The 144,179-nt window shown below is 46.5% G+C and overlaps 1 protein-coding gene and 2 pseudogenes across 3 annotated transcripts; all 3 read right to left on the reverse strand.

Annotated features, from left to right (window-relative positions):
• Window positions 1–226: 226 nt before the first annotated feature.
• Window positions 227–31,219, reverse strand: LOC309644360 (isopentenyl-diphosphate Delta-isomerase 1 pseudogene; annotated as a pseudogene). The gene is made up of 2 exons (XR_014268373.1): window positions 18,966–31,219; window positions 227–18,655 (listed from the first exon to the last, which is right to left on the reverse strand). The product of XR_014268373.1 is annotated as an isopentenyl-diphosphate Delta-isomerase 1 pseudogene (transcript).
• A 1,657-nt stretch (window positions 31,220–32,876) lies between these two features.
• On the reverse strand, window positions 32,877–74,890 carry PARP1 (poly(ADP-ribose) polymerase 1). The gene is made up of 23 exons (XM_082426301.1): window positions 74,582–74,890; window positions 69,979–70,144; window positions 62,208–62,323; window positions 60,682–60,896; window positions 58,976–59,075; window positions 57,005–57,121; window positions 56,198–56,374; window positions 53,668–53,812; window positions 51,860–52,000; window positions 50,930–51,172; window positions 50,558–50,626; window positions 50,237–50,369; window positions 48,161–48,356; window positions 43,979–44,107; window positions 40,901–40,984; window positions 39,303–39,425; window positions 38,616–38,744; window positions 37,025–37,123; window positions 36,374–36,526; window positions 35,276–35,403; window positions 34,430–34,491; window positions 33,741–33,855; window positions 32,877–33,442 (listed from the first exon to the last, which is right to left on the reverse strand). The coding sequence occupies exons 1-23, from the start codon at window positions 74,699–74,701 to the stop codon at window positions 33,361–33,363; spliced, it is 3,042 nt and encodes a 1,013-aa protein (XP_082282427.1). The 5' UTR covers window positions 74,702–74,890; the 3' UTR covers window positions 32,877–33,360.
• Window positions 74,891–135,040: 60,150 nt separating this feature from the next.
• On the reverse strand, window positions 135,041–135,701 carry LOC309644521 (cytochrome c oxidase subunit NDUFA4 pseudogene; annotated as a pseudogene). Its single transcript has one exon. The product of its transcript is annotated as a cytochrome c oxidase subunit NDUFA4 pseudogene (transcript).
• Between the last annotated feature and the right edge of the window lie 8,478 nt (window positions 135,702–144,179).

Consider the following 144,179-nt stretch of genomic DNA (forward strand, 5'->3'; position numbering starts at 1 on the left):
ACGTTTTAAACGGATGAATTTTATGGTATGTGAATTATATCTCAATAAAGCTGTTATGTGAAAAATCTTACTTTTAGACTTTTTGGGTTTTGTCTCAATCTAAAATCTTTGGTAGTCACTTTTGGTAGAATCCTTTTCTTAGTCACTTAATGAAGATGCAAAATCAACTGCACTCTGCTGGGCAATTTTATTTTTATTTATTTATTTATTTATTTAATTTTTAAAAAAATGAATTTATCTTTTTTTTTAAAACATCTTTATTGGAGTATAATTGCTTTACAATGGTGTGTTAGTTTCTGCTTTATAACAAAGTGAATCAGCTATACATATACATATATCCCCATATCTCTTCCCTCTTGCGTCTCCCTCCGACCCTCCCTATCCCACCCCTCTAGGTGGTCACAAAGCACCGAGCTGATCTCCCCGTGCTATGCAGCTGCTTCCCACTAGCTATCTATTTTGCATTTGGTAGTGTATATATGTCCATGACACTCTCTCACTTTGTCCCAGCTTACCCTTCCCCCTGCCCGTGTCCTCAAGTCCATTCTCTAGTAGGTCTGCGTCTTTATTCCCGTCTTGTGCTGGGCAATTTTAAATGATAGCTGCAAACAAAAGACCGATATCAAACTGCTTTCCTTTCCACTTTGTCTTTTCTGCCAAACATTCTACTTACTATTCTGCAAACTATGCTGGAAAGAAACTGCTTTTCCTGTTGGACCCAAGTGGCTACAGGAAGGTGCAGATTGAATTCATGACAGATCCTGTTTTTTAGAATGAAACTTAGGAGGGTCATCAAACACCAGTTTCTCCTCAGACCCAGGTGAAAGTATCATTTGGTTAAACAACAACAACAACAACAACAGAGGAAGGGATTATTAAGCCTGTTTCCAGGGCTGTAGTGCGAATTAAATGAGATCACTTATGTAAAACACCTGGCCCACATCCCAGCACATAAACACCAGCTCCCTGCCACTCTTTCCTACATCTTGTTTCCCTAAATTGTACCAAGAAGGAACTAAGTGTTGTTAGTTGTATTTCTGAGAAACTACTTCTAAAGACATTATGCTCAGCAAAGTTTAGTGGTGTATCCCAGGTTATTGAGGGAGGTCTCTGTTTTTCAGTCAGCAAAATGGAGCCAAGCCTAAGGAAAACCATCACTTCCTTGAAGGAATAAGAGCAACATCTTTCACCAGGTATCTTTAGTAACAAACTATGAAAAAGTTGTAATAGATCATCCCATGGGAGGGAAAGTAGAAAGACATATTCCCCACACAAATGAACACACTCAGTCATTGTCCAGAATTTTCTAAATGAATTGGGGGACATCAGCTAAGGAGCATATGAGACCAGACTACTCAAGAAGGAGTGCCTTGTCATCAGAGCTCCCCAACCAGAAAGATGGCTTCATGCAGTGGATTTATGGATTCCAACCCGGAAAGACTGCCCCTTCAGGACATGTATGTGCCCATGGGATGTAAGAAAACATTGAACTGGATAATCACTGATTTTGCTTTCTCCTCTTAACCCCCAGATTCTAAGCAATTCAACAGGGTGAAATTATCCAGCAGTTGATCAGCAAATATTTATTAAGCACCTACTGTGTGGCATGCATTAGGCAAAATTCAATGTGACATAGTGCCTACCCTTACAGATTGTATGGTCTAATGGAAGACACAGATTCTTTAGGAGATTACGGTAGCATGATGAGTGCTACCTTGAGGTTGAGGACAGGATGCTATAAGAGCATAGAGTAGGGAGGGGCGGGGAGCAGGAAAGTTTTCTCAGGGAAATGGTCTCTGAACTGAGACCTGAAGAATGAGTAGAAGTTAGGGAAAGGAAGTGGAAGAAGAAAGTAGTAGTATTATTCGCAGAGGGTCATGTACAAAGGCCCAGAGGTGAGAATGTAAATGACTTTTATTCCAGGAACTTTAAGTAGTTCAGGATGTCTGGAGAGTAAGATATGGCAAGAGGAAAAACCTGGGAAATAAACGGGGGTCACGCAAGAGTCAGGGGGAGCTTTGAGAAACTTTTCCTGAAGTGGGTTTTGCTAGCTATGGAGGTAGATGCCTCACAGATGTCCAGGCCGTTGGTTGATGGCCCCAGCCGCTGCCCCCTAAGATGTGCTCAGCATTTGTGCTGATGCCATGCTCTCCCCAGGCTGCTGCTCCTAGCCAAAAACTGAGCATGGCAGAGCTGCCAGAGCCAGGCCATTTGTCTTCAACATGGGCCTCCCATAATGGACAATCTTGGCTCTGGGGCTCCTGCATGGCATGGTCTGCATTGGCTGCATGCTTACGAACAGAGCTGCCTGCCGCACGTGACCCTCGGCAACACTGTTGAACACAATAAAGGATGTTCTGTGGCCATTGGTCTGTGTTTGGGGTGCAGGATATACCAGCTTGTCAGCATTAATTAATAGTTGTTTCTTTGGTGGAGCCTCAGGGATATCAATGATTAGGTCTGGTAGTGGAGCTAGAATATGCCCACACTATCAGCTCACTCCAATAGGTTCCCACAAGGAGTCAATGTTGGACTCCTTGGTACACAAGCCAGTGGTGGTTTGAGACCTGGAGACAAAGCATATCCTGTGCGATCCAGCAGTGGGAGGACAAAGAATCCTGTGCCTGAGATCTCCAGCCCCCTTCCTTACATAACTTCTCCTGCTGTTACTGTACTGTATCCTTTGCCTGTAAAACAAACAAACAAACAGAAACACTGTTCTGTGCTAAGAGTGAAGCCTAATATAAACTGTGGACTTCGGGTGATAACGATGTATCCATGTGGGTTCATCAGCTGTAACAAATGTACCACTCTGGTGGGGGATGTTGATAAAAGGGGAAGCCGTGCTGTGGGATGAGGGTATATACGAAACCTCCTTCCTTCCCATTCAATTTTGCTACTAAAATTGTTCTAAAAAAATAAAGTCTAAAAACACACAAACAAAAAACTATGAGTATAAACCGTTGGAGTCCTGTGAGTCCTTTCAGCAATCAAACATGTAAGGCGTTTAAAGCATAATTAGCCCAGCCTCCCCACTGGCCTGGCCAAGATATCCTCAGAGCTGCACTGCAGTTGGAAGCTCCTCCCATGAGATGCTCCTTCCCTTCCCTTCCCTTCCCTTGCCTTCCCTTGCCTTCCCTTCCCTTGCCTTCCCTTCCCTTGTCCCTTCTCTTTTATAAGTGTCAGAACTGCAATCTGGTCTGAGGCTCTCCCCACATCCTCATGATCCCTCTCTGCTATATCTTTCAAAAGTGTTTCCCCAAATAAATCTTCTGCATATCTGATTCTATCCTGGCATCTGCTTCGCAGAGAGCCTGAACTGGAACAGTAGGTATTAGGAAATGGTCTGGAAAAGCAGGTGGTACAATGGATTTTGAACTGGATAACTCATCACCCGGCTGGCAGGGACTATCCCAAGCCAAGCGGAAGGTGGAGCATAGTGCCTGCCACGTGGTGACTGAAGATTCCACCTGTGGTGTCCTGGCAAATATCCCAGGGCAGGGGAACACACCTTTGCTGGGGCCATGATTCAGGCATTGAAAGAAAAGGGGAAAATAGTGCTTATGAGGACAGTGGAGTTGGCTGGTTATTACTAAACTGCACTGATGTCCTGTATAGGAATAATGAAAAAAAAAAAGAGTCATCAAACACCTAAACACTAAGTGGAGAGCCAGAGGGCCTCTTTGGTAGCTTATAAGGAGGCCTTTATCACCTCCTTGAAGCGTGAACACAGCTAAGGGGCAAGAGCAGGACTTAATAGCTTGAGCTCCAGAGACATTTAATCTCTCAGCCAAGGCAGGTTTGTTACGCCAAGGTTAGAGTCCTAGCTGAGAAAACCTGAGGTCCTTTGACAGTGACACATGGAAAGGAGACTTTTAGGCGGATGCCCCTTAGGCTCCGGCTCTGCAGACTCTCCGGAGCCCTCAGAGTTGCAGAGGTGCCCAGCCCTCCTTTAAGAGCTAGCACTCCTCCCATGCAGGAAGACACTGCAGAATCTTCTCTCTGACAAAGCAGTAAGTTTCCCACTCAGGAGTGATGGGAATGATGCATGGCCTATTGAAAATAACAGAGGCCAGATGGCAGTGCTTAATCATGGGAGAGCAGGGGGCTGCATTTACCATAAAAACTGGCAAGGTTGAAGGGACAGCCAAGGGGAGCTGACCCACAGGGACATGTGGAAATGGAAATAATTAATAGGACATGGTGTCTCTAGGGGCAAAATAGATGGGTAGCCAACAAAGCAGGTAATTAATATCTACAATCAAGACAAGATTGGAGGAGTAGGAGTGGGAGGGCAGTCACCCTAATGAAAAGCCTTGATGCCTTGCTCATTTCCCAGACCTGAGCCAAATTTCAGATCTGGAACTCATTGATTGAAGAGCTGGCCAGGTCCCTAGGAGGGAGCGCCCTGGAGCAGTGTGGCAAGTGTACACTGTAATGATTCCTAGTCGTTCCTCAAAGGGACCTATATATTCAGGTGACTGTACACTGAGGAAAGGGGGATACCCAGATGTTTCAAGGACTATCGAACACATATCTGAGTTTGATAGTCATAGACCTGAAGTCATCATCAACCTCCTTTAAAGTTGGGGTATATGGGGTAGAGGCAGGAAGTCATAAACGGAGTCCTGGCTTCCAGTAAGTCCAGTGGGTCTGTGGACTCACTTGGTGATCATTTCCTCAGTCCCTGAGGGTAGAACTTGGCAGTTAGAGGATCCCCTCATTGGGTCCTCGGCCTGTGGGATAAGAAGAGCTACTGTAGTGGGGAAGGTAAAAAGGGTAAGTGGAGCCTCTGAAACTACCCTCTGTTTCCCCCCACAGGATATGAAATCAAAACCAAAATCAAATCCTGGGGGAGAGGATGGTGAAGATTGTGCCACCATCAAAGATCTGAAAGATCTTAAGGATGTCAAGTCTCAGATTTGATTCTTTTTAATCTAAGTTTAATAGAGACCAGTTTTTCAGTACTTGTAAAATCATTCAGCCACACTTTCATGTCCATGTCAGTTCAACAAACTGATTCAAAAAAATTACCTCAACATGTAAGGAGAAAAGTCTGTGTGATCATTTTAAACCATGAAGTTATCTTGATTACACCATTGGCTCCTTTTCTCAAGAGTCCGCTAGTTCTTCCTTGGACACATAACAATAGCTCTTAATCCCACAGGGATAGGAATCCAAAGCTACATTCTTCCTCACAAACAAAATGTACCCAATTTCACCCCAAATATCATCAGATTGAGCCTTGTAGTGAATTTGCGTTAAAAAATTAACGTCTTCTGGGGAAACCTGTGCCATGGGAATTGCTAATTCAGCTTTTAAAGACCTCTGTGCTGCCCTTCTTAGTCCAATTGCATCATTTTCTTCAAGTTCTCCTTTATGACTTAATGGATAACTACAAGTGTTGGTAAAACAACCTGGAAAGGAAATTTTAGCATCTGACCTCTGCTGTAGCAGTAGCTTATTTTCTGTGTTGAAGACAATGACACTTAAGGCTCAATGCAATAGTCTTTTCTCAATGTTTTCATTCAAGTCACAATTCATTTTGGTTCTAGGTCCAATTTTGTTGTAATTTTCATGGATAAGAATATACATCGCTGCCAGAAATGAAAACTGTTGCTCATCAAAATTGTCAATATTTATTTCAGGCATTGTTAGCACATGTCTGTTCTGTCCTGAATATCCTTGCTCCCCCAGGACCTGCAGGTCACTGTTGATTGGCTCAAAGGTAACTCCTACCCAAGATTTTCTTTCTCACACTTCGCCGCAGGTGATTGGTTCAAGGATGGAAAACTGAATCAGTGATTCTCTCCTGTAGGGATTGCTGAATGGGATCCATAAGAGTGGACTTAGTCACTTTCCAAATGGTTACACAGTAGAGCACAAATTTGTCCTTTTCTCTGTCTATGTTTTCTGTCTTGTGGCTAGAAAGAGCCCGTCCACAGAGAAACGAAAGTGGTGGACTCACAGGAGGCTCAGAGAGAAGAGAGGGATTGAACGCCAGCAGTGTTCCCAGGCCTCTTTCCACTGCTTTGCTTCTGAGGCCTGGCTGCACTCCCGCCCTGGGGTTCTTCGCAACCCAATGCCTCACTATCCTGTATTTCTATGCTGTAGTTAAACTAAACTGCATATGAGCGAAGGATGAGAGGCAAAGAAGGAAAATGAGAACAGCTTAACTTATTTGATGGGTGAATGTTGGCCTTTATTTTTATGTCTGTGAATAATTTGCACCACAACAAATATTTAGATTTTTTTAAAAAAATTGAAGCATGACATACATTTACTAAAATGCACATCTTAAATATATAACATCTTGACAATTTTTTTCTTTTTAACTCAACTTTATTGAAGTAAAGTTTATATATAATAATATGTACCCATTTTAAGTGTATAGTTTGAGTTTTGACACCTGTGTATACATCATCAAAGTTAAGATGCACAACATTTTCTTTTTGTTTTCAGCTGTGCTGCTCACATGCAGGATCTTAGTTCCCCGACCAGGGATTGAACCCATGCCCCCTGCAGTAGAAGCGCGGAGCCCTAACCACTGCACCGCCAGGGAATTCCCAAGATACACAACATTTTCATCATTAAAAAGTTCCCTCATACTCCTTTGCAGTCAATCCCACACCCTTCCAATGCTAGGCAACCACTGATCTGCTTTCTGTCACTATATAGTTGTTTTACCTGTTCTAGAATTTTATATAAAAAGATATGTATATATATAATAGATATATAAATATAAATATATGAATACTTTTGGGAGCCCAGATTATTTAGCTCAGCAATAATGTTTCTGAAATTCATCCATGTTGTTGCATGTATTGGAATTTGCTCCTTTTTATTGCTGAGTAGTATTCCATTGTATGGATATACCACAGTTTGCTTATCTATTTGCATATAGATACACATTTGGATTGTTTCCAGTTTTGGAGTATTATGAATAAAGCTGCCATAAATATGTCTGTTCAAGTCTTTTTTGTGGTCATGTGTTTTCATTTCTCTTGGGTAAATACCTAGGAGTAGAGTGTCTGATAGGTGTGCATTTAACTTTATAAGAACCTGCCAAATAATTTTCCAAAGTGATTATGCCATTTGATGTTCCTACCAGCAATGTATGAGGATTCCAGTTGCTCTGTATCCTTGTCAGCACTTGGTATTGTCATTTTTTTCTAGCTAATTTTGTTTTTTTTTTTTTTTTACAGAGGTATAGTTGATTTACAGTACTGTGTTAGTTTTAGGAGTACAGCACAGTGACTCAGTATTTTTGCAGATTATATTCCATTATAGTTTACCATATTTTATTTTATTTTTAAAAATTATTTATTTTTATTTATTTTATTTTTGGCTGCGTGCGGGCTTTCTTTAGTTGTGGCGAGCAGGGGATACTCTTCGTTGCAGTGCACGGGTTTCTCATTGCAGTGGCTTCTCCTGTTGCGGAGCATGGGCTCTAGGCATGTGAGCTTCAGTAGTTGTGGCTCGTGGGCTAAGTAGTTGTGGCTCATGGGCTCTAGCACACAGCCTCAGTAGTTGCAGTGCATGGGCTTAGTTGCTCTGTGACCAGAGCAACTTCCTGGACCAGGGCTCGAACCCGTGTCCCCTGCATTGGTAGGCGGATTCTTAACCATTGCACCACCAGGGAAGCTCTACGGTATTTTCTTAATTTCATTTTAGAGTCAGTGCTTTATCAAAAATAAAAGGATTAGATGAGGTTGACTATGGAATAAGGATTCCATATGTGTTTCTGTACATAAAATATCAACATTATATTTATTGCATGGTACATATTCATACTTATATACAAACATTCACACCAAACACAGTGCAGGCAAAAGAGATAGAATGGTTAGTTCTACCTGGTGATCTAAACTACGGAAATGCTTCAAACTAGTGAGGTTGCCTGAACTGAGTTGAGATAGAAAAGGCCACATGAGCATCTAATTGGATGAGATTTACCCTGGAAGGTGAGGGTATTGTCATTTTTTTGATTTGCTGTTGTTGCCGTTCTGCTTCTTTTGGGGTCAAAGAACATACTCTATATTGTTTCATGTGAGACTTGTTTTATGCCCAGGATATGGACTATCTTGGTGAATGTTACATTTGCACTTGAGCAGAATGTATATTTTGCAATTGTTAGGTGGAGTGTTCTATAAATAACAGTTAGGTCAAGTTGACTGATAATGTTCAAATCTGTGCCTGTTGATTTTCTCTCTACTTAATCTATCAGTTGCTGAGAGAGAATTGTTGAAATGTGCAACTCTAATTGTGGATTTGTTTATTTCTCATTTCAGTTGTGTAATTTTTGGTTTCCTGCATTTTGAACCTCATTTACTAAGTATACACATACTTAGGATTCTTATCTTCTTGATGAATCGTCCTTTTTGTCATTATGAAAATTAAAGAAAAATCTCTGGTAGTACTCCTTATTCTGGAGTTTACTTTATCTGACATTAATTTAGATTGCTTATGATTAGTGTTTGTATTTTTTCATTCATTTATTCTTAATCTGTGTCAAAGTACATTTCTTTAGACAGTGTACAGTTTGCTCTTGCTTTTTCATTTTATTATTTTTTTAATTAATTAATTAATTAATTAATTAATTTTAAAATGTATTTTTGGCTGCTTTGGGTCTTCGCTGCTGCATGCGGGCTTTCCCTGGTTGCATCAAGTGGGGGCTACTCCTTGTTGCAGTGGGCGGGCTTCTCACTGTGGTGGCTTCTCTTGTTGTGGAGCACGGGCTCTAGGCATGCAGGCTTCAGTAGATGTGGCTCGTGGGCTCTAGAGTGTGGGCTCAGTATTTGTGGCGCATGGGCTTATTTGCTCCGTGGAATGTGGAATATTCCCAGACCAGGGATCGAACCCATGTCCCCTGCATTGGCAGGTGGATTCTTAACCACTGTGCCACCAGGGAAGTCCTTGGTCTTGCTCTTTTAATCAGTCTGCCTTTAGTTGAAATGTTTAGATTATTTGTATTAATGTAATTATCAGTACGGTTGAATTTTAGTCTGCCACTTGCTAGTTGTTTTTCATCACTTATTCTTTGTTTTTGTTTTCTTTTTCTGTTGCCTTCTTTTGATTATTTTTAGGGTTCCATTTTTTTCTTCTCTATTGACTTATTAGCTATACCTCTTTTTTATTTCTTTTTTAAAAAACTTCACGCTAGGATTTATAATATGAAACTTTAATTTACCTCATATCTTTAAATATTGATAGCCTACTTTACATATAGTAACTTTTAATAGTATACCTCCACTTTCCCCTTCAACCTTTATCCTACTGCTGTAATACATTTTATTTCTGTATATCTTTTAAAGACCAAAATATATGTTGATTTTTCTTTAAATAATCAATTGTCTTTTAAAGAGTTTAAAAAGTATTTTGTATTTATCCATGTATTTACCATTTCGGCCACTCTTTTTAAAAAAATTTATTTATTTTATATTTTGGCTGTGTTGGGTCTTCATTGACACGCAGGCTTTTCTCTGGTTGCAGTGAGCGGGGAGCTACTCTTTCTTGTGATGCACGGGCTTCTCACTGTGGTGGCTTCTCTTGTTGCGGAGCATGGGCTCTAGTCACATGGGCTTCAGTAGTTGTGGCACACAGGCTCAGTAGTTGTGGCGCATGGGCTTAGTTGCTTCACTGCATGTGAGATCTTCCTGGACCAGGGATTGAACCTGTGACCCCTGAATTGGCAGACGGATTCTTAACCACTGCACCACCAGGGAAGCCCAGCAGCTCTTAATTTCTTTGTGCAGCTCTGATTTTTCTATTTGGTATCATTTTCCTTCACCCTGAGGCACTCTTTTAAAAACATTTCTTAATAATGCAGTTCTGCTGGAAATGACCCTCTCAGCTTTTGCTTATCTGAAAATATCTTTATTTCATTAGACTGGGAAGTATTTTTCATTCAGCACTTTCAAGACGGCATTCTTTTTTTTTTTTAACATCTTTATTGAAGTATAATTGCTTTACAATGGTGTGTTAGTTTCTGCTTTATAAAAAAGTGAATCAGTTATACAAGATGGCATTCTTTTTTTCTAGCTTGCTTTGTTGCTGATAAAAACTGTTTGTTCCCCTATATGTAACATGTCTTTTTTCTTCTTGTCTGCTTTTAAGATCTTTATCACTAGTTTTCAGCAATTTGATTATAATGTCCTTTGGCATGTTGTTTGTTTGTGTTTTTCCTGCTTCAGGTTCATTGAGCCTTTTGGATCTCTGGGTTTATGGTTTATCAAATTTGGAAAAGTTTTGGCTACTATTTTTAAAAATATTTTATGTTTCCTGCCCTCCACCTCAGACTCCAATTATACATATATTAGACTGTGTGATACTGGGACAGAGGCCGCTAAGTTTCTGTTCATGTTTTCAGTTATTTCTCTCTCTGTGTTTTAATTTGGATAGTTTTATTGGATAGTGTCTTCAAGTGAACTGATATTTTCTTCAGCAGACATTGCATTTTTGAGCTCTAGAAATTCAGTTTGGTTGCTTTTTATGTTTCCCATTTTTCTCTGCATTATGTCTCTGTTTTTCTTTAAATCTTTACACATATTTGTAATAGCTTTTTAAATGTCCTTGTTTAATTCATTTGCCTCTGTCATTTGTGGGTCTATTTCTACTGACTGATTTTTCTCCAGGGATTATGAGTCACATATTCTTGTCTCTTTGCATGTCCAGTAATTTTTATTGGATGTTGGTCATTGTAAATATTATATTGTTGAATGTATGGGTTTTTGTTTTCCTTTAAAAAATGCTGAATTTTGTTTCAATAAGCAGTTATATAACTTGTGGGTTCGTCTGATCCTTTCAAGTCTTATTTTTAAGCTCCATTAGGGTGGCTCTAGAGAAATCTTTCCTTTAGGGCAGGATTTTTCAACCTTGGTAATTTTGACATTTTGGATTAAATAATTCTTTGTTATGGGACTGCCCTGCGTACTGTAGGATGTTTAGCAGCATCCCTGGCCTCCACCTTCCAGATACCAGTAGAAACTTCCTAGTCATGACAACAAAAATTTTCTCCAGATATTGTGACACGTCCACTGGGGAGCAAAATTACTCCTGGGTGAGAACCCCTGCTCTAGGGCTATTTTAGCTCTACTCTTTCTTTTTTTTTAAATTTTATTTATTTATTTTTGGCTGCATTGGGTCTTCATTGCTGCGTGTGGGCTTTCTCTAGTAGCGGTGAGCGGGGACTACTCTTTGTCGCAGTGCATGGGCGTCTCATTGTGGTGGCTTCTCTTGTTGTGGAGCACGGGCTCTAGGCCTGTGGGCTTCAGGAGTTGCAGCACGCAGGCCCTAGTGTGCGCAGGCTTCAGTAGCTGTGGCGCATGGGCTCAGTAGTTGCAGCCTGCAGGCTCTAGTGTGCGTGGGCTTCAGTAGTTATGGTGTTTGGGCTCAGTCGTTGTGGCTCGCAGGCTCTAGAGCTCAGGCTCAGTAATTGTGGCGCATGGGCTTAGTTGTTCCGCAGCATGTGGGATCCTCCTAGACCAGGGATCGAACCCATGTCCCCTGCATTGGCAGGCAGATTCTTAACCACTGCACCACCAGGGAAGTCCTAGCTCTACTCTTAAGGTGTGACCTTTTGGGGATCTCTATTAAATATCTCAGGTGTTTAATCAATACTTTTCACTCTGATTGGTTGGAAGTTGACATAAACTGAATGTTTGCTTCTCCCCCAAATTCAAATGTTGAAACTGAATCCCCAATGAGATAGTATTTGGAGGTGGGGCCTTTGGGGGGTGATATGCTCATGAGGGTGGAGCTCTCATGAATGGGATTGGTGCCCTTGTAAAAGAGACCCTAGAGAGCTCTCCTGCCCCTTCTACCATGTGAGGATATAGAGAGAATTCAGCCATCTGTGAACCAGGAAGAAGGCTCTCACCAGATACTGAATCTGCTGGCACATTGACCTTGGACTTCCCATCTTCTAGCACTGTGAAAAACAAATTTCTGTTGTTTATAAGCCACCAAATCCATGACATTTTGTTATAGCAGCATGAACAGACTAAGACAGAACTCAAGCATCTCTCAGCTCAGTGTGAGCTCTGGTAATTGTCCAACTTACATTTCCTCATGGTTATTTTTTGCCTGACTTTGTAGAATTTCATGTTAGATATACACAGCTTAGTCTCCCACACGAGATTCAAAGGGATCCTGTGCAGATTTATTGGGCTCTTTCTCTGGGCTCCTTTCTCTCTGTTACTCTGCCTTGCAAATTCCAGCCATCACAGCCTCCTGAAACCAATCCGTCCTTCAGCTCAATGAAACTCTCTTCTTCCACGACAGCAGTCTGGGAAATATCCCCAGGCAGAAAGCCTACATGATCCTTGTACTCATTTCATGCCTTTCCCTTCTCAAGGATCACAGTTTTGTGTTGCGCAATGTCTAAGAACATTTGTTTAGTTTGTTTTTCCCAGTTTCCTTACAGCAGGAGAGCATGTATGGTATCTGTTACTCTGTCATGGCTGGAAACAGAAATCTTCCTCAATAATTACAATTTTAAACATTTCATCTACTTAACATGCCTTGCAGATGTTAACCTTCCTTCCTTTGGCTCTTTAGTACTTATGTTTTCTAAACACTCAGTTAGTGAATCATACAAAGTGGACAACTCAAGGAAACATACTTTGTTTCCTTTGAGATCACCTTTTACAAAATGTGTTAGATCTCTATTTTGCTTTTGGGTAATCACAGTCATCCTTGAATAAATACTGACCATATCCATTATTCACTGTGCGCAAGGTAGATACACCTGCTTTCAAATCAGCAGGTAAGCTGGACAGTCTCAGTTTATTAATATAGTGAAATGATGATCTTCCATCTGGGTTCCTTTGTAATTCAGAACTGAAGCTTTTAAGTGGACATTCGTAGTAGAATTAAGTAAATTATGTATTATTTTGTAATACATTTGATTATCAAATTATGAGAACCCTTCTCTCATTCTCCATGCAGGCTTAGGGCCTCTCCTCCTTCAGGTAGCCTTCTCAGTCAGCCTCTCCAGCAGACTAGCCAGGTTTCTTACACGGTGCCTCAGGGCTTCCAAGAACACAGAAGCAGAAACTACCGGTCTCTTCAGGCTCAGGTCCAGAACTGGTCCAGCATCACTTTTGCAGTATTCTATTTGTTAAAGCAAGCCATGGGTCAAGTCAGATGCAAGGTAAAGGGCGTACATACTGGGAGGCATGTTTCACTGGGAGCCATCAATACAACAGCCTACTACTACCACCTTGGACAAGTGACTTTACCTCCATGCACCTCATTTCCTCATGCTAAATGATGGTTACAGTTTAACCCACCTTATTGGATTGTAATGAAAGCGGAAAAGTAAGAAACTTAAGGCATCTCACACAGCACTGGGCTTAAACCTGCTATAAATGGTGGCTGATTGTGTTATTCAGTGTACAGGACTCCTCTATGGTCTCATATGTTTTAGATAATCACCTGACACTCTTGCCCCCTGAATAAATACTACTGAGGGAAAGATAGTAATTTTGGATCCAGATGATGCTGGTACATTGTCACAGAAGCTCTTGATTTTTCTATTTTACATTAAGCCAATTTACATTTTACATTAAATACACTTACATCCATCATCTTACTATTATCACCACTTTATAGATAAAAGTGAAAGGTTTAGTAACTTGCCCCAAATCACATCCATTTTCACTCACGGAGCATTTACTGAGCATCTGCTAATTACAAGGCACTGAGAATAGCTCAGTCCCTGCCTGCTAGAGGTTTTCAATCTAGTGAGGGAGTTAGGCAGAACGTGATAAACGTAGGAGACAATGGGTGTAGGGCAGGGTTGGGGGTGTATTTGGGGTCAGGAAAGGCTCCCAGAGAGGATGATGTTTGGGCTGAGTTTTATAGGATAATTTATGCAGTCAATGCAGGTGGGAAGTTCACTCCAGCCTAAGGAAAGAGGTGTGAAACGGCACAGCTCATAAGTGCTGGCCCAGGATGTCAGGTCAGGCCTTCTGATCCCTAGCGTGTATCCGTGTGCCGCACCAAATGTCAATTTTTGGGAAAAGAACCAAGGTCATGTAAAAATGAGTGTCATAATCTAGAAATGATTCTGTTTTGCCACATGTGCATAGCATCTGGAGAGTGAGAAAGCGAGAGAGAGAGAGAGGGAGCAAGAGAGAAAGAGGGAGAGAGAATATCCAATTCAGAATAAAGCTGGCTGAACTTAAAATGGTCTCCTTAGTCTTAAATAAGCTTCAAGCAACCTATATCCTTGTTAACTCATTTACTCATTCATTCATTCAGCCAGAGTGTCCTCAGTCCTGCCTTGATGTCGGGCACTTATTTGCTTAGAGCTGAGAGTGCAGAGTTGACTCAGACGGTGCCCACTACTCTCAAGAATCATAGAACAGGGTGAAGAGCATCATTGCCTGAGGCAGACTGACACTTCAGAGTCCCCAACAATGTGGGCATTTCTGCCAATCCAAAAGCGTTATAAAAAAAAAAGAGAGCTCAGAAGACTGTACGTGAACAGACTTCAAAATATATTGTAGGTTGATTTGAAGGTGGTGGATTTTAAGAAATTCCTCCCAGAAAAGTAGGATGCAAAATTGTATATACAGTAGGGTTACAACTCAAACATTGTCTATGGGGACTTCCCTGGTGGTCCCAGTGATTAAGACTCTGTGCTTCCTCTGCAGCGGGCACGGGTTCGATCCCTGGTTGGGGAAATAAGATCCCACATGCCGCTTGGAACGGCCAAAAATAAATAAATAAAATAAATAAATAAATAAATAAAGTAAAGCTAACTTGGTATGGATGATGTCTCAAATGTATTAAATAATATTATTAAAATTTTTTATATAGAAAAAAGACAGGAAAGAAATATATGAAAATGTCAATAGTAGGTAACTTTGGTTATTATTTGATAATTATCGGTTATTACTTTGTTCTTTTTTCTGGCTTACCTGATTTTAGGACTTAGACTATTTTGCATGCTTGTGATAATTGCTATTTTGCATTTATATAATAACTAGTAGTTACCATTTAAGAATACCCACTACATACCAGTTACTGGTTAACACTACCTGCATTTTTCTCAGTTAATTCTCACAATCTATTGAGAGAAGCACCATTATTATCATCATTTTGCTGATGTACCAAGAGTTTACAAAACTTTCCAGGATCACATTGCTAGCAAGTGGCAGTTAGGCAGCTTATTCTCCTCACCACTGAGTGACTATGACAGCTTCAATTTCTCAGCGACAGGAGCACCTAGCTTCAGAAAGGCTCTCTTTCAGCTAAGCTTCTGCGTGGTGCCTGTTACTAATTAAAAAATATAAAAACTGCTAACTTTGAAAAGAATGGCACAGAGATTGTATTAGTCACTCTCAAGCTTTTTCATACATTTTTTTTTCTGTTTGAATGAAATACTTCTTATTTTTCAAATGAAAAACAATTAGTCACCCATCAAATGCTACTGCGTCGATAACGTGCTTGTCTCTGGATCATAATAATAGGAATTATTTAGCCTGCAGCAACTGCCAGGCATCTATGACTGAGAATTTAATGACCCACCAAAATGTCATTAAGTCCCTCCGCATTTTCTATGCCCAAATAAATTCTCTGTAAATTTCAAGATCCAGCTCCTATATTTCCACGGTCCCTTCCAGAATCACTCCAGCCACTCTGCTCATTTTCCTTTCTCTGTGCTCCAAAGACACAATAGCCCTGACCCAACAATTTGCTTCTTGATCATATATAGTCCCTACTTTATTCAGCCAGTATTCATTGTGTGCATCTTATGCGCACCCAATAGAATGCTCTCAATTGTTTTTTTTGAGAGCAAACCTTGTACTTTGGTTGCAAGTGTTCTTGGATTTATTGTGTCACCTCCATGAGCAAACATGGAGTGGGTATTTTATAACTCTTTTTGCATTCACTGCCTCCAGCCCCGGTCCTAGAACTGGTTCTTTCTCCTACTACCTTAGCTCTTTAATACTAGTCCTTCCCCTGGGCCTCTGTGTTCAGCAAACCATATTACCTCTCCGTTAATCATCAGCATTTTTAAGTTCTCAAAGTTATTCAGCACCTCCTCTTAATTTCTTCCTGTATCATTCTAATTCCCCTTCCAAAGCATAATCTCCTACCGAACGATGTATATGGGTTTTGTCTACATTTAGCTCTTGGCTTTTATTCCCCTTTCTTCCTCTGCCTTCCTGTTCTGTTTCGTTGGTTCCTTAGATGTTGCTGTTCCTTTAGGGGAAACACACACACACACACACACACACACACACACACACACACACACACACTAAGCTTTCCCTCCAATGAGGAAAATCTTTTCAAAGTCCTTTATGTATTGAGTCCTTTATATATTGAGAATTCTTAACTGTATCAGTTATGATCTTTGTAACAGCCTCGCTCGAATGGCTTTAAACAATAAAGAAATGGTATTGTCTCAGGCGGTGAGACTCCTGGAGGAGGGGCAGCCTCAGGCTGGTGGGTGTGCAGTCTGGCGAGGTTAGCAGGGCCTGGGGCCCTTCTCTCTCCTTGCTCTGCCTTCCTCAGCGTATCACCTTGTACTCGAGAGGGCTCTTCTCGAGGGGACTGATGATTACATCACGTCTAGGCGTCCAGACATCAGAGTGCCCAGGGGGAGGAGCCCCCTCTTCTACTTCTTAACAGTGAGGACGTCTTTTCCAAAAGCTCTTGGCAGACTTCTTATGCCTCATTGCCCCGAATTGGGTCACGTGCTCCTTCCTTGATGTGCCAGCAAGGGGAACGGGACCCCCGTAGTTGGCTTAGACCAGTGGTGTCAGTTATCAGCCAGGTGCCACGTGTATGTGGAATACCCTGGGGAGCTTTAAAAATCACTGATCCCTGATGCCCAGCCCCTCACCGTCCACTTTAATTGTTCTGGGCTGTATCCTTGGCATAGGGATTTTTAAACATCTTCCGAGGTGGTACTAATGTGTAGCCAAGATTGAGGACCACTGGCTTAGACTCCTCAGGATTTACCCTGAGCTAAGTGGGGAGAGTTGGGGAGAAGTAGATATCAGAAAAAAAAAATGGGCCAGGAAGGAGGGGAATGATTGTTGGGCTGGCAAAGAAATAGTGTCTGCCTTGCCCATTCACCTCCTTTGAAAGCAAAGTATGTCCATTCATTCTTTCATTGATTTATTTCTTCTTTCAACAAACATTTATTGGGCTCCCACAATGATCAGGAGATGAGAAATCAAAGGGCACTGTTGAGGAATGAGAAAAAGTTATATATCAAATAAAATAGGAAAAGTATACCTCCTCTGGGTGGATACAACCCCACAAGGCATGGAGCTTGATTCAGGAAGAGCAGGCTGGATTTCAGCCCTGCATTACCCGCTTGGCTGGGCATCCTTGTGCAGTGTACAATCTCATTAACTGCACATGGAGGACTGAAGAAGCCAAAGATAAACCAGACTTAGGTCCTACCTGCCAGGACCTCAGACTAGAAGAGCAAAACACACAAGTAAATATACCAACTGCTTTTGATAGTTTATCAAGTTTATAAGGGGTGGCCAAACAAGGTAGAAGGCATCTAAAAGTTCTATCATTAGATTACATTTTTATGGCTTTTCAGGAGACGCATGCTTTTAATTTGGTCTATTTTCTTTAATTTTTAAATTTTTTATTTTATTTATTTTTGGCTGTGTTGGGTCTTCGTTGCTGCATGCGGGCTTTCTCTAGTTGCGGCGAGCGGGGCTACTCTTCGCTGCGGTACACGGGCTTCTCATTGCGGTGGCTTCTCTTGTTGCGGAGCACGGGCTCTAGGCGCGCAGGCTTCAGTAGTTGTGGCTCGCGGGCTCTAGAGCACAGGCTCAGTAGTTGTGGCGCACGGGCTTAGTTGCTCCGCGGCACGTGGGATCTTCCTGGACCAGGGCTTGAACCCGTGTCCCCTGCATTGGCAGGCGGATTCTTATCCACTGTGCCACCAGGGAAGCCCTGGTCTATTTTCTAAGTAGAAGAGTGGCTATAGGTGCACACCCTAATATAAGGCCATCTTGCATGGCAGTAATTCATTATGAGGTTATGTGTCTTTAGAAACATTTTTCATTAAAAAAAAATAAAGCCAGCACAATTCTTCACATAACTTTCCTCTGTTCTGAGAGTACCGTGCATGCATTTTTAGCCAATGAGAGCAGGCTGTGCTGTGCACCCTGAGCCTATGAGCACGAGCCTCCTATAGCACAAGCTCTCAGCAGTGAGTATCTCTGCATTCTCTTTGGTTGGGTGAGTTCTGCAAAGGGTGATGTCATTCCTCTGTGGCCTTTCTTTTTGCATCAATTTTGTTTCTGGCAAGTAATCCTGACCCACAATGGCTGGCTTTAGAAGTAATAGGGCTGGACCCGTTTCAAAGTAGCAAAGGAAAAGTGTCATATTGGATTTCAGTAAGGACTAAAGGGGCCTTCAAGGCAGCAGTCCAGGAAAGGAGGACCAACAGGTGAGAAAGGATTGGTGGGAGTCCTCTGACTTGATGAAGGAAACCATAAACATCGCTGCAGACCAAGGCGATTGGCCGACAGGAGGAAACTATGGCTGAAGAAAGTCCATGATGTCAGGGAATTTGGAGAGAAAGGACCAGCAATTCACAGTTGCTAATGCCCTAAACACAAGCGGGGACTTCCACCAGCAGGGACCACTCTTAGAACTGATTTGCCTGGCATTCTTTTTTTTAAATTTTATTTATTTATTTATTTATGGCTGTGTTGGGTCTTCGTTTCTGTGCGAGGGCTTTCTCCAGTTGCGGCAAGCAGGGACCACTCTTCATCGTGGTGCACGGGCCTCTCACTATCGCGGCCTCTCTTGTTGCGGAGCACAGGCTCCAGATGCGCAGGCTCAGTAATTGTGGCTCACGGGCCCAGTTGCTCCACGGCATGTGGGATCCTCCCAGACCAGGGCCCGAACCCGTGTCCCCTGCATTGGCAGGCAGATTCTCAACCACTGCGCCACCAGGGAAGCCCCCTTGCCTGGCATTCTTATTTCCAGAAGTGCTACACGTAATATACACTGGAGCTGATGCTTTCAGCGCAGCAAGAAATAGTTCACTAGTTAACAGGGGTCTTAAAAAAAAAAAAAAGAAAAGAGGCAGGGCATAGACAAGCTAAGTTTTGATAGGGACTGAGGAGCTGGGAAGGAAATCTGAAAAAACGCAGGCCACCAGCCACATAGGCGGAAGCTCAGGTAGCAGATTTTGGCTCAGTACAAGTCAATGTTTAAAAAAATGAACTGAGTGAGCTTATGAGGTAGGAATACTGGAAGTATTCAAGTAGTGTTGGTTTGACCAACACTCAGGGATGTTGTGGAAAGGATTTCTACATAGGTTAGGAGGCTGGGCTAGATCCGGGGTTCTTAAACCTTTTATGGTCAGGTGCCTCCGAGAACCTGAAGAAAGGTAAGGACCTTTGTTTTCCTCTGAAAATTCACATGTCCATTGAACTGATTATGTACAGCTGCATTATAAATCACTCCCAAGAACTTAGTGGCTTATTATCTCACAGTTTCTGTGGGTCAGGGATTCAGAAGCAGCTTAGCTGGGTGATTCTGGCTCATGAGGTTAAAGTCGAGAGGTCGACCAGAGCTGCAATCATCTAACACAGTGGCTCTCACCTGGGGGTGACTTTGCCCCCCGGGGACATTTGGCAATGTCTGGAGACATCTTTGATTATCACCAAGAGCGTGTTGTGTGTGCTATTGGCATCTAGTGAGTGGAGGTCAGAGATGTTGTTAAACCTCGCATAGCACACAAGAGAGCTCTCCACACAGAAATGATCCCCAAATGTCAATAGTGTTGAAGCTGAGAAGCCCTGGTCCACAGGCCTGACTGGGTTTGGAGGAGCCCCTTCTGAGGTTGTGTCACTCTTGTGTCTGGTGAGGGCTGCGCTGTCCGAACAACATGGCGGCTGGCTTCCCCCAGGCGAACAGAGAGATGTCAAGGAGGGCCTGTATGAAGCGCCTTTATGACTGTTTTTCTGGAAGTCTCTGAATACAGCCCACAAGGAAGGGGAGAGTAGTTAACTTTCACTGTTTGAGGGGAGAATTATCAAAGAATTTGTGGGCATATCTTAAAATCAACACACCCACATACAACAAAATTTTACATGTCAAAGTTGAGGTTTCACACATTCCGCAGCCCCTGCACGGGAATCCCTAAAGTTAAAAACCCCTCAGACTCCTTCCAACTCCAACACATACAATCTAACAACCCGTGATCAGGAAATCTGCAAGGACAGGTGAAACTGGCAAAACAACAAAACAAAACAAAACAAAAAACCCCTCAGTATTCTACACCCCCCAGCCATAGTTCAAGCTCCTGTTTTCACATTATGCCTTTCCTTACCTCCTTCTGGGTTTTCAGTCCAAGGTCCTTAAAATTTACTGTGTTACCGTCCATTTCATTCTAAATATACTGTCACTCGATTTCATTCTAAAGCAGAACAGAGGTGCTGGGCCACTGGCATTTACAGATAGGAGAGCTGAGACTCCATTTCAAGAGAAAGCTGGGCTGGGATTTCAAGACCTTCCTCCCATGAGACATAAAACAAGTAGGACTATTAACGTTGCAAGTAAAGGTAGCTCTCATTGTCTATCAGAGAAAGTGAAGGACAGCGGGTTAAGTGATGCACTCAGGTCCATTCACGGATTTCCTGACACCTTAATTCCAGTCCATTAATTTATTTGCTTTCCATTAAATATGAGCAACTTCGAAGAGCGTGGTTCCAAGAGAATAAGAAAGATTCCTTCGAATAAGAAAGAACAGAATATATATATTTTTTACTAGATTTTTAAAAGATTTTCTGCAAAATCATTTCTTGGTAACAATTTTCTGTTTTCAGAACGGAGAGGCTTACAGGCTTCTGGATATAAAATGGCATTCTCAACCCAGTGCTTTGATAGATCAAAGGGGGGAAAACTCTAATATACTTGGTTGCCTGCCCTTGAAATACCTCAGCTGAGCCCCTTGGGGCAAAATATCAGTGGAGCAAAGGGGTTTTAACAACAGGGTCCAGGTGTTGTTCCTGGCCTGGAAATGCTGCCGATTTTGCTTCTTGCTGCCCCTTTGATCACCTTTGGAACAGTCAGGCTCAGGCACTGCGGTTTCCTCAGAGATCTGAGTTTTAATGGGAGGTGCTGGCAAAAACAGGTCTGTGGGAGGGGGCCTCCCTTTGTTGCAGGAAGGGGACCCCTTCCAGGGCCCGAGGGTGGGCTCTTGTCTAACGCTCGGAAATGAATTGTCCGAGGAGACACACGTGCTGACAAAGCGAGAGACTTTATTGGGAAGGGGCGCCCGGGCGGAGAACAGCAGGGTGAGGGACCGCCGGAGAACTGCTCTGTCACGCGGCTTGCAGCCTTGGGTTTCATGGTGATGGGATTAGTTTCGGGTTGTCTCTGGCCAATCACTCTGACTCAGGGTCCTTTCCGGTGGGGCGCACAACCGCTCAGCCAAGATGGATTCCAGCGAGGAGGATTCTGGGAGGCTGGTAAGACATGTGGACAGGTGTCTCCTCTCTCCTTTTGACCTTTCCCGATTCTTCTGGTTGGTAGTGGCTTGTTAGTTCTGTGTTCCTAACCAGGATCTCCTGTCGTAAAATAACTCATGCAAATTGTTGCTGTCTTTGCCTGGCCCGGGTGGGCGGTTTCAGTCAGTGTTTCCCCTAACACCTTCACAGGCCCTCTTGGGATGGAAGTGGACAGCATTTGTGGCATGAAGCACCATGGAAAATGGACAAGGAGCCCACTCCTCGGGCACCAGATCCCACCTGTTGATCTCTTGTACACGGGAAGTTAAGCCTCTGTGTGTCCTCGCCACGGGGGCACCCGCTGCTCCCCAACTGAATTGCGGGCACAATTCATCACCAAGCGCTGCAGGGCCCGGCAGGTTAACCGGACACACAGCATGGTAAAGGGGGCGGTCCCCATTGTTTCATATACTTCCTGAAATCTGCAGGATGATTGATAGATAAGTTGGCAGTGTTTCATGCATGCCGTAAAGAAATGACAACTACAAAGAGACACTGTCAACCTAGTTGAAAGTACCTATGGTCTTGAGTTTTGTATAAAAGCCAATCAGAAAGAAATATTTAGTTTTTTCTCTTAAAAATTACAAAAAAAATATGGAGTGAGATTTTAAAAAATTAATTCTTTTCCTCTATTTTTAAATGAAATATAGATGTTTCAATGTGTTGATTTTTTCTTTGAAGCACTTAGAATAGAACCAGGCAGATAAAACATACTATATCGTGTTTGTTAAATAAATGAGTAAACAATGAAGGCAACATAGACAAAAGATGACGTACTAGGAAGAAGTATCTTTGACCTCTAAAAATTCAACAAGTTACTGTCTGGGTTTTAAACCAGCCTTCCTGAGCTTCGCTTAGGACGTGGGATTTATCATGTGAGGGGAGTTTTGCTGGGGACTCCACTCTGGACTTGCCGCTGCTCAGGCCCAGAGTCCTCTGGGTCAGGACCACCGGCCCCCCCACCCGGCAGTCTTCCCCCCTCTGCAGGAGGCCTTGACCGGCCGCCCCCTTCCACCCCTTAGAGGGCTGAGGAGGGCCATCCAGACCTCCCTGCTTCCCTCTTTCTTGCTGCTATCAAAGGCAAGCATGCAGACCGGTTTCCATTTCAAGGGTTTTCCTGCTAATCATTATGGGAGCAGCTAACTGCTAACAGTCAGGGCCGATGTGGGGAAGTTCCCGAGGTTCCAGAACCTTACCAAGGGCTTACCTCCCCTCCACAGTTCCTCTCTCCCTTATCCTTTTTTTTTTTTAATTTATTTATTTTATTTATTTATTTTTGGCTGTGTTGGGTCTTTGTTGCTGCGTGCAGGCTTTCTCTAGTTGTGGCGAGCGGGGGCTACTCTTTGTTGTGGTGCGTGGGCTTCTCATTGCGGTGGATTCTGTTGTTGTGGAGCACGGTCTCTAGGTGTGCGGGCTTCAGTAGTTGTGGCATGCGGGCTTCAGGAGCTGTGGCTCGCGGGCTGTAGAGCGCAGGCTCGGTAGTTGTGGCGCACGGGCTTAGTTGCTCCGCGGCATGTGGGATCTTCCCCGACCAGGGCTCGAACCCGTGTCCCCTGCATTGGCAGGAGGATTCTTAACCACTGCGCCACCAGGGAAGCCCTCTCCCTTATCCTTAATCAGCCGGCAGAGCTCACCGATCCTCTCCCCTTGGAGTCCACCTTTGACCACGTGGACCTTTTCCTCTGTAAAACGCAACTTCCCAGCCAGAAAAGTGCAGAAAAAGGAGTGCCCCTTTGTCTCTCCCCAGTGGGCAGTTATAACCCACCCGGGGGGGTTAGGCCTGGAAAACGTTTTCTTAGAAAACAAGGCCTGCGGGCAGTCCTGCAGGCCTGTGCTCTGGGAGTGAAGGCCCGAGCATTTTGGAGGTGAACAGCCCTGGCTGGGTGCCTGAGGAGCTGGCCTTGGAGGGGAGGCACCAGAAAGCCACCCACAGGTGCCCGCACACCTCAGCCACAGTGCCTGCTGTCTCGGGCTGAGGGCACCCAGGCTCTGTCAAGGGGAAAACGTAGAAAAGACTTAGGGGACCCAGAACCAGTGCTTATCTGTGGTAAAGAGCAGGGGTAATGAGAGTGTGACAGGAAGGTTGACTTCCCAACTATATTAAAAAAGTTTATTGTTTTTATTACCTGATTATAAAGGCTTATTTTGGGAAAATGTGAAAAACCCCAAAGATAAAAATTACCTGTAAGTCTACCCCGTAGAGACTGCTACTTTTACATTTTGGGGGTTTCTTCTCAATCCTTTTTTTTCTAGGCATGCATATTTTCATTTTTTCTTATAGAACTGCATCATGTTTTAGAATATAGCTTTTAAAAATTTAATTTGTGAATTAAATTTTAAATCTAATTTCAATTTTAATGAGATGAATATATGTAGATAGTGTGATAAGCAAGTGAAATGTTTAAAGGCAAGTTTGTTTTAAAGTGAAATGTCTTTAAGCAAGTTGAAGTGTTTAAAATTGGCAGAGGTGGCTGAGAGGAGGGAGTGTTGGGGGCTGGGGGGATGGGAAGTGCTCACTGTTGACTCTCAGGGGACTTTCCGAAGCCATGTGGTCCCTGCTGCTGTGGCTACACAAATCACAACTATATCAGGCACTGATGTAAGTACGCCACACCTCTAACTCGTGGAAACTAAAGAGATAAAAATTACCCCAAGCCCTGAGAACAACTCCATGAGTAGGTACCGTGATCCCTACCTACAGATGAGGAATATGAGGCCCAGAGAGGTTTAGTAACGTGTCCGAGGTCACTTCAAGCCCAGGCAGTGTGGCTGGAGACCATGCTCTCCTCCCCTGGGCTTGGGCTGTGGGCTCACCACGCCAGGCCCCCTGCCCTTCAAGCTACAGGGGTTCAGAACAGTCACAGTAACCTCCTACGTTTGGGCAAATCCAGCGCTTGCTTCATTTCAGGCATCAGTGGCTCCATCCCTCTTGTCCCCTCATGCAGAGAGCAGGCTCAGAGGCTCCCTTTGCCTAACCTGCTTCGTTAGTCTCTACGGCTTCTCTCTGCCTCATTTCTCCAAGCAGGAGCCACACCAGCAGGGAGCAGACTGTGTCTGGCCTTACACGGTCATCACACATCTCACTGTTCATTGGCCCTTTTCCCAGAGAGGCCCTGGTGGCACTCTGTAGGGATGTGAGGGTGAGCTTGTCGGATATCAGGGTGCCTGGATGAGTACGCAAGCCCCAGAAGGAGAGGGCCAGCCCAGCAGAAACGGGACAGTCGGGAACACAGGCAGGGAACTCGGGCCCAAGAGCCTGCACTTGGGTTCCCTGGGTGCACATGCTGGGGTGGGGAACAGTCGTCCACTTGTCCGGCTCAAGAAAAGAGGAAGGCTTACGATAAAGTTACAGAGGCCTTGGGAGTCCAAAGGAAGGAAACAGAGGGTATTTGGATCTGTGGGAAACAGGAAGTGGGAAGTAGAAAGTCAGGAGCTGAGGTCTTCTCTTCCCTTTTAGGTGTGGGTCCTGTGACTTCTCTGGAACTCTGCTGGGCACCTACCTTCCCTTTCATGACTTCCACTAGCTCTTCATGCAGAGTCCAAGTTTGTTCCCAGATCCACGTCTGCATAATGACATCTCAGCTCTAGTTTTCACCACTGAGGGGCAAGAGGTTATTATTATTATTTAATCGACTGCTATTTCAAAATCAACTTCACTGAGGTGTAACTTAATAACAATAAGATACATCTCTTTAAAGTGTGCAATTCAGTGACTTTGACACCGCAGTCAAGATACATAATATTTCCATCACCTGAAAAGGATCCCGTGGAGGAGCAATCATTTTTTCCTTTGTACAAATTACTGAACACATTGGGCATCAGTTGCTGGCCTTGGGTTAGGTGAAGGGGGTTGTCACTTGGTCCACCCATTCAGCAGGATTTGTGTAGGGGTCAGGCAATGAAAGGCATGTGTAGAATAGTCATCTACTAGCTGTATGACCTTGGACAAGTCACTTAGCCTCACTCTGCCTGTTTCCCATCTGTAGACCATGGATAATATCCACCTCACAGGGTTGGTATGAGGATGAAATTAAACAGCGTGCAAGAGGATGTTAGGATTGAAGTTCAGGTGGAGGTTCCAAAATACAATGTGCAAAGGAAACAGTCTGAGAAGAGTTTTATGACTCTTAGAACCTTCAGCCAGGTTGGGGATATAAAGGAAATCAGCGTGTGGAAGGGGAGCATCTTGTAAGAAGGCTATCTTAGAAGAAAGCTGTGCCGAGAGCCCATCCTCCTCCCCCAGGAAGGGGAAGTGGGTGGCTTGTCTCCTCGGAAGGTTTATCTGGAACCCCTCTGCTGGGGGCTTGGTGGACTGGGGTCCGTCTCCCACCAGGTAAAGATAGGACAGATTGAGTGCTTTGCAGGAGAGGTTGGGGAGTGCCACTGCAGTGGGATTGGCCAAGCTCCTAGAGATGGTCAGGGCAGGGGATGGTGGGGGACCGGGAAAGTGCAGCGGGGGTCCTCTCGGGACCTGTCCAGTGGGGCTGCCTGTGTGCGGGGAGGAGCCTGGCAGTGGGAAGCTGGAGGTGAGCGTCCGATTGCTAAGCCTGCCCAGGCGACCACAATAGACACGCACCCGGGGACCCCCTGCAAAGACAAAGAACGCACCCTAAGAAAGAGCCAGTGTCACATACCTGCCAGAGCCAGACTAAGCAGGTGCCAGCTTAGGGGAGACCTTTCCCAGCCCTCAGCCTTTGCTCCCCTTCACCTCCCTGGGGCCCTGAAACTGGCCAGAAACTCAGACAGGAAGAGGAGAGGCCGACAAATAGAGAACAACTGTGTCCCTTCCCCGCCACAGGCCTCCAGCCTGAAGTAGGCCCAACGGAGCCAAGGAAGGGAGAAATGGTAACTCGAAACCAAGTCCGGAGATTTGATTCTTATCTTGGACTCGGCATTCCAATTGCTGAGTTGAAACGGTTTGAATCTTGGAGTCACCATGGGGTGTAAAAGACCATCTGTCTTTATAGAGGGAAGCATCAGAGGGCCTGCCTGCAGAATTTTCTTCTGGTGGCAGCAGAAAGCTTCCTTCACTGAACAATTTTAAAAGGGCAGTGGGAGAAAAAGAAATGGTTCTGATCACAAGCTGTGCTTGTTCAGTGTAATGTAGATAAGGTGTGTTTTGTTTGGCAGGGGCGTTAGGTGTGTTTTTGCAGTAGTTGCCACAAGCCAGGGCCTGCCAGAAGAAGGTCTCTGCACTGGGGATAATTTGGGGGTTAACCAAGGAGACCAGGCTGCAGTTCACCGGGTTCAATGCAGCTCTTGGTGCCTGTGGCCCACAGGCCCTTGTCCCTAGGGAGTCACTAACCCTGCCCTGGGAGATCTCCTCAGATTGTCACAGCCAGTTGGAGCTGTTTCCAGTGGCTGCCCCACCCCAAGAAGGAATGGAATCACCACTAGTACAATTGAAATCCAGTATCTGCTCAGATGAAGGATTTCAGCTCCAGACAAGCAGGGCAGGACCATCCTCTGGGCAAGGACACTGGGGTTCACAGCAAAAACTAAAATAAAGCTAAGGAGGAAAAGAAAAACTTGGTGGTCCCAGGGGTTTCTAACCATGACCTCCGTAGTGTCATCGAAGCCTGTCTTTGTCTGTGAGATGAACACTAAGTACTGCCATTTAAACTATTCTGGGCAACTGTGTCTATTTTCATGATGGTCTGCATCTTTCTTCACGAAAATCACAGAATGTTAGAGCAGCTGAGTGAGCCTTAGTGATTCTCCACAGCTGCAGTTCTGGAAAAGCCTTGCGTTCACAGACCGCTGAGAATCTGGTGGGTTCTATGGACCCACTGCCCAGAAAAAAGTGTGCCTGGGCCTCAACTCCCTTCCCATATACTTCCCAGGGACGGACATGCACTCGGCCACCATTCTTGACCCCCTTGGTCCTTGCTGGTAGAGCCCACTTCTCTCTAAACAGGCTGAAAATACCAGATATTCTATGTCTAACCTCCCTTATAGCTGTGTCCCAACCCTTGCCAATGAGACTGGTCTACTAGGAGCAATGGAGAAAAGTCTGTCTTTCTGGTAAAAAGAGAAGGATGAGGGGGCAACCCTCTCCTTTGGATGTTGATGTTAGGAGCCCAGCTGCCATCCTGCAACCGTGAAGGGAAAGCCAAGAGAAATACAGAGCGGAATTACCCAGTCCTGCCACTGACCGCTTCTTGACAGAGATTACATATGTCCTTATGGTTGGAGCAGCTGTTAGTTGGGCTTTCCTTTTCTTGTCGCTGAAAGCAGCCGTTGACACAGCGGATTTCCTGATGACTATCCAGCATCTTTGAAGAGTTCACAGGCCCAGCTTAGGAAGCCATGAACTAGAGTCTGGTCTCATCATTCTAGCGATGTCTTCTCAGGTCCTCAACTTCCTTCAGTGACCAAGCATCAGCCCACAGAGAGGCAAAGGCAGGCCGGATCACAGATCTCCAAGCCACACTGGGCTGTCTCTTAATTTTCTGAGGGAATTTGTATGCAAGGCAGTCTTCGTATATGGGGGATGATGCGTAAGAAACATCCTGCTGGAAAATACAGGTTCTCAACCTGCTCGATTCCAACCTTTGTTGGGAACTTGGGACAGTCTCACCTCTCTGACACTGTTTCCACATCTGCTACTTCAGGCTACCTTGTCTTAAGGGACAGTATGTGAAATTGCCAAAGTAGGTTCTTGTTTGCATCTGTGGTTAATTTCTTCCTGATCAGTCCTTCCACGGCATCAAAATGCAGCCCATCAACCAGAAGTGGTTCCAGAGATGAACCAGGAAGCTAAGGCTTTCTTCTTTCATTTGGACCACGAGAGCAGCCAGGGGTAAGTGTGCCCAGGGCAGGAGCTGGTGTCATCACCTGCTTCTCATCGTCCTCCTGGCTTGTCCCCAGCACCTCGCAGGCTTGACTGCCTGCTGGCTCTACAGTTTGGGGTCTTGTTGGTTTTCAGAGAAACAAAATCCTTTAAAAATTATATTTCTGGAATGCCTGTAAAGCGCTAGGCAGACACACAGATCACAACAACTCAAAGCTTTGTTACTGGCTCCAAACCAAAGTTGCACACTGGCTTATTCAAATCTAAAAAGCCTAGCCTGGTCTCTGGGTGAGCACCACACGGCTAAAATTAGCCTGGCCATCTGCTGAGACAGCAGCTGGGCTATTCTGAGCCCCAGCAGGCCTGGCTGGAAGTGGGGCTGGGCCTGGGGGGAACACTGTTGGAGAGTCTGTCCCTTTACAGTTAAGGTGGGTGACGGGGAGGGACGGGAAGATGAAGCCACACTGAGGGGAGGCCAGTGTCACTGCGAGGTTTCACAGGAGATTGAAAACGTGGGCATAAGGTCACCTTTACAGTCTTGGGCTCTTCCTCCTGACTGTCCCACGGCTCCCAACGAGCACAGGATTTGTTTTCTTTGTCCTGGTCCCTGGTTTCTCATGTTTTACCTGGAGCTTCCTGTTTTGACTCATACCCCAGCAAAGGCATTCTCTAGGATTTCAGCAATAATGGCCAAGATTTACTGAGGGCATATCAAGGTCAGGAAGCACGCTAAGTACTTTACAGGAATTAGCACACATTCTCAGAGCAACTCAGAGGTAGGTACCAAAAGATTGCAGGGATTCAGAATGGCTTGATTCATCTTTCTGCGGTGAAGAGAAAGAGCCCTGGTTGAAAGGGCTCAGATGACCCTGGGAATACAGGGGCTCTCTCCTTTGGGCCCTTCCCCCAGGCTGAGCCCATCATTGGTTCTCTAGAGGGGGCAACAGTATCCCTCAGAGTTCAGGATCCACCGAACTACGTACGGGGTGGGGAGCTTGGGGTTACTAATGTAACCTATATTGACATTTATAGACACTTCATAAACAAGAGTCCAGTTTTATATTTATAGCCATTCTAACCCAACATCTCAAATCCTGGACTCAGGCCAGTTAGGCCAGTTGTCTCCAGCCCCCTATCTGGTTGCTTCAACCATTTCTATACTTGGCCATAAAGCCACAGTTGTTACCCGTAGCTTCCTTCTTCAACTGTCCATTGCCTATTTCTTCTGCCCTCAGCCAGGACTGTAGCTGATCAGTTTTCGACCTGGTGAAGTGCCCAAACCTTCGTTCCTGCGGGTCTAAGTCCTCAAAAGCCCCGCCACTGTCATGAGCTGCTGACTTCCACTGACCAGCCCCCATGGACGCGGTGATGCTGAAAAGCACCTGGGTTGCAGACACCGTCCTCCCGCCTCTACGGTCCAGCATCCCGATTTCCCACTTGGTAATCAGTCACTCCAGCCAGTAGAGGAACTCCTTTCCCTGCTTGTGGGGATGGTGGCCTTTCAGGAGCCCCAAACAGCCAGGTGGCGGCCTTATCTTCCAATTCATTGGAACCACTGTTGTGGCCCCCAGGGAAGCATGTCTCCCTCAGGACCTTGGACTTCCAAACCAGCAGAGCTCCAGGGGAAGTCACATGTGCCAAGAGCCAGGAGCTACTCCCACGCCACCCCTTGCTTCCCAGACCATAGACTGGTCTCTGATCTTAAGCATATACTGGGATTGGGATTGACACATACACATGATTATATAGAAAATAGATAACGAAGGACCTACTGTATAGCACAGGGAACTCTACTCAATATTCTGTAATGGCCTATATGGGAAAAGAATCTAAAAAGAGTGGATATATGTATAACAGATTCACTGCACTGTACACATGAAAACTAATACAGTGTTGTAAATCAACTCTACCCCAATAAAAATTATAAAGAAGAAAAAAAGCATATTCCGGGGCCTAGAAGCTCGAGCCCCATCCCGTCAGGGTGCTGCCTCACAGCCGAAACGTCAGAAGCCATTCCGCCTTCAGTCAGGCCGCTTCCGAGGGACGGCGACTGTGGCAAAACACGGGGACTCACGGGCACGAGGCCACTGCTGCACGCACCACCTGTGCTGGGATGAGCCCCTCGCCCAGAAGCAAGGCTGCGCACACAGCATGGTGGTGGAGCGGGGCTAATGTCCGGGTGTCCCCATCGCCAGCACCGCCCACCAGTCGGCAACCTCGTACCTGGGGAAAACGTTTGCAGGCCCTGTTTTCTTTTTACTTTTCAAAATGAGTCTCCCCAAATCTACCTGCTTATAACCTAGATCCTGGCTTGGCTCTGCTCTCTTAAGCCAGAGAAACGGGCAAACTGAGGCTGCTGTCCCATCTTCCAGGCAGAGGTTCAAAACTGGCTATTAACCCCCAGGAAGTCACAATAGAAAAGGCCTTGTCTGAAGTGGTAGAAACACTATTCCTTAAAAAAAACTACTCCCGATCTTTGGGGAGTTGAAACACAGAATTGAAGGGGGAGGGAAGTGAGGCCCCTTTGGAAATGTGAAATCCTTAAAGTAGCCGGGTGACAAGGAGCCCAACAGGTTGGAGATAACCGCTCCTGATATTCAGATCTCCGTGGAGAGAAGACACGAGGTGCCTGGAGCACCTTACACGAGGTCTAAGGGCTTTCAGCGTGAACACTGAACACACGGAGCACACGCTCCGCACACGCTCCGCACACGCCACGGGCTTCACTCAGGGGACTCCCTAAAAGCACAGTGCTTTGGGGTCCACCCCAGAGCGAAGTTCCAGTCACGCCACTACAGCAGCTTCACAGGAATCCTCCGGGCTGTCGGAGGAACTGTTCTCAGTCTCCAAGGGAGAGCGGCAAGAGAGAAGAGCCAACGCCAAACCCACTGGCTAACACATCGGATCAGTGGGGCGGGGGGGGGGGGGGTGCTTCTGCTCAGAAAGTTTAAACCTCGGGCGTGCACTACACGGTGTGGAACGGTGTGGACTGAAACGTGAGCCACGTGCTGCCTTGGGCAGACGTGGCTGTCGTGCAAGGGCATTTCCAAGCCAAGGCAGGAGGGCTGGCAGCTCCCAGGAGAGGCCAAGGGCAGTACCTCGTCTCACCGGGCACCCTGTGCTTCTGTATGATTTAAATTTTAAACTAACTGTGCACATTTTCGCTGCTACCCGGAATTTTTATAAAGTGAAGAAAGAAAACCAAAATATGAATACTGAATCATAACATGGCAGGTTCCCTCTTTTACAAGAAAAATATGGCATCAGAGATGTGAATCTCTCTTTAAGAAAGAAATCAGTTTTGATTACAGAGAACCTATTAAGCAATCACTCCAACCTAAAAATACTGTCTAATCAGGTGGGGGTAATTGCCTTTCTCTGTGCTGATAAAAAAGGCGAAGAATACAGAATATTCAGGATCTATGGAGCCTGAGAGAATTACTGAATGGCTGGCTGATCGGGAGAGAGGCCCTCAGGTCAATGGTGCTAAGGATTTTCATCAAAATTTAAGGACACTGAAAAAACACAGAGACTGTTATCAAGTTGATTTGTCCGTATCTGAAATCTGACACTCTAACTTGGGTTTGTGTGGCCCTCAAAGTTTGCTGACTGCAGAAAGTCACAAACATGCCTATGACGGGACACAGCCACAGTTCATAAACTGCACCTGCCATTATAATCACTAAAATGTAGCTCAGCTCAGAGAAAATGTGTTTTTCTTCTTTCCTGTCTAGAATGATGTCTGTCTTTTGTTTCTCTGACCAAAGATTCCGGTGCAACTTTGGGTTTGAGACAACAGCTCATTCTGCTGCCTTCTCTTGCCTGTGACTCTACCTTCTGGCCCACACTTCCTGTTCTCCTCTGTAAAAGGTCAAAAGTGTCATAAGATACCATCCTGGCTTTCAGGGAACTTAAATGTAAATATTTAATAAGCACCACACTCAAATATACAGTAGTAGTATGAGGCAATATAGTATATGTAAAATAGTACCCCACAGAATAGAACAACATGCTGACATGTGTTTTATCACCACTAAGTATCTGATAAACTGAAGAAAAAGAAGAATGCCCTCCTATGCTTGGTCTTCTGTCACTCAGACAGGGCATTCCTACTGGGCACTGCCGTTTGTTGCCTGGCACATTCTGTGGTTTCATAGATACGGGTACAAACAATCCCCCTACAGTCTTTGTGGACCTTGCACTGTGAAGATGAAAAGATCTGCACTCAGAATGAGACCAGACACACAATACACAAGTACAGAAGCCATTTCAATTTTAATTCAGAATTACTATTAGCCCTTTGGTATTTTGGTGATATAGTTTTAAGTTAGAAGACAAAATTGTTGAGAGGGAAGTTGAGAATTTCAAATGCAACTTAAAATTACTACACTACATATTCTGAGAGCTGCCACGTTCCAGCGTCTCTAGAAAAGGAAAGCACTTTTCGTTTCTAAGTATGAGAAATTGTTCATGTTCCTCCCTTTGGTCTCCTCACACTCCTCACCAAACACCACCAACAAAAAGCTAAAAGGATGACAACAAATGCAAAATAAAAAAGGAAATTTAAATAGTATGAAATTAGTTTTTATTTTAACCTCAAAATAAATGCTTAACATTTTTCCAAAACTAAAGATGAACACTTAGAAATAAGGGTGGAAGATTATTTTTTCCTTCCCTGGGGAAACCAGTAAGGCAGACGTTCTAACGTGGCTTGCAAGGTTCTTTCATTGGACTAGTCTAGACACACAGAAAAACCCTCCCCAACTTTTCCTCTATTGTTAGGTGTACCTACCAGGGTTATGGCTGGCAGGAGAAAAACCCAAAGCAACCCCCCGCCCCGCGCCCCGCCCCCCCCAGCAACACAAACAAGGGATTTGAAAAGTTGGGAGAATCATTTAACATGTGACCTAGTGTCGTATAAAATCCCTTCTAAGGAGGTTTAGTGAAGGTACTATCCCTCGGCAACTCAGCTGAAGTTTCTGCCTGGTCAGTCGGTGCAAAGCACGTCAGGCGAATTCACACCGCAGTCACTGCGCTGCCACGCCTCACAGCTCACCACAGGGATGTCTTAAAGTTGAACTTCAGCTTCAGCAGATACTTCAGACTGACCTGAGCAATATCATAGACAATGTACCTGGAGGGGAAGCATGTCAAGGTACAAACGGTTCCACGCGAAGAGTGCGCTTGCTGCCCCTAAGCCGGCCTACTGGCCACACCCTGCAAACCCTCACGGGGTGGCGGCGGCGGCGGGGGGGGGGGTGGTCAGGTCTCTCACCCCGACCAGGGAGACCACTGAGAGGAACTCTTCACCATGAGACACACCACAGGATAGTCTCTAGCCAGCCCACCCCAGGTTAACTGGCTGCGTATCAGTGACTCCACAGCCCCAGAACATTCCTTTGGGCTCACACAGCACACTCGCAAAAGGATACTCGTTATACAGTAGACAGGTGTCGTTAACACCAGATGAAATCCCGGTCCCAAGAGGAACCTCTACACCGTCCATAGTAATACTAGCTGAAGGGTCAGGGGTAGTTTTGCCTAAACCTGCAAAACAGAAGGCAGAAGTGATATGATTTGTGGCAACAGATGTTGAAAATGCTCCAGAGAGATGAGATCTATGTGTTCATGTAAAAGACACACAAATCCCATCCCGTACTGCATCATCCTTCTTCCAGACATAAAGCTGTAGGTACGTTATCAAGTTCCAGGGTATCAGCCTTAACTGATTTTCATAAGCATAGTAGTGCCCCGGCCCCTCTTTCTGTTGAGCAGAATTCCAAAGCCCTCGCTTCAACTAGGCAGTAGGAGGTCCTAATCATCATGGGCTACGAGCTGCATCAATTCAAGAAGCTCCAGGTACCACTATGCCACCAGAGGTCCCTCAATGCTGAAGCTAACAGTCAGGTTAAAACCCAGAGCCAGTGCCCCTGGTTACTGGAGCTCCAACCACGACCCTTCCATGGCATTTGCGATACTAGTGGCAGCCACAGTCTTTTTTTTTTTTAATGAACCTGTAATAGCTAGCCACAGGAACTGTGGCTTTGGGGGAAAGAAAGCCCCCTCCCTGCGCCATCCAGGGTGTCTGGGGCTGCAGCAGCAAGCTTCTGAAACACATTACCTTTGACACTGTGCTTGCCCTTGGGTAACTTGCTGATATGCGAAGCGTGCTTCAGTTCATACCTATTTAAGAGAAGACAGGTTCAGAAGAGGCCCCAAGGTCACTGGGCTCTCAGACCAACAGTATGACTAGCCGAGCAAGGCCACGGGAGCTGCTGAGATAAACACTCAGATAACCCAGTCCGCCTTCCCTGCTAGGAACTCCCTCCTTCTCTGGTTCTAGAAACTGACGGCGCAGCCCCTTTTGAATGGTTACCGCTTGGTAATGGTTACCATGGGGCCGCTTTCAGGAAAGGGCCTGTTTAGAGCTGTGGTGTGGCTGGCCGTTCTGGAGGTTTCTGTCCAGCTCATGAACCTGGGACCCCTCCTGGTCTGTTCCATAACCCCGCTCTCTTTGGGTTATGGTTGATAGGACCAAGGTGGACAATCAATCCAAGCTGGGCCAATCAGACTTTCTCTGCAGGGAATCTGGAACTGGGATTGAGATGCCAGTTCAATCTGAGTTGGTCTCAGACAGAAAATGTACACATCAGCAGGGGGACAGGGGCCGTGAGGTGGCCATCCTTTGTGCAAGTCAACCTCTCTGTTTCGCAGTCCACAGAAAGAATGGACACTGCCAGTTCCTGAGGCCTGGCTGCATTCCTGTCCTTGGGCTTGTGAGGCGTTCCTGTATCTTGTTTGCTTAACATGCACTGGCGTCTGATACCCACTGCCTAACTGGTGGGTCCTCTTAATCATGGTGGGGAATTTTCAGGATCAACCCCCAGCCAAGGGAAGCTCTCCTTCCTACAGCTCACCCCATCCACCCCCATCAAGTGCCACCAGCCCCAAAGCCAGGGTTACTCACATGTTTCCAAGGGCAACTTCTCCCAACAGGATTAAGCCTATTGGGTCTCCCTGGGATGTGTGGCAGTAGTTGGCACTCTTAGAGACCATGTCAGCGAAATAGATCCCCTTACCGAACATGTAGCCCGTCTGGAGGGATGGAAAAGGGACAGCTGAAAACCTTCTCAGGGGAAGTTAGCAGCACCACCTACTGACTGCGTGTCCCCACTTCCCACAGCGCCCCCGGCAGGCGGTAGAGGCCCATGCTCAGGAGCAGGCTGTTCAGACCCCAGCTCTGCCAGGTACCCAGGGGCTGGGAGAAGTTACCTAATCTCTCTGGACCCCACTTCCTTCTCTGAACTGGGGAAAAGTACCCCAGGGGGCTGCTGTGAAAATTAAATGAGTTAATAACAGCTTCTTAGACCAGGGCCTGGCACATGTGAACACCCAGTAAACATGGCTATTATATTTATTCCTTTTTGTAAGTGAAAAACGAGGTTCAGAGAGGTTAGGGCGTTTGCTACCTACCACACAGCACTCATGAGTCCGGTCATTAAGCCTCTTTGCTCCCCTCTTTTTACAAGTACAAAACGAGGGGCTTGGAAGACGAGGGCTTGGAAGACTATTCCTAAGTCCCTGCCTGGTGGGTCACGTCTATAACCCAGCAGGTGACACAGCAATCGCTCAGGTCTGGGTCAGGCTCTACTCATTTATCAGCACATTTCACCGAGGCATATGCTGAGGCTCAAGGAGGTCCCCCGCTGGGAGGTGGCAGAGGCAGGTCTGAACTCAGCCTGGCCTGCGGCCAAAGCCTGCTCTCTGTCAGTCAACACACCCAATTAGCATTCAAAGCAGGGCCTGGACACTTTACTTCTTTTGTTCCAGAAACTGTGCTTGATACGTGTGCAGCTATGCTCTCGATAGTGAGGGTCAGGAGAGGGACATCTGGTAACATTCACCTTATCAACCATGGCTACACCTACATCTTTAAACAAGGCCCCTTATTCACCGGGGCATGTGCACTTCTCACGCAAGTACCCACAAAGCTCTGGTGGAGACAGCAGCAGAAACAGGCACTGCCCACCCCTCTCTCCCCACAGCTCCCGGGCCAGGCACGTACCACAGGTGCTTCAGGTGGGGCTATCCGGAGACCTTGGGACAGGATGCCAGCGAAGTTGGTGGTCCTGGACCCGTGCCACAGCAACCTTCGGTTATGCAGCTGCTTAAACGGCTTGTAACGCTGGCTCTCTCCTTCACGCTCTATCTTAAAGATCTGGTCGGAGTATTGAATAAAGGAGAGAGGCAGGAGGAGCCACTTGTCACTCTGGTTAACTGAAAGATCTGACTAGACACAGGAGAACCGACCAGCTGTCCCCAGAGCTGGAACACGTTAAGGCCTTTTGCAGTATGTAAGGTGCTTCAATCAGGCTGGGACGGAGCAACGCTGCTAGTCAAGGTCCCATTTAGCAGAGACTAGCTATTAAAATTAATGCTACGTGTAGATGCACACTTGAGGCTCTTTTGGATCTCTGATAACAGTTCTGATTGCAAAACTAGGTTTTGGGGTAGGAAATGTCTTTTAAAAAAAGAATAAAAAGCCAACCCCAAACCATAGGACTATGAACTTTTGTGTTCTACAAACAACTGAGTCACTTCCTCTGGTGATTTAAAGCAAAGTTAACTGCTCCTTTCTACCCAGGCCCAGGTTGGAGGAATGAGCAGGGAAGAGCTGGCAGGACACAAAGGGGGCGGAGGGAGGAGAGAGCCTTACATCGACGACTTCCAAGTCATATGCGTTGTGTGTGGTCGCGTGAGTGTTCTTAACATACTTCCTAATGATCTCAGCCTCTTCAGAATCTTTGTCCACCACCTAGAAGAAAGGCGTCTGGAAATTAGAGCAAGGGAGACCCCAAGAGAGCCGCACAGAGGCAGGAGGAGCAATCACAGGCTCAGCTGATGCACAGGTAATAAACGCCACGTGGAGCCCGGGCGGGACAGAGCCAGCAGAGCCAGCCTGTGTTCCGAGCCCTACCACGCTTGCTCCGGGGCAGGCGCCAGGCCAGTGCCTCCACTTCCCCAGGCATCGGCTTCTGCATCACCTATTTGGATGAGCCCAGCGTTCCTTCCGCCTTAAAACCCTGTGCTTTGGGATATCAGGAAAGCTAGAAACACGGGGCTCACTGTCTGGGAACAGGGAACCTCGAGAACAAGGAGCTGGCTCCCAGGTTAACGGTCCAGCTCACCATGAGTTAAAACACCGGGGCCAGGAGACACCCTGCAGTCAAGACTTGCAATGCAGAGCAGCAGGGACCCGACAGACCACAGGGCTTTTGATGATGGGGATGAATGCGCCATCTCTTCTGACTCCTCAGGGCCAGGCACATCATGGCTCAGAGCAAACACCCACCAAATAACCATCAAATAATGCAATCTCTGCCTAAATAAATGTGTTTTATGGGAAATACTACGTGTGTTCTCTTACATTTTCATATTCTTATCCAAAGTTAAGAGAATTCAGGAATTCTGGTCTTCCTCATTGCCTCTTAATTAAACGGCTTCAGAATCATAAATGGAGAGAATAACAATCTCTTCATGAGGAACCAGGCCATTTGGTGTCCTACCCTGCACACACCCACAGACTGATACTTTGTCCTAAGCACGAAGCAAAGACTCTTCTAGTGACGTAAACACACAACACCAGGCTCAACAGATCCTAGTGCACTTGAACCTCCTAACACTGCAGGGAAGGACACAGGGGCTGAGGAAGTGAGAGGCACACGGGAGATGTGAGACTAGGCTCAAGGCCAGGGCAAGCTCGGAGCTGAGGCAAAAATTTCTCCACCGGGTGGCCTAGGCAGGGTGAATGCTGCCCAAGCCTCCAGCACACCCAAGTTCAAGGACTATGTGCACCAACAGAGCCACTTCGACTCCAGACGACATGAACCCAGGCACCATAGTTTTATTACAGCTGCCATCAGGCGCTTCTACGTCTGAAGTAGGATACCAGTAACAGACCTTGCAGAGTTCACACCTCAACAACCTCCAAAAACAGAGACCCTCTCTAGATTAAGGGGAAAAACAAAACTTTAAGGCCCCACAAAAACAGGTCTTTACACTAAGTTGAGGCCTTGACTTGGAAGCCTGCCTCGCAAACAAGGTGCTTCTTTACAGGTGAAATGCTCTGAGGTTCTCAGAGTACCACAAGCAGCAACACCTGGGAACCTGTTAGGACGGTCAATCCTCGGACCCCAGCAATCTGTTTCAACAAGCTCTCCAGGAGATCCTGACGCACATTCAAGTTTGGGGACCACTGCTCTTGGGACGAGGGGTTTGGATGCTTCAGAAAGGGCGGGCCCTGTTACCATAATGTCAGTTTTGAGCTTCTCATAGTTGACATCGATGGGGTCCTTGCTGCTGTCATCAGAACCACCCCTGAGCAGACTGTAGGCCACCTCGATGTCCAGCAGGTTGTCCAGCATTTCCACCTTGGCCTGGAGGAACACAAGAAAAACCCTGAGCTAAGGACCAAGGTGAGAGAGAAAGACTCACCCAGGTAACGTCCAACACAGACAGTGAAGAGGTGCCTCCTAGCTGCTCAGGGACAGCCCGACATCTGTTCACAGTGAACACTCCTAAGGATTTCTGGAATGCTAAGGAGGCTGGCTCCCTGGGGGAGAAGAGGCAGAAGCCACACGGTGATGGTAAGAACGGTCTTTCCTCTTGCACGCACTGGTTGACAGGTGGGGCCTGATCACTGGCTCCCTTATGAAGCAGGCAGGGGAAGCAGGGAGGAAGACGCTCCCCCTCTCACAAGGCTCCTTTCCCCCAGATTGACGTGGTCCAGCAAGGGCAGGAAAAGCCAACCGTTCTACCCTTGGGCAGGCTCCCAATACGGGTAGAAACCCCACTTCAAAACGAGGGCCCAGTGGTGGGCCTCCGGCACTGGCCGCTGCCTTCAGGAATCAGGACACGGAGGGGCAGTGGCACGCGAGCGACACCCAGCCCTGCGGAGCCCGGGGCCCGGGGCCCCTGCTGAGCGTCGGCGCTACCTGCACGCTGTCTGGGCTGCTCAGGAGCGGAGGCTTCTTCATCCCGAAGTCGTGGGGGATCAGCGTGTAGAAGCGATTGGAGAGATCCAGGATCTGGGAGTCGCTGCTGCCCTGGGACACTGCCTTCAGGAGAGGGGACAGAGGGAACAGACTGAAGCAGCACTGAGTCCCCAGCACCTGGCTGGGCTTTCTCCTCTGGAAGCTGGGTGCTGCAGCCGAGTCCCGAGGCAGCCTGCGGTGCGCACAGGCCAGGAAACCTCCTTCCTGGGGTGTCACTCAACTGGGTGGTGGCAGGATCTCATCCTCAAACTGTGCGGCTTGGCACACACGGGGCTTCTCGTACACAACTTCACTTGTACAGAGAGCTGTGTAGTTATAGACACGTAAACCTCCACCACTCCGCAAAACGTCACCTGCGGCATCTAGGTGGTGGGCTCATGGCTTTCAACTTTTTGTATGTTTGTAAACATTTTGTAATAAAATGCTGAAAGGGAGAAAAAACCCCACTGCTATCAAATTCAGTCAGGCCCCTTTGGCCACTGACCTTCATCTGTAAGGTGGGGAATTCGTCTTTGGTGCCCCCGGAGGGCCAGGGCCAGGCACAGAAAGGCGAGCCCCTCCCTATGCTGCAATGCCAATCAGTGCTCTATGCAGAAGGTGCTCAGCAAATGCACAAAGCGGTGGAGGAGCTGCACTAGTCACTGCATACTTGGCAGGCACCCTAGGGGCCCACAGGACGGTAAAGGGGCAGCGACTCGGCACCCTGCAGGCACGAAGCTCCAAGTCTGCTTCTCACTGTGACACGGGCTTGTCCACACCATAAACCTCTGCCTGTGCTGCAGTTTGCTCTGTGCTATGGGCAAAGGACACCACCCCAGCCCCTCCACCTGAGCATTCTGGAACAGGAAAGAGCCTGGGCTGAGAAAAGCCTTTCAGGTCTCAGGCAGTGGGTAACGAGGAAAGGGGTCACTGCTCAGGACCGGCTGTAACCAGATTTAATTGCTACATTTCAGGGCCTCCTCTCCAGCACCAGCCAGAGCCCATCTCCCTGGTCCCACTTCAGCTTCCTGTGTGCTTTTCTTCTTTCACACGCCACTCCCAAATACAAGTGGAACCCTCCAGCCCCTTCAGGGCAGAGGCTTAAATCAGGCTCCGGGGACTGGGGGACGTTGGAGATGCTCAGCAAATTGATGGTGAATGAACATAAATGAAAGAAAGACAACATTTAACTTCCTATTTGATGATTTCCTAGTAACTGCAAAATAAACTCAGCTTCTCTTAAGGACACACAAAATAAAATCAGAACATTTTTATGAGGCAGGAGAATGAAATTCCTCATTAGGTGTATAGGGAGTTTACTGCATAGCTGATAACTGAAAACACTGCTAATTCATTAGTATTGCGACCATCTTTTTGCAAGTGGCAGGCACTTGTCATACTTGTTGAATTGAAAACATCTAAATCATCATGAATCAGTACGTCTATTTCAGGTAACCTTGAGTAAATGTACTGCTGCATGCTCTCCACCGCCCCCTGCCATGACAGGCCAGCCAGGAGACCCCCCGGGCAGCTGGAGGAGAGGTTGGACCCTCGCTTACCTGCTGGACCTCACTAAGGATGGAGTACGCAGCCTGGATCTGCCTTTTGCTCAGCTTCCCCAAGGGCATCTTCTGAAGGTCAATCTGAGGAGACAGGGGTATTTTTCCCTTTGAAAGCACTGTGCAGCGAGATGACGGGAGAGCCAGACCAAGCAGCAGCCCAGGCCTCCTGGGCCCTTACAGAAGCAGTCACAAGTCCTTCCGGTCCTCCCGGGGAGACCCGGTGACCCAGCTCCACAGGCTCTGCAGCCTCGCCCCCAATGCAGGGGACAGGAGTCTGTGAGGGAAGATTCCGGCTCACTGCATTTACGGCAGGGATAAAGCCAAGCAGGGCTCGCCCACCCCTGCACTCAGCCTGAAACAGCCCCACACTTCTGGAAGAAGGTGACACAGCAGGACTCCCATCTAATTCCAAAGTGAGGACGAAGGTGCACCCTCCCTGGGGTCTCAGAGCCAAGGCCATTCCCACCCAGAAACTAAGAACCATAAAGCAGTGAAAATGATTTTTAAAAGGACACACTCCTGAACACACATGCTTATACCAAATCAACAGTGTGCCCTTCCAGTCAGTCACCCCACAGGTTAAACACCTGTCCCTACGACAGTGCTGCTCGCAATACCCTGGGAACCAGCATCCAGGGAGGCGGCAAGCGGGCTGCCGCGGCAGAAGCATGAACTCTGGGGGCCGAGGTCTGGTCGCCAGCTAGCGAGCGAGGCACCCGCTCCCTGTGGCAGTGACCTGCCCGAACGCTGGCTCGGCCCCTCTCCCGCCTCAGTGCAGCATGGGGCCCCTCACTCTGAAACCTGAGCCACTGTCTCCAGGATTGTTCCCAGTGGACCCTCTGAGCTCCCGGCCCCAGGACTGCACCTTGCCCATCTTGACATCTCCAGCACCTGCAGGGCCTGGAACAAAGACTGAGCTGGACAAGCACTTGAGAGATGAGACCACTATGCTGATTAAATGAAATAGGATGTGAAAGTGCTCACAGCCCATCAGGAACCAATCAGGGGCCAGTGGTGACAGCGTCCAATGACGACAAGCTATGGCATGTCAGCGTCTCTGTACCCTCCGTACTGTCCATCCCCAGGGGAGAGCCGGTTTCTGGGAGGAGTTAAACAGTTGGCGCTCAGTCCGGGGAAGAAGGTGGATAATGTACTTTGAGCCAAGACCACAGTAAAATAAAAGAACAGAGTGACCTTAGCATGGACCGTGAGTTGGCTCGAAAGCAATTCTAAAGAAGGAACTCCGGAAGATGCTCTGACCAAGGGCAGTGTGACCAGAGGGAGAGCACATGCTCTGAGGGGAGCGATTTCCCTGAGCTGTCTCATTTTGGTGTTTATTTAAAAAAAGACCTGGTCTCTCTGACCGACACCCTCAACACACACACAAAGGCCACAAGAACAGGAACAGGGCTCAACCAACACAAGCTGCCTCCACTCCCGAGGGCTGGGCTGGGGGCAGGGGCTCCACAGCAGCTGCGTTTAGGGAGAAAGTGAAAAGTGGGAGAGATGCCTTGGGGTCAGGGCCCTGAGAGCCACAGCTGCAGCCAGAGGGAGGCTTCTAGAGATGTAGCCCGGACTCTGGATACAGCACACACCCTCCCAGCCTCGGCTGGGACTCTGCTCTGGGTTCAGGACTCACCTGCCTCACAGGGAGCGCTCAGTTCCCCTGGGTACCATGTTTACTCATCTACCTGGCCCATCAGGCTGGGAGTGGGCGCCCCACCCTCCACATTCTCAACACAGCCTGCTTTCCAGCAGCAGGCCCCTGGCCCTCTGCTTCCTGCTAATGAACTAGTTCCCTGTCTTGAGTGTAAAACAAGCTAAAAAAAAAAATGTCATTTTCACAGAAAGAGACTGGGTCTGATCACAGTTGAGAAATTCTATGAATCACAGATAAGCCACAGCACAGGAAGCCGGAAATGACACGTGGGACATTTCTTTTGAAACGTTAATGAAACGAAGATGCCTCCTGCCCTCCTCCCCGCACATCCCTCTGCCAGCATTCCTGGTGAGCCCACCCACAAGCTGTTCAAACTAGTCAGACCTCCCAGACAGAAGTCGGGTTGTTTATCTGTTTGAACAAGATGTCCGTACAAGCCCTGGCTATCTTCAAACCCATTAGGGGTTTCCTAGGAGGTGACCCAACACTCTGTTTTCTAACAACAGTGGAGCCTGAGCAGTCCTGCCAGGCTGAGCTCCAGACAGGGAGATAACGGGCTGAGGAAGAGAGGCTGCCAGTGGTTTATACCACCCAGATTTGTCCCGCCCCCCTCCAAGGCTGCCTGGAGCCTCTGGGAAGGCCCCGGGAAGAAGCAGGGAGGGAGCAAGCGGTGAAGGGGCGTAATGCCCAAGGCCGATCTGCAATTCTTGCTCTCTCTGCTGGTCCCTGCTTGTTTTTCAGAGCAGCCTGAAGCTTCTGGGCTCGGTGGCTGGAGAAGAGGGGAGAGTCTGTTTGCCAGCCAGATACCAGCAGCGCCTGGACGACCTCTGTGGGAATTGCCCCTTGGGTCAGCACTCAAGAGCTCTGATGCCAGAGGCAGCAAGAACAAGGGGCCCTTCTGCACTCATTTCCCAGGGAAACAAACTGAAAACGCCTGGCCTTGGCCAGGGTCCCCGCCACTTTTCCTGGACAAAAACATTTCCATCACCCCCATCCCACCCAGCCCAATCTCTTCTTAAAAACAGCTGGTATGAATTTTATCTGATGAAGCAAGTGCCAGAAGCTCTCTGCACTTCTGTCAGTGCTGGTTACAGCAGTTCTTTTACTGTAAGTGGGCCGTGTCTTGGACTTCCCATGACAGCTCCAGGTGGCCCGCTTGGTTGGGCCACAAAAGACCATGTCCACACTCCATCATGGCAACAAGGGGAAAAGTGCAAGTGGGTCTAGGGACCCAGGGGACAACACACCATCTATTTCACAGCAGGCCAACGATCCTCTGCAAAAGAGCAGGCACCCCGGGCCTCAGAGCTCCTGCATGTCTCAGGCTGAAGACCAGCCACCAAACTCGTTGCCAACTCGGCACTCAAATCATCAACCCCAGCAAACGCTCACAAATAAAACGAAAGTGCAGTAACCTCATACTCCACCATGGCTTTCTTCATACTTTCCACATCAAAGATCATCTTAATGAGGTCTTGCACTGGCTTGGGGAGCTTGGACTTGGTGCCAGGGTTTACCGTCAACTTCTTTACTGCCTCTTCATCCTTTAGGGAAAAAGAAAATCAGGAAGGGACACAATTAAACAACCCAAGCAAAGTGGTGGTGGTGTTTGGCAGAGAAAGGACACAGGACGGAGTGCCACCAGCCAAAAAAAAAAAAAGCTGTTAATCAAAAAGGTTTGGCATTAGTTGCCAGGAGAAGCATATATGAGTGTGTACAGGATCAGATACTTCCTGTGCACCCCTCCAAGTCCTCTTGGCTGCTCCAGATTCTTATTCTAGACGCCACTGAAGCATCCAGCTCTGTACAGGCAGACCCGCAGACACCCACACTCCCCTCATGCCCTCACCTCCTCCCTCGCCGGGGCTGCTGGTGCCCTGGGACTGGGAACCTGCCCGGGGCCCACTCATGCCCAACCTGGAAGTGCTGGGCAGCTATAAGGGTGATCTTGGACCCAGGGGACACTGGACTGATGGACAAATCTTGTCTCCTTTCTTCTCTTGCCCTGCCTCCCCCAAGACTGAATCCACACAGCCTTCTCTATAGTGCCAGAGGACCAAGCTAACAGTCCAACTTCCTGCCAGGCAGCTTGACAGTGTTAAAGCGCATCCTAGCATCAACCCTCCCAAGTCTGCACCCCTCACGCCTGTTCCCTGGGATTGCTCTTCCTAATATTCTACTAGCACAGGCCTTTACCCCTGCCATCTGGGGAATCCAGGCTGAGCCAAGACCCGGCTATACGGAAAACGCCTTAACCCTTCTCACTTTTGAACCCACAAGGGCAGGGACTATGACCATCACGGTGTCCCTAACAGCTAACGGTGTTTGGTATTTGTTTTGAATGAAGGTAACTGGCATTGGGCCTTGAGCCTGGAATCTGCTTGGCTTAACAAAGCTGCAGAGAGGAACCTGTGTGCTAGTGTTCAGGGCTGCTGCTGTCAGGGGCACAATACATCTACTCTTAATGCTGAAACACAAGTTTTCAACACAAGTCTTAAATGCATTCTTATCCTCTAGCTCAGTGGTCCCCAATCTTTTTGGCACCAGGGACCGGTTTTGTGGAAGACAATTTTTCCACGGACTGGGGGTGGGGGGATGGTTTCAGGATGATTCAAGCGCATTACATTTATTGTGCACTTTATTTCTATTATTAGTACACTGTAATATATAATGAAATAATTATACAACTCACCATAATGCAGAATCAGTGGGAGCCCTGAGCTTGATTTCACTTGCCACTCATTGATAGGGTTTTGATATGAGTCTGCAAGCAACTGATTTATTATTATGGTCTCTGGGCAGTCAAACCTCTCTGCTAATGATAATCTGTATTTGCAGCCGCTCCCCAGCGATATCATCACCGCCTCAGTTCCACCTCAGATCGTCGCGCGTTAAGGAGTGCGCAACCTAGATCCCTCGCATGCACAGTTCACAGTAGAGTTCGCACTCCTATGAGAATCTAACGCTGTCGCTGATTTGATAGGGTGGAGCTCAGGCGGTAACGCCAGCGATGGGGAGCGGCTGTAAATAGAGATGAAGCTTGGCTCCCTCGCCTGACGCTTACCTCCTGCTGTGCGGCCCGGTTCCTAGTAGGTACTGGTGCGTGGCCCAGGGACTGGGGACCCCTGCTCTAGTTATAACTTCATTGAAGGCAAACTATCAGTATGTTAAAAAGCCTTATTTAAATACATATACTCTGTGACCTGGTAGCTCAATCTCTAATGATAACAAACACAGAGATAAGTATATCAGCATCATTATAGCAAATACCTGGAAATAATCTAAATATCTAATTGGGGCATGGGAGAGTGTTGTTTGGTAAATTACAAATAATGGCCACCCACAGGATGGAATTCTATACAGACTTAAGAAATGATGCTCTAGTTCAGTGCAGTTTACTACAGTAGTCACTGGTTTTGACATGTGACCACTCTGAATTGAGCTGTGTTGTAAGAGCTAAAAATATACCAGCTATCAAATATTCAGTTAAAAAAAAAAAGGTACAAATATCTCAATGATATTAATGTATCAAAATGATAGTATTTTGGACATTCTGGGTTAAATACATAACTAGTATTAATTTCATTGTTTCATTTTGCTTTTTAAAATGCAGCTACTAGAATATTTAAAATTGCCTAAGTGGCTGCCTATCTCTCTCTGTTGGACAGCATTGCTCTAGAAGACATGAGGAAATGCTCCTAGAACAGTAAGGCCAAAAGCTGGTGGTGGCAACACAGTATGTAAGGAAAGACTCCAGTGTTACAGTGGAGAAAAGTAGCTGTGAAGTGAAAGAAGTATATAAAGACATATACCATGATTTTAATTCTTTGTGCCTCTCTCTTTCTCAAAATTTTCTAAAACAAATACAGTTGACCCTTGAGCAACTCAGGGACTAAGGGCATTAACCTTCTGTGCAGTCGAAAATCCGAGAATAACAGAGTTGGTCCTCCATATTCCTGGCTTCTCCCTATCCTCAGTGCTGCATCCGTGGATTCAACCAACCACAGATTGTGTGGAACTGTAGTATTTGCTAATGAAAAAAATTCCACATATAAGTGGACCCATGCAGTTCAAACCTGTGTTGTTCAACTGTATATATTTTTGAAATGGGAAAAAAAACTCAGTAGGGGGCACTGCTGAGTTAGACCAAGTCTGTGCAACTCTAAACTCCAAGTTCTCCACCTCAACATTATATAAGAGCTAATTTCTATTTTTAATGGTGGAGCTCATGACACTCTCTATAAGCTAGAGAATTCCCCCTTGAAGACATGTTACGGCTCAAAAATTTGGAATTAAATCTGTACCATCTACAAATCTCTTTCTTTCTGCAAAATAAGCGTGCACCACCCCCCATTATAAAAGCAGTAAGTTTTCATATAAAAACAAGGTGCGACTTCCCTGGTGGCACAATGGTTAAGAATTTGCCTGCCAATGCAGGGGACACGGGTTTGATCCCTGGTCCGGGAAGATCCCGCGTGCCGCGGACCAACTAAGTCCGTGGGCCACAACCACTGAGCCTGCGCTCTAGAGCCTGCGAGCCAGAACTACTGAAGCCCACGTGCTGCAACTACTGAAGCCTGCGCACCTAGAGCCCGTGCTCTGCAACAAGAGAACCCACCTCAATGAGAAGCCCGCCCACCGCAAAGAAGAGTAGCCCCCTCTCGCTGCAGCTAGAGAAAGCCCACGTGCAGCAACGAAGACCCAACACAGCCAAAAATGAAAATAAATAAAATAAAATAAAAACAAGGTAAGCATTTTGTCAAAACCAATGGCCACAAGTATCAGCCAAGAGACAACGGAAGGCTGTCTGGTAATATATAGGCAGATGGTCAAGCAACAAATATAAATAATGGGAAATTATTAGGAAATAATTTGGGACTAAAAACTGGGACCTACTGGAGCAAATCACTATAATTCTATCTTGATGATAAAGCAAGTCACGTGATCTATGATTCAACATAGCTTCAGATAAGAAACCACCTGGAATCTGTGAATTACTCCCTGTTGTGTTTAGGGAGCAAATTCAAAGACTGTTCCTCCTTGACAGTCTTACAAATGCTCACACTGTTCTCATCTAAGCGCCATCTCATATTTCACGGTGTAGATTCTATTCATGAAAGGGTGCTGGATTTTATGAAATGCCTTTTCTATGTTTACTAGGATGACTGTGTGGCTTCTGTCCTTTATTCTATTCATGTTGTATTACAGTGACTTGACTTGCACGTTGAACCAACCTTGCATTCCTGGGATAAATCCCACTCAGTCATGGTGCATAAATCCTCATGTGCTGCTAGATTCAGTTTGTTAGTATTTTGTTGAGGATTTTGCATCTATATTTATAAGGATATTGGACTGGAGTTTTCTCGTGATGTCTTTGTTCGTCTTTGGTATCAGGATAATACTGGTCTCACATAATGATTTGAAGAGTGTTCCCTCTTCTTCTCTCTTTTTGAAAAGTTTATGAAGCACCAGTATTAATTCTTTAAACATTTGACAGGATTCACCAATGATGCCATCTGATCCATGGCATGTTTTTAAAAGAATAGTGTCCCTTCCTTTTACCAGAACTAGAAGGTGTAAGAGCATTAAGTGATTACCTGGCCATAGTCAATCTCCAGAGGGTAGAACTTTTTGGGATATTTTGTGAAGTTTTTGGAGTGCCAGGCATTCCCGGTTTTCTCTTCATATAATTTCGTAAACTGCTCGATGGCATCCTCCTTGGATGGCATCTGCTCCAGTTTGTTACTACCAATTACCGTGCCCACGCGGCCCCAGGACCTGAATATCCAATACCTGTGGGAGGAGAGGAGGAACATCAGATACAAATTCATGGGTCAGCCTGTTGTATTTCAGAATGAGTTTCCCTTCCCTGCCATTCCCCTTGAGGGAGAAACAACTGCAAACACCCCAAAATGATGGTGACTGACAAAGAGGAACAAAAGGAACTGGTATTACAATGAAGGACCTTTATTTTACTCTTATTAAACTGAGCGTTGTAAGTTTAAAGTAATTAAAAAATGCCCTTCCAAATCATATTGGCAAATGGGCTATAAAAAGTACCAAAGAACAGGTTAACCTTGGATCTGGCAGCCTAAATTGAGGAGTAAATCCTGAGGCCTACAGACCTTCACGTAAGAATATCCAATTCTCTTCCCCAAAGAAACACGGCAAGTAACACTTGGAAGTCATGCGCTCAAGGTGATGCAACCATCAACGACATGTATTAAAAATAATGAAGAACCTTTGGCTCAGATCAGAGGCTGAGATGTGATGAAATGGGAGGGGGCGGGCCACTGGCCTGCAGGGTCAGCCACCTACAGACCCAGCTAGCATCTTCAGTTTCTATCTCAATCTAGGGCCAAGTCTTGGGTACCCTGCGGGCTGTGCTGCCTAGCTTTGGGCGAGGTCATTTTTCTTAGTGGAAATCATGCATAAGTTAAGTTTTACATCACAATAAACACAGATATATCGGAAACCCAGAAAGATTCAGATGCATTTTAAAAATAAAACCAGAGATTTCAAAGAAGATTTGGGGCTTCCTGCTGTTTTTTTGGGCTATTGCCCAGAGAAATACAAATTCATTCTCTGCTGGGTTATTTCCCTCTGGAAATGTTTGGAAGACACCACGCTGACCTATCCTGAAAAAAACCTTCTGACTCTAACAGCCCACATTGTCCTTTCCCTCTAAAAACCAATAAATCTAGGCCACCAGAATAACGCCCATGTCCAAAATCACCATTAGAATTTGCTTGCTGGAGGTGGACAATTCTGTTCTCATTTGCCTGTTGTTTAACACACTCTGGCACTCGGCACATTTCCACAAAAACCCTATCCCTTCTCCTGCACTCCAATACACATCTAGCTTTTGGAAGGTATGTTTTACAAGCAAGATACCCTACTTTGACCTTCAAATCTCCAACAAGAGTAGGTAGTAAACTAAACGACACAGGATTTTATTTCTTCAGAAATTTTAAGTAGCCACACAGATACTGTGTGCTCTTTTAAGGGTCACTTCTGACATTCACATTTTCAATGCAAGGTTTGGTGAGAAGCTGAAGGGATGTGAAGAGCCTGAGCCTGCCACTGCCTACAACCTGCGGCTGGCCAAGATGCACCGGGCGCTGACTGTATCCCCCGGGGGCTGCCACTCTCACAGGGGTTTGCCTTTTAACGAGGAAAGCTTTTTGGATCTCCTGGAGTTCCAATGTGTAAATTGTTTTCATTTGCTAAAAAGGAAAGGTCAGTTTGATATATGAAAGGGCTTTCCCCCCCACCCTTAGAACTTAAGACACCTTCCCCACTTACATACAGCTTCTGTTCTGTGCTGGCTGCAATGAGGGCCCATCGACTTGGCAGAGAACTGCCCCTACTAGAAAAGAGTGCGTGGCCAAGCCAGCCCAGCCCCTCAGCACCCCAGAACTGGCTCTTACCTGCCTCCACTATGTTCAAAATAAAACATACAAACAGATGCAAACCCAAGCGCCTTTAGTAACTGGGGAGCCCGAGGTAACGCTGATGAGTGAGGCCAGAAAGGCTGTCCGGGGCGAGGGCCTCTTCCCTCCCTCACTGCAGGCCTCACGACGCACCCATGCCCTTCATGAGGTGGCTGGCTCCCCAGGAGCACTGAGAGCCTCTCAGCACAGCTCTGCTGGCCGCTCCCGCCCCCGGTGCACCTGCTCTCTCTGTCATCCTCCAGGAGCTGCAGCTTGTAATAGGAGTTGGTTCCCTTAACGATGTCCACCAGGCCGAGGGTGGCGCTGAAGACCTTCCCGCCTTTCTCCAGGACGTGTGCGCTGTGTTCCAGACCTGTCACGGACAGAGCTCCTGTGACGATTCCCACAGGGAGAAGGGGGTCTGCAGGTTCCCCACAAGACGTGTGCGCTCTCAGGACCGGGGAGCCTTGAGGCCGGGGGGCGAGGCGCGGCCGTGTCCCACGCGGTTTCCCTCACCAACGGGGTGCCCACAGCTCACTCTGCTCACTCCCGCTTCCTTACCAGAATCAGGGTCGACAGCTGCTCCTCCTTTAAGAGTTAATTTCATTCTCTTTTCAGATTTGTTGGTACCTTGGAAGGGGATAGGGAAATGCAAACATTAAATTAAAAATAAATAAAAAGTAAGGGGAAGGTGGCAGGCAGGGCGAGTGGGTCACCTTCACCTGTGTCAGATGTCAACATGGCATCTGTGCGCTGCCTCGCACCATCCTGCGCCCAGGGAAAACGAATGAGAAAACTGGTGTGGGCAGCGTTCAACAGACCATTCGGGCGCCAATGGAGAGGCTGTGCGCAGGCGGACCTGGCCAGCCTGGCAGAGGCCACGGCCCCCGGCGGGATGGGGCCACGGCAGGGCAGGGCAGCTCGGGGCCTCACCTTCCTCCTTGACGGGGCCCTTGCTCTTCTTGGAGAGCACAGCCCCCGACTTCCCTTTTGGGGCCACGGCTTCAACAGGCTCCGCCTTCACCTCGGCCCCCCAGGGGGACAAGAGGTGGGTTGAGAGCAACTCCTGAAGGCTCCTGGTCGAGGCGGAGATGTCCTGGAGGAAATCCTCAGACACGACACGGACGTTAGCTTCTTTTACTTCCTCCATCTTTTTATTCATCTTGTCTACCTCCTCTGTTCAAATCGGAGGGAAAGAACTTTGAAATCTCAAATCACTACAGTTATTACTTGCTGGGTACTTCCCAACCCTCGTCACCCACAGCTCTCCTCTCCTTCAAGATCTAGTGCTTGGGGCCTTGGTTCATTTCGACAATCGTCTCTCACCAGCAACATCCCCCTTTTTCTAAGGTGTGATGAGTGAGAGCTGCTTTCTCCAAACCCTTCTACAGAACGAGATGTTAACAGGTATTACACAGAGAAACGAAGTCAGATTCACATGGGAAGAGCGGTGCACTGTTTTCTGGCCTTGGAGACTTACAATGGTCGTCGGCATATTAAGCCTGCAAAGAAACCTGTTCACCTTTGTTTATCTCTGCATTTTCCAAACCTGCTTAAGCTGCGAACTTTTTGTCTGGAGGCAAACCTACCAACATCTTGTGAACAAGGTGAGAAGAGTAGGCTACAGTCTTTACTTGGGAGTTTTAGATACGTGAATATAGACCACAACACGGAGCAGCAATGCCAAGTACAAGTGCCCACATCCCTTTACAGAGAACCTGAACAATGCCAGCGATGATAAGAGACACATTTTTGGGGTCCCTCTGTGTGTCAGACACTGCGCTCAGCACTTCACCTCATTTAATTCTCAACACAACCACAAGAGACAGGGATCCCTCTGGTTCACAGGCAGATTGAACTCACTTTTGGTACTGATGCACAGGGAGGCCTTGTTGGCGGTCCCCGTCAACTTCCCCCCGAGTTTCTCGATTGTGGCCTTCACTTCGTCCTTGTTCTGGGACAGTTTCCCAAGAGTCAGGATCTTCATGTTGGATAACGGCTTGTCTGGGATGGGAGAAAAGGATCACTAGGCAGGGCTGCTGCCCGGGGTGGAGGGTGGGAGCAGGAGACCAGGCGGCAGCTCCCAGGGAAGAGCCAGACCGGCTGCAAGGCCCCCAAATGGCCTCAGCACCCTCTTTGATCAGGGAGAAAGGGATCTCCTTGAGGAGAAGTCTACGTAAACAGAAGAAAAGAGTAAGAGTAGCAGGAAAGCAGAGGACAGGACAGCAACCTGTACCCAGTCCTCTGCACCGAAAGGACCGGCCAGGGAGAAGCCCTGCACTGACACTTCTCCACAGCAGGCCTCGAGCAGAGGCGGCCGGGGGCGCCCTGGGTCTGCTCCACAGACAGACGAGGAGGGACCAGGAGGCTGGCCAGAGGGTGGGACGCCGGGGTCGTGTGAACTCCCAATTCCTTCTGTCATTCTGTTCCCACCCCATGCCTAAAAGCAAACTACAGTTCTCACAGGATGCCTATTAATCAACCCCATTAAAAAAACTAGCCTTGGGGAATTCCCTGGCAGTCCAGTGGTTAGGGCTCCGCGCTTCCACTGCAGGGGGCATGGGTTTGATCCCTGGTTGGAGAGCTAAGACCCTGCATGCCATGCGGCGTTGGCCAAAAAAAAATTAAAATAAAATAAAATAAAAAAGTAGCCTTGTCCACGGCAGTCACTGAAAGCTTTGGTCAGCTTGACCACACTGAGCTGAGAGAACTGATTCAGGCACCAAGAACCCTGGCATTTTAGGTATTTAGCGCTGACCACGGCCAGAAAGACCTGGGTCAGGGGTGTGCCTTCTGTTTGTTGCAAACGGGAACATACAGAGCTGCTTACACATTTCCACAAGAGATGCTGTGGGGAGGAGTCCTTTAAGCTGTCCCTGTGAGGGAGAACAACTAGGGATACCCGTAGGGTTTAACTGAAAGTTGGCCGAGGTCTCCGCAGGGAACGGGATCACTTAGCTGTGAACTGCAAGTGAGGGGAAAGCAGAAAGGACCCTCAGGGCAGGGCCCGGACGTCGACCCCGCCTGGCCCACCACACTTGCTCTTGGACCCAGGCTGCAAGCAGCAGGGTGAACTCGGGATGACCGCCCACACGTCCCCTCCCCAGAGGATGGAGGGAGGTCACTGCTGGGCTCACGTTCACGGAAGAATCCTCATCCTCCAGCCAGCACACGGTGGCCGTAACCATTAGACTACGCCACATGTCCCTGAGTAAACAAAGACAGCAGTATCTTCTGCCACAAAAACACAAACTCATCTCACTGTCTTTGTTGGTGTGGAGTATTTCTCGCTGACACTGACCGCCACACGTACGGCAGGTCTCTGCAGGCGACAGAGACCCAGCATCACATCAGGCTCAGGATGACTGGTGAGAGCAGGGCTGCCCGGAAGCACGAGGCTGACCCTGGAATGCTGCTCTGTAGCGCAGCGCAGTCAGGCAGGAGGGTCTGAATGCCCCTCGCAGGTAACTGTCTCCCTGGCCTTTCTCAGAAGCCCCCTCCCCAACCTACCTCCTCCTGCTGGGGGTGGGATGGGGAGAACAAGGGCAGAGCTTCCCCCCAGGATCAGCCAGCAAAGAACCCAGACAGACACCCTCTCCACCCTAAGCTCAGGGCCCCAGTCCCCGCCCCCCGCCCCCCGCCCCCCGCCCGAGGCTGGCCCGGAGCTGCACCTGGGGGAGTGGAGTTCACAGTGGCGGGCGCTGAGGCTGCAGAGGGCAGGGGTGCTGCCGCCAGCGGGGCGCTGGTCTCTGGGGGGAATATACGGTCCTGCTTTCTGATCTTCAATTTCTTGAGGTAAGAGATTTCTCGGAATTCCTAAGGAGTGTAAGTTTTAGTTAAGAAACCAGTTCTCCCTTGAAATAACCACCCGATAGAGAAAAGAACTTAAGAATGTTTTTCTTCTTACGATAAAGAATAACACAAAATAGGAAAATTTGAGGCTTTTAGTATGAAACACAGTATTACTGCTGATATGGTGCTTATTTGCAGTACTTCTACATTTATAATACAGCTGGTATTGTGATGTTTGAAGAGAAAAAATATTTTCCTTAAAAAAACAAAAACAAAACAAACAAAAAAACCCAGTTGATAATCTGGTCAGGGAACCACTGCTGGAACCTGATTACAACCCCCAGGCCTCATTCTGGAGTTGTTCCCCTCAAGAATGAAGAGGCCTCTTCCTGGGGTCGTATGTCCATTCCATGACCAAAAGCCGCCCCAGACTCCTCTGCGCCTGGGAGAGAGATTATGACCCGAAAGGAAATCAGGGCAATTCCCTTCCCTTCCTAGAAGAAAGGACCGTGAATGCAGGGAGCCCATCAACAGTCAGTGTTCAATATTAACTCTGCCGCCAGCACGGTCCACCTGCATTCCAGGCGATCCACAATGGGCTGTGCTCTAAGTGGTCACTCAATAAACATCACATACACCAGGCTCAGGGACCAGGTCCCTACCCTCCTAAGTCTTCTTCCCATCAAGAAACAGCCCCTCCCTGCTAGATCCATGGTCAACGACTGCCTGCTGGATAAAACGTATGCTGGGCATCTAACACAGTGCCACACATCACAGTGAGTTTAGAAGAAGTTTCTGCCTTTGAGAAAGAAGCTCAGCCTTGACCGACAGTCAGATATACGAAGGCAACTTCTACATAGGAGCTAGCTTCTAAAGCAGAGGCGTGCTGAAGCGATGCAATACTGGGAATGCTGGGAGGGCTCCTCGGAGGCAGTGACCTGCCAAGTCAGGGGCAGGGAGAGGGAGGGAGGGAGGGAGGGAGGGGGAGAGAGAGAGAGAGAGAGAGAGAGAGAGAGAGAGAGTGTGTGTGTGTGTATGTGTAGGGGTGGTGTGAGTGGTATGTGAGGAGAAAAAAGGTGGCAGAAAGAGGGGTTGCAGAAGGTAGCTGGAGCCAGATCATGGAGGGCTTTGGGGGAGGGGAGTTCAAGCTAAGGAGATGACCGTGATTCTGTGATCCAAGCCCCTGGGGGCAGCACAGTCCCTACCCATGGTCTGTAAATCCATGAATTTGCATGGGCAGCAAGCACTGTCCACCTGACAAAATGTCTTGCACCTGTAGGTACCGTTTTAAAATAACCCTTTAAAAATACACATAGATGCAGTGCAACTGACATATAAAATACTAAATAGTTCATATCATGATCTTACTTTTTCCTAACCTAAGATATTAAAAGGGATACAAATACCACAAACGGGCCTGTAACAATGGCATTCTCAGAAAAACTGGGAAAATATTTCTAGAAGAAATGGGGAATCACTCTAAGGTTTTAAGGGTGGGGAAAGGACAAGGTCAGACTTGTTGTAGAGCAACCGAGCAAGCAGAAGTATAGAGATACGTATACAGTAATTATGGTAGTGAACAGAGAAGGCAAGGAAAGAATGAGTGGAAGGGGCAAGCGGGAAAGTGGAGTTCAGCTCTGGATGCTGAGGTGGTAGTACCACCAGGACCCACAAGCAACAATTATGGAGCGCTTACTATGTGCCACTGGTCCAAATGCTCAACCACCCGGGGAGAAGGCACGGGCGATGAGGGAACTTGACGGACATCAAATCCCAAGCCCAGGGAGCCCACGACAGCCCCAGGTGGTGGGGTGCCAGCTCGCACCGAGTCTGAGGGCACGGGGGAGTCCTTCCAGCAGCAAGCCCCCCAAGACACTGCTGGCTCCCCCAACAGCGCGGTTCCTAACAAGGTCCCCCAACTGAGGTTTTTTACATTCTGAGAATTCAAGAGAGAGAGAGAGATCAACAGGAGACGTGAACTCTGGACCCAACTCCCCATCTAGCTCCAAGGCAAGGAAATGTCTTGCTCTGAGAAACACTCTCCCATCATAAAGGCAGGAATTACCATTTGTTCACCACCATGTCCCTTGTGCCCAGAACAGTGCCTGGCAGGGGGTAGGCACTTGATAAACAGAAATAAAAGTAATTCACAGTCTTTGCAAGCAAGATTTTACACCAGTTGGACAAACCTGTGCTCCAGTTGGAAGTGCTTTGGTACTACATCTGTGTAGTTTGTAAATGTACAGAACCAAGGACATAATTCTATAATCTGATTATGACGATGGCCTCGATGTAAAGAGGTCTGAGAAACTCTGCTCTGCAGTCGTGGTGACCTGGCGTGTGGACAAGCCCAGAAGACGGGACCAGGTTTTTCTGCAAATATATCCCAGGATCCACACCCCCACTTACCTTTGGGGTCACCCAGTCCTTCCGGTTGGGCGTCTGTGTCTTGACCATACACTTGGTCCAGGCAGTGACATCCCCGGTACAGTAATAAGCATCGCTCTTGAAGACCAGCTGGCCTGAGCATTCCTCGCAGGGAAGGAGGGCACCGAACACCATGCCGTCGGCCACTCGGTCCAAGATCTGAAGCCAGTGAAGAAGAGAAGCAAGTCAAGGAGGAAAGGAGCAGCTACAGGAGAGGACATTTACCAATGTGGGGTGAAGAATCTGCATGGACTCCACTCGCTAAAAAAGAAGGGAGGGACTGCCCTGAGGTTCCTAACATTCCCTGGAGAAGGTGGTTTACAGTTGGAGCTTGCATTTTTGTGCTTTATGAGACCTTACTTCCATGCCTGAGGGGTTGCTGCAGCTCCCCTTTCCCTGCGGTGACTTAGAAATAAAGGGAGAACCCAGAACATCCACTGTTTCTGCGCCAGAGGGAAGGCAGGGCAGGGCCTGCCGGGGAGATAGCCCTTGCAGCCCTCGGGGAGTCTGTGAGACGAAGGCAGCAGAGAGGGCTCCTCGGGCCAAAGTTTGTGGCATGAACACACGAGGCAGATGTGCAGCCCACCTCGGTCCTTGAGCGCCTGCCCCTTCCTGCCCCCGCAAACGGCGACCTCGATGGCGATGACCATGCAACATGACTATGGAATTTCACTCCCAATTAATACCAGCAGGTGTTCACCCGGAGGGCCTCCCACACTCCACCGGGACAGTCACCACGCACGGCCTGGCCGCTCGGCTCCCGGTGCCCGTAACACAAAGGCAGCTCACCGCCGACTCCCCGGAGGGCACTTGTTGCTTGTTAAAGATGAGCAGCTCTTTCAGGTCATTCGTCGAACACGCTTTCTTTAGCTCGTCCTTGATGTTCCAGATCAGGTTGTTCTGGGCCTGTGCACGAGAGCCAGCAGCTGAGAGACCAGCCCTTCTCAAAGGAAGAAACCCAACTGGAGGAAGACTCCACCCTGGCTCGCTTCTGCCTCTAGTCACAGCCCCGCGCTCAGCTGAGCTGCCCCGGGGCTGCCGCATCCCCAGGGCTGTGCTCCCAGCTCGCGGCCGCGGTGTCGGCCTGGGGCGCGGGTGCTCAGGGAGGGCCGAGGCAGGTGGGGAGGCCACGGCCCAGGCGCCGGGGTCCCCGGAACCAGCCCCCCAGAGACAAATCCCAGGACACACAGGAACGCGCCTGAAGCACCAGGTTCATCTGCCCCAGCACCTGGCCCCCAAGGGAGGAAGGGGCGGCTCCTCGACAACCTGAAAGCGAGCAGCAGGGGCAATCCCCAAACACCTCCCACCTCCTCAATCCTCAGAATCGCGGAGGAACAGACTTAAGCTCCTCTGAAGACGGAACTTTAAACCTCAGTGGTAATATTCATGCAGCGCCTACTCTGCGTGGGACACTTTTCACGCCATCGCACGCACTCTCACGACCACCTTGGCCAGCAAGGCAGTAGCCTCCCGACGTCAGAGGCAGGGCAGGGGAGAGCTTCCTCCTGTCTGAGGGTGGTGGGCGAGTTACTCACGACTCAGTCTCAGACCCCACCACCTCTGCAAAACATGAAAATGCCGGCCCTCTCTGCACCGAGCGAGAAGGAGTTTAACTCGCTTGACAACAACTGTCATCACACACACGCGCCCTTTCCCAGCCTCTGTAAGGGCCTCTCAATAACATCCTTGCCTGCAGCGCCACGTGCTGGGCCACTGGTGACGGAGATGAGGGAGCACGAGGCAAAAGTCTAAGGGTATAAGGTTAGATCAGAGAAGCAGAACTATCTCATCTGCGCGACCAAGGATGGGAGGCCAGCACAAATGGGTGTGCCAGGGTGGGGACCATGGGCAGCGTTCCCAGCTTCTGACCTTCTTTTTACCTCTGACAACCCTGGAGACAGGGAAGATGGGCACGAAGGGCAAATGCAAAACAGCACCCCAGCTCCACTGCAGCTGGGGTTGGCACCAAACTGACACATTTTTAATTGAAGGACAACCACACCGAATCTGTGATTCTTATCAAGCAGCTGGAACCACACCAGAACATGCTTCTAATGTTTTACACCACCGGCAAAAACGGAATACTCACGTAAGAGCGCAGCAGAGGGCTCATGGAAATCACATTCCCAAGAAGAGACTGACTGCTCTCCCCTAGTTTCCCGAACACTCACCTTTCTCTTGTTAACAATTTTTACTTCGTTTCGACACACACGTAACCAACACAGTGACAAATTTCTCTGGTCTATGACCGCTGATCTAACGGGCAGTTTGCTCCTCTTAATACATGCCTTTTATTATTATTTTTTTTAACAAGAGATTTTCATTAAAAAACATGGAACTTCATCTCTTCCAGCCACTGTCTGTGCCAAGAACCTGTGGCATCCTTGAATTCAATACGCAGTTTCCAACGTGCTACAGGCCCGGGAGGCACAGTGACGCACAGTGTGGCTGAAGCATGACGTGCTCACCCCAGCGTGAGGCCGCCGAGCGGGAAGCGACAGCTCAGCTCCTGCCGAGCCCGCCTACTGCTGCTCTGGCGCCTAGAGCCCACTGTGGGTGCTTTCGCATAAGAACTGTTGCTTTGGGAGGAGGGAAGAAAACCTGCGGGAAAAGCCAGGCTATTTAACAACAGCTATCAAGTTGGGAATTTTTAAGGCTCTCATTAAAGCAGGACACACGCACCTCCTTGAACTTTCTTCCCAGAATGAGGAAGAGAGTTGAGACTGAATGGCGAGAGGAGACGCCCAGCTCGGGACTCACCTTGAGGGCCTTTTCAAGCTTACTCTCCTTGTCTTTTTCTTTTCTAGATTTCTTCTTGGCCACTTCCTCCATTCCATCCACCTCGTCGCCTTTTCTCTTTCTGAAAGAGAGGAAGGATGTAAGGGAAAGAACCAGAGCCATTAAAGCCCTGAAAGCCAACAGCTCCGGCGACACAGCATCCTAAGGCCATTCTCCTGCGGCTCAGCCAGGCGCTGCCCACTGAGGAGCTGGCCCTCTGCTCAGGCAGTGTCTGTGGCTGACGTCATCCATTTCAGGAAGCACAGCTGCCAGGAGGGGCCAGCGGTCCCTCCAGGGCCTTGGAACAACCCGGCGCAGCACAGATGAGATGGCCTGGAAGGTTCTGGCAGGGACTATGCCAGAGGTAAGACCACAGCTGAGGGCAGGGACTGCAGAAAGACAAAGCACCAGTGCCAGGCGCTGAGCCTTTCAATCTAAGACACAGGGCTGCTCCCGAGGCCAAGAGGCTGTTCTCAGACCGGGGAGGCTGTGCTGCCACTTAAAGCCCAACAAGAAGCGGTGGTCTAGGTGCTGCCAACCAGTCTGCCTCAGCCGGGTCAGCAAACGCTGCCGACCAAGTTCAGCAGCATCACTCCTGACCTAAGAGAGGGCACTGAGGGTCATCAGTAGGCCCTAGAAACAGGGCAGGTCAGCCACGGTGGTTAATACTCACTTTCAGCCATCACACAGGCCTGAGATCAAACCCTTGCATTTTTCCTCATCCGTAAAAACAGGGAAAAGAATACCATCTACTCTGTAGGATTGTGGTGATGGTTAAATGAAATATCCTCTGTAAAAGGCTTAGCATAGTGCACGGCACACCAAAAGTGCTCAACCAATTCTGGTTGTTACAGCATAAATGTGAGCTTGTTCACTCCTATACCTACACCCCATGTCAAAGCACCCTGAGGCTTTTTAAATCTGTGGGTCCGACTTTCCAGTTTTCTTTCACATTCCAGAGCCACGTGTGCGGTGCAATAAACTTGTGCGTTTTGAACTGAAAAACTGCGCGAAGGCCGCTTGATGATGGGGAGGTGGGGTCACCCCGACCCTACACTGTCCAAGGAGCACAGTGTACACCACAGCCCTGCCACGCCCCCCTCAGTGGGCTCGTCACCAAGCAACTAGACTGCGGCCGAGGGACCAGCAGAGGGAACACAGGAAGGAAGTGTCCACAGGATCAACACAGACCTAAATGTTAGCACCGTATGAAACCCATACCATTCTGAACTCTCAACCAGATAACTTATCGACTGCCCACCACTCCCCTATTTAAAAATAGTCAAGATTCTCCCAGCGCTGTTCTCAAGAGAGACCCAGACACACAGGGACACATCCACACACGAGGACATGAGGGGGATGTGAAAGTGGGTCATGCAGGGGTCAGAGGAAAGGTGGTGGTGGACTCCCGCTTAGGGGAACGCTCAGACGGAGCAGGGGGAAGTGGGATGTGCTCTCTGCCTGTCCATGGAGGTCAGATGCGGGACAGGGAACAGGCCTCCAGGAGCGGCAGGAACCCGCACTGCAGGCTCCCCAGTCCTTCCCTGCTCTGTCCCCCGCCGCCTCAGCTGGGGAAGGGGCAGAGCTCTGCTGCCCCCCAGCTTTCTGACAGGCAGCAAGGGGAACACAGGAGCGATATGGACTCTGGGCCTGTGTGAAGCCTCCACCCTGCCAGCCCCTGCACCCACCCTTCACTCTTGATGCCCGGGAGCTGCTTCTTCAGGGCTTCTTTGTCCTCTGCGGTGAGGAGGCTGAAGCCCTTGAGCTGGCTCGCGCTGTACTCAGGCCGGAAGCCTAGCTCCTCCCTGTTCTGAACAAAGCAGTTCGGGTGGTACCAGCGGTCGATCATGCCTAGCTGGGGCTTCTCAGGGTCCAGCATCTTCTTGGACAGGCGCACCTGGCCCTGTAGGAGAATCCACATGTGTTACCGAAGACAGACAAGGAAGGATGGTCAAACATCGGGGGGCCAGGGGTGACCAGGTCCACACCGAAGGCAATGGGAGGGGTGCTGGGAGGTTTTGGCTCTTTTATGCCACCAAGGATTGTGTTACCCTCAAGCCTCAGCACCCCATTTAAGAAGGGGTTAAGTCCAACCAGCTACCCACCTACCTAGCTGCCTGTGCAAGTGAGGAAGTAACAGCATTACCCTGAGGACGTTTTGCTGACCTGGTGCAGACCTAAGAACAACGCCTGGGTTGCTATATTGCAGGCTCAGAAGGAGCCAGTGCAGGCCCCAATTCTAGCAGGGACTTTCTGCAATCCCCCCACCCAGACTCTTCAGTCTCTTTACACATATGAAGACCCCCTAAAATGCAGTAATAAACTATCTATAAGCTAGAATCTAGTCCTGCCATCCTCCCCAGGTTTACAATTCCCAGGCCTGACATTCCGAGTGAGTTTCATGCCTGTGAGCCCAGACTGGAAACCTCGGAACAAGGAGCACTGACACTACTCCACTTCAGGCCAAGCAACACTCAGCAGCACGCAGCCTCAGGCATTCCCTTTGGAACCTTAACTTTTGCCTCAAATTCTTGTGGTTGAAGGTAGCTGGAAAAGATCTAGCAATTTCACGTTTTTCCTTTCTAAACACCCACTGACTCACCTCAATCTCCTGTATAATACCAAGGAGGTAGAAACCTTTAATCGATGCCTTGAATTAATCAACCAGCATGTTTACCTAAGATCAAAGCATCTTGGGTAATGAGGCTAAAGGGCACAGGCCAACCCCTCCACCTGTGTCCCTGCTACTCAGATAGCCGTCATTCTGCCAGACCAGCTGTCATTCTTCAGGGATCAGAGTTGGTAGGGAAGGGTGGTTAATGAAGTTCCTGATTAAGGGGAAGAAACCTGGAGGCTCATACCAGGGAACAAACACACTCCTTAAACTTAATCCTACCATAAAACACAGCTTTCCCCCAGCCACTGCAGAGCCCAGGAGAGAGCCCTTGTGTAAATGTTTTTCAAACTCTCCCAGGTCTCCTAAAAGCAGGTGCAGAGACGTACATGGACTGGACCATGAATAATCAGGGCCAGACCTGCCTGGAAGAAAAGTCACTGTCATCTCCTGTCTCTACTAAGATCTTCACTTTATTTTTTAACCACTAGTGTTGAGCCAGCACCTAAAGCCCCTATTTTTTCTTTTCTTTTGAGATATCCAATGACATCCAACACAAGAAATCCAGAAAGTCAGACAGGTGAAGTCCAAAGCTCTCACCTTTTCGATCTTCTCCATGCAGCCCTTGCACGTGCTTCTGTTGGACTTGGCATACTCTGCTGCAAAGTCACCCAGTGTCTTCTCCGTCTTGCTGCCAACTCCACCTTGGCCTTTGCCTGAAGCATGAAACACAGCCACGCTCATTTCAGCAGCCTCCACGCAGCTCCAAGGAGCCCCTGTCCTCCTCCTCTACCTCTTGGGATTCCTCTACCAGGACACCTTGTGTTCTGGGTGACCACAGCTGGTCCATCTCATCTACACTTGTTTCTAACCACTGTGGTTGGTTAACAGAGCTTCTTTTCTGGCAATAAAATAAAAAAATTTCTCAGACAGCCTCCTGGAAACAGCACAATGTTAGCTGGTGGTGGTCTCACTGTCCCCCTCTCTCTATTTCCTCTGTAGCCCCCTTCTTCACTTTGGAAAGAACTTAAGTGCTTACTATGAAAACCTTGTACCATACTAAATTCCAACACTGCCTTCTAATTTCCATTACACTTTCATTATCAAAGTTGAGTGTTGAGTTAAAGGGACTATCTTGATATAGGAACAGATAAAAGTATATGTAAGAATTAAATATGTGGAGCTACAAGGATATATTGTACAACACGGGGAATATAACCAATATTTTATAAATATAAATGTAATATATTACATGAGTCACTCTATTGTACACCTGTAATTTATATACTATTGTACATCAACTATACTTCAATTAAAAAAACAAAAACAAGACAGCTGACAAAAAACAACAAAAAACCAAAAAAACCTCCATAATCAAGAGAAAAAAAAATTAAATATGTGGTAAGGTGGCATTCCTAATTAGCGGGGAAAGATTGAATCATTCAATAAAGAATCTTGGGGAAAAATGGCCAACCATTTGGGACAAAAACTAGATTCTTTTCTTATATAAAAATAAACTCCAAGACTGAATGTTTCTCTCCTAAGATCAGGAATAAAGCAAGGCTGTCTTCTCTTACCACAGACAACACCATACTAGAGGCTCTAATACGTGCAGTAGGCAAGAAAAAGAAACAAAACGCGTAAGTGTAGAAAAGAACAAGTAAAGCCATCTCTATTTGTAGATGACATGATTGTAACTGGGATTAGTCTTAAGAATCTACAAAAAAGCTACTAGCACTATTAAGTGAATTTAGCAAATTTGCAGAGCACAAGGTCAATATAAAACATTTCTATATATTAGCAATAAACATACTGGAAAAAGAAATTTTTAACCACACTAAAGAAAAGCACACTACTATTTAAACAGCATTAAAATACACAGAATACTTAGATAAATTTAATAAGACAATAAGACATACAAGATCTCTCTCTACACTGAATCTACAAGATTTTGCTGAAATTAAAGAAGAACTGAGTATCATGTTTATGGACCGAAAGACTCTATTTACTAAGATGTCAATAATCCCCGATTTGATCTACAGATTTGATGCAATGCCAATCAAAATCCTAGCAAGCTTTTCTGAGGGAGAAATTGACAAGTTTACCAGAAAATTTGTAAGGCGATGACAAAGGACCTAGAAAGGTCAAAATACCATTGAAAAAAAACAAATTTAGGGGGCTTCCCTGGTGGCACAGTGGTTGAGAATCTGCCTGCCAATGCAGGGGACACGAGTTCGAGCCCTGGTCTGGGAAGATTCCACATGCCGTGGAGCAACTTGGCCCGTGAGCCACAATTACTGAGCCTGTGCGTCTGGAGCCTGTGCTCCGCAACAAGAGAGGCCGCGATAGTGAGAGGCCCGCGCACCTCGATGAAGAGTGGTCCCTGCTTGCCACAACTAGAGAAAGCCCTCGCACAGAAACGAAGACCCAACACAGCCATAAATAAAATAAATAAATAAAATTAAAAAAACAAAAAACAAAAAACAAATTTAGAGGAATTACACTATAAGACTTCATGACTTACTCTAAGGTTACAATCATTAAGACAGTGGAGTAGTATAAATCAATGGAACCAAATAGAGACCAGATACAGACCTATCATCAACTGATTTTGATAAGGAAGCCAAAGTCTTTTCAACAAATGGTGCTGGAACAAAATAACAGCCACGTGGGAAAAAAAACAAAAAACGTGTGCCTCACACCTAACACAAAAGTTAATTTAAGATAAATAAAATTAAATAATTTAAGATAAGCTAAAACTACAAAACCCCCAGTAGTTCTGGAGTATATCCTTCAATGACCTTAAAGAGTAGGCAAAGATTTCTTAGGAGACAGAAAGTACTACCCAAAAAAGGAGAAAAAAACCCACAAAAAAACAACAAATTGGACTTCATCAAAATGAAAAACTATTGCTCTTCAGAAAATGTCAGTAGGGCTTCCCTGGTGGCGCAGTGGTTAAGAATCCGCCTGCCAATGCAGGGGACACGGGTTTGAGCCCTGGTCTGCAAAGATCCCACATGCCGTGGAGCAACTAAGCCCATGCGCCACAACTACTGAGCCTGCGCTCTAGAGCCCGAGAGCCTCAACTACTGAGCCTGCGAGCCACAACTACTGAAGACCACGCGCCTAGAGCCCCTGCTCCACAACAAGAGAAGCAACTGCAATGAGAAGCCTGCGCACCGCAATGAAGAGTAGCCCCCGCTGGCCGCAACTAGAGAAAGCCCGCGCGCAGCAACGAAGACCCAATGCAGCCAAAAATAAATAAATTAAAAAAAAAAAGTCAGTAAATAAATGAAAAGACAAACCTCTGACTGGGAGAAGGTATTTGCATTATTTATATCTAATAGAGGACACGCACCTAGAATATTCTAAGAACTCTTACAACTCAATAATAAAGACATGCAAATTAAAACCATGATATCACTACACACTTATTGGAATGGCTAATATCAAAAAGAGTGACCATACCAAGTGCTGATGAGGATGTGGAGGAACTCTCAAACAGTGCTGGTGGCAACGTAAAATGGTACAACCGCTTTGGAAAACTGTTTGGCACTTTCTTTAAAAGGCTGAACGTACATCTAACGTATGATCTACCACTCCATTCCTAGGTATATACCCAAGAGAAATGAGAGCACATGTACGTACAGAGCTTGTACACAAGTGTTCGTAGCAGCTGTATTTGTAATGGCCCTAATCTGTCAACAACTTAAAAGTTACCAACAGGAGAATGGATAAACCAAGTGTGATATACTAAAAGACTACTCCTCAGTAATAAAAAAAGAACTGATGACACAGGAGACAACCTGGATAAGTCTCACAGACATTATGCTGAGCGAAAGCAGCTTACGAGAGAAAAAGATACTATTCCTTTTTCCCTGAAACTCTAAATCACACAAAATTAATCCAAAGGGATAGAAATCAGAACAATGGTTACCTTGCTGAGGGGGAGGATGACTTGGAAGGGCATAAGGGATCTTGCTGGGGGTGGCGGGTACAGAAATTTGATGGGGTGACTATTAGATGTGTGTATGCATTTGTCAAAACTCACTGAACTGTACACGTAAAGTCTGTGCATATAACTGTATGTACATTATTTTTAAAATTCCGGATGAAAGATTTCAAAATACCAAAAACAGATACTTTATTCAAAATACCAAAAACAGATACTTTAAGTGAGAAAACAGATATGACAACAAGAACATTTAGTCAAAGATGAAGCTTCAATACGATGAAACAGAAAATAAACCTATCTAAAAGAAAAATGTCAAACCAGGAAAAATATTTGCAAAACATGAGACCAAGAATTAGTATCTTTTGTACTTCACTAAGGAAAAGAAAAATACCCTAAGAGAAAAATGAGGAAAAGACACACACAACTATTAAAGTAACACAAATGACTGATCAACACATGACAAAATGTTCCATGTCACTAGGAGCAAAATGAAAAGGAATGAGAATACTTAGGGATGGTGTGGAAGTGGAGAAATGGGTACATCTCATATTGTTGGTACAAGTGGAACTGATACAACCTTTCTGAAAGGCAAGTTGGCACACACACAGAAGGCCTTCAAATACTTCATCTCTTTCAGCAGTATTTCCCCCTCTTGGAATTAAAGAAAAAAATGGACAGGTGCCCAGGACATACCAGAAATCTGTGGCAGCTCTATGTGTAATAGAGCCAAATGGTTTAAAGTCTAGTTTCAAAAGCAAGAGAGTCTGGACTTGAATCTCAGCTCGAGCATTTACCACCAGCGTAACCTTGGGCCACTTACCTAACCTCTAGGTGTCTCAGCTCCTCAACTGGAAAAACTGGTAAAGGGCTGGGGCAAGGATTCAATGAAATTAATATATGTCAAATACTTGAATGATGCACAAAATTTAGCAAGACCTCAAGAAATGAATACTACGTACCTTTAACAATAATGATGGAAATCTGTAACTTTTAACATGAAGAGTAAATATTAAGTTGTAAAATGCAATAGGTAGGTACAGGGAAATACAAATCAAGATCGCAGTGAAATACCACTTCAAATCATTAGGAAGAGTATTACTAAAAAAAAAAAAAAATCCTGAAAAACCAACCCCCCGCCCCCACCCGCCAAAATCCAGGAAATAAAAGTGTTGATACGGATGTGGAGAAATCAAAACCCCATGTATTACTGGTGGGGATGTATAATCCCGCAGCTGCTGTGGCAAACAGTACTGCAGTTTACACAAAAAATTGAATATAGAATAACCATACGATCCAGCAATTCCACTTCTGGGTATATACACAGGAGGACAGAAGGCAGGGTCTGGAACAGATATTTGTAGACCAATGTTCGCCTATCACCAAAAGGCAGAAACAACACACGTGTCCATCAACAAATGAATGGATAAACAAAATCTGGTATGGCCATGTAACAGAATATTATTCAGCCTTAAAAAGGAAGGAAATTCTGACACACACCACATGAATGAACCCTGAAGACATTATGTGGAGTGAAATAAGTCAGACACAAATGGACAAATATAGTATAAGCCAAACACAAAAGGACAAATACTGTATGATTCCACCCATATGAGGTACTTAGTAATTAGAAGTAGTCAAATTCACAGAGACAGAAATAAGAGTGGTTGTCAGAGACTGGGGGGAGGTAAATGAGGAATAACTGTTTAATGGGTATGGAGTATTAGTTTGGGAAGATGGCAAAGTTTTGGAGATGAATGGTGGTGATGACTGCATAACAACGTGAATGCACTTAATACCACTGAAACGTACACTTAAAAATGGTTACGATGGTAAATATTGTGTTATGTATACTTTATCACAAGAAAAGGTGACTGAACATTAAAAAAAGTTAATACTTAAGGTAGAATCCCACTTTTGCAGGAATGAAAACACACAAACACACACGCATCAATATATTTGAATAGAAAATAATTTTCTAATAAGACACCTGCAACATTAATGATAGTTCTTTCTGAATTACAGGATCTGGGACGATTTAACTTTTTGTTCTCATCAACAGCCTGGAGTCACAACAACAGGTTAAACTGGGTCAGTTCACAGCAAGGCAGAGAAATGAGAATGCAGTCTCAGGAGATCTCCTTCAAATGGGGCCAAAAAAAAAAAAACTGTTTAAAATTTAAAGGCATCTCAGCAAGTTTGCGGATGCTGACAAACTGACCAAGGCCTATATGGAGAGGCAGAGGACCCAGAATAGCCAATACAATATTGAAGAGGAACAAAGTCAGGGGACTGACACTGCCTGACTGCAAGACTTGCTATAAAGCTATATAATCAAGACAGTGTGGTACTGGTGAAATACACAAATTGATAAATATGCCAGAATACAGCCCAGGCGTACACCCACACAGATACAATCAACTGATGTTTGAGGAGCAAAGGCAACACAGTGGAGAACAGCCTTTTCAACAAGTGGTGCGGGGACAACTGGGCATCCGTGTGCAAAAAAAAAAAATTTAATCTAGACAACAGATTAAACCTGTCGCAAATATAAACTCAAAATGGATCACAGACTTAAATGTATTGATAAAACACAAAACTATAAAACTCCTAGAAGATAACACAGGAGAAAATCTAGATTACCTTGGGTATGGTGATGACTTTTTAGACACAATACCAAACCTAGTACATTAAAGAAATAATTGAGAAGCTAGACTTTATTAAAATCGAAAATGTCAAAAAAAAATAAATCAAAAATATCTACTCTGTGAAAGACAGTGCCAAGAGAATAAAAAAGACAAGCCACAGACCGAGAGAAAATACTTGCAAAAGACACATCTGATCAAGGACTGTTGTCCAAACTATATGAGGAACTCAGTAAAACGAACCTGACTAAAATTGGGAAAATATCTGAACAGACCCTTTACCAAAGAACATATACAGATGGCAAATAGACATGTGAAAAGATGCTCAACATCATATGGTACTAAGGAACTGCAAATTAAAATGAGATATCACTACGAACATTTTAGATTGCCAAAATCCAAAACATTGGTAAAAAATGCTGGTAAGAACGTGGAGTTAACAGGAACTCTCATCCATTGCTGGTGGTAATGTAAACGGTTTGGCCACTTTAGAAGACAGCTCGCAGTCTAAACACACTCTTACCATACAATCCAGCAATTGTGTGCCTTGGTATTTACCCAAATGAGTTGAAAACTTAGGTCTACCCAAAACCCTGCACATGGATGTTTATAGCAGTTTTATTCATAATTGCCAAAACTTGGAAGCACCCACGGTGTCCTTAAATAGGTGAATGGATAAACTGTGGTACCTCCAGACAATGGAATATTATTCAGTGCCCAAAAGAAGTAAGTTACTGAGCTGTGAAAAGATATGCAGGAACCTTAAATGCATTATTACTAAATGAAATAAGCCAATTTGAAAAGGTTGCATACTGTTTGATTCTAACTATGTGACATTCTAGAAAAGATGAAACTATGCAGATAGGAAAAATGTCAGTGGTTGGGAGAGGGAAGGATTAACAGGTGGAACACAGAGGAATTTTATAAGAGAGTGGAAATACTCTGTACGACGTTATAATGATTGATATATGTCATTATACATTTGCCCAAACCCATATAAGACGTACAACACCACGAGTGATGACTAATATAAACTATGGACTTTGGGTGATGATGTATCAGTACAGGTTCAGTGACTGTAACAAATGGACCATCTGCTGGGGGATGTTGATGGTGGCGGAGGTCATGCCTCTGTGGGTACATGGGAACTCTCTGTACTTTCTGCTTAATTTTGCTGTGAACCTAAAACTACTTTAAAAACAAGGTCTAGGGCTTCCCTGGTGGCGCAGTGGTTGAGAATCTGCCTGCCAATGCAGGGGACATGGGTTCGAGCCCTGGTCTGGGAAGATCCCACATGCCGCGGAGCGGCTGGGCCCATGAGCCACAATTACTGAGCTTGCGCGTCTGGAGCCTGTGCTCCGCAACAAGACAGGCCGCGATAATGAGAGGCCCGCACACCGCGATGAAGAGTGGCCCCCGCTTGCCATAACTAGAGAGAGCCCTCGCACAGAAACGAAGACCCAACATAGCCATAAATAAATAAATTTAAAAAATTAAAAAAAAAAAAAAGTTTATAAAAAATAAAAAAAAAAATAAAAACAAGGTCTATTAAAGACAACAACTGCAACAAATTCAAAGGCTACATTTCAAGCATCTGGAGAAATAATATCCTGCACCAAACAGAACACTGGGTCACTGAGGCGCTGCTGAAATAACAGAGGGGTAAGCTGAAGGACCTTTCCTTTGCTCCCACAGAAAAGCTCCCCCTCCCCCCGACAACCCAGGAAGCTTCCGGGGTTGGGGCGACCCCCGCACCTCCCCAGTGTGCACGCACCCGTCACCCCTCCAGCCTCGGCCGTCTTCTTGACCTTCTGCTGGTCGTCCCAGCGGAGCTCGGAGAACCCATCCACCTCGACGTCAGGGTGCCGTATGGAGTGGCCGACCTTCCAGAAGCAGGAGAAGTGGTACCAGTGCGGGACCTTCCCATCGAACATGGGCGACTAGAGGGGCGGAACCAGAGGAGGAAAAGAGCAGTGAGTCTCAGGCCCGGCCCTCAGCACCTGGCATCCTAGCCCCCGCCTGCTTACCTGTAAACCAAGGGCAGCCTTCTCTCCACTCCCCAACGTCGCAGGGGAAAAGCTGCAAACGGATGGGCAATCAGCACCCACCCCTCAGCTATGAAAGCTGCTGCGCCTGCTGCCGAGCCCGCCGTGGGGACAGGGACCAGGACGTCCCTCGGGACTGACCGGCGTTTCCGCTAAGAGTTCAGCGTACTGTTACCAAAGTCGCGGCCACGCTTCAGTCACAGGCTCAGCCCAGAGCTCAGTGAGGGCACAGGAGACGCAAGTCCTGCGTCCTGCACGCCTACATGCGGACAGGCCCCCCCTCCAGGCCCGGCCGCCAGGCCCAAAGGGCTCTGTGCACTTAGAACAATGCGGAACAAGTCCCAGCTCAGGCGCCAGGCCGAGCAAATGTGTCAGAGAAGTGTCACGCCGGCAGCGAGCCACGCAGATGTGCGTGCGATGGAGAACTTCTATGAGGGAGAGTGAGAGGGACGTGGGGGGGGGGGTCACCTCACCCCCAGCAGCTGGGAGGTCCCTCCTGCCCCTCACCAGCCACCAGGGGACACCCTGCAGTTGCCTCTGGGGAGCCAGCGCCCTTATTTCACAGTTGCATGGGGGTGGGGGTCAGACAGGCAGCAAGTGACTCAGCCTCAACTTGAAACAGTGACCACGGTTGGTTCTTTCCACTACACTGCTCGGCAGGAAGAGGTACTTAAAAATATACAAACGGTCTGACCGGAGCAAGAGAGGCCCCAAACATCTGCTTTGATAGAACATAAATCTAAATGTCAAGCAGATGGCATAAAACAGCATTAAAAATAAATACCATGCAGAACTTTCAGGATGGAGTCGTGCGGACAGGGGAAGTACTCTGAAAAAGCAGTGACAAGATTTCCCAACTGGCCCTCTCCTACTAGGTGAGCGGCCTCTCTCTGGATTTAATATACGGTATTAAATAAAGTGTAGGGTTAATAAGGCTGGGGCACAAGGACTCTTCAGCATCAAGCAGCTTGGGTTTACAGCAGCACCGGCCGTTCGCTGGGCCCAGAATGTGCCCCAGCCCTACCTGGGGCGAACGGCACTTCCTCAGGTCCCATAACACCCCTTCCCATGGCCCCCCAGAGTCAAGATCCATTTGGGTTATTATCTGATCAATGTCTGTGTCCTGCGTCGGGTTAGAAGCTCCCAGAGAGGCACGATGCCTGTCTTGCTAGCAACCGGCAACGCCCGCTCACGGCAGGCACTCAAACAGTGTCTGTGGAGTGCCCCAAGTCTGGAGGGAAGAGGGAAGAAAGGTGGGATGGAGGAACTCCTGCCGTGGAAAAGACGCTCCCTCCAAACCTAAGACAGCTTTCCCCACCCCCAACCAGACAACAAACGGCATTTCAGAGAGTAGACTTGTGCCCTGGCTCTCAAACTTTCACCAAGGCAGCCGACACATCGTTAAGCGTCTGGACGTCTTGCTACAACATCTGTGGTGGCCTCGACCTGGGTCTTCCTGCCCTGGGACCCCTGTCTAAGCCTGCTCTAAGAGAAAAGGGGGGCACGTGGCTCAGTGGCTTTGCCCCCCACTGGAACTCATGGCCGTGACATTTCTTCCTGGCTCTGCTGGGGCCTGACACTTGCCCCTTAAACTTCGGTCTGGGTGCCATGCCCCCAACCACTGGCGCACTGCCAGGCACCAGAGAGGAGGCCTGCACAAGGGTGTACTCACAGCACAGGCGTGGGGGACTGTTAGGGCTCCCGTCCTCCCCCAAAAGAGGAAAGACCCCTTAACCAAGGCAAGGATTTACTTTGGAACTCAGGACTGAGAATGATACAGCCGGAAGGGAACTGGACCAAGGGCACAAGACGACTGGCTCCAGTCGGCAGCTACCAGGCTCGAGCAAGCAGCAGAATCCTTGGCTGTACACTCAGCAAACATGAGCGCCTACCACACACCGGGGTCCTCACCCAGCCACTCTCAGTCTGTTTCCAGGGAAACGGGCCATAAACGGAGGGAATGACCACTATAACGAAGAAAGTCACCATGCAGTTTGCTGCAGGCCCTCCCAAGAACACCAACAAGTCAAAAGGCTGGAAGGCCCAGTTCATCCCCTCGAGGCTGCCCCAGGGCATGCCAGCTAAAGTATCAGGTATTTGATACTCAGAGAACAATCCTCCCATACAAAATGTAAAAGAAGGTATTTAAATCCAAGGGAAGTGGGGCGGGGCGGGGCGGGGCGGGCAGGCGGGGAAGAATGGCTTCTTTCTTTCTGGCCTTCGCCAGCGCAGCCTACAAGACCAATGTTACATTCTGAGTTAAAACTCCACCCCCAGTGACAGAGAAAACCACACTTAATTTTAATAATAATTTCCTTCACTATCGCAGAGGGAGGATCCAGAAATGTTAGACTTTCTTGCCGCCTGGACTCCGACAGAGAGAGCCAACCCACCTCTTCATTCCTCACCAGTGTCCTCGTCTCCACACACTGGCTGGACTGAGGTTTTCTGTCTGTCTTTCCCAATAGAACAGGGTCATCTTGGCTGTCCGGTGAAGGCTATGCATGTCCCTTTCTCAGACTAACATTTTCAAATGCATGATAAAATACATAGGCTCACAAAGGAAATCAACTATATTGAAATAATTATCAAAACATTTAAAACATTTACTGGGATACAGTCATCTACAAGCTTTAAAGCATTAAATAACAAGACACAGTACCCACTTTAGTAACTACTGTGATCTTGTAGCGATGTGCGTAAATGGTTATTTTAAGAAATCCCCAACAACTGTAAAGTGATGTGAAAATAACAGTAACTACTACTGATGACAAAAATCACAGGTACTGCTAATGCGCCTTTGCTTTGCAGGTTACATTCATAATTGTAGGAAGTAATGAATTGTAACTTAAGTCTAGTGAAGACAGGGATGCATATTTTTTCTCACTGAAACTCATGGACCTCTTGAGTTCTATCTGCCATCCCACAGACTCCAGGTTAAGAGCCCCGGCAATAATGGCAACTTCATACGATCGGCGGCCCAAACATTAGGGTGAAAAGATGCTCTGCGGGAGATATAGCGCCTCAAATGGTAGGCCTTGCCCACTTCTCCATCCTCAACTTCCTGCCACTTCTGTGGTGAGCTCCCATCTTGGGCACATCATGCCTAGGGCACAGCTCCATCAGGTGGCACCCACCCCTGTACAGCAATGTTTACCAGTCATCACCCCTTTAACCAAACTGGAAGCTCCCTGGGGTGGAGTCTCTCCTTGTGCCCCTAGTTCCTAACACAGTGCCCAGAACCTAGCAGCTGCTCAGCGAGTGTTTACTGAACGAATAAGTATTGTGTGCCAGGTACTGAGCTAGATGGTGCTGAGGCTGATTCCAAGATGACAACCTCAGTCCCTGCCATAGTATGAAATGAGACAGCCTGAGTACACTATGGTACCCACTCCCCTCCACCCAGTAACTGCTGCAAATCCAGCAGTACCATCTGGTCATTCATAAAACACATACTGCCTCACCGCCCGGAGGGAAAAGGAAAATCAAGTTACCTTGACCATGAGCACTAAGCTTGGATAAAAGCTTTCTATTGGGGGTGGGGAAGACAGGGCAGGTGGGAACCCTGATTAGGCAGGCAGACAGGAGGCAGGAACCTCCAGACACACTACCTCACTCCAACACCCCTCCCGCCATCTGGCAAGCCTCAGGGACCACCGGAGGGAAATCCCGACTCTGTCAAGAAGCCCAGTTGAGGAACCCCAGGAGCCACTCTTACTCAAACCAGATAGCTGCAAAGGCATCAGGAGGACGTGTCTGTGAACTTGGAAAGTTTGAGGAAAATGTTAAACCATAAATTAAGCCAAAAGTGAATGCACTGTACTGAAATGACACCAACTTGCATAGTTTTGCATAATTAAAAAAAAATGAGTGAGCGGGTGTTGAAATGATAGCCAAAAATAGATTAAAAAAAAAAAAGAAAACCCTCACTTGCCAGTCGCCACCATCAATGTAGGACAAAAATCTTCCAGAATAAGGTAGGTCAAAACCAGACTAGCTTCAAAAGACCACGCGTACGTTTTCTTTCCAAGGCGAATGACAATAAAACAAACCCAGAAATGAGGACAGAAGCGGCTGCTTATTTTTACAAAGTAAAAGGCATCACCAGCTCCTGACCGTATTTCCCGGGCTTTTGCTGCAAGATCAGCAAAACCTTCCAGAAGGGTCCACCCGGCGGGCCATACACGGGACGAGAGGAAGCAGCTGCGCCCGCAGGCCCCGCGCGGGCTCGGAGGGGCCGGCCCGGCCTGCAGCTCCCGACCAGCCCTCCCCCCACCCTCCCCGGACGCGCGGAAGCCCCAGTCTCGCACAAAGCGGCCTCTCCGCCCGCACCTGCACCATGATGGCCATCCGGAGCGAGTCCTTGGGGATGCTCTCGCTGCATTTCTTGCAAGAGGCGCGCCCGCTCTTGGCGTACTCGACCCGGTAGAGCTTGTCCGATGACTCCGCCATCCTCCTCCTCGAGCTGCTGCAGCTCCGGGAGCCCGACGCCGCTACCTGGAGACCCGCTGCTGCTATCGCCGCCTCGCCCGCCGGTCCGCTCGCCGCTGGCGCCCGAGCGTCTAGAGACGCAGCCGCCGCCGCCTCCGAGCACGCCGCGTAGGCCAACCGCCGCTCCGGATAGATTGCTGATGCCTGGCGGCGGGCACGCCCCGGCGCCCGCGCTTACGGGGCGGGGCCGCCGGCGCGCGCGCCCCCTGCCGGCAGTGGGGCGGCGTTTCCCCTGCGCCTGAGGCTTCGGGAGCTCAACCCTGGCTGCTGCGAACCGAAGCCGGGCTTATCCAGCGCCTGTAGCTCTTTGAAGGACGAAGCGCCACCCCTTTAACCACTTGCCCCCAGGAGGGCCTACATGCTCTCACAATTAATTCCACCCTCGTCCCTTTTTAATACGTGTATCCTCTCTCCCCTGAGGGCGGACAGGTCTGGAAGGCGCTGGGCTGGCTCGGGAATGTGGTTGATCTGCCAAAGAGAGGTCAACCTGGGCTGGCCCTCGGCGGACGTTCTAACTGCAGTCCCCAGACCGTTGGGACCCAATACTAACTGAAATCTAGCATCGCCTTCATTATGAATTTTAATGCATGGATACAGATTCCGGGAGTCTTAGCAATACCTGACTTTGTCAGCAATAGTTACCACAGGTGCTTTCGTATCACTTTACGATTGTTGGAGAGAACTCAGTATTAAGCTCATCACTACTTAAATTGCGGTAGTTAAGAGACCTGCTGTGGGGCTTCCCTGGTGGCGCAGTGGTTGAGAGTCCGTCTGCCAGTGCAGAGGACACAGGTTCGAGCCCTGGTCTGGGAAGATCCCGCATGCCGCGGAGCAACTGGGCCTGTGAGCCACAATTACTGAGCCTGCGCGTCTGGAGCGTGTGCTCCGCAACAAGAGAGGCCGCGATAATGAGAGGCCCGCACACCGCGATGAAGAGTGGCCCCCACTTGCCACAACTAGAGAAAGCCCTCGCACAGAAACGAAGACCCGCTTCCTGCCTGTTCCTCAAACGCCACAAATTCACTCCCACCTTGGAGATTCGGAGATCTGCATTTACGTTTCCTGAACAGTCGTTACCAGTGAGTGCAGGGCTCACTCCCTCTCTTCGTTCAGCTTCTGCTCACACATCACTGCGATGATCCCAGCTAAGATGCTTCGTCTGCTTGCCCTGCTTGTGTTCTTCTTTGCACTTATTACTCCTAAGCATATTTCATACACATGTATATGTTTATTGTCTGTCTCTTTCACCAAAATGTAAGCTCCACCAGGGCAGGGGTTTTTATCAGTTTTGCATGTAGTAATATTCTCAGTGCCTGGAACAGTGCCAAGCACTCAAAATATTTTGTTGAATGAATGAATGAATCCACATTTGGCACTTCCTCTGCACAGCCCACCTGCTTAATAATAAGGTTCCTTCACACTTATATAGATTTTCGTGTTTTACAATGGGCCTTCCCAAACATTATTTTGTTTGCTTATCATTATAATGCTGTAAAATAGTTTTCTTTTTTCAAAAAACTAATAAACTATTATATTTACTTAGAAGCATTCAGGCTGTCACAAAACCGTTACAACTCCCCCGACCCCTAATTACAGAGTAGAATTCAGTAACAGAACAATTATTTCGTATAAGCTGCATGAAAGACAACTGAAAAAATGACAGTGCCCCTATATAATTAATTTGTCCTGTGCACCTACAAGAACCTGCTTTGAATTCCCATGCTGGGTCACAACCCGTATACAATACCAGGTAAGGTTAGTGGCCTTGGAAAATATCACCAGGACAGGGTTGTATAAAAAATTATTTGGGAATTCTTGTTAACAATAACCCCCCACCCCAAAAAGGGGCAGTTTAAAAGAAAATCTTACCCAGCTTTACATTTCAATTTTTTTTTTTAACTTAAAAGGAATGAAAAAAAAATGAATTGTGTCCAGGGAGGTTAAATGCTTCATAGACAAGAAAAAAAATGCTGCCCTAGAACCACTTCATTCATCATCATCATCTTCAACTTTGTTGTCTTTATCTTCCTCTTCCTCATCTTTCCTTCTTTCTCTTTCTCCTCTACCTTTTTATTCTTGTCTGGATCAGCCTTGACAGCCTCCTTTTTTTTTTTTTTGCCACATCAGCTTTCCTTTGGCTCAGGATGCAGCAAGATCCTTTCGATACTTTTCCTTCCTCTGAACAGCCTTCTTTTCAGGCTGCCTGCCATCCTCAGCACTGTCACTCACATCTCTCCCAGTTTCTTTGCATCATTGCCAGTAGACAGACCAGGATCTCCTGTGGTTTGGGGGTGGTACTCAGAAGACGAGAAAGAGGCCAAAGGAGGCTTTTTGGGTGGTTGAAATCCCTGAACTTCTTTTGGTTTCCATTTTGGGAGGAATAAAAGTTTTCATTTCTGTTTTATAAGGGGCCTTGTCCACTCTTGACATTTCTCCAATTTCCTTTCTCTTTGGCAGACAAGGCTTTCCACCTTTCCGAGCACTTTAAAGAACGTCTTGAGAAGTTGACCGAAGCATCTGGATGGTTTTTCCTGAGCTCCTCCCAGCAAGTTTACCCAGAGTGCCTATGATGCCATTTGGCCTCAGGCTTTTTAGGACCTCCTCTGCCCGTGTTTAGTTATTTTTCCTCAGGGAGGCACAGAGCTGCTCGGCACCCCTTGCTCTCACTTGCCTCGGCAGTGTCTCTAGGTATTTTTAATCCCCGTTTTCACGTAAGAACATGAACCCGACAGGTCTGGAGACTTGCTCATCCCTTGGGCATTGAAGCCTTGTCTGCTGCCTCTCCTAACTCTTTCCTCTCCCTCCCTCTGCCATTGTCTTCACCACCTCGCCCCGCAGCATTATTCTTCTCAACCTCTTTCAACATGTCCATTGCCAAAGTTATCTTTTTTAAAAACAAGTTTGGTCATGACTTCTACCCTGCTCAAACCCCTCTGTTGAATCCCTGTATTAAAACTTTCTGATTATATGTGACAGAAGCCCGGCTTGAAAAAAAAATACGCCAAAAGGGGGATTTGGGGAGGGGGTATACTGGGGTATCTACAGAACAGAAGGAAGAATTAACCAGACCATGGGAAGGACGAAATGCAGATGGACAGCAGAGATGGTGGGATCTAGGGACTGAGATGCCTCTGGGACTCTGTCTGCTTCTTGTCTCTGCTTCTCCAGAGCATCTTTCTCATAGGAGACCGGCTTCTGCCACATACGGCAGAGATCAAGGCCACCGATGTCTCTTGACCTCTCTTTTTTTATGGCTCCTACCACGAGGAGGAGGGTCTTTTTTCCTCTGTTTTGCATAAGACATTCCGGTTGAGAATTCTGATGAAACCATTGTGGGTCAGATGCCCACCCCTGGACCAATGAACAGGGACCCAGAGGTACAGTCATGTAAGAACATGGGGGCTTTCCTAAAGCCATGTGGATGGGGTGAGGGATGTCCCCAGAGAAAGAAGGGGCTAGGCGGACAATAGTCACTCCACTTTGCCGAACCAGACCGAGACAGCTGGTGGCCTGAAGGCCGCATTCGGCCTATGACATTGTCTTGAATAGGCTTAAAATTGTTTTGAACTATTTGTCAACATTTCAAAACCTGGATATTTCTCATAAAAGCCTGGATTTCAACATATTCCTTGAAAATGTTGAAATGTGGGATCACTGGGCCCTTACATTCTCACGTGGCAACAATTGGCTGGAGCTGAATGGAGGTTGCTCATTTAAATGGGGTATTCAATTGTTGCTGTCCTCTGACCTCTTGCTACTTCCCTGTTGTAGTTATCTATTGCTGCATAATCAACCACTCAAAACTAAGAGGTGAAAAACAATAAAAGTCATTTATGATCATTACCTGTCATGTTTCCGGGGGTTTGCTGGGTTCAGCCAGGTGGGTCTCACCTAGGGTCTCAGGTGGTCGCAGTCAGAGGGGGATGAGGCTGAAGTCTTCTCAGAGGCTTCCTTTGGTGGCTGCAGCTGGCTCCTGGCTGAGATGTCAGCTGGGGCTCTCAGCTGAAACACCTCCACGTGGCCTGGGCTCCCTTGCAGCGTGGCAGCTGCCCTCCCCTCTCAGGGCAGACTCAATCCTGTGCTCAGTGCTCTGGGTTCACTTTTTAAGTTACATGCTTTCATTTTCAGGTAAGAAAACGAGGACACAGAGAGATGAATGGATGTGCTTAAGGTCACCTGGTATTCAAGCCAGGAAGAGAACTGAACCTCTGCCTTTTCCCTCTCAGTTTACAGGTTAAGCTGCTGTCTCCTCCATCCTTCTCTCTGTGCTGAAAGCTCTGTTGTCTTAGGCCCTTCCTCGTACTGCAGCCAGCTGTGGCCAGAGCTGGCCCCTCGCTAGGTTTCAGCTCTTCCTTAGCAGAGACTCTGTTTTGCCCGACTCTTTTTCTCTATGCCAGCTTGATGCCTGGCATTTAGTAGCCCTCAGAAGATGTTTATTTAATCAGTTCCCTGTTTTTCAAGCACCCTCAATTTTCTCTTAGTTGTCTAGCCAGCTCCAAAGGAATCCCAGTTCCTGGTGTGTGTGGGGATGGGCAACGGAGTAGGAGCAAGGAAATGTGTCCCCACCTGCTCACCACGTCTCAGGACCTCCAGAGATGCCTGAGGAGCCCCTGAGGCCACATATTGTTGTCTTGTGGGGGAAGGGTGTGTGTGTGTGAGGGACTGAGCTTAAGGGATTTATTGTGGTTTTCCTTTGATAAAACTAAACAACAAAAACAAACAACAAATTAACTAATACAGGCATAAATAGAATAAAGAGTGAAAGCCTTTAATCAATCCCTCCCTGTTCCTGTTCCCACACTTCGGAGGTCATCACTCATCACTGTTTACAGTTCCTCCTATATCCTGCCAGATTCTTTCTCTATACACACACACACACACACACGCACACACATGAGATCATATTATGTACGTATTGTACTCTACATTTTTTTTAATATCCCAGAGATACTTCTTTCAATGGCTGCAGGCAAATTTATAAAATAGATGAACCATACTTTTGTTGGTTTGTTTGGAGAGATGACAATGTTATTTATATTTATTTTATCTATACTGAGTTTTCATATTTCACACATGATATACAAACACATTCTTTTTGTAAAATATTTAGACCTGTGTTCAATACAGCAGCCACTAGCCGCATGTGACTACCGAGCACCTGAAATGCAGTGCGTTGGAATTGAGATGTGTTGTACGTGTAAATGCACATTGGATTTTGGAGACTTAGTATGAAAAAAATATCTCATTAGTAATTGTTTATATTGATTACATGTTGAATTGATACTATTTTGGAATATTGGGTTAAATAAAATATATTATTAAAATTAATTTTATGTTTCTTTTTCTAAAGTGTGGCTAGTAGTCACAGGGAACTATAGTCAATGTTCTGTGATAAACCATAATGGAAAAGAAATTTAAAAAGAATGTATACAGTATATGTATAGCTGAATCACTTTGCTGCACAGCAGAACTTAACACAACATTTTAAATCAACTATATTTCAATAAAACAATAAAATGTGGCTAGTAGAAAATTAAAAATTGCATACGTGTCTTGCATTATATTTCTTTTGGGCAGAGTTGATTTAAATTTTTATTTATTTTTATTTATTTATGGCTGTGCTGGGTCTTCATTTCTGTGCGAGGGCTTTCTCTAGTTGCGGCAAGTGGGGGCTACTCTTCATCGCGGTGCGCGGGCCTCTCACTATTGCGGCCTCTGTTGTTGCGGAGCACAGGCTCCAGACACGCAGGCTCAGTAATTGTGGCTCACGGGCCCAGTTGCTCCGCGGCATGTGGGATCTTCCCAGACCAGGGCTTGAACCCGTGTCCCCTGCATTGGCAGGCAGATTCTCAACCACTGCGCCACCAGGGAAGCCCCCAGAGTTGATTTAGAGAATACAAACATGTACAGAACAAAAGATGAAAGTTCTACTTCATCATCAAACCTCCTTCCCTCCCTGAGTTGTCACTTATTTTTTTCTTTTTTCCAATGTGTATTTAAGGCTATATACTTTATCCTGAGTTATGTTTTTGCTATATTTTTCAGATTTTGTATGTATATTGTGATTTTGTTTGTTTTTGAAAAAGTTTATTCTCTTATTTTCCATAAATACTTTAATTGCAAATAGAGTTGCTTTAAATTAAACAAGTAATACAAGACTTTTAAAATAAAGACAGTGAACTCTTCCTGTTTTTCCACAACCCTGATCCTTCTCCAGAATGCATTGTTTTGGATATTGGCATTGCCACCTACCAAATTAAAGACAGAAGTAGAAATGCTAATATCTGAATAATAGGAATCCCAGAAAGAGAAGAATGGAAATGGAGAGAAGGAAATATTTCAAGAAATAATGCAACAAGGTCCTACTGTATAGCACAGGGAACTATATTCAATATCCTGTGATAAACCATAATGGAAAAGAATATTTTTAAAAAAGAATGTCTATATGTGTATAATTGAGTCACTTTGCTGTACAACAGAGATTGGCACAGCATTGTAAATCAACTCTACTTCAATAAAAAAAATAAAATTAAAGAAAGGAAAAAAGACATAATGAAGGTAGTTCCTCAAAATTAAAAAAAAAAAAAGGCAACAAACATGAAAGACATTCAGTTGCAAGATCCACAGAATTCCAGAGAGAAAAGAAAAGGAAAAACCCACCCATAGACTAATACAGAAGTGTAAGAATACCAAAAATAAAGAGAAAATTGTAAAAACCTTTGTAAAGAAAGAGAAGATCACACAAAGAAACAAAAATCAATTTGCCATCAGATTTTCCAACAGCAAAATGGTGTAGTATTGATCAGAGAGAGACTTCAGAGGGAAAGATATCTTTCATAGGAGAAGATACGGACATCAAGATTAACTAGCAAATTAACACATTCACCATAAACCGTAGACGTTAGTCAGACCTTATGAGGAAAAAGAGACAAAATAGGGAGAAAACAGGCAAGGCCTCAAAGGGCTTTCCACATTTTGATCACACAAAAAAAGAAGGCAAGAACACAGAGAGAGTTGAGGTGTCAGTGGAAGTGGAAACTGCACATCCTGATGGGCCTGGCAAAGGAACCCTCTTGTGATAATACTACTATACTTAAAAACCCACATGCTAGTGAAAAAAGCACCAATTTGAAGGAGCCATCCATGATTTAGAGTGCTTCAACTTGGAGAAACATCTGAGGTAGAGTTTGGGGAGGGTCTGAACACAGACAAAGATGTGAGGACATAGAGAAAGAATGTGAGTTATGTTTTAAAAGTATCAGTCTATATGATCAAGAGAGCTTCCGTAAAAGAAAACACTGATAAGTTGTACTTCATCAAAATTTAAAACTTGTGCTTTTCAAATGACACTATTAAGACGCCAAAGAAACAAGTTATAGAATATATTTGCAACAGGTATATCTGACGAGGAATTTGAATCCAGACTATATATCAATAAAAAGCTTCTATATGTTAATATTAAACAAGCAAGCAACCTAATACAGATGAGCAAAAGACTTGAGTAGACATCTCAGGAAAGCAGATGTATGGATGGGACTTCCCTGGTGGCGCAGTGGTTAAGAATCTGACTGCCAATGCAGGGGACCCAGGTTCGAGCCCTGGTCCGGGAAGATTCCACATGCTGCGGAGCTACTGAGCCCGTGTGCCACAACTACAGAGCCTGCACTCTAGAGCCAGTGAGCCACAACTACAGAAGCCCGCGCACCTAGAGCCCGTGCTGCACAACAGAAGCCACTGAAATGAGAAGCCCACGCACTGCAACAAAGAGTAGCCCCTGCTCGCTGCAACTAGAGGAAGCCTGAGTGCAACAACGAAGACCCAATGCAGCCTAAATAAATAAATAACTTAATTAATTAATTAAAAAAAAGAAAATTTGTGGATGTCTTATAAGCGAGGAGCTCAGGAGCATGAGTCAGCAGGAAGTGCAAATTAAAATCATAATGAGATACTATTTCATACCCAACGGAACAGCTACTATTAAAAAGGCTGACAATTCCAAGTGTTGGTGAGGATGTAGAGGAAGTGGAGCTCCTCTACATTGCTGGTGGGATTATAAAGGGAACAACTACTTTGGAGAACTCTTTGACGGTTTCTTATAAATTATATATGTACATCTATGCCATGATCCAGGAATTCCATTCCTATATTGTCAAGAATAATGAAAACATGTGCCGTAAAAAGACTGAAAGAATCATATCAACTTTATTTACAGTAACCAAACACTAGAAACCACCCAACACCCTTCAATAGGTTAATAGATAACAAATTATACTATATTCTTACAAAGGACTATGCCTCAGCAGTAAAAAGCAATAAACTACTGATAACAATAAAGACAAATATTAAAAACATCATATTGAGTAAAAGAAGCCAACTACAAAGTATTAATACTATATGATTCTGGTGATAGAAATCAGAACAGTAATTGCAGCAGGAGTGGGTGGGCAGGTATTGACTGGAAGGGGCATGTGGCATCTTTCTGGGGTGATGGAAATGTTTTGCATCTTGTTTTGAGTTTTAATAACTTGGGGGTTTACAGCTGCTGAAACTCACCAAACTGAACACTTAAGATCTGTGTAGTTTATTGTGTGTAAATTATACTTTGATTTTTTAAATGAATTAATTAGGTCTCGTCGGGACTTAGTTGTGGCAGATGGCTTCCTAGCTGTGGCATGGGAACTCTTAGCTGTGGCATGCATGTGGGATCTAGTTCCCGGACCAGGGATTGAACCTGGGCCCCCTGCATTGGGAGCCCAGAGTCTTAACCACTGCGCCACCAGGGAAGTCCCTACCTTGATTTTTTAAAAAATGGTTATTCTTTAAAAAAAAGACTAAATAAAAAATTAAAATGCTCAGAACTGAATGATAGTGAAAACATTTTGTTTCAAAGTTGTGGAATCCAGCAAGATTGACCTTCTAAGGGCAATTTATAGTCTTAAATACTTATATTAGAACAGAAGAAAGCCTCAAAATGAGTGAGCTAATGTCCATATTTAAGAAGTGATAATAAATGTCCAGCAACAGATGAATGGATAAAGAAGATGGGGTATATATAACAGTGGAATATTACTCAGCCATAAAAAAGAATGAAAAAATGCCATTTGCAGCAACATGGATGGACCTAGAGATTACCACACTAAGTAAAGTAAGTCAGACAGAGAAAGACAAATACATGATATTGCTTATATGTGGAATCTAAAAATGATACAAATGAACTTATTTACAAAACAGAAATAGAGTCACAGAAGTAGAAAACAAACTTATGTTACCAGGGAGGAAAGAGAGGGAGGGATAAATTGGGAGATTGGGATTGACATATACACACTACTATGTATAAAATAGGTAACTAATAAGGACCTACTGTATAGCACAGGGAAGTCTACTCAATACTCTGTAATGACCTATATGGGAAAAGAATCTAAAAGAGTGGATATATGTATGTGTATAACTGATTCACCTTACTGTACAGCAGAAACTAACACAGCATTGTAAATCAAGTATACTCCAATAAAGATTTTTAAAAAGTAATAATAAACAACAAGGATTTACTGTATAGTACAGGGTGCTAGATTCAATATCTTATAATATCCTATAATGGAAAAGAATTGAAAAAAAAAAATATATATATCTGAATTGCTTTGCTGTACACCTGAAACTAACATAATATTGTAAATCAACTGTACTTCAATTTAAAAAAATAGGTAAAAAAAGGGAAGTGACAAAAAACAATAGAATAAACTCAAGGTAAGTATAAAGACAGAGTAAAATAAACAAGAGCAGAAATCAGTGATCAGTGAAATAAAAAATGAAGGTAAAATAGAAAATATCAGCTAGCCAAAAGTTGGTTTTTTTAAATTTATTTTAACTGTGATGAAATACACATATTTCATGGTTAAAAATGAACCATTTTTAAGAGAATGTATTAGATGTGGATGGACCTAGAGAGTATCATACTTACTGCATGAAGTAAGTAAGAGAAAAGCAAATATCATATAATAATGCATATATGTGGAATCTAGAAAAATGGTATAGATGATCTTATTTGCAAAGCACAAATAGAGACACATGTAGAGAACAAATGTATGGATACTAAAGGGAAAGAGGTGGGGGGAGAGGAATTGGGAGACTGGTATTGACACATATACATTATTGATACTATGTATAAAATAGACAACTGATGGGAACATACTGTAGAGCACAGGGAACTCTACCTAATGCACTGTGGTGTCCTAAATGGGAAGGAAGTCCAAAGGGAGGGGAGATCTGTATGTGTATGGCTGATTCATTTTGTTGTGCAGTGGAGGCTAACACAACATTGTAAAGCAACCACACTCCAATAAAAATTAATTAAAAAAAGAGAATGTATTCAGCTGTAGTGTTAAATTCATGTTGTTGTGCAATCAATCTCCAGATCTCTTGCTGTCTTGTAAAACTGAAAGTCTATACCCATTAAACAACAACTTCCCATTTGTTCCTCCCTCTAGCCCTCTAGCCCCTAGCAACTACCATGCTACTTTTTGTCTCTGTGAATTGGAGGTATGTTCTAGGTACCTCATATAAGTGTGGAATCATATAGCATTTGTCCTTTTGTGTCTGTCTTAATTCACTCAGCATAGTGTCCTCAAGGTTCAACCTTGTTGTAATGTAGTATGCGTCAGAATTTCCTTCATTTTTAAGACTGAATAATGTACCATTGTATGTATATACCACATTTTGTTGATCTGTCCATGGACACTTGGGTTGCTTCCTCCTTTTGGCTATTGTGAATAATGCTGCTATGAACATGGGTGTACAAATATCTGTTCAAGGTCCTATGTTCAATTATTTTGGGTATATACCCAGAATATATATTGATATTTTGGGTATATATGGTAATTCTATTTTTAAAAATTTGAGGAAAAACCATACTGTTTTTCACAGCAGCTGTACCATTTTACATTCTCATCAACAATGCTTAAGGATTTCAATTTCTCCACATCCTCATCAACACTTGTTATTTTCTGTGGGTTTTTTTTTTTTTTATAGTAGTCATCCTAAAGGGTGTGAGATGGTATCTCAACATGGTTTTGATTTGTATTTCCCTAAATGATTAGTAATGTTGAGCATCCTTTAATATGTTTGTCAGCATTTGTATGTCTGGAGAAATGTCTATTCAAGTCCTTTGCCCATTTTATAGTTGAGTCGTTTTCTTACTGTTGAGTTGTAAGACTTCTATATATATTTTGAATATTATCTCCCTTATTAGATATATGATTTGCAAATATTTTCTCCCTTTCTATAGGTTTCCAACTCTGTTGGATGTGTCCTCAATGCACAGAAGTTTTTAATTTTGATGTAGTCTAATTTATCTCTTTTTACTTTTGTTGCCTGTGTTTTTGGTCATAACCAAAAAATCATTCTTAAATCCACTTTCATGAAGCTTTTCCCCTATGTTTTCTCTGAAGAGTTTTATAGTTTTTGCTCTTATGGTTAGGCCTGTGATCCATTTTGAGTTAATTTTTGTATATGGTATAAGGGAAGGGTTCAACTTTATTCTTTTGCATGTGGATACCCAGCATCATGTGTTGAAGAGACTGTTCTTTTCCCATTGAATGGTCTTGACATCCTTGTTGAAAATCATTGGGCCATACATGCGAGGATTTATTTGTGGGCTCTATATTCTATTCTTTGCTCTGTATGTCTGCTTTCAAGCTGGTACCACACAGTTTTGATTACTGTAGCTTTGTAATACGTATTGAAATCAAGAAGTGTGAGAACTTCAACTTTATTCTTCTTTTTCATAAGTTGTCTTTTAAAAAATCAAACACTCTGTCAGAATTGATTAAGAGATGAAAGAAGACACACAGAAACACAATTAAAATTTTTTTTAATTTAAATTTTTGATTTTTCTGTTGAAGTATGGTTGATTTATAATGTTTCAGGTGTACAGAAAAGTGATTCAATTATATATATACATATATATATCTATTCCTTTTCAGATTCTTTTCCATTGTAGGTTATTATAAGATATTGAATATAGTTCCCTATGCTATAGTAGGTCCTTGTTGTTTAGATATTTTGTATATAGTGGTGTGGATTTTGACTGCAAAGGGGGCCCAAAGCCCACCCAGGGATTTCCTATCAAGCAAGCAAGGCAGAGGTTGCACATATGCACTTGGTTCCCATTCCACTAGTCACATGCCATGTTAGGTACAAGGGAGGTGGGGATGCAGTCTAGCCTGGGTCCCAAAAGAAGGCCGGAACAGATTTCTGTGGACAACCGGCAGTGTCTGCTACAGTTTCATTCTGAATCATTCTTCTTAGTACGAAGTGGCCATTGCATCTAAAAAGCTGGGTCTTCAGTTCTGGGAAAAGATATTCCCTATCATTGCTTTGACTATTTACCTTTTTCCATTTTGGAAATATCCTCTCAATTGCAAAACTTTCTGTTTATTTCCTTAACCTGTTGCAGGTTGGTGAGAGATTTTCTTAGCTCAGTTTCCCAGCTCACTAATGAGTGCTTCAGCTGTGTCCTCTGTGCTCTCCACTCCACCTTTTACTGGCTTTTTCATTTTAGCCATTACATGTTTTACTTTCTAGTATCTCTAGCTGGTGTTTTTATGGATATACTCTTGCATTTATTGCTTTTTTAATAGTGTTTCTTTAGGTGTTAGTTCTTCTGCTAAGTTTGGTACTTATAGACCCCAGGAAGGGTCCCCCCAAAAAAACACAAGTGGTAAAACTTTGAGGTTGTATAATCGTGAGATTAATAAAAGGACTGCTCTGAGCCTTTCAACTATAGCCAGCTGGTGGCAATTGTCCTCTCTGGCTTACATATTGATAGGGCAGTTTCGGGTCCTGCAACTGCCTGGGATTTCTGGACAGCTGCAGCATTTCCAGGAATCTCCTCTTTTGTCAGTCTGATCCAGAAATCTGGATTTGAAGAATACTTGGGACAGAGGGATCCAACCTCTGCCTTCCACTTCTGAAGAGGGTCACTTGCCATTTCCTTACCTGGCTGCTCTTTCCTCCATGCCCCCGACCTCCATCTCCTCCAAAGATTAAGATTTATCTTGCCCCTATTAGAGAATCAAGGCATGGGGAAGAAGGACACCATGACCAATCACCTGAACTCTGAGCCAGAGCTGTCACTGGGTTTTCCTGTGTGTGGCTTTCGTAGTGTTGGCAGTCTTCAAACGTTTAATGGTTCTTGGTCATCTGCTGATTTGTGTATTTGAGGTTATATATATGTTCATCTCCGGTTTTGTCTTCCATGGCCATGACTGGTGATTTTGTGTGTGGGAAGCAGGTGGGGGAGGTGAGGGTGGGTGCGTGCTCCTGCGATGGGGGTGCTCATGGGTTGTCTTCTGCCTGCAGGAGTTCCCACACCCCTCCAGGGGTCAGCAGAGGCCTGGAGCCATGAGAGTCTCTCCAGTCCCCACATCTACCCTAGATGTGCCCTCATAGCCTTGACTAATGCCCCTGAATCCCTCTTCCTCCTCTCAGCTGTTGTCTGGGTGTGCAGCTTTCCTTACCCACTGTATGGCTGTTAGCATAACTGACGCCATCTTGGGCACTTACAGTTTCTCCTGTCCTTCTGCTGATCCTACTCAGGACTGTACTGTGCAGTGAATCACTTCTCTGTTGTCAAGGGCTTCTCAGTTAATAGATATTGTTTAATAATCATTACGACCAGGTAGCCTCTATGCTCTGTTATTCCCCAGACAATGACGAAAACCTTCGCTGATATATTCCTGGCGCCCACGAGACTAGTTACCCATTTGTAAATCTTGACTTAGGAATGCATGTCCTGTGTCCAAGCACCTACCTCCGTTCTCTAGGTTCACTATAAAATTGTCCCAGGTGCAGAGTGCAGCTGCAAATGCTTCCTGATTGTCGTCCACCCGGTCCTGATCCCACCCTGTGAGTAGGTGACTCTATAATATGGAGCTGCCGGCCTCATTCTTTCAGTCTCAAGATGCCTTCTCAGCTCGGTGGGCATTTGTCATTCCCTCCAGCCTCCAACACCCAGTCCTGCCCCTGTGGCAACTTCTCCTGCGGTGTCATCTGCGGGTCTCCCCACACATCCAACCCTACCTGCTCTCTACCATTCAGGATTTCCTGAGGTATTGGTCCACTGTGTATTGTAAGGCCTGGGATGCCACATGCTGCTTTGCCATCTTTGGGCCTCACAGGGCCCAACCCTGAGTTCCCTGGCTCTCACCAGTATGTCCCCCGCAAGACAAGAAAGGCTCCCCACTAGCTAGTTCCTCTATCAGTTGGACCAGCAGTACCCCACCCACCTGAACCCCGTTGATTGGAAAAAATGCACAATCTACAAGTTGCGAATTATGTTTTATTTGCTGCATTACTGAGGACTCAAGCCCAGGAGGCAGCCAGCCTCCCTCAGATAGCTCTGAGGGCCTGTTCGAAAGAGACAAGGGAGGAGCCAGGATATATAGGGGGTTTTGAAAAAAACAAAACAAAAAACAAAAAAACAGGTAGTTGAACATCAAAAGATTACTGCTGGGACTTCCCTGGTGGTGCAGTGATTAGAATCTGCCGCCCAATGCAGGGGACACGGGTTCGAACCCTGGTCCGTGAAGATCCCACATGCCGCCGAGCAACTAAGCCTGTGTGCCACAACTACTGAGCCGGCGAGCCACAACTACTGAAGCCTGCACGCCTAGAGCCCGTGCTCCTCAACAAGAGAAGCCACCACAATGAGAAGCCCGTGTACCGCAGCGAAGAGTAGCCCCTGCTCGCCGCAACTAGAGAAAGCCCGTGCGCAGCAACGAAGACCCAACGCAGCCAAAAACAAACAAACAAACAAACAAATAAATAAAAAGATTACTGTTAATTAAAGAAAAAACAGACATCTCAAATTAATGAATTTACTACTTTTCTATGTTTGGGAAGATGCAAGAGTCGGAGCTTAATGAAATTATGCCTTTGATATGCGCCTTAACTCTCTAGGGCCAGTATCCTGTTTTTCTCCATCTTGAATCCCCTCAGGGTGCACCATCAGGGGTGGCTGCAGTGGCTGAGGACTTGAAGGCTACAACATCCTTGTTTACCCAAACGGCAGGTGATATTCTTTGCCCACAGCCTCACCCTAAGGGGTTTCACCTTCCTGACAGTCTGAAAATGTGCTCAGATAAGCCAGTCACATTCTCCCGTGGGAACCAAAGGTCACCCCACCTTCTTGTCACTACAAAGCCTGCCTCTGACAGTCACTGCTTGTTCACTCTGCTCCCGAGCGCAGCCCCGGCGTGGCCCTTCTTGGTGTGGGGTGTCCTCCACCCCGGGCTGCGATGTAGGTGATTAATAAACTGCTGTCGTCCTCATCTGCCCAGTGTCAGCTGTCACGTGTTTAGCCATCTCATACTGTTTAGGGCAGGGGATCCCTCCTTCGCCAATCGGGTGATGAGGAGGTGATCAGAACACACCGATAGTGGGGGCTTCCCTGGTGGCGCAGTGGTTGAGAATCTGCCTGCCAATGCAGGGGACACGGGTTCGAGCCCTGGTCTGGGAAGATCCCACATGCCGCGGAGCAACTGGGCCCGTGAGCCACAGCTACTGAGCCTGCGCGTCTGGAGCCTGTGCTCCGCAACAAGAGAGGCCGCGATAGTGAGAGGCCCGCGCACCGCGATGAAGAGTGGCCCCCGCTCGCCGCAACTAGAGAAAGCCCTCGCACAGAAACGAAGACCCAACACAGCAAAAATAAATAAATAAAAAGGTAACTTACCATTTAAAAAAAAAAAAAAAAAGAATACACCGACAGCACGCTTTCTTGTTTTCCTGTGCTATTATGGACTTATTCATTACTTTAAAATATTTCTTCTCCAACTTCACGGATTTGGAGTGGGACGGATATTAGATGACATGCACTCAGTCTGTCTCCCCTTAATTCACTTGGCTTTTATAAAAACCTAGGTTGCCTACTGTTTTTTTGTTGTTTTTTTGGTTTAAAAATAATGCTGCCATTTTCACCTTTACACGTGTGTCTTTGTACACCCCTGCTATGATTTCTGAGATGAATTCCTAGAAGTGGAATGATGAAATAAACATTTTTAGAGACTGGCAAATTGCTGTTCAAGGAGGCTGTACCGCTTTATACTTCCTCTAGCAGTGCTTGAGACTAACAATATCCACTGGAAATTGGGAAAGTGTGGGGAAATGCACAATCCCTTAAATTCTGAGAATATAATGACTTCCTGGTTTTGCTTGTAATGATGTTACTGAAGAACAACATACAGTGACGTGCACACGTCTTGAGCGAACAGTTTGATGAATTTTACTGAGTGAATCTATCTGCATGATCACCACCCAATTCAGGATACAGAACATTCGCAGCCCCTTACAAGCATCATGCCCTTTCCCCGCTGTCACCTCCCACCAACCACTGCTCAGCTCCTATCTTTATAGTTTTGCTTGCTTTTAAGCTTCATGCAAATGGGCACATACACTCTGTGTTCTTTTGTGCTTGCCTTCTTTTGCTTACCATTACATCTGTTAAGATTCACCCCATGGTTGTGTGTGCTTGCACTTTGTTCATCAGATTGCCATGTACTATTCCACCGGGTGACCACACCTCGATGTACTTCTGTTCTTTTGTTGATGGATATTTAGGATATTTTTGGCTGGTTCAAATCTCATTACCATCCACTGGAATGTACATATCTTTTGGTGCTCTTATCGGGTTTTAATATTACTTTTATTTAAATAGTGTTTGATTGCCAGTAAGGTTGAATATCTTTTTTATATTCGTTGGCTGTTTCAATTTCTTCTTCTGTGAATTTCTTGTTCTACCTTTTGCCTATTAAAAAATATTCCCCACCTTGTTTACTCTAAGAGTCATAGTTCTTTTTAAATGATATAAACATGTCTTACTTTATTTCCCTGTTTGTTCTTAACTTCCAAATGCTCTTTACCGTACGTTATGTTGCCTGGTTTATTAACAGAGTGAGACTAGAGGAAAATAATGCTCTTGCATGATGAGGGAAGACAGAAATGATGGTGGGAGACTGGGGTGGGCGGTTGAAGCCAGGGGTCTGTGCAGAGTGAGAGGCGGACAAGGGCTGTTTCCATGGCTGCCTCCACCACACGTGGCCTCACCATCCTTTTCTTGTCTTCCTTTTTAAAAAGCCACAATATAAACAGCCTTGTTGTTTTTCCTGATTATATAAGTAATACTTGCAGCCTGTAGAAGCAAAGCAAAGCCACATGACTTTGAGGATGAGAAATGATGCAAGACTCCTGCTCTGTTAACGTCTTGATGGCTACCCCAGAAGGAGGTGCCCTCGGGCAGGCCCTCTGTGCATCTGATTCTTGTTCACTGCTGGGTCCCTCACGCCTGGAGCAGTGCCTGGCATAAATGCGGCGACGTGGATGACTTCAGAGCTCCCCCTCATCTTGAAGACTTCCTCCTAAGCCTCGCGCAAGAGGAAGACGTGTAGTTTGACCTGAAGGAGCACCTTGAGCCCGGAGCCCTCGTGGGGCCCCTGGTGGGGGACAGGGAATCTCCATGAGAGACTAGTTGTTTAGTTTAATATACAGTCCACAGTCGTGCTGTAACCGGTACCCCTCCCCATCAGTCTGAGCCCTGGCATCTTCGGGGCCCTCAAGGCCATTGTTGCTGTGGACCTCGGATGGAAGCATTTCAATCAGTCAGAGAAGTTTTGATGAGTGGGTGGAGAGGTTGGGGTCTGCCTTTTTCTCCCAAGAGTCTCCTTGGGCCTCTGCAGTTTTGTTCTCTCCCACCCCCTAGTACCAGATCCGCACACCAAGGAGTCCTAGGCAGGGAACACTTGGAGGCCTCACCTCAAAAAGGGGTAATGGGGGGCTCTGGACTTTTTGAGTGATTGGCAACACTTAACACAGATTATTCCAAAGGGACACCTGGGTCAGGCAATTTAGAAAAAACAACTTCTCTAGAAGTGAACGAATGAATGAATGGAAGGCAGCCCCCCTACAGTGACCCTCATCGTGCCAATCGCATTTCCTACTAAACTGTAAATCCTTTGAGGACTGGCACTTGCTCCTTGAGAGTCTTACTCATATTATACCCGCGGTGCCCTGTGAATGAATGAATGAATGAATGAGTGAGTGAATAACACAGCTCTCCTACTTGGCAACAGAGGTAAGCTTTAACACATGAATTCTTTTGTATTCTTTACCCTTAGCCTCACATCTGCACATGGTGGGCACCTAGTGAACCTTTGCTGAATGAATGAATCAATGATTGAATACATATATAAATATGTAAAAAAAAGTTTTTTTGACTTGCCTTTAAAGAAGTGAGGGCAAGTCCAACAGGGCCTGGTGAAAAGCAGAGCCCCCAAGAGGAGGACGCAGTTCAGCCGGCGGGTTTGAGCCCTGGCCTGTGCCCGTCTCCTGAGCGCATTTCTCACAAAGCAAATAAGCCTCGTTATTTTGAACCACGAGGCTGACATAAAGAGACTCACAATTGCCTCAGAAAATTATGTTCCCTGCTAAGCCCACGCAATTGTCCTGGATGCTGATTTTCTGTCAAGAACGGGACTTTGTTGGGATGGACTGAAATATTCTAGAAAGATGAAGACCAAAGCTTGGCCTGTAGGTCTGGGACCGATGCAGGAACTTAAGCGCTGGCAGCAAGCTCATTTCTCGAGTGAGAGCAAAGCCACGAATAATGTACATTTTCATTCCCTTGTTTCTAGTTTGAAGATCTCTGTCCCTGTTCTCTTAGTGACTAAGTCGATCTTATTTTACTCCTTTGTTCTTTTACAAAACATATAAAGGAGGAAAGGGAAGAAATTAAAGTTAGGGGTAGCTTCCCAATTCAAGAGGGTAATAGCTTCCCCAAGCCACAGTTACATTACGATGCAGTTGGGAATCTTTGTGTTTATGAAACAGAGCTGCTTTGGAAATCATTGCGTAATTCTCATCAGAGTGCAGATTTCCTAACCGCATTCACACAGAGGCGCCTTTCAACTGTTATGATTTATTGTTCAATAACTATTTTTTTTTAAAAATAGCATCAAAATCAGTGATTCTCCTTTCTGTACAATTTCAGAGGGCAGAAAATTTAGTTAGAACTAAATACACACAAATAATTTAATGTTTTAAGATTTGGTTGTTTGAATTACAGTAGAACACTATTGTAGTGTGATTTGTTATTTGACTTACTGAGAAATAACTGAGTGGAATTTAATTCCCTGGAATACATTAATAGCAGCCCAACAGCCCCACTCTCCACCCCCAGACTTTTTAAACAGGGAGGGATCTTGGAGTTGTGTCTGGTCTCCTGGATTTACATCTGAGGCCAGAGGTAATGTGATTTCCCAAAGGACACCCAGCTAGTGAGGGCAGAGTGGAGAGAGCATAGCTGTTCCAGCCAGGCTTTCCCCACTCTGCCCCAGTAAGGAACAAGATTAATTTATATGAGTCAAGGGCTAGTGTTCTGGAAAGAAGCATTCTCGTATTGTGAGACAAAGGTGTGGGCAAGGGTATAAAGAAGCAGCAGTGAGCAAACCAGTGATGATGGAGACTCAGGAAGCCAGGTCAACCCCAAGACAGGCTTGGTCACCTGGATTATACCATAGATGGGGCATGGAGGGCAAGGCCCCTCTCCAGACCCAGGGACAGTGCCCTGGAGACACAACCAAAGAGGGCTTCTCTCAAAGCTGCCCAGAGTCTAAACTCATGGACTCTCCTTAACCATGTGCTGAATCTTGTTTTATAATAATCTGCTCACATAGCTGGCTTTCCCTTCTAACCTGTGAATCCTTGAGGACAAAGGCAGTATCTGGCTCATTTTTGAAATTCTACCTAGCACAGTGACTGGCACAAAGAGAACTCAACAAATATTTGCAAAATAAATGAACAACGGTGACTGCCCCATTTAGAGCCAATCCCAGTGCAGAATAAAATCACAACCAGCCATTACCTAATAAAGTTGAACTTGTTCATCCCTCTGACCCATAATTCCATTGCTAGAAAAATACTTGCCCATGAGCATCAGGAAGACTAGAACATTACAAAAATGTTGGTAGTAGGATTCTTCATAACAGTCCCAGATGGAAACCACCCATCTTTCAATGGAATACTATACAGAAATGTAACTGAATGAATTACAGCCTACGTATCAATATATATGAACCTCAAAAACACAATGCTGAGTGAAAAAAGTCAGAGAATAATTCATTTAGACTGCATCCATTTATATAAAATTCAAAACAGTGGGAAACTAAACAATATATTGTTTAACAATATATTGCACACATGTTATGATACATTAAAGAAAAGCAAGGAAATGATTAACACATATTCAATAGTGGTAATTTCTGGGAAGATAGAGGGAAACACAACTCAGAGAGCTTCAAAGTTATTGGTGTAATTCTATTTATCAAGCTGGATGATGAGTACATGACTATTATTATTCTTTAAAAGGGTTACACATAATGTACACATTCACATAGTTCATAATAAACAATTTCAAACAACACACCACCGCCAAACAAACCTAGATGGAAGCTCTCCATAACACTTTTGACCCAGTCTGTCCACAGAGGTGGGAAGGAACCTGTTGGGGAGCCCACGGCCCTTGAACTGTCTGACCCTACCTGTAGTGGGTTTGTCTGCTGGGATTTGAAACCCTGTCCATCTCAGTGCCTGTCTGTTGAGTGCTGTCCCTCTGATTGCAGGGGTCTGTCTGTAGCGTAAACAAGGACATGGAGGGGCAGGTGTCCTTGGCCCAGGGGGAACCGGATATCACCCCATAGGACCACTTCGAGCATCCTTAAGGAGGAAAGAAAGGCCAAGAATGTGCTTAGAAAATCTTTCCCATCAGGAGTGAGGAAGAATCCTTCCCTCTTAACAGTGATGGTGGTGGGTTTGGGGATGCTCATGGGTTCATTGTACATTTATGAGTCCCAGCTTTTTATTAAATAAGTATGAGGCAAAGCTATCTCTTATTCCTTCCTTCTTTTCTCTTGACAACATTGCCTATATGATACCATGAAAACGTCCCCAAAGCGCAGGGTAGTAGACTCTGGGGATGCTCCCAGCACGGTCCCTCATCTCCTCTATTCAGCATGCTTCCACCTCCATTGCAGCAGCTGGGGTCTGCTCTGGCTGACGACTAGAAATACCCCAGCTCCCTCGCCCTGGGGGTGGGATCATTCCGAAGCTCCCAGGGTTTCCCATCCGGATTAAGCTTCAATTGCCCTCAGAGGGAACCTAAAGCAGCCTATTTTGGTGATGGTCCCTCTTCTGTTTCACTTCTTACCCACCTCCCTCCCACTCCGAAATAAACCACCACCCAAATCCTTGTGTCAGGTTCGCTTCTGAGGGAACCCAAACCAAGGCACTCTGGAAAGAGGAACTCTCTCCCTCTTCATTCTATCGTTGGGACAAGCATGGAAAGCATTGAGGTTATGAGTGTATGCCCTCATCTTATGACTGACGGTTCCAAAGAGTTGCCTCTTTATAAGTGGACAGCCATTCGTCCTGGTTTGCATAGGACAGTCCAACTTATACCTGCAGTGCTGGTGTCCATCTGGTTTAGCATTTCTCTTGGAAGACACTGTCCTGGCTTGGATGATAAATGGTATGGTCACCCCACTTCCAGGATACCTGTGCTTGGCAGGAGGAGTGTGATCTAATCGGACCATAGGCTGTTAGAGCTGGAAGGGATTTTGGAGTCATCTAGTATAAGCTGCTTGCTTACAGATGAGGCAGTGGAGGCCCTGGGCACTAGGAAAACTGCTCATGGTCAGGCATTTAGAGGCAGAGCCAGCCCTGAGGCCAGGTCACCCTCTGTGTAGAACAACCCTAATCTTCCCTTCCCTGGAGCTACTGCCAGGGCCTTCCAAGAAGGCTGTAAGTCACCTTTGCTACATTGACCTTATTGTGGAGCCAAAGCAATCTTTGCTCTGAAAATCTGGCTATGTACTAAATCTTTGATATTAGGAAGTCTGACTAGGGCTTGGGGAGTTCAGTCCATAGCCTGGAAATAGGTTGTCCTATTGTCCACTAGATGGTGTCCAATACACACCCCCTACACATGCATCACTGGAACTGCACAACTAAGCCTGATGTTGATGAAAGAAAGATCTAATCCACCCCAGTTTGGTCGTCTTGTTTCATTTCCTGGCAGAATGCTCTAGAAGAGATGTGGGGGCTGGCAGGAGAGGAGGAAGATGTGCCTTTAGACAATCTCTCTGGATGAACGGTTGCAGGACGTGAGGCAGAGGGCTGTCGGAGCCATGCTGGTGAGAGGGCACGCTGGCCTGGACCATGGCTGTGCGTGATGCAGATGGAGAGCAGTGGATGGGTCTGGAGGCAGGAAAGACAGGCCTCAATGAAAGGTTGGATCTAGCACTCCCTGAATTCCCTAGTTTCACTCTCTCCTTCTGTAAGCTGGCAGAGGGGTTGGCTTATCAGTGTTGGCATTTCCAGTGCAGCGCAGATACTCAAAATATGGAGGCTTTTTGGAAACTAATGAATAAAACAGCTAAGATTTATTGAGTGCTTATGGGAGCCCTTCTAAGCACTTTACATGTATGAATTTCCTTTATTCCCCCTCAAATACACATCTTGGGCCCCTGTCCAGATCAAAACCTCTGGGACTGATGGGCCTGAGCCAGTGTTTTTTGTTTTTTTTGTTTTTTAAATTAATTAATTAATTTATTTATTTTTGGCTGTGTTGGGTCTTCATTTCTGTGCAAGGGCTTTCTCTAGCTGCGGCAAGCAGGGGCCACTCTTCATCGTGGTGCGCGGGCCTTTCACTGTCGCGGCCTCTCTTGTTGCGGGGCACAAGCTCCAGACGCGCAGACTCAGTAGTTGTGGCTCACGGGCTTTGTTGCTCCGCGGCATGTGGGATCTTCCCAGACCAGGGCTCGAACCCGTGTCCCCAGCATTGGCAGGCAGATTCTCAACCACTGCGCCACCAGGGAAGCCCCTGAGCCAGTGTTTTTTGAAAAATCTCCCCATGTGATCCTCATACACTTCTGGCTCTGGTGGGAGAAGGAGCTGAGGCCCAGGCAGGCTTGCCCTGTGAGGGGATCTGGGGTTCCCACCTGGCAGAGCTGCCGGTCAAGTTTTCCCAGGGGCCTCAGGCCTCACGTCTCTCTTCCACTTTGACCTTCTCCTCCCTTTAATCTGCCACACACCTCACGTGCTTTCTTTCCTCCCTTCTCCCGTTCTTCTCCACAGAACACCTCCAGGCCCTGCTCAGTCTCTCTCTCTGTCCCTTATCCCTCCTGTGAATCGTGCACAGCCCTGGAGCACATCTGTGGTGTTGGCCCTGGTCCGCCCGGGTGAGAAGCCCTGTCCACTCAGTGCCCTCCAGAGGGGCCGTCCTTGCAGCTTCCATCCTGCCCTCTTTGCAGGGGCAGCGTCTGGCCTCCACCTCAGGCCCACAGCCCTCCTCACCCCTTCTTCCTGCCGGCCGTCCTCAGGGTCCGCAGCGGCCCCAGCACCAGTAACCTCCACTGAACATACCCTCCCCTCCTGCCTGTGCTGTGCTCGGAGCACAGAGGGGCGGAGGGCCTGGCGTCACAGAGGCCTGAGGACGTGGCCGTGGGAAAGGCCTTGCTGTGCTGCTCCCTCCCCAACGAAAGTGAGCCGGGGGCTTCCCTGGGGGTGCAGTGGCTAAGAATCCGCCCGCCAATGCAGGGGACACGGGTTCGAGCCCTGGTCTGGGAAGATCCCACATGCCACGGTGCAACTAAGCCCGTGCGCCACAACTGCTGAGCCCACGTGCCACAACTACTGAAGCCCACGCGCCTAGAGCCTCTGCTCCGCAACAAGAGAAGCCACCGCAATGAGAAGCCTGCGCACCGCAATGAAGAGTAGCCCCTGCTCGCCGCAACTAGAGAAAGCCCGTGCGCAGCAACGAAGACCCAACACAGTCAAAAATAAAGAAATAAAATAAATTTAAACAAAACAAAACAAAACAAAGTGAGCCGGGGCTGTATTTAGTTCAACAACCATTCATCGGGTACCTACTGCACACCAGGCCCCCAGCTAGGCCTTGGGGTTACCAAGGTGAGTAAGACACCCTCCTCCCACCCAAGCACCTCACTTCTGTTCACAGATGCAGCCACAAAACATCTGTTACGGGACACCTGGTGGAGAGAAGGTGCCCATGCATTGGTCACAGGGAAAAGGGGGATGTTAATCAAGGCTGTGGGAGTCTGAGAAAGCCTCCAGGGAAGGTTGTTGCCCCTTAAAACTTTGCTCAAGTGTCACATCCCCCTAGAAAACCTCCAGCCCCGTTGGGAAGACCGCTAGGTTGATTTAAGAGCCCTGCCTCTGGGCTCCCAGCACCCCCATGGCAGTTACTGCACCATATGAAGAGCTGTGATTCCCAGGGTCCCTCTGCCGTGAGCAGCTTCAGGCTGGAACCATGTCTCCACTTCCCACCCCAGAAACCAGGGCCTGGCACACAGTAGGTGTTATGTATTTGCTTGTTGAATGAATAGGAGGTGCCATCTGAGCTGGGCCTTTGCGGATGGGGAGGATTTAGAGGATGAGAGTGGGGGTGAGGGCTCAGGGAGCAGGAGGTGAGGTCAGGAAGCACGGCAAGAGGCCCAGCTACTTCGGTGCCCCCTTCTCTGCCCCCTTCTCCGGTTACTCTCTGGGGCATCTGAGCATCGGGGACTCCCCCCGCCACTCCGCCTCCAGCCAAGCTTTGCAAGGCCAACCTTCTCCCTTAGAGCCCGGGGCACTCGCCCAGGGTCTACACCCCTGTCCCCTTGTTCTCTGGCCTTAAAGGGGGAGGTAGGTGGCGGGATTGACACCCCTTCAACCGGGGGTGGCCCATCCTCTCTCTCCCTCCCCAGAAGCTGTAGCTGAGCCTGTTGATCTCATCTCTGGGTGAACTTCAGAATCACCAGAGAAGCTTTTTAAAAACACCCATGCTTTATTTGATTGGTCTGCGGTGGGACTGGGGGAGCATCGTTTTTTAAAGGCCCTCAGGCGATTCTAACGCACAAATGCACTAAGCCAGCCGCCAGCTGGGGCAGAACCCACCTACCCCCGACACCGCCTTCCGCAGGGCCTCTCCTCCCTCTGCTGCTCCAAGCCTCCTTCCCAGCAGTTTTATCTCAAGCAGCACATCCCAGAGCCCTCTCGGCACTGAATTATACCCATCCCAGCAGACTGCTGCCGTGTGAATTACTGAGGCCGGAGCTGTAAAGGCATCTCCTGGTAAAGAAATTAAAGTGCTCAATCATTCGGCTGAGAGCCAAGGCCAGAGAGATTCTCAGCCCCTAGAGAGAAAGACAGGGGGGTGCGTGGCCAGAGAGATTCTCAGCCCCTAGAGCGAAAGACAGGGGGGTGCGTGAGCGCAGGGAAGGGGAGAGCCTCCTTTGAGGCGGAGGAGACAGAAGGCAGTGTGCTGCGGGCATGTGCCACAGCCAGCAAGGAGGGCCCCCCCTCCCTGACTTTCCTCTTTGGAAGGCTGGCACCCAAGACCCCTGTCTGGGGTGTGGAGGCCACAGGCAGGCAGGGGCTACCGCTCGAGGGTTGGGTGAGCTGGGCGTGGAGACCTCTCAGGGCGGGCAGTGTGACGTTAGCCAGATTAAAAATGGGGTGTTTCAAATGCCACCTCCCATAGCAGCCCTTCAGGGACTGAGCCAGACATTTCCTTCCTAAGAAACAAGGATACGGGGCTTCCCTGGTGGCACAGTGGTTGAGAATCTGCCTGCCAATGCAGGCGACACGGGTTCGAGCCCTGGTCTGGGAAGATCCCACATGCCGCGGAGTGACTAGGCCCGTGAGCCACAATGGCTGAGCCTGCACGTCTGGAACCTGTGCTCCACAACGAGAGAGGCCACGATAGTGAGAGGCCCGCGCACCGCGATGAAGAGTGGCTCCCACTTGCCCCAACTAGAGAAAGCCCTCGCACAGAAACGAAGACCCAACACAGCCAAAAATAAATAAATTAATTAATTAATTAAAAAAATTAAAAAAAAAAAAAAGAAACAAGGATACGGTCTCCCAGCCCCCAGGACACAGACAATTGGGACTTCCACAGGCTGGAAGCCCTCAGTCACTCTCTATTTACACCCCGCTGAGTGATACCCCAACTGCAGCTATGGCTTTGGGCAGAGGACAGGCACGTGATGAGAAGGGCTTGGCTCCTCAGCCTGCGGCCCAAGCTGTGGCCCCGACTGGGAGCTCAATGCTGCTGTCTTGACATTTTCGGAGTCACAAGCTCATGACAGAAGTGTGGGAGTCCCTGTGAGGCAAAGGGGGAGCAAGGAGGGTGGTGCTGGCCTTTCTGCTCTTACTGGGACACATCTTTAAAGATGGCTCTCCTTCTCCTTCAGCAAGTGTCTGGGCCTTTGTCCAGGAACTCTCAGTGGGGACATCAGCTACGGACCGCAGATTCCTCCCACGTGGCCATCCTGTCTGTGGGATCTCACAGGCGTGTGATGAGAGAGCTGGTCAGGCATGGTGGTGGGGAGCCAGGTCCGTGCTTGGTCTGTTTCCTCCATCACAGTTGGTTCCCCGGGCAGCAGTTCATCATCTGTGCCCTGGGCGGGGGATCTTTCCAGCTCACCAGACAGTCAGATGCCCAAACACAGGGCCTCGAGCCAGCAGCAGCATCCTAATGCCCCAGGGGTAGCCCCTTTTGGGGTCCCCAGCTCTGATTCTGGATAGCCCAGAGAAGGCAGTGGTAATCCCAACACAAACCGGAGTTGTATCTTGGTGAGGGATTTCCACAGCACCTGTAACAGAACAACTGCTTGGTTAGATAGCCCTTGCTTGGCATTCTTAAAATTTCACAGCACACATGATGAGGTTTGGATTGACTAATTGTTAAATTGAGTCACTACTTTGACTGGACATATTTAAGAGGTTTTTTTCACATAAGTGAAAGTGAAAAATATATAGCCACCTATAAATGAGGAAGTGGGTTGTCCACATCTTCTGGTTAAGAATTTGACTCTGCCCTGCACATCCTGGAATTGCACAGAGGGCAGTGGGGGCCTGGAGGGTGTGGTTGGGTTGTTCCCTGTTCAGGAACCTGACACCTGAGGAAGGATTACCAATGTGTCCATCAGAAGGGAGGCTGGAATGACGAACATGGTATCGACCATGGGAGGGTGCAGAGCCAGGGGAACACAGCCTGGGGTGAGGGTTTTGGGCTGCCGGGCTGCTGGCAGAGCCTATTTATCCCTCACCCAGAGGCTGTCATCAATTTCCAATTAGCTGGAGGCTTGGCGGGCAGCTGCGGGCTCCAGACTCCACCATATTAATGAAAGCACCGGCCCTGCTGGAGACAGCGCTGAACAAGGATGGAAGTCTAATTAGGTTATCCCAGTAGAGGGACATCCAAGCTTTGGTTTGGGGCTGTCAGCTTACCTCTGGCAGGGCTGGGAATTTCCTCGGGCTCTGAGGGTGAACTCTGCCCAACATCTTCCTCTGGGCTGGGGTGCCAGGGGTGGGAGATTTTTACCCCTGGAGCTGAGCCTCAGGGCTCTGCGTCTTCCTTCCAGAGTGGCAAGCAGGAGCTTAGGACAGAGCTGTGGGGTTTTCTGTCATCTTGGGCTTGTAGCAGGGAGGAACACTGGGGTCCCAGGGCCCTCCGTGGGTGGGGGGCTGCACTGACTGTCCGTGTATAGACGAGGCAGGGGGACCCAGGAATGGCTGGCCCTTCAGAGTGATGGGGACGGCTCAGAATCCATGATGGTAAGTCTGACCAGCCTCAGGCCCCAGCTCTTAGACAGAACCCAGCCTATTTGCAGTAACAGGAAAGGAGGGAACGCTGACTGGTGGTTACAAGCTTCAGAGCAGTTGCTGGGGAGTCTGTGGGAAGCAACCCACTCCCTTCTGCAGAGACAGAGGCCCCAGGGAGTATCAGCTTCCCTTGTTGATTTGCTCTAGTCTATCAGATGCAAACAGGTTTTCATAAAACTCAAGGAGACATCTGCTGAGAAAATTAATTCAATGGGCGATGAAGTGTTTCTCTGGGGAGCCTCCATGCTTGTTCTTTCCTCCTCCCTCCCCCTTGGCTGCTCAGAGGGGTCTGAGGTGTTGATGGAGCCCAGTCTGGGAGCCCTTGTAGCCCAAGGCTCAGATAGCCCAGGCTCAGGACCAGCCCCTTGTCTTTTTGCCTGGATCCTTGGGAAGGTGGAAACAACTAGATGCCTTGACAGGGAACCTAGCAGAGGTGGTGGGCATGTGGCTTGTCCTGACTCACCCTTGACACCCAGGTCACTACCTTCATGACCATCATAAACCCTCCCATCTCTGAGTGTCCAGCACTAGGCGAGGAGAAAAGGAGATGTGGAGGAAGGAGAAGAATGGGTGGCAGAATTGAATGAACACTTCTTCAGTGAAGTCTCAAGGCTGAAGAGCCAAGGACTTGGGTTACATTCACAAGATGTGAATCCTGTGAATCAGGTTCCTTGGCTCCAGCACGTAAGGTTCTGAGAGGAGCTGGAGAGAGCGGCCTTCCCAGGAGCCCTGTTAGGTGAGCTGGTGAGACACCATATCCATCTCTAGATGCAAGACAAAGTAGAAGGGTCCCAGGCAGGTGAAGTCCATGGCAGAATAGGGACATAGAGGGAGGGATCCCTCATCAGACCCCATGCTTTCTGCCCTCGTTGCCTGATTTCAATGGTTCTCAATCTTTACATCCTAGAAGAACCTTGAAGAGGAGGTCTAGAAATGAAGATTTCCAGGCCCCACTCCCAGAATTCTGATTAAGGAGGTCTGGGGTGGGACCCAGGAATCTGCATTTTAGCCTAGGGGCCCAATGGGACCACACTTGGAGAAGCACTACCTCAGTCCAGCAAAATGAATAAATTTCAACAAAGGTTTCCAGTTGCTTTAAATCCTCAGAGAGGCTCAAAATAATGAACAAGCATTTTCTGAGAGCCTATAACTATAGCCTCAAATCAGGGCTGGCCTCATGGGTGATAGCACATAGGTGCTACAGGGGCCCACAGGCAGAAGGGCTCCCACGCTTTCGGTTTAATGCTCTGTAGTGGCTGCCCTTGAAATGCTGAGTAATTTTGTGAACTTGTGCTTTTGTAAGGGAAGTCTCACGGGACGGTGGATCATGACAGGGCCTTGGAGCCCGGGTTCACAGCCGCTGCCTCTGGAGGATGGGTCCTCACCATCGTAGGCCCCGCCCTACTCCACGACCACTGCCACCAGCTTTCCCAGCATGGGTCTGGGTGGAGATGGGGACCGTCAGGGTCTGGCTCCCTGGTCCCAAGGTGTCGGGCTGCAGCACGGTCCTCTGCCCCCACCCCGCCGGCTCGCAGCGCCCCCTGGTGTCTGGAGGCTGCACGACAGCGGGGTCCAGCCTCTCTCCCACCCCATCCCTGGGTCCTGGTGCCGGGTAGGGGGAGTGAGGGTCTACACATTCTGCGGGTCGCCCCTCTGCTGTGGGTTGGGCTCGTGGGAACAGGAGACGCCTCCCTCAACTTTCCCAGCCCTGGTTTCCTGACCTCCAAGAGATTACAGCTCCCTGATTTCAATGAAAAAGAAGGTTATTGAACACCTTTTACCCCAAGTGTCATTTAATTTTCCTGGTTATGTCCTGGTGCTTAGGACGCTGGCACGTGGGCAGTACTCAAAAAAGATCCAGGGAGTGAATGAATGGTTGGATAAACTCTTTGAGGTAGATATTATATTCTCTCCATTTTACAGGTAAGACCCTGAGGCTTAAGGAGGGCAAACAATTAGCTGGAGGTGGAGAACAAGCACGTGACAGAAATGAGATTTGAGTGCAGGTCAAAATTCCAAAGCCTTTGCTCTTTCACCATCTCACAGGTGTGAAGCCATGATCCAATACCCACCCAGTGCCATTTGCCTATGAGCTGGAGTTGCTCCTGGCATGGTCTTCTGGTTGTCCAAGGGGGAGGGGGATTGTGAGCCCAGTGTGAGATCTGTCATTGGATTTTCACCAGTTCTGCTCCCCACGGACCAAGGAGGGAGCGAGGGTGAAGAGCTATACTCACTAAAATTCTCTGATTCAATGGAATCAATTAGGATTCTTCCAATTGCTTAAAACAGAAACCTCAACTCAAAATGACCTAGACAATATTATTATTTCATGTAACAGAAAAGTTTACAGCTAATCAGACTTTCAGACTGGTTGATTCCAGGGCTCTTTCTGTCTCTTAGCATGCCAGCCTCAATGTTGGCAGCTCCAGATGGGACGTGTGGATGCAATCACTGGGACTGGATTAGACCATTCATTTGGGTGGAATGGGTGTCGGGGCGTCAACTATGATGTTCCCACGTCATCAGTGCACAGGCAGTCCTGCTTCAGGACCTCTCTGGAAAACATTCCAGAAAGAGACTGTTGTTCTTGCACTGCCACAGACCACTGCCCAGCCTGGGCAGCCTGAGGAGTCCAGCATATCAGCCACAGCAGCAGTGGCAGCATGGGAAGTAGCAGCAGAGTTAACGGGGACACATAGTCCCAGAAGTAGCAGCAGCGCACCTTCACGATGCTTGGTAGTCAGCCAAGGGGCCAACAGTACCCATTGCTGGAGGGGCCTGCACCAGGAGAGCAGGAGAGGAAGGGAAAGCGGCAGTTGGCACATGACAGCCAGGAATTGTTCCGTAGTACACCTGAGGTGCCCCTGGAGAACAGCAGAAATAACGGGTTTCTGAAGGTGGCTGGCATCTGAGCATGACAGATGGGACAGAGCGAGCTAGCAGAGCTCGGCTTTTCTTGCTGAAGTGGCCCTATGGCCTCCAGACACTGGTTATGTGTACAATGCCTGCGAGGGCTCCCACCATGCAGACTCTCTCCCAGCTATGCCTGGGGAGGGGTTATCACAGCCGGGACACACAGCCAGGAGAGACCTTGACCAAACCCTTCTCTTTGTGTGTGCCAATGGTCACCTAATGTTACTGCCGGCTGTGGTGCCATGAGATTGGGAGATTTTTCTCTCCTCATCTTTCCCCTCTCCTTTCCCCTCCTTCCCTTTTTCTTTGTCTTTCTTTCTTTTTTTATTTTCTTTGCATTTTTCTGTACTGCTAAATTTCAAAACTGTTTCATAGAATTTTCTGAATACGTATTATATCTCATGGTCCCAAATTAAAAAATACACTTAAAAGGTTATCAGTAAAGAGTCTTCATTATAGATCCATCTGCCCTGTTTCCCTTCAGATCCCCCTCTTTTCCGTGATAATATCTTTTGATTTATCCTATATTATAACAACTTACGTATACTTCTAGAGTTTCTTTATGCATATACAAGTAAATGAAAAAAATGTTTTTATTTTCTCCCTTTTTTTATACATACATGCTGCTCTGTAGCTTACCTTTTCACCTAACAATATATCTCAGAGGTCTTTATCAGTACAAAGAACATCCTCGGTGTTTGTATAGTTGCCCTTTGTGATAGAACATGATAGTGTCATGATTTTTAAAAACAGTCTCCTATTGATAGGCCTTTACGTTGTTTCCAGACTTTTGCTATTCCAAATGATGTTTCAGTAAAAAGCCTCGTACATACATTATGTTGTATATGCACAAGTATTCCTGTAGGATACAGCCCTAGAAGTGTAATTGCTAGGTCAAAGGGTATATGAAGTTGTAATTTTTATTAATTTGGCCAATTACCCTCTGTAAGCATTGTACTAATGTATACTGTCAAGAGTGACTTTTCCCCACAGTTTTGCCAACAGAATTTGTTATCAAATTTTTGGAATTTTGTCAGTCTGATAGGTGATGTGTATCTCAGTATGGTTTTTAAATCTTCTTTATTGAACTAAATTTTCATACAATAAAATGTACTCATTTTAATTGTATACTTCAAAGAATTTTGACAAGTGTATACACCTGAGGAACCAACACCCCCAATTAAGATATAGAACATTTTCATTGCTCCAAAAGCTTCATTCATGCCTCTTTTTAAAAAAAATTTATTTTACTGAAGTATAGTTGATTTACAATTTTGTGTTAATTTCTACTGTACAGCAAAGTGATTCAGTTATACATATATGTACATTCTTTTTCATATTCTTTTCCATTATGGTTTATCATAGGATACTGAATATAGTTCCTTGTGCTATACAGTAGGACCTTGTTGTTTATCCATTCTGTATATAATAGTGTACATCTGCTAGTCCCAAACTCCCAATCCATCCCTCCCCCACCCCCTCTCCCCCAGACAACCATGAGTCTGTTCTCTGTGTCTGTGAGTCTGTTTCATAGATAAGTTTACTTGTGTCATATTTTAGATTCCACATATAAGTGATATCATATGGTATTTGTCTCTCTGACTTACTTCACTTAGTATGATAATCTCTAGGTCCATCTATGTTGCTGCAGATGGCATTATTTCATTCTTTTTTATGGCTGAGTAGTATTCCATTGTACATATGTATCACATCTTCTTTATTCATCTGTTGATGGACATTTAGGTTGTTTTCATGTCTTGGCTACTATAAATAGTGCTGCAATGAACACTGGGGTGCATTCATGACTTTTTTTTTTTTTAATAAATTTATTTAATTAATTTATTTATTTGGCTGTGTTGGGTCTTCGTTTTTTGAGGGCTTTCTCTAGTTGCGGCGAGCGGGGGCCACTCTTCATCGCGGTGCGCGGGCCTCTCACTGTCGCGGCCTCTCTTGTTGCGGAGCACAGGCTCCAGATGCGCAGGCTCAGTAGTTGTGGCTCACGGGCCCAGTTGCTCTGCAGCACGTGGGATCCTCCCAGACCAGGGCCCGAACCCGTGTCCCCTGCACTGGCAGGCAGATTCTCAACCACTGCGCCACCAGGGAAGCCCCATGCCTCTTTTTAATCAACACCTTCGCCATGCCTTCCCAGGAAACCACTGCTCTGAAAGCTATCACTATAAGTTAGTGATAATAAATAAATGCATTAATTAGTTTTTAATTAACTAATCAATTAGTTTTTCCTGTTCTACAGTTTCATAGAAATGGAATCATACAATGTGTATTGTCTTATAACTGGCTTCTTTTGCTCAGCACAGTTCTGAGATTCATCCACAATGTTTCATGTATCAACAGTTCAGTCTATTTTCTTGCAGAGTATTAGTCCATTGAATAAATATGCCACATTTTTTTGGTTGTGGTTTTTTTTTAAATAAATTTATTTATTTTTGGCTGCGTTGGGTCTTCGTTGCTGTGCGCGGGCTTTCTCTAGTTGCGGCGAGCTCTTTATTGAGGAGCATGGGCTCTAGGCGCCTGGGCTCAGTAGTTGTGGCTCACGGGCTTAGTTGCTCCGCAGCATGTGGGATTTTCCCAGACCAGGGATCGAACCAGTGTCCACTGCATTGGCAGGCAGATTCTTAACCACTGAGCCACCAGGGAAGTCCCTGTTGTGTTGTTTTTCATTGAGATGTTGGTGAACATTTGAGTTGTTTACAGTTTGGGACAATTATGGGTAAAGCAGCTATGAACATTCATGTACAAATAAATCTCTTTGTGTTTATATGTTTTCATTTCTTTTCAGTAAAGAAAAGGAAGTGGAATTTCTGAGTAATATAAAACATATATGTGTAACTTGTTATGAAACTAGCCAACTGCTTTCCAAAGTAGTTGTACCACTTTATATTCCCATCAGTAAAGTATAAGAGTTCTAATAGCTTCACATTTTCATCAACACTTTGTAGTCTTTTAACTTTTAGCCATTCTAGTGGGTATATGGTGGTATCTAATCATAGATTTAATTTTCATTTCCCTGATGATTAACGATGAGCCTCTTTTCATGTGCTTATTGGCCATTTGTATCTTTCGTGAAGTATCTTTTCAAATCTCTTTCTCATTTTTTATTGAGTTGTCTTCTTGAGTTATGAGTTCTTTATATATTTCTCAGTGAGGATTTAATTCGCATTCTTTTATTTTGTATGAAATTGAGCATCCTTTCACATGCTTAGGACCCATTAGTATTTCTTTTTCTGTGAACTTTGTATTAATATCCTTTGTCCAATTTTCTATTGAGGTGTGAGTCTTTGTTTTACTGACTTCTAGGAGGCCTGTATACATTAGGTGGATTAACCCTTTGTCTGAGATAGGAATTGCAATTACTTCCCCTAGTTTGTGGTTTGCCTTTGATTTAGCTTATGGTGTTCTCTGCCATGCAGAAGATTTTTATGTATTTAAATTTGCCAATCTTTTTTTCTATGGCTCTTGGATTTTGAGTCATAGTTAGAAGGACCTTTCTCATTCCAAGTTTACAATGGAAGTCTACCACGCTCTCTTCTCTCATGTCTTAGCCCAGGTGATCTAGAGAACAGAGTATGAGGCAAAGATATACAAATGCTTTATTAGGAGATGTGATCCCAGAGCAGCAGGAGAGAGGGTAAAAGGGGTTTGAGGAAGGTGGTCAGGAAGGCATGAACAAGGTAGTAGGTCATCAAGCAGGCCATGCCTTCACAAGAAATATAGTAGTTTGCTTCCAAACAGGTCTTCTGCTGCCATGCTTCAGAAAAGCCCCTTGGAGGTGGAAGGGAGAGAAATTATCCACTGGCTCCTTCCTGACTCTTGTCTCTCATTGGTGTGTCCCTTGACCGATGAATGGATAAAGAAGATGTGGCACATATACACAGTGGAATATTACTCCGCCATAAAAAGAAAGGAAATTGAATTATTTGTAGTGAGGTGGATGGACCTAGAGTCTGTCATACAGAGTGAAGTAAGTCAGAAAGAGAAAAACAAATACTGTATGCTAACACATATATATGGAATCTAAAAAAATAAATAAATGGTTCTGAAGAACCTAGGGGCAGGACAGGAATAAAGACGCAGATGTAGAGAATGGACTTGAGGACACGCAGAGGGGGAAGGGTAAGCTGGGATGAAGTGAGAGTGGCACGGACTTATATACACTACCAAATGTAAAATAGATGGCTAGTGGGAAGCAGCCGCATAGCACAGGGAGATCAGCTCCTTGCTTTGTGACCACCTAGAGGGGTGGGATAGGGAGGGTGGGAGGGAAAAGCAAGAGGGAGGGGATATGGGGATATATGTATACATATAGCTGATTCACTTTGTTATACAGCAGAAACTAAACAACAATGTAAAGCAATTATACTCCAATAAAGATGTGAAAAAAAAAAGTGGTGGTATTGGTTGCTCTGGACTTCTGGGTTGTGGCCTTTCTGGGCAGTCAAGTCTCACACCTCACAGCCCCAAGCTCCATCTAAATCTGGAAGTGGCGGGAGGAGTCAGAGGCTCTGTGGGTTTGACTGAGTTGGCCGTGTTCTCAGTGTTGTGTTTCCTGCTGTGGTGTCACTGTGGAGGCTATCCCAGAGCCAGACCCCTACTGAAAGCAGATAGGGTAGTGGGTCCCCAGAGAAAGAGAACCAGGCATGGCTTTCTTGGCATAAGAGAAGCCATTTTTTGGCTTAAGTCATTTTGTGATCTAAGCCTGGCCACCACACTTGCCCTTGAACAGGTCTCAGTAATTAATGGTCTAAGGGAAGTGAGGGAATACATAAACAAAGGAAAAGCAGTCAAGAAACAATAGTTCAGGGAAAAAACCAGAGTTCTACATCCTCCTCAAGTGATTTACATAACAATATGATACATATCTTTGAGTTCTGCAGGAACTAAGACCCCCCCCCACCCCCACCCAGGTGGAGAATGGAATGACCTTTTCTGATCCTCGTGACTTCAATCAACTAAAGCTTGGACTCTGGCAACCTGTACCCCAATTCTATGCTGCATTCGCCTCTGCTCAAGCTCCTTTGTGAATTTGCATGTTCCCTTAGCTTAAAGCTTCCCCAGTTTTGCCATTGGGGAGACACTGCTTTGGGAATGGTCCCTGGTGCTCCCCTTACTTGCTGCGAGTAGTAAGTCCTTCCATCTTCCCATCTTGGTTGTGTCTTTTGGCTTAACAGCCACCAAGAGGTGAACTCAGTCTTTTGGGTAACATCCTGGAGACTGCGATAGTGATGGTGCCAGGGAACAAGGCTATGGCATCAGTGACCAGTGTTCTCCACAGAGCCAGTAGCCCAAACCTGGGGGGTGAATGAACTGGGCTCAGTGTAATTTTATGGTTCCTTCTCTTCTTTTATTTAAACATTTAATCTATTTGGAATTTGTCCTGGTCTTATGCTGTTGTGTGGCATGACTCCTATTTAATTATTTTTTCCACATGACTACCTAGTTTTCCCTACTCCATTTATTGAATAGTTCATCTTCTCTCCCATCGACTGAGGGCCTTTTTGTTATATACAAAATTTCTATATTTGGGGGCCCGTTAAAAATGTTCACTTCTGTTCCATTGGTCTGTCTGAGTTGTTTTAATTATTGAAGTTTTACCATATGTTTTAATATCTGGGAGGCCTCATCACCCGTCACTGCTTTTTTTCCTCAGCATTTTCCTAGATATTCCTGTTCCTTTTTTCATATACACTTTATAATCAGCTTGTCTGGTTAAAAAAAAATAGTATTTTTTGGTATTTTTAATGGATTGCCTCAAATTTGTAAATTAAATTTTGGAGAACTGATATTTTTTATTGAGTCTTCTTATCCAAAAAAATGGCATAATATTCCATTGGTAATGAAACAGGAGGGAAAGGGGCAGGGCACAACCTTGAAAAGAATGACATAGCTGTTGAAGATACAACATAAACTGATTAGAGCCAACTAGGTCCAAGATGGCAGAAGAATAGACTTCCACTAGACCTTGAGCCTCATTATATGCTCATTGTAATATCAGTATATCAGCATGCTAAGTGACACACCCACAGGCACCATGACAGTTCCAAGGCTGACCATTAAATGCAAAAAAGTGGGTGGTGGCCCAATTCCTGGAAATCTCCACCCCTTCCCCAAAATAGTTGGAATAATCCTCCCACTCATTAGCCTATGAAATTACCCAGCCCGTAAAAACATAACCACCACACATTTCAGGGCCTCTCGCCTTCTGAGATGGCCCACACTCTGTCTGTGGAGTGTGTCTCTCCCAGGGCCATGCTCGCCTTTTGAGATGGACCACATTCTGTCTATGGAATGTGTATCTCTCTAAATAAATCCACGTCTTACCTATCACTTTGTCTCTCACTGAATTCTTTCTGTGATGAGCTTCATTAAGTCCTGAGACCAGGTGTGTGATCTCAATTAAAAGACAGTGGGTTCAAGTCCCAATCTGCGTTGTGCCATTTCAGTTTCAGCCTTCCTTTGTGTCCTTCCATTTGTTTTAAGGTCTTGCCTAACTCTTGTTCCATTCATTTCTAGTTGTTAGCAGGTAGTAGGATTTTTTCCTACATTTTTTTGCCTGAATTTGAAAAAAAAAAAGTTGAACATGCAAACTTTTTAATTAAAAGAAGAAATCATTCATCTGTAAAAAGAAAAGGAAAGGAGGGAAAAAAAGAATACATTTTTAAAAACAAAAACCAAAAACCAAAGCTGGAGTCTCAGGCAGGCTAAGTTCTGGTGACTAAAAATGCTGATGAGGTCCCCCCTCCCTCCTCTCACAGTGGGCTTGGCCCCAGGGCTATGGGTGAGTGCTCAGCCTGGAAGGGAAGGGTGGGGAGAGGGTTGCAGCTACTTTGGAGTCTATACTTGCCTGAGGTTATTCCCAGGGCAGAGAATCCACTTCAGCCAAACTCCTAATCTAAACAGCCTCTCCTCCCTGGAGAATAAACACACTTGCATTCTCTCTCACTTGTTGAGGACCTCCTCCTTGCTCAGCCAGACTCCTCTCCCTTGATGGTGGGAAGGCTCAGGCAGGGGCTCACATCAGACTTTGCCCTGGAATCCATTTTTACTATCTGTGCATCAGAGAGTGAACCAATAACTTTGCCTGCTCTGTACCAATCACAAAGAAGCTGCTTTTGCCAGCCAGCGTGTTAGTGCGGTGATTTGCGGGGAGATGGCAGGAAGCAGGGAGAAGAAAGCTTGGGAGGTAGTCTGTCCTGGGGTTAGTCCTGCCCTCTGGGACCACACAGCAAGTCAGCGCTCACTCTACAAGACCACTGTTCCCGTGTCCTCTCTGTGTCTTCTCTTCTCCAGGCCAAACGTCATGGTAGAATCAGGGGAAGCTCTCTGACTGCATGTCATGTAAGGTCTCTCACTTAATGTCTTTAGGAAATGGAAGTTTCTTCCCATAATTGGCTTACATACATTGTTGAGTCAGCTTTGTTTTACCTTGTACGTTCTTTTTTTTTTTTGGCTGTGCCGCGAGGCTTGTGGGATCTTAGCACCCCGACCAGCCATCGAACCCATGCCACCTGCAGTGAAAGCACAGAATCTTAACCAGTGGACCGCCAGGGAAGTCCTACCTTGTCTGTTCTTCATTACAATATTTTGATTTATGTTTATTTATAAAAATATTTATATATTAAATTTTATTTAAAGGTAGTTTGGTGAATATTCATATCTAATGATTTTGTTACAGGAAGGAAGACCTCTTCCAGGGCCCGAGAGTGGGCTCTTGTGGAACACTCAGAAATGAATTGTCCGAGGAGACACATGTGCTGACAAAGCAAAGGACTTTATTGGGAAGGGGCACTGGGGTGGAGATCAGCAGGGTAAGGGACCGCAGGGGAACTGCTTTGCCACGTGGCTCTCAGTCTCGGGTTTTATGGTGATGAGGTTAGTTTCTGGGTTGTCTCTGGCCAGTCATCTTGCTTGGTCCATATTTGGTCTGACTCAGGGTCTTTCCTGGTGGCACACGCATCTCTCAGCCAAGATGGATTCCAGCAAGAAGGGTTCTGAGGGACTTCTTTGGTGGCACAGTGGTTAAGAATCAGCCTGCCAATGCAGGGGACACGGGTTCGAGCCCTGGTCTAGGAAGATCCCACGTGCTGCGGAGCAACTAAGCCCGTGAGCCACAACTACTGAGCCCACATGCCACAACTAATGAAGCCCGTGCTCCTAGAACCCGTGCTTGGCAACAAGAGAAGCCACCAGCCCCTGCTCGCCGCAACTAGAGAAAGCCTGTGTGCAACTAAGACCCAACGCAGCCAAAAATAAAAAGATAAATAAATAAATACATCTAAAAAAAAAAAAAGACGGATTCTGAGAGGTTGGTAGGACATATTATGGGCTGGCGTCTTCTGCCTCCTTTTGGACCCTCCCGAATTCTCCCGATTCCTTCACCATGTTCCTTAGAGGGACCTCCCGTTGTGAGGCAAGTCAGGCAAGCGGCTATCATCATTCCTGGCCAAGATGGGTGGTTTTGGTCAAAGGTTCCCTAACAACTTTGTGCTTTAAAGAAAGGTTGAAGCAGTCTTATCTGGGAAGGGTGAGGCTGGAATCGGGAGATGGAGAGGTGAGGCTCTGGGGGCCTTGGGGCTGTCTTTGGACAGCTCTTTAGAATAATGTAACTCTTGCTTCCTCCCTCCCCTGTGCTCATCCCATCTCCCAGGGAGCAGCAGAATCCCAGCCCAGGCCTGGAGAAGACCTACCCACCTCACAGGCTCCCTGAACCTTTCATTTGATAAACTGTTCTATGTAAAACTCTCAAACCCTACTCTGCCCCAGTCATATTACATCACCTTTTCCTCCATTCTCTTTCTCTTGGGTTTGGACAGGCTTTAAGAGTAGGAGTAAATAAAGCGTGTGAATTAACTAATTAGGGATCTGGTAGGGGCAGGGGTGGGGTCATTGATCCACCTACACTGGTTCAGAGTCTAATCAAATAACTGTTAAAGGAAAAGAGTTTACTGTGCTCTGCCCCAGGATACCAAACAAACATGCCTGTCTTTCCAAATAATCCTCAAATGAGGGAATGTTTCAGCTAGGTTGCCTATGGCCATAGGTAATAAAAGACATAGCTCAACTCGCTTAAACAATAAGGACAGCTATTGTCTTGCATACTCAAGTCCTAGTGCGGGGTCAGTGTCAGGGTGGACACCTTCCAGAGCCTCTGGCTCTGTTACTCTGCGAGCCTCTCACTCAGCCCTCCTCTGGGTGCTGGCTTCATCTTCAGGCTGGTGCAAGATGGCAGCCCAAATTCAGCCTTGTGGTCAAATATGAGAATTTTCACAGGAGGAACGTGAGGCTAACTTCCCAGAAGCCGTCACCTCATTGGCTTAAATTAGGTCACGTGCCCTTGCTGGAACCACTCACTTCAAGGGAGATGCGAGTACCCGGAGACTAATCAGACCAGCTCCTAAAGCTGGTGATAGTTTAACTTCCCCTGAAGCTCGTGGGCTGCATGGGATGAACGTGATACTGGAACTCAGAACTCAGAACTTGGAGTTCTTTTAGGAGGGAGGGGTGGGCAACCAGAGATGGTTCTAGATCCTTCCCATTCTTGGTTACCTTCTTCTGAGTCTTTTGTTGAAATTGACCTTGAATGATGAGAACAACTTGAATACACAGAGAGGAAAGGGGAGAAGGGAACTGTTATGTGAACATGGAAGGATTTCTTAGGAAGTCGGTGGCTCTGTCCATTGGAGGGGGTGGGCTGATCTGTGCAAATGACCCTCTGACAACTGGATAAGCATGAGTCATCTGGTTATTCCACCCTGAGAAACATAAACAACGTGACTATCCAAGACCATTAGTCTCATCTAATATTTACCCAATGGCCTCCTTAATTCAATTTCTCAAGTAGATTTTCTTACCAAGAAGACAATGTTCAGAGCGGACAGTGTAGGTTCTCCAATCTTGTCAATTAAAGGTTAAATGTCATGTCTCTCATTCTAAATTAACAAATAGTCATTCTGGTTCCTCAAGTCATTTCTTTGGAACTTCAGTTAAATCAGTTTGCTAAGGCCTGATCATCCCTGGTGAATTGAGGACATTTGAGCCTCCTGAACTGAATAACCAGACCATATGTTAAAATACCTAGATAAGTGTAGGTGTGGAATATTATCATGATCGTGATTGTGACTGCTGGTATTAGGTTCTGGGTGATCATAAAAGAGAGACAACAAGATGAGCGGACCCATCCTAATAATAATTTCCTGTTTTTAATCTGACTACACAGACCTGGTTGGCTAAGATGGCAAATGATAAGTTTATAGGTAATAAGACTGTCCAGGAGACATTTGGACATTTTTGGTACACGTTTCAAAAGAGCAGGATGGGAGCTTCGGTAACCTAGAGTCCATGGAACTCTGTCCTGTGTCCTGGCCCCATAGGGATTAGCTTAGCTGCCTTGGAGGGCAACCATGGTTGTAGAAAAACTTTAGCTATTGTATACACCCTTAATTAGTAAGTCAGTGAATGCTGATAAATGTTATGTGGACACCATGAGGAGGTATGAAAATAATAGCATGAATATACAACCATTACATTATCAGAAATACTGGGTTTGACAGAAAAAACAAACTTTCTTGAAAATAGAAATTCGATTTGCTGATATAACAGGGTTGCTGTCACTTTAGGCACAAGTAGATCCAGTTGCTCAAACAAAGTTCTCGGGGACCGTCTCTCTTTCCATCTGGCCTAGCTTACCCCTGCTTGTGCTACTTCATTGCAGGCACCGTGACTGCTGGTTGCCCTGGACTCATGTCCTCCTGGCTTGGTGACTCCAGATGAAGGAGAGTCTCTCCCAGTGTTCACAAATTCATCTCAGGGAAGCCTATGTTTGGCTCTAATTAGGTCACATGTCCCTTTCCAAACCAATTGCTATGGCAGGAGGATAAGGTACAATGATTGGCCCATTCTGGGTCAGCTCTACCCGTCCATATGGGCTTCTGGTAGGGGACATGTTTTGCCATTATCATCCAAAGTCCTTTTGCATCCCTGTGCAGTTGTTTGCAGGGGATATCAGGCTAGGGATGTAGGAAGCCTGACAGTGTAGGAGCCTGCATTCCAGATGTTTACAAGCTCTGTCTTTGGCTGGGGGGAGGGGAGAACTGATTAGCATCTGGTTTCACTTCCCACACATTGAGGAACTTGCTGGGAAGGGGCAGTTTGAGAAGAACTAATGGGACTGCCCTTAGAATTTTGGTTCTGTGCTAAGGGAGACTAAAGCCCATTTGTGTAGAGTGTATGAATTATGACTCAGTACCAGCTCATGAGGGCTGCCAGCATCCTAATATGCAGGCCATCTTATCCTATCTACATTAATATATTTGGTTGCCTAATTTGCAGGTACATAAAACCGACAACCAGTTTGGGGTGGGGGATGACCCGCCGTCCCAGACACCCACCTAGAAGTTAAGGTACATGTGGCCTTTTATCCCAACTCCAAAGAAAGGTGTGTGTTTTACATCAAAAGTGTTAGTTTAGATAATTTTATACTGGGTAATCTTTGTTGAGTTGAATAATCCTTTAACAAATATAAGTAATTTGAAAAGCTGCCTCTGGTTCGTTTCCACTAATTACCTCAAAGCTGGTGACTGTAACGGGGTTCCTGTAGGTTGGCCTACACCAGGCGCACCCCGTTTTGCCTCAGGTTGGGGCCCACATTACAACCACTTGGCTCCTTGAGGGAGTGAAAAGGAGGAGAAAGGTCCCCTCAGCAGGGCTGGAGTCCATCCCCAGCACTGCTGGTGCCCACGCTCCCCTCCCAGGAGGCCCAGCCACACAAAGGCCAGGGTTGTCTCTCTGGTTCTGCTGGAGGCTGAGGGCAAAGCTCCTCCCACACCTGCTTCCACGCAACTGGCTGAGGACAGTCTGTAATTCCAACAGTTTTTTATTACTCTGCAGAGGTTGCTCAGAAGAGTGGGAGGCATTTAGAACACCTGCCCCGTTTGGCTTCAAGGCAGTCCTTAGAGGAGGGTGGAAGGGCTGTCATTTCAGATCTGAGACCCTGAGGGTGGGGACAGAGCCACGGTCCCACAGTCAGGTCTGGGCTGTGGCTGCACTGGATCCCTGAGCCATCCCAGGCTCATCACCGCCCAACCACCAGGGCGGGAGAAGTCCCACCTGCAGCAGACAGCCTTTTGCAGAAGGATCTTAGCTGAGAGAAGTTTTTGAAAAGTAGAAAATAGCCTCCGGGCCTTGGCTTTGGCTGTGCCCACCGCTCAGCATAGGGGCCCAGGCGGGGAATCTCCTTGAGATCATTAGGAGCACTTCTGGCACTGGACCCCCTTAGCTCGTCCTAAAGAGGGCGAATAGCAGATGGTGAATTGCAGAGGGACAGAGACATGTACATTTCAGCTCCGAGAATCCCTTTTTCTGTTTTCAGTAGTGTTAGGACTTCCAGAAGAGGGCAGCACACTTTAGGTCTTATTGGATCAGCCATTTTTGCTTCTCCCTTGCTAGCTTTTAGGCCTGCAGAGCATTTACCTTAATAATAGTCATAATAATCCTAATACCAGCAGTTTGCCTGTGCGAGGGGCCTTTGCTTTTCGAGCAGTCTCACATCCATCATCTTGTTTGAACAAGCCTGGTAATCCTCTCTGAAGTGTCTCCAGGGCATCTGGAGCCAGCACTTCTGAGGCCCTTTGAGGCCCAGGAACCTGGGCGTGAGGTGGGGAGCGGGTGTGTAATTTGACGAGGGTAGAATCTTCCCTGGAACTCTCAACCCCAGTCCCCAGTGCAGGGCCTCCTGACTGACTGATGGAAGCTTAACAGGCCAAGATGTATCTTTCTTCTTAGGCCCTGCAATCCTTCAGAGTTGTGTGGTTTCTGCTTCACATTTTGTTAGATGACGTATCTGCTCCGGGGGCTGGGCGCTATCAGCACGCAAGGCTGGCTGTGCAGTGCCTACTGGGACAGTGTCGGCAAGGACTCCGGGCTGGTGGGGAAGAGAAGGCGAGGGGTCAGGGCTGCCCACCCACCTGCCTACCGTCACTCTGCACTGCAGACTGGGCAACGCTGGAGATGGGTGGGCAGAGAAACACCAGATTGGAATACTCTTTTCTGGGGGCTGTGCCACGTGGCCTGTAGGATCTCAGTTCCCCAACCAGAGATTGAACCCAAGGCCAGGGAAGTGAAAGCCCGGAATCCTAACCACTAGGTCGCCAGGGAGCTCCCAAATTGGAATACTGTTGAGCCAGGCCTGGGCCAGGCCCTGACTCTGGAGCCGCCAGGCTCTTAAAGATAAGTCAAATAAACAAGTTCAATTAGAAGGAGTAGAGGAAATTGGTGGAGAAATTCTTTAAGTGCCTTTTTAAAAAGCAGGTGAGTGTAGGTGGTTAGGCAGGCAAGTGAGCAGGAAACAGTGACAGGTTCAAATAAGGTGGCACTCCCCCCAGTGACAGTTGGAATTCATGCTTAGGCATCACAAAAAGAGGCTGTCAGGCACGCGGGGACAAAGGCATGCCTTTCCTGGGAGGAGAAGGGCAAGATTCGAAGGTGGGTGGGGAAGAAATACAAGTGATTCTCAAAGCCTGTGCAGAGATAACCCCGTTGTATGCATCCCTTGCAAATGAACTTGAGACCTTGGTTCCCACCTGTCCTGGACCCTGGGGAAAGTCCTAGAGGTGATCGGGAGCTTCTTTGGAGCAGAGGCTGGCTGGGAGGGGGAGTAACTTTTAAGGAGTGGGGTGGGTAACCCTGTGTCTGTCCAGGGGGCAGTGGCAGCTCATGCAACCTGTCAGTGTAAACTGAGCAGTCAGCTGGGCTGAGAAGTTTTCCCACAGAATTTCTCTGCTGGGTCAGCCAGGGCCCCATCCAGGTTCTGTTCTGGTTTCCCATTTGACAGAACAGCCCCCGCAGGCAGAGAGGCAGATGACCATAGGCTTGGTTTACTAACAGTTACACCCCTGTATCTACAGCTCTGGTGCCCCCCTCATCAGGTGCAGCTGAATGGCGCCAGGAGCGCTCACTTAGGAGTCCAACTAGGTGGGCTGAAGCCTCAACCCCACCACTCCAGAGGCTGGTCCCTCCTCTCTGAGCCTTGGCGGTTCAGGTAGAGCTAGAGAACAGTGAGTCATCCCTCCCTCTCTCTGCGGCACCTTTAAGGGAGACGGACTAAAAATGTCTCCCTGCCCAACTCCCTTTCCCAGCATTAGAGCTTTGGGAAAGGCGTAAAATACCTGAAGTTTCTTGGACAAGCTGTTATTACATTTCCTTCGTCAAGTTCAGATCTGTAAAGCACGTGAAATTAAAGACAGCAGTAACAACGTGCACTGAGAGGTTTTTTGCTTTCAGGGCGTTGCTACCCCTATTACCTCATTTGAAACAGTCACATGATTCCACAGGTATTTATGGGGGAGGGAGTAGGCAGCTCTGGAACTTTACTTCGTCCCAGGCAATTGTGCTGGTGCTTCACCTGTGTTCTCGTTGCATCTTTGCAGCGTCGCACCTGGTCACCCGGACACCTGGACACTTGGCATCAAGCGCCCAATTTGTCAGGTGAAGAAAATGAGATTCAGGGAGATTAAATGCACTTGCTTGCTTCACCTCTGGTCCTTTTTTCTGCTGCTTTTGTTGCGAAGAGGCAGATAGAAATGAATCAATGCTAAATTAAGACCATCTGCCCATGACAACCCTGTAGACTCCTTGACCCCTGCGGTTCTGACCTGAAGCTGTGGCACGTGTGAAGAATCACAACAACAGGCTGTAAATAATTTAAGAGGATTGCACCCTGTACTCAAATCTCTTGAAGGGCATTGAGGAGGAGCCAATTTGTAATTCCCAGCTGTACCTCTAGTGACTCCTTTCTTGGCTCCCTAATTCCATCCCAGATTCTCCTGGGCTCCGCGTTCAACACCCCCTCCCGGCCCTCTACTCTCACCCAGCCCAGATGGCTTTTTCTCCCCTCTTCTCTTCTGTTTTGTATTCTTCTTATCACTTAGACTTTTAAATTTTATACTCGCTGAAAGAGGTCTTTCAGATTTAGATTTATGGCCTGTGTAACTGTGCATACACAAAAAGGCAAATATAAATGAAAAAAATGTACTAAGGTATGTTCCAGGCATTGGGGCTCCCCTGGTGGTCCAGTGGTTAAGACTCTGTGCTTCCACTGCAAGGGGCACGGGTTCGATCCCTGGTTGGAGAACTGAGGTCCCCATGCTGCACAGCACAGCTGAAAAATTAAAATTTGAAAAAAAAAAAAAAGATATGTTCCAGGCAACGACAACTATGTCATCATTGCCATCTGCTGACAGCAATTGTAAGACATTCTCATGTCAGAGTTAAACCCCTGTGACCCACCACATTGCTGAAGAAACAGAATCGTTCCCAACACTATTGGAGGCCTCTGTGTTCACCTCCGTGACCACGTCTCTGTCCTTTCCACCCCAGAGGCAGCCATTCTCCTGGATTTTTTGTGTTTATCATGCCCTTGTTTTCCTTACAGTTTTACCAAATATGTAACCTACACAATATATTGTTTGGTCTTGTTTTTGATCTGCTTCATAAATGGAATCATATCATATATATTCTTCTGTGACTTGCTTTTTCATTTTATTTTATTTATTTTTAAAATATTTGTTTATTTTGGCTGCACCGGGTCTTAGTTGTGGCACGTGGGATCTTCCTTGTGGCATGAAGGATCTTTAGTTGTGGCATGTGGAGGTCTTTTAGTCGCGGCATGTTGACTTCTTAGTTGCGGCATGCAGACTCTTAGTTGCAGCATGCATGTGGGATCTAGTTCCCTGACCAGGGCTTGAACCCAGGCCCCCTGCATTGGGAGCGCAGAGTCTTACCCGCTGGACCACCAGGGAAGTCCCTTCATTTTATTTTAAGACAGCCATATTGAGATATAATTCACATACCATACACACAATTCACCCATTTAAAGTACACATTTTAATGGTTTTAGTATATTCACAGATATATGCATCCATCACCACAGTCAATTTTAGAGCATTTTCATCACCTCAAAAATAAACTCTAGTTATCACTCTCCTTTCTCCCCAGCCCCAGCCCCAGCCTCAGTTCTAAGCAAGCACTAATCTACTTCCTGTCTCTAGGACAGAAAAAATAGGACTTGCCTATTCTGACCTTTCATAATATGTGGTCTTTTGTGACTGGCTTCTTTCGCTTAGTGTGATGTTTTCAAGATTCATCCATATCACAGCATGTATCAGTACTTCATTCCTTTTTATCACGAAATAATATTTCATGGTATGGATATGCCACATTTTGTTTATCTATTTGTCCGTTGATGGAGACTTGCTTTTTTTTTTAAAATAAATTTATTTATTTTTACTTTTGGCTGTGTTGGGTCTTCATTGCTGCACACAGGCTTTCTCTAGTGGCGGTGAACGGAGGCTTCTCTTCGTTGCAGTGCGCGGGCTTCTCATTGCGGTGGCTTCTCTTGTGGCAGAGCACGGGCTCTAGGTGCATGGGCTCAGTAGTTGTGCCACACGGGCTTAGTTGCTCCGTGGCATGTGGGATCTTCCTGAACCAGGGCTCGAACCCGTGTCCCCTGCATTGGCAGGCGGATTCTTAACCACTGTGCCACCAGGGAAGGCTGACTTGCTCTTTTATTTTATTATTTATTTATTTATTTATTTTATAAGTTTATTTATTTTTGGCTGCGTTGGGTCTTTGTTCCTGCGCGTGGGCTTTCTCTAGTTGCGGCGAACGGAGGCTACTCTTCGTTGCGGTGTGCGGGCTTCTCATCACGGTGGCTTCTCTTTGTTGTGGAGCACGGGCTCTAGGCACGCGGGCTTCAGTAGTTGTGGCTCACGGGCTCTAGAGCACAGGCTCAGTAATTGTGGCACACGGGCTTAGTTGTTCCACGGCATGTGGAATCTTCCTGGACCGGGGATCGAACCCGTGTCCCCTGCATTGGCAGGTGGACTCTTAACCACTGCACCACCAGGGAAGTCCCTGACTTGCTTTTTTAAATTGAACATTATGTGAGATTTATCCACACAAATGTGTAAAGATGTTATTAATTTCCATTGTAGTCCATATAGTCTGTGCATAAGATGAACATTGAAGCTGTTTCTAGTGCTTTGCTATTATAGATTATTTTGCTCTAAAGATTCTTGTGGTTTCTCCTGGAACACATATGTGAAGGTTTCTCTAGGGTATAAACCTAGGAGTGGAGCTACTGGCAGATAGAACCTTCTATGATGATGGAAATGTTCAATTCTGTGTTCCGCACTGTCCAGCTCAGTGACTGGTAGCCACATGTGGCTCTTGAACACTTGAAATGTGGTTCATGTAGCTGAGGGGTTGAATTTTAAACTTTTTAAACTCATTTAAATTTAAATAGCCATTTATGGCTCGTGACTGCTGTATTGGAGGAGCAGCTGTCTAGATAGACTTTCTTATTCTATTGCCAGCAAATGCTGCTGGCCCTTCCTTCCTACCCTGAATATACTGAGGGAATGAACATGAGTTTTGTTCTTGCTAATCTGTGGACTGGACTGAATATCTAGGTTCAGGGACATTCAAGGGGAAGGAAAGGAAGAGGAGGAAGAGGAGGAAGAAGAGGGGTAGTGGTGGTAGTCCCTAACCTTCAGACTGTGACTTCAGCCCTAGCCCTGGGGAGCCAAAGCCAGAGAGGAGTTGAGGCCGGGGACACTCACGTGGTTCTGCCGAGCGGGGGTGTGAGGCGGGCTCCGCTTCACTGCACATTGGGGTCTCAGACACGACTGACATCACAGAATCCACTCCAAGGTCATACTAGGCTGTGGAGCATGGGATTTCAAACAGAAGACAGCACCCCACTCTGAGATCGCAGGCTTCTCTTGTTATTTAGTTAAGCTGGAATGAAAGAGCTGGAAAGGGTTCTTTAGGGACAAATGCTTGAGACCTGATCCCCTTTGCAGCTTCCTGTTCCGGCATCAGAGGTCACTGTGTCCTTGGTCTCAGATGTCACAGTACCGAGATCTCCAGCCCTCGTCGCCGTGTCTCCCTGATTGTATCTGGGTTGCTCTTTCCACCACCTTAGACATGATGTCACCTCTGTATCATGTGCTGGGGACACTGTTTGGCTTTGAAGTTCCTAAGAAAGAGCCAACCCTGATGGATCTCTCTTTTTTAAAAAATGTTTATTGGAGTCTAGTTGATTTACAATGTTGTGTTAGTTTCTTCTGTACAGCGAAGTGAATCAGTTATACATATACATATATCCACTCTTCTTTAGATTCTTTTCCCATACAGATCATTACAGAGTATTGAGTAGATTTCCCTGTTGGTGGGAGTGTAAATTGGTGCAGCCACTATGGAGAACAGTAAGGAAATTCCTTTAAAAACTAAAAATAGAGCTACCATATGGTCCAGCAATCCCACTCCTGGGCATATATCCTGAGAAAACCATAATTCGAAAGGGTACATGCACCCCAGTGTTCATTGCAGCACTATTTACAATAGCCAGGACATGCAAGCAACCTGATGGATCTCTTTCTTGCAGAACTTGAGCTAACTGTAGCCAGTCTCCTTGTGATTGTGTAACGTCCCAGATGCCTCTGTGGAGGGACCACGGTGAACGCTTTTTTGAGGGGGTGGCTGTGTTCTCTGTCTCCTGGGCTGCTCCAGCCTTTTTTCTTTTTGTTACCTTGAGTGGGTCCACCGCACTGGCTAAGGGCTGGAGGGAAGATGATTTGGGGGTTGACTTGTCCCTCTCCTACTCCCTCTTTCATCTATCTATCTATTTATTTATATTGAAGTATAGTTGATTTACAATGTTGTGTTAGTTTCAGGTGTACAGAAAAGGGACTCAGTTACATATATATATATATTTTTTTTTTCCTTTTTCATATTCTTTTCTATTATGGTTTATTACAGGATACTGAATATAGTTCCCTGTGCTGAACTCCCCAGCTCCCTTTCACATCACCTGCCCTGTCCTGGGGGTGGCAGATGTTCCTCCTCCTGGGGGTTCTGTCCTTCCCGCTTCTTTCCCTTCTTTCCTTCCAAGCCCGTGGCTGTCAGGAGTGGCCTGTGGTCGCCATCCAGACACGGTTATCCACACGTCACATCAACTCTTTTGCTGATCTGGATAGAGTGGCCCTCAAACACAGGTGTCCTTGATAACCTCCCTCTGACATTGTGGTCGCTGCGTCTTCCTGGACATACTGGTCACGCCCACTGCACGACCACGTTCATCCCCTGTGGCCCTCGGAGACCTGCTGTGATACACGTCCCTTATCCCTCAGCCCCCAACAGCTGCTGTCCAGGGCAGGGCATGGATCCGCCCACAAGGCCTCCACCGCAGGGAACAGGCCAACCCTTGGAGGGCAAATGGGTATTTTTCCTTCTCTTTCTGCAGGTTGACTTGATCTCTCTCTTCCCATCTACCCCATCTCCCAGGGCCTCTCTGGGCTGTCTTTCTGGCCCCTTCTCAGATTGCTCCTGCAGCACAGAAAGCCTAGGAGTCAGTCTTGAGTCAGACCCTTCATAGAGGATGATAATTTCAATTAGCAACCCCAAGGCTCTCTCTGGGGCTTGGGGAGGGGGCTCTGTGAAGACTCCCATCACTTTCAGTGGAAATTTATTCAAACCCAGGTGACTTTGACCTAAAACTTAAGGTCTCCTCATTGCCCTCACTGCCCCTGTACTTATGGAGCCCTGCGGTATGCTCAGTGCCAGGCTGAGAGGGAAGAAAGGGAGAGGGAGCTTGAGGGAAAAAAAGATCGTTTCTGGTCTTGAGAACTTTCCATCTAGCTGGGGACCCTAGACTAACACACAATAAAAGAATAGGAATAAGAATAACCTCCCCTGTTTGTTTAGCGCTTAGTCGTTTGCTGAGTGTATTCACATGATTCAGCTTGTCTCAGCCATTCCCCAGGACGTGCCCCTAACGGCCCAAGCGCAGGACGGCAGAGGGTGGTGATTTGTTCTCAGGGGTCTGTGGTGTAGCCCCGTGTGGCTTGTGTGCAGGTTTAAAATCTGAAGTTTGGTGTCCTCTTAAATCATCACGAGGATTTCTCATTCTACTCCACACTAAGTCTGTGTTGACACAAATATAACAACAACATGCTAAATGATTGTCCTCGGAGTGAAACAGAGGCACCTGTTGATCCTGCAGTCAGAGAGACAGGGACGCCTGCAACTAACCTCAGCCCAGCCGGGGGTGGGGTGGGGGGGCGATGCTTACTGCTGTTGAGATGCCAGGGAGACAGTGCAGGTGATCCGTAGGGGCTCCCTGGGTGAAGTACGATCCCTCTCCTGTGAGCCGTGAGGAGGGGCCAGCCTAGTTCCCTGGCTCCGGAGTGGTAGGGCTGCCACTTCATTCCAGCTCTTTGGACTCTCCTGACCCAAGGCTTGTGCAACCGGCCTGACCAGCAGGGAGCCAGGGGTTCAAAACAGGAGCACTCTTCCTCTTTCTGTGGGAGTACAGCAGGGAGGTTTTTTTGCCGAGAGGAAAAAATGGGCAGTAAGTGGCTTTTTCTTCCATGGTTAGAGCAAGTTGCAAAGACAAAGAACAAGCCCTCAGTAATTTGGTTTTGATCATCTTGGGAGTTGCCAGTGGACTTTTGGAGGCCTGAGTGACAGCTGCAGAAGGGCACCCTGCCCCACTTCCCTTCCACCAGCTCTGGTCTCCTGATTTTATCCATTTTAGTTAACCCCCAGCCTCCGAAACACCTTGGGAGAGCCTTCCGTGGGGCCTGCAGGCCCTGATGCCCCAGCTACACTGGCTTGGACCCATGACTTCTTCCGGTATGCTCTCAAGCCAAGGATCTGTAGAGGCCCTCTTACCATCCTCTGCTTAGCCCACTCACCTAACTCACCTTCACTCCCCATGCCCTCCATAAAACATTTTTGACCAGGGATCGAACCTGCACCCCCTGCAGTGGTCTTAACCACTGGCCCACCAGGGAAGTCTCATGCTCTCTGTAAAGTGTAACCACCCAGAACCCACCAGAACCCTGCACACTTTTGCCTCCGTACTTGACACGTTTTTTGGTTTTTTAAAAAATATTTATTTATTTATTTGGCTGCATCAGGTCTTAGTTGCGGCATGCGGGATCTTTCGTTGTGGTGCGCGGGCTTCTCTCCAGTTGTGGCATGTGGGCTCAGTAGTTGTGACGCGTGGACTCTAGGGCGCACGGGCTTAGTTGCCCCACAGCATGTGGGATCTCAGTTCCCCGACCAGGGATCAAACCCTTGTCCCCTGCATTGGAAGGAGGATTCTTAACCACTGGACCACCAGGGAAGTCCCGACCTGTATTTTTTACCCAGAATCAGTTGTTCCCAAACCTGATTGTGATTTGTTATTGCACTTAACGTAATTTAATTAATATCATGTAAACTGGTAAAATCTGAGTGCAAAAGGTTTTTCTGGAAAGTTAACCTAAATGCTTTGGAAGGATTTAATAAAGGCAAATCATACCAAAAACATTTTAGATGTAGATGAGAGAAAAAGATAGGGGGAAAGATACTGAAGAGCCAGGATTCTGAACTCAGGTTGCCTCACAAGCATCTTTACCACTTCCCCTCACTTTAAGGAAAGGGAGACTGGAAATCCTCAGGGATAAATCATGGACGTGCTTCCTGAGAGAAAGAGGACTCATAACTCCCAGCGGCAGATCTACAAGCACAGCCCTGACTCCACAGTAAAAGAACGGAGGAATATTTATGTGATGTACGTAAAAATAACATGCTTAAGGGACACTTCATTTTAAGTGATTTCACTCTTTGTTTTGATTAACACACCGGCTTCCAGGTTTGAAAGTGCTGGATAAGGGGGCTCTGACACACTGCATTACGGGAGGATGGCGGGGTGCTGCCTTGCCAGACGGCTGGAATTCAGAGAATGAGGCCCGTGGGAGCCTGTGGAACCAGTGGTACTGGGACTAAGTCTTAAAGGAAGGTCAGCTCTGGGGTCACCATTGTCATAGAGCCGCGTTCCTGTTCTTCCTGGTCCTCATTGTGAAGGGTCTACTCCTCCCACTCAGGCATGAGCAGCATCAAAGCGGGGATAGATGTGGTTTTGCACCCCATTGTGTCTCCATAGTGCCTGGCACACAGGCTCTCAACTAGCATTGGCCCATGAATGAATAAATGAAAGGGTCTCATGAACACCAGAGAGGTTCCTAGGTCACCTGTGTGTGTTTTAAGAGGGACTTGGGCTTCCCTGGTGGCGCAGTGGTTAAGAATCCGCCTGCCAATGCAGGGGACACGGGTTTGAGCCCTGGTCCGGGAAGATCCCACGTGCCGCAGAGCAACTAAGCCTGTGTGCCACAACTACTGAGCCTGCGTGACACAACTACTGAAGCTCACGTGCCTAGAGCATGTGCTCTGCAACAAGAGAAGCCACCGCAATGAGAAGCCTGCCCACCACAAGGAAGAGTAGCCCCCACTCACCGCAACTAGAGAAAGCCCGTGCGCAGCAACAAAGAGCCAACACAGTCACAAATAAATAAATAAATACAAAATAAATTAAAAAAAAAAAAGAGGGACTTAATTTTTTTTAGGGCAGTTTTAGGTTCACAGCAAAATTGAGAGGAAGATACGAAGAGTTCCCACATACACCTGCCACCACACAGGCTTAGCCTCCCCATTATCTACATACCCAGCAGAGTGATACGTGTGTCACAACTGATGAACCTATATCGACACATCATCATCACCCAAAGTCCACAGTTTACATCAGGGTTCATTCCTGGTGTTGTATATTCTATGGGTTTGGACAAATGTATAATGACATGTATCCATCTGTATAGTATCATACAGAGTGTTTTCACTGCCTTAAAAATTCTCTGTGCTCTGCCTATTTATCCCTCCTTCCCCCAACTCCTGACCACCAGTGATCTTTTTACTGTCTCCATAGTTTTGCCTTCCCCAGAATGTCATAGAGTTCGAATCATACAGTACGCAGCCTCTTCAGATTGTCTCTTTAACTTAGTAATGTACAGTTAAGATTCCTCCGTGTCCTTTCATAGCTTGATAGCTCCTTTTTTTTTTTAAGCATTGAATAATATTCCATTGTCTAGATGTACTACAGTTTAGTTATCCATTCACCTACTGAAGGGCACTTTTGTTGCTTCCAAGTTTTAACAATTATAAATAAACAGCTTTACAGTGCTATAAACAGTGTACAGGTTTTTGTGTGGACGTAAGTTTTCAACTCATTTGTGTAAATACCAAGGAGCGCGATTGCTGGATCATATGGTAAGAGTATGTTTAGTTTTGTAAAAAACTGCCAAGCTGTCTTCCAAAGTGGCTGTACCACTTTGCATTCCCACCAGCAGTGAATGAGAGAGTTCCTGTTATTTTTACATTCTCGCCAGCATTGGATGTTGTCAGGGTTCCGGGTATTGGCCATTCTAATAGGTATGTAGTACTGTCTCATTATTGCTTTAATTTATACTTCCCTGATGGCATGTGATGTAGAGCATCTTTTCACATGCCCGTTTGCCATCTGTTTATCTTCTTCGGTGAGGTGTGGTTACCTGTGTTTTAATGAGTCCAAATCTTAATCTTCTGAAGGTAGAACAAGAAGGAATGTTCTGAGAACTCTCCCTTGGAGCTACCTGGAAACTTCCTGATGAAGTGGAATAGTCACTGATGTTTACTTTACCTGCCCTGTTTCACTTATCACATCGGGCACCCACACTGCCCCTGACTTAGCATGTAGAGCATAGCAGCTAATACAGACCAAAGTCCCTTGGTCAATATGAAGTGTTAAACAAAAAGGTAGAACAGATATTAGGTATTAGTATATTATAGTACCAGTGGAGTCCCTGACTTTAAAAAAAGCTCATTAAAAAGTCAGCGTTAAGGTACAGCTAGACTAGGGAGCAGTTATTTGCATTATAAGAACGTCTTCACTTTGCAAATAAAGCCTTCAGAGGTGGATTAAAAAGTAGTCTTCTCTAGCAACGTTAAAAATGCAGTGTAATTTACAGTTTAAAAATATTTTCTGAATTTAGAAGTAATTATTGGAAGGCCAAATCTTTCGGATCAATCTATGTTTGTGTGTGCTTGTATGTGTGTGGTGAGTGTGGGGTTGTTCCTGAACAGGCTTTTGCTTCATCTGATAGGGGTCATAGACTTGGCCATACACATCCAGAGCTCAGATCATGTCCCTTAGAGCCGGGTATATCTGTAAAATAGGCATAATAAAACTATGAGCAGGGTTGGGAAGATATATGTGAAGTGGGCTGAATAATGGCCTCCAAAGATATTACACCATAATCCCTGGAACCTGTAAATTTTAAATTATTTGGAAAAAGGATCTTTGCAGTTATGATTAAGTAAAAGATCTTGAGCTGGGGAGACGATTTTGAATTACCTGAGCGAGCTCTAACTATAGTCACATGTGTCCTTATTAGAGGGAGACAGAGGGAGATTTGACCACACACAAAGGAGAAGGTGATGTGAAGATGGAGGAAAGAGAGGTTCGAAGATGCTGGCCTTGAAGATTGGAATGACGTGGCCACAAGCCAAGGAATGCTGACTTGTGGATTCTCTCCTAGAGCCTCTGGAAGGAGTGTGGCCCTGCTGACACCTTGATTTTGGCCCAGGGACACTGATTTCAGATGTCTGGTCTCCAGAACCCTGAGAGAATACATTTCTGTTGTTTTAAGCCACCAAGTTTGTGTAGTTTTTGATAGTAGCCATGGGAAACTTTATACAATATATAAATCAAATAGCACAGTGCCTGGATGCAGAAGGTGTTTAGGAATCCAACAGATCTTGGTTTGAATTATCTCCTCATCCACTTGCTATGTGACTTTGGAGAAATTATTTAATCTCAGTCTAAACCTTAGTTTTTTCACCTGTAAAATGGGAATAACAGCAACTGTTTCGCAGGATTATTATGATGATTAAATCAAAAAATGTACAGTGCTTAGGATAGAGCAGAATTCCCAGCCTTGGCCCTATTTTGGGCTGGATAATTCTGTGTTGTGCTGGGCATTGCAGGATGTTTAGCAACATCCCTGACCTTTACACACTCAATGCCACGGTACCCCTCACCACAGTGGTGATGCGCAAAAGTGTTCCCAGACATCGCCACATATTCCCTGGGGGGCAAAATTGCCCTGGTTGAGAACCCCTGGTACGGAACCTGACTCATAGAAAGTGCTCAACAGACAGTAACTGTTATTATTTGCTGAATGAGTGGGTCTTTTAGGAGGGAAGTGGAACATAGTGCTTAAGAGCATGGGCTCTGGTCTCAGACTGTCCGGGTTCTGATCCCAACTGTACCACTTAACCAGCTCTGTGACCTCAGGCACATCATTTAACATCTCCATGCCTCTGTTTCTCATCTGTAAAGAGGGAAAATAATATCTACTTCACAGGGCTACTGTAAGGATTAGATGAGATGATCCGGATACAGCATTTAGAATGGAGTCTGTCATATTGTAAACCTCAATAATAACAATAATAATAACAATTGCTACTGCTATTTACTATCTCTGAACAAGCAGTTGGGAATCAGAATGTGAACACAGCTTGGGTTGGTCTTGCCCAAGAATGAGGCAGCCCTTCCTAACTTTACCCTCAATCCCACCTCTGCAGGAAGTCTGTGCAGCTTGCCTCCTGTCCCAGCAGCTTCTTGGGGGCCTGGTCATAGCAATTAATTGATCACTGCATTTAGAAGGAGTCCGTGTCATGGGCAGAATTTGCCCATACTACTGTTTTCATCCTGGCCTGGTCAGCCCTCTGCAGAGGTAGTGCATGGGCAGAGGGCAGTCCTGTCCTCCAGGCTTCTCATAGACAGGTGGCTCTGAGGATGCTTGAGGCCAGACATATGGCCAAGGGGGCCAGGATTCCATGTTTAATAGCGAAGATGGCATGTGATGTAACGTTCCTTGTGGGGTACTGACCCCAGCACTATATGTGTGCTGGGAACTTAAATTCCTGCTGTCTGGTACCTCAGAGCTGAATAGGAATACAGACCAAAAAACACGGGCAAGTGCTCGCAGGACCCTGATCTAAATATGCTGATGGCGGAGGCACAGGTGCTTGGCATGCATCTAGGGCAGTAGGTAACCCCATTCTGGGGTGCTGGATTAATCAGGGTCTGGTTCAGCTGCAGAAAACAATAATATACAAAATAACAGAGGTAAGAAAATTTATTTCTCTCTTACTGCAAAAGCAGTCTTGAGTTAGGCAGCCCAGGGTGATAGGATGCACCATCAGCTGTTAAGCCCTAGTCCACAGCTTAATGTTCCTTAACCCCAGTCATTGTTTAAAAACTAAACTTTTTTTTTTATTGGTAATTAAATTCTTTTTTTTTTTTAAATAAATTTATTTATTTATTTTTGGCTGCACTGGGTCTTTGTTGCTGCACATGGGCTTTCTCTAGTTGTGGCGAGCGGGGGCTACTCTTCATTGTGGTGCACAGGCTTCTCTTTGCGGTGGCTTCTCTTGTTGCGGAGCACGGGCTCTAGGCACGCGGGCTTCAGTAGTTGTGGCTCGTGGGCTCTAGAGTGCAAGCTCAGTAGCTGTGGCGCACAGGCTTAGTTGCTCCGCAGCATGTGGGATCTTCCTGGATCAGGGCTTGAACCCGTGTCCTTTGCATTGGCAGGCGGATTCTTAACCACTACACCACCAGGGAAGTCCCAATTATATTCTTTTTGTTGTTGTTCTTTTCTTTTTCTTTTGAATTTTATTTATTTATTTATTTTATACAGCAGGTTCTTATTAGTTATCAATTTTATACATATTGGTGTATATATGTCCATCCCAATCTCCCAATTCATCCTAAAAACTAAACCTAATTTTAACTGACTTGATCCCTATCCTAAACTTGACCCTAACTCTAACCCTAACTTCAACCCAACCCTAATCCTAACCCTACCCTAACCTGATTCCTAACCTTACCCTTCATGCTAACCCTACTCCTACCTCAAACTCAACCTGAATGCCAACTCTAGCCCCAATCTCCCTCTAATCTTAACCCTAACTGTAACCCTGCCCTAATGTTAATCTTAACTTTAACCCTAAATCCAATCACAACTCCAACCTTGTATTAGTCAGGTTCTCCAGAGAAACAGAACCAATTACATGTGTGTATATAAAGAAAGATGTATTTTCAGGAATTGGCTTATATGATTATGGAGGATGGCAAGTCCAACATCTGCAGGAAGAGCCAGTGTTGCAGCTCAAGTCCAAAGGTTGTCTGCTGGCAGAATTCCCTCTTGCTCAGGAAAGGTCAGTCTTATTCTATTCAGACTGTCAACTGATTAGATGAGGCCCACCCACAGTATGGAGGGCAATCTGTTTCACTCAAAGTCACTGCTTTAAACATTAATCTCATGCAAAAACACCCTTACTGGGACTTCCCTGGTGGCACAGTGGTTAAGAATCTGCCTGCCAATGCAGGGGGCACGGGTTCCATTCCTGGTCCAGGAAGATCCCACATGCCGCGGAGCAACTAAGCCCGTGTGCCACAACTACTGAGTCTGTGCTCTAGAGCCCACGAGCCACAACAACTGAGCCCACATGCTGCAACTACTGAAGCCCACATGCTCTAAGGCCTGCGTGCTGCAACTACTGAAGCCTGCGCAGTGGTTAAGAATCCACCTGCTAATGCAGGGGACATGGGTTTGAGCCCTGGTCTGGGAAGATCCCACATGCTGCGGAGCAACTAAGCCCGTGTGCCACAACTACTGAGACTGCATGACACAACTACTGAAGCCCATGTGCCTAGAGCCTGTGCTCCACAACAAGAGAAGCCACCGCAACGAGAAGCCCACGCACCACAACGAAGAGTAACCCCTGCTCACCACAACTAGAGAAAGCCCGCACACAGCAACGAAGACCCAATGCAGTCCAAAATAAATAAATAAAACAAATAAAAAATTATATAAAAAAACAAAAACAAAAACACCCTTACAGACACAGACACATTCAGAGTAATGTTTAATCACATATCTGGACACCATGGCCCAGCCAAGTTGACACATAAAATTAACCATCAGAAACCTCAACCCAAATCCCAGCCCTAATCCTAATCTTCTCCACAAAGAGTTCATTCTCCCTACCAGGCTGATACCTCTGCAGATAGGCTGGTTGACATGATGCAAGGGGCCCACTTGGTGGGTGGAGTGGGTGTGGACACAATGGGCCTCATGAAGGCAGCCTGCCTTGGCACAGGGGGTTAATAGCTGGCGGGGAGGGGAGTGCAGAACCACAGCAGGAACGTTTTGTTCTCAGACCGAGGCCCACCAGGCAGCATGAACACTAGTGGTATTTGCTGTATAAAGTGGTGTAACTTCAGAATGCTATTTTACCACTTGGCCTTCATGTTGAGTTTAAGTACAATGGTAGCAAATTGTGCTGATTTTTATTTCATAGGCTTAGATTTAATGGCTTTTGAATTCATCTTCTCAACCTATGTAAATTATCTACTGTGGCCTCAAATCCAGCACTTTTTATAAGAGGACTGTGGTGTTTTGTTTTTTTTTTTTTCTTTTGAGGACGGTAATTTTTGTAGGAGGATTTTATACCAGCTTCTGTTAGCACTGGCTCACTGGGCATGGACCCAATAGAAGATTCAAATGAAGAATGAAAGAGCATTAGTGAAATTCATAGGAACAAGGAACACTTTTTAGAGAGCAGAAGAAAAGCAATAGATGGCCCTGTTTTGGTACAATTCAACAAACGTTTTTTTGGATACATGCAAAGAACTGGGATTGGCACTGCAGGAAATCAAATACAAGAGAAATGGTTACCAGGCATGGGGATGGGGAAACTGGAGAGGAGGTGGCAGGATCAACACACGAATCACTTCCCACACCCTCATTCTGTGCTTCAGTGTTTCAGTATCAGAAAGGCCTTCCTGTGCACTCTACGAAAAAAGACAACCCTCCTGTATGAGCCCGGGTCCCACGGGAAACAGACGGCACATTCCACGAGGATTTTGAAGAACATTAATGAAGAGCTGAGAGTAGGGAAAGGAAGCTAGGGATAGTGAGGCACCCAGGGACCAGCTTCACTGAGAAGCTGTTCCCAATCCCAGGCCTGAAGAGGTAGGAGGAGGGAATGGGGGTATCAGCGTCTCGTTAGAGCTGGAGTGGCCCAAGAGGCACTGTTGTCTAGAGCTGCAGTCCTGAAGGGATACCAGGACCGAGGACAAGAGGAAGCTGAGAAGACGTTCCCAGACTTCCCTCTCCTCCCACCAATGGTGTGTTGAAACTGGCTTATACTGGTTCATCAGGCCCACGGTAAGCATCTCTTTCCAACTCCGACATCAAGATGGCTGTTTGAAATCTCTCAAGGTGGAGTATTTACACCACAGAAATGGGCAAATGCTACAGAGCAGGTTGCTTTTCCTTGGAAAGCTGGCTGATAAACATTTACTACCACACCGCTGCCCCCACCCCCCCACTCTCTCATCTCCTCTTTCTGCCTAAGCCAATAGGAAGGCAGAGGGCGAGGGAGTTTGGGTGAAAGAAGCCTTGCAGGCCAGCCCCTGGGGCATGGAACAAGGCTGAGAGGGAGGACGATGAGTGAATTGTATGCGAGGGAGGGACAGTAAGCAGAGAATAACCAGCACATTCCACTGTCACTTTTGATCCTTTTACCCGTTCTAATTGTTTTAAGGAACTCATCACCACCGGCCCTATTGCAGGTTCATGGTTGACCACCTGGCTCTCTCCCTAGAAGGGAAGCTCTTGGAGAAAAGGGACTTTGTTTTCTTTTCTAACATGTCTTTAGTACTTCAAACAGCAGCAGATTCTCAGTAACTTTGTTTTTTTTAAGTTTCAGATTATTTATTAATCAGTGTAAACCCCAACACAATACACCAACATGATCACGCATTGAGAAGGGAACTATTTCCTGGTCAAGTGTAAAATTGTGCAGATGGCTTCTGGAAGACCTTCATTCTAAGCAGCTTTCTAGTGAAACATTTCATTTAGAAGTCTGGACCTTCTTTCTTCACTTTGCTGTAATCTACATTCACTGGGTAGAACTTGTATTAATCATTGGGACCCCCTTTGTTCCAGGGTTCTGGGTTAATTCTTTGTGTCCCAGCTGACATCTGGATTGAACAATGCCAGGCACCAGACACACAGAGCTGCTCCAGTACCTTCTGCTGCAATAAATACAAAGAGGGGGATCAAGCTAGGATGATTCTTGGCCTGACCAACGATCTGGCGGAGCATGGCTGTGACACAGGCCTCGAGTAAATAATTTTGTTGAATGAAAGAGTATAAGGCAGAATTTAAGTGGCTTCAGAGAAGTGCTGAGTTATGCAGAGGAGAGATTCCATCTAGCGTGGAGGGTGAGACACCCGTGCAACACCCAGAGAGAAAGGTCTAGCAGGCAGGTGGAGAAACAGAGGTTGGAGCTGAAGATACAACCTGATTGAGGGTTATGTCAGATTGAGGGCCTGATCATGGAGGATACCAGTCTGCTGGATGTCACTGGCAGAACGTCAAAGGAGGGGACAAATGCCAAAGACAAGCCAAAGGAGAGGGGAAGGGAGAACCAAGGAAGCAGACAGAGAAGGTCCAGACAGGGAAACAGGCAAATGAGCATGAGGTGTGGAATTTGAGGAAGGAGCCTGTCAGAGAGAAGGAAGTGAGTGATGCCAGTAAAAACTGGCATTTAGTTAACACTCAACCCATATTTGTGTTGAATGAGGTCAAAATGAAGCCTGAGATATGTCCACTAGACTGTATAATGAGGAAATTACTTGTGACCTACATGAGTCATTTTAATAAAGAGGTGGATTCGGAAGCCAGATTCCAGTGAGTTGAGGAGTGAATGGATCACTTTAAAAATTAAGTATAATGCTACAACACAGATGAAACTTGAAAACATGCTAAGTAAAAAAAGCCAGTCACAAAAGACCATGTATTGTGTGATTGCACAACTCTGTGAATATACTAAAAACCATTGAATTGTATACTTTAAATGGGTGAATGTAATGTATGTGAATTATATGTCAATAGAACTGTTATTTAAAAATTTGTTATGCTCACACAACTCAATATCAAAAACCAAACAACCCAATCAAAAAATGGGCAGAAGACCTAAATAGACATTTCTCCAAAGAAAACACACAGATGGTCAGTAGGCATATGAAAAGATGCTCAACATCACTATTAGAGAAATGCAAATCAAAACTACAATGAGGTATCACTTCACATTGGTCAGAATGGCCATCATCAAAATGCCTACAAATAATAAATGCTGGAGAGGGTGTGAAGAAAAGGGAACCTTCCTACACTCTTGGTGGGAATGTAAATTGGTGCAGCCAGTATGGAAAACAGTATGGAGGTTCCTTAAAAAACTTAAAATAGAGTTACCATATGATCCAGCATTTTCACTTCTGGGCATGTACCTAGAGAAAACTCTAATTCAAAAAGATCCATGCACCCCAATGTTCATAGCAGCACTATTTACAATAGCCAAGGTGTGGAAGCAACCCAAGTGTCCATCAATAGATGAATGGATAAAGAAGATGTGATATATCTATACACATCTATCTATCTATCTATCTATCTATCTATCTATCTATCTATCTATCTATCTAAATCAGCCATAAAAAAGAATGAAATGGACTTCCCTGGTGGTCCAGTGGTTAAGAGTCTGCCTGCCAATGCAGGGGACACGGGTTCAATCCCTGGTCTGGGAAGATCCCATGCGCCATGGGGCAACTAAGCCAATGTGCCACAACTACTGAACCTGTGTGCCACAACTGCTGAGCCCGTGCTCTAGAGCCCATGTGCCGCAACTAATGAGCTCATGTGCTGCAACTACTGAAGCCCACGTGCCTAGAGCCTGTGCTCTGCAACAAGAGAAGCCACTGCAATGAGAAGCCCGCGCACCGCGTTGAAGAGTAGCCTCTGCTCACCACAACTAGAGAAAGCCCGCGTGCAGCAACGAAGACCCAGTGCAGCCAAAAAAAAAAAAAAGAAGCAATGCCAAATGCAGCAACATGGATGGACCTAGAGATTATGATACTAAGTGAAGTCAGACAGAAAAACACATATCAGAAAAAAATGTCGTATGATATCATATGATATCACTAACATGTAGAATCTAAAATATGATATAAATGATGAATCTATTTACAAAACAGAAACATACTCACAGAGATTGACTTATGGTTACCAAAGGGGAAAGGGGGCGGGGAGTGATAAATTAAAGTTTGGGATTAGCAGATACAAACTACTATATATAAAAAAAAACAACAAGGTCCTACGGTATAGCATACGGAACTATATTCAGTATCTTGTAATAAACTATAATGGAAAAGAATATGAAAAAGAATCACTGAATCACTTTGTTGTACACCTGAAACTAACACAACATTGTAAATCAACTATACTTCAGTAAAAATAAATAAAAATTTATTAGGAAATATTTTTACTTACAAATACATACCCTGTATTTCATCTGCTCTTAGACACCATCAATTGTCAGAAGCATCTTTTTTTTTTTTTGGCCATGCTGCGTGGCATGCAGGATCTTAGTTCCCTGACCAGGGATCGAACCTGCGCCCCCTGCAGTGGAAGCACGGAGTTGTAACCACTGGACACTTCCCTTAACTACAGGGAAGTCCCAGAAGCAGCATTGTTTTATGTACCACAGAGAAAGATAATAGCCTACCACGTAAACTATGGCAACTATGGCACAAGGCTATTCTAACCACATTGGTTGTGAGATGCATCCTAGTTTCAGAGAGATTACATTTTTTAAAATGTGAGCTTTAGAAATCAGGTACATAGCATACATGTGTGGTTGCAGAGGGGGCAGGTGTGGCTGGACATAGGCAATGTACTAAACAAGTATAAGAGTCTGAGTATCCGGGGACTCACCCTCAGTACAGTTATAGCCTTTTCTTTTTCCCCCTCCCTCCCGCTGCGGTGACCACCATCTTGGTTTTTTGGTTTTGTTTTTTTTTAATGTGGTACAATATATATAACATAAAACTTGCCATTCTAATAATTTTTAAGTGTACAGTTCAGTGGCATTAAGAACATTCTCATTGTTGTGCAACTATTACCAGTATCTACCTCCAGAACTTTTTCATCATCCCAAACTAAAGTTAAATAAACTGAGTTAAACAATACCTCCTCATTCCTCCCTTCCGCAGACCTGGTAACCACTGTTTTTACTTTCTTTCTCTATGAATTTGGCTACTCTAGGTACTTCATATAAGTAGATTGGTACAATATTTGTCCTTTGGTGACTGGCTTATTTTACTCAGCATAATGTTTTCCAGGTTCATTCATGTTGTAGCTTGTGTCCGAATTTTCTTCCTTTTAAAGGCTGAATAATGTTCTACTGTATGTATGTATATACCACATCTTACTTATCCAGTCATCTGTTGATGGACATCTGGGTTGTCTCCACCTTTTGGCTATTGTGAATAGTGCTACTACAAACACTGGTGCACAAATAGCTGAGTCCCAGCTTTCTTTTGTGTATATACCCAGAAGTGGGAATTGCTGGGTCAAATGTAATTCTATGTTTAATATTTTGAGGAATTGCCAGATTGTTTTCCACAGTGGCTGCACCATTTTACATTTTCACCAGCGATGTACAAGGGCCTCAATTTCTCCACAGCCAGCATTTGTTTTTCTGTGTGTGTGTGTGTGTGTGTGTGTGTGTGTATGTTTAAACAGCCATCCTAATGGGTATGACTTCCATCCTGATCTTGAGTGTGTAATTCTTTTGCTTTTCTTTATAGTTTTACTAAATATATGTACCTCTAAATAATACATTGTTCACTCTTGCAAGTATTAAAACTTTATTTCCAGAAATCACGTATTCACTGAGCGTTTGTTGGGTGCAGGCACTGTGCTGGGTGCTGCAGAAACCACAGTGACGGATTAGGGACTCCCTGCCTCGTGGTGCTGGCAGCCTAATGGGCATGAGGCTTTTCCAACAGGGAATCACATGTAGGATGCGCGCCCCCAAAGGCACTCATTGGAGAGGATTGTTAGGGAGGTCAACCTAGTTCCTTTTGAAGGCTGAATAATATTCCACTGTGTGTATATACATACAGTTCCAGGTGGGGGGGAGGGCTTCTGAGGAGATAACTTAGGAAGTTTGGTAATGTGAAGGGGAAGCAGAATCAAGAGAAGGATTTTGATTTGGGTAAAGGAAGTCTGCTCCAAAGAAGGAGCAAGGCGAGAGGGGCAGATTGAAGATGCCAGGCCCGGGCCATGCGAAGTTCCAGAAGAGGCAGGTGGGGTGGGATGTAAATCACTGAATACAGGCCCCAGAGACAGTGATTCCCGCCCTTCTGCAAGGTACTTGGAGAGATGGTCTCCGGAAATACGAGGCAGCAGCTGGCTCTCGGGATTCGCAGGTGCGGCCCTGAGGCCCTGGTGCTCATCCGCCCGGCGGCCTTTGCAGGATCTCCGGGAACCCGGAAAAGGCGGACTGTGACGGAAGAAGCCCAGCTGCAGTGGGCTGAAGGGATGGAGGAGAAGGGAAGTGCCGGTGCCCGCAGTCGGGAATCTCTCACCACCGCCGAACACGACAGAGGAGCCGCTCCGCCCACCCGTGCCATCTGCCGCGTGGTCACCCTTCTGCCTCGTTCTATTGATAGGCTCCGGGAGCGTGTTCCACCTCGGCTCAAAGCAAGTTGACTCCAGTAAAAATCTTCTTCTGCAAACAGGCGGGGGGTGGGGGGGGTTGCTGTGGGCAGAAGGGGTTCAAGCCTCCAGGTGCTCGGGCCCCTTTCTTTTGACCTCCTCCCCTCCACGGGCAATGTGCTCAGAGTGTCACGGTCGCGGGAGGAGGTGGGACCAAGGCGGCCAGGCCGGTCCACTGTGCTCCCGGGCCCGTGGCGGGGAGCTAGAAGGGAAGGTCAAAGGCATCCTGCTGCTGAGCAGCCCGGGACACCTGGGATGGCCAGGTGCTCAGAGGGAAAACTGCACATGCAGTATAGCTCAGTGCAGGGAGACAAGTTCAAATCCTGAATGTTACACTTCCCTGCTGTGTGACCTGTGGGAAGTTTCTTAACTTTTCTGAGCCTTGCTTGCCTCAACTGTAAAGTGGAGATTACTGTTCTTATTTGCGGATCAGTTTGAGGACTGAAAAAGATAATGTACGTGAACTCACTAGTAGAGTTCCTGGCATATAGGAAGTACTTAATACAAAGTAATTATATATATATATATAGTAATTATGTTCATATAATGGAATGCCACTCAGTAACAAAAAGGAATGAACTACTGATACAAGCAGCAATGCAGCAACGTGGATGGATCTCAGAACAGTTATGCTGAGTGAAAGGAGCCAGACAGAAAAAGAATACATACTGTAAGATTCCATTTATATAAAACTGCAGAAAACGCAAACTAATCTCTGGTGACAGAAAGATCAGTGGTTGCCTGTGGATGAAGGGAGGGGAGGGGAGGGATGACAAAGGACACCAAGGAAACTTTGGGGTATGTTCACTATCTTGATTGTGTTGAACGTTTCATGGGTGTGTACATGTGTCAAAACTTACCAAACTAAATACTTTAACTATGTATTGTATGTCAGTAATACCTCAATAAAGCTGTTAAAAGCCACAAAAATGTAATTATGATGACGATGGTATTGAGTTGTTTCCCATCCCCACCCTTCCCATTCCTAGATGATCACCATTCTCAAAAACAGGAGAAATTCTGCAAAGAGGGGCTGATGGGATATCATCCCCTTACATGAAAGCATCAATAGAACTCCTCCAGGGTCCTTGCAGAGAAGAGCTTTGGAGGGAAAGGACCCCAGAGAAGGTTCTAGAGGCTGTTGCGATGCACCCCCTCTCGCTGAGAACTATGGACAAAGGGAGCTGAGGGAAAGGACAACCACAGCTCCTGGGAGACGGTCCCCCCCAGCCCGCCCACAGTTCAGGGACAGGCTGCCCGGCACCACGGGGCGTCACTCCACCCTTTTGATTTGGCAGTTACGGGCAGACCACAGCTTTGGGAGTTCTCTGGTCTTCTTTACAGCTGTGCTTCGCTTTCTTTGTTTATGCTCTGACATATCTGTTGTGACAGCGGCCACCCCACATTCATAGTGGCAGCCACTGCAGTCACAGTTCTAAGGCAGGAGGGCATCAGAGAAGGTGGGCAGCAGAAGGGACCTAATCCAACTCAAGCCCAGTTTTGCGCAGGGGAGACGTTCTCAGGGCCCAGGAAGCGGGGAGCCTCTCATGGTCCACGGCTGGCTCCTTCTCGCTCTGCCAAGCAGAGGCTGAGCTGCCCAGTGCTGTGGGCCGTGCGGGGACCCTGGGCTTCTTCCTTGAAGAGGCCTGCCTGAGCCCTTCTCTTCCCGGCTGGCCACCGTTCTCCCTTCGCCGCTCTCCTTGCCAGGCTGGAAGTGCAGCTGGCCCCTTGTCAGGCTCAAGGGCTCAGCTGGGGATGCAACATCCCTGGAGTGCTTCTGGTGTGTGTGTGTGTGTGTGTGTGTGTAGGGGTGTGGGACACAAGGAGGCTTGGAAGACTGTCACAGCCACGTTCCTAATCCCCGGAGATTGTGGGATCCTGGGCACAGAGCTTCTGCCGCAGGCTCCAAGACTGAGCATGCAGGCCTAAGGGTGGCCCACAGGCTGATTTCATCTGGTCCACACAGGCACTGGTTTTTGTTCTAATTGCATTAGTTGCCAAATGGAAAAATGGAGAGATTTTAAACAGAAATCCAGATTCCCAGCTTCTTTGACGTAATGGGAAATCTGGCATCACTACATCCACCTTGCTGAAGGACAATAGTTGTCTGGGGTTGAGTCACAGCTGCTTCTCTAATAATAGTGATAATAATAATGATGACGATGATGATGATAATAACAACTGATAATAACAATGAACACTTAGGGAGTTCTGACATGTGCCAGGCATACTTTACATGCAATTCATTTATCACTTCCCCCAGGACCAACTTCCCCTATTTAGGGTCTTGGCCTGATGCCTGCAGGATTCAGTTTGCAAGCCCTGCTCCAGAAAAGGAGGGAGAGCTTGTAGGGAGGACCTCGGGCCCCAGTGCATCTTTCAGGCTGCTGCCCCAGACTGACGGAAGGCCACATCTCCTCACCGCTGCACCGGCCACTTTTCGAATCCATTTTAATCTCACTTCTGCCACTTGGCAGCCGCTGTCACACTTCACCCTCTACTTCCTCCCACTGCCCGCTATCACTTCCAAACACCACCAGCCTTTTTGATCTTGATTTCAGGAGGTCAGAGGAGCACCTTGATCAGGGCCAGGCCAGATATAACAGCGCAGAAAGACTTGGGGAGGGTTGGGGGAGCTTGTTGGGTGTTGGTTTATCACTTCAGGGAGACTTGGGAGGTAAAGTCTTGAGGAAATTCAATGTTGCAATGTAGACTTGATTTCAGCAAAGCATTTGATGAAATGCCTCAAGTCCTTGCAGCCAAGCTGAAGAAATGTGGGCCCGTTGATGGTGGATTAAGTGGATTTTTAAAAAAATTTTATTGGAGTATAGTTGATTTACACGTTGTGTTAGTTTCAGGTGTACAGAAAAGTGAATCAGTTATGCATATACATATATCCACTCTTTTTAGATTCTTTTCCCATACAGGTCATTACAGAGTATTGAGTTCCCTGTGCTATATGGTAGGTCCTTATTAGTTATCTATTTTATACATAGTGGTGTGTATATGTCAATCCCAATCTCCCAATTTATCCCATTCCCCCTGGTAATCATAAGTTTGTTTTCTGGATTAAGTGGATTTTGAACTGATGGAAAACTGCACCCACACAGTCATGATTATTGGGTTGATGTCAGTGTGGGTCATGAGGCCAATGCTCACTAGAAAGGAAACAGAAAATATGTTTGCCACATGTGTAGAGGATGAAGCCCACAGCACTGAGATTAAGAGCCTTGGTTTTGGAAACAAGCAGATGCAGGTTTAAATACCGGCTCTGCCACTTCTTAGCTGTGTGACCGCAGGTAGAATCGTTACATCTCCCAGAGATGTAACTAATTTGGTTCCCTCATTTATAAAGCAGGGATCATAGCAATACCGTCTTGTGCAGTTGCTGTGAGGACGAAATGGTCTGATGCCCAGGAGACTGCTCAGTAACTGTCACTCTGATGGAGATCAAGTTCATCACGGTGCATTGCTATGGGAAATGAGGCACGAAGGCCTAATTTTTTCCCCAGTTAAAACAGGTGTGTACCCACCTCACTGGGCAAATGCTAGACTCTGTTGTCCACTGGGTCAAAGGGAGATGGCAGGTGTAGGGTCACAGGGTCTCGGCCCCCCTTGGACACTCAGGGACACAGCTGAAGCCAAGGATAATCACTAGGGGAGGAGAAGAAAAGGAGAAGCAGTTGTAAGGAAGGAAAACAAATTGGAGTTACAGGAGGAAGGGGGCAGAGAAAGGTGAGGGGGACGGAATGAGGGAGACACAGAGGGTCTCTCTAGTCTTGCCCTTTTATGGGGGAGAGTCTTACAATGTGACAAATGGGGACCTCGAGGGGGCTGGCAGTGTTCCAGAAGCTACTGCTGGGGCTGCAGAGGAAGGAGTGGATGACTGCAATAAGGGAAGCTGCCCCTGGGGGCCGCCCCTCAGACCCACTGGAAAGCAGAACTTTAACACCAAACAATTCCCAAACTCCCCACCTTGGAGGTAGCCACTGCTTGTGCACTTCCTGCACCCTGGAGGGGGCTCTGGCTCCAGCTGAGGCCGCTGGAAGCCCATTTCTCTCCCGAGAGCCCAGGAGAGCTGTGTGCATGTTTGCTCTCATATATTACAAGGGATATTACAAAGTAGAATCTTTGGCCTGAAGTGAGAAGTATAATTTTTCTCTGAAGCTCCAGTCTCCAAGTTCCTGACACACAGCAGATGCCCAATAAACGCTGAGAAAGGAAAAGAATAAAGCCTGAGTGGGAGTGGG

The sequence above is a fragment of the Balaenoptera physalus genome, assembly GCF_965194825.1.
Source record: "Balaenoptera physalus genome assembly, chromosome: 1".
Classification (NCBI taxonomy): Eukaryota; Metazoa; Chordata; class Mammalia; order Artiodactyla; family Balaenopteridae; genus Balaenoptera; species Balaenoptera physalus.

Coding starts and splice junctions, on each gene's coding strand:
- PARP1 (XM_082426301.1), bottom strand. CDS start 74,701: ATGGCGGAGTCATCGGACAAGCTCTACCGGGTCGAGTACGCCAAGAGC. Junction 60,897..62,207: donor GCATGGAGAAGATCGAAAAG/GTGAGAGCTTTG, acceptor ATTCTCCTACAG/GGCCAGGTGCGCCTGTCCAA. Junction 50,627..50,929: donor GGGCCCCGTCAAGGAGGAAG/GTGAGGCCCCGA, acceptor TCCCCTTCCAAG/GTACCAACAAATCTGAAAAG.